This window comes from Bombus affinis, chromosome 9, assembly GCF_024516045.1.
Source record: "Bombus affinis isolate iyBomAffi1 chromosome 9, iyBomAffi1.2, whole genome shotgun sequence".
Taxonomy (NCBI): Eukaryota; Metazoa; Arthropoda; class Insecta; order Hymenoptera; family Apidae; genus Bombus; species Bombus affinis.
This window is the reverse complement of record NC_066352.1, coordinates 9,078,476-9,222,654: the sequence shown is the minus strand read 5'-3', so window position 1 is coordinate 9,222,654 and position 144,179 is coordinate 9,078,476. Positions and strand designations below refer to the sequence as shown.

Sequence of the window (144,179 nt, the reverse complement as noted above, 5' to 3'; positions counted from 1 at the left end):
CCAGTTAACTGCGGAATTTAGTTTTATTGTGGAAATCTTTCATGGGATTAGGTCGTGGAGTGGGTAAGTACAAACGACGACGAGTATAAAGGTAAAATGCACCGAAATAAAGTTTTTGTTTATGCGTTCGCCAAACGTAATTCATTGAATAAGACGAATATCGAAATAATTCTACAAACGATCATGTTATCGACGTGTGTGTGATAGTTTGCGTCGTTGGGACATTTCAGAAGCCATACTGGTTTTGCGATGAACGATCAGTGTCCGAAACATTTAACCTTTGGATCGACTACGCGATTAAGTTCGATTTACGATCTCCATTGGACAGACAATTACAACCTTGTTGAGGCGCGATTACGCCAAGCGACCAAGAACATAGAACAAGGCTAAAAGCATTCAGTCGTATGGTATGAGCTCGTTTAGTATAAACGGCCATCGAACAATTTGTTCGTAATTTGGCCAAAGGGTTTCTTCATGACGAACCCGAGCGGACGTTGTCAGATATCGGACGAAGCATGTATTAGGTCATCCCATAAGTTTGTTCCATTTTCCGAGCGGTTATATATGTTAAGATTGTTTACATACCTTTCAGTTTCATGGAAAAACGTAATCCCCCTCTCGTTGTACAATTTCTTCCCATTTTTCAAGTGCATTGGTCCCTTATCGCCGTATGTTTATAAATCGACACATGAAATGTATACACAAAAGTCGACACAAACTTATGGGATGACCTAATAAAATGCTCAATGCTTATCTTCTTGTGCTCCAATCAAAAGCAATGTCCATCGCTCTCGCTTTCTTAAACAAAATTGTCCTTAACGAATCAGTTCATCTCGTAGCCTCAGACACAGCCATCCCTAGTTTTCCTCTGCCACATCAGTAAAACTATTTATGATATTTCTTAATGTAGATAAAGCAATAATCTTTTTAAAATCTATTTCAAAATTTGCTATTACACCTGATATAAATATTGTTATTCTTGAAATTATTAAAATATATTCTTTATATTTTAAATCAATTAATATTTCATAATTAATTAATAAATAAATTCCAGCAGTTACTAATGTCGAAGAATGAACTAAAGAAGAAACAGGTGTAGGAGCTATTATTGCAGCAGGTAATCAAATTATAAATATTAATTGTGCACTTTTTCTAAATACTATAACTAAAAATATTAATAAAATTAATAAATTTATATTATATAAAATTAAATTTCATCTACCAAAAATTATTATAAAAAAAATAATTATTAATAATCTTGAATCACCTAAACGATTTAAAATTACAGTTATTATTCCTGAATTAAAAGCTAAATTCTTTTGATAACAAATAATTAAACAATAAGAAATTAATCCTAATCCATCTCACCCTAACAATAAAGTTAATATATTAGGACTCAAAATTTAAGAAATTATTGATAACAAAAACAATATTATTAAATAATAAAAACGTTTAATTTATTTATTGTTGTGGCGGTATGAAAACTAGGTATGAAAACTCAGTAAAAGTCAGTCATTCTCTATCTTTAGAATAATCAACACCTTTTACCCAGTTTCTACCCTTAGACCGGTCGCGTACTTGGCGTATCAGTGTAACTAGGTTTTACACAAAGTTGTTGGAGTGAGTTGTGATTTATGTGTGTTAATTCAGTGTATATTCCATTGTGATAGCTGAATTCATCATAAAGTTTAATAAAGGCAAAATTGATAGTTGTGCTACGACCCAGGTATTTTATTTTATCATCCAACCCTCGACTTTACGTGACAGGCTGATGACGGAGATAAAGATGTGGCGGCAATCGGCGACAATGTATATCGCTGAAGCGAAGGGTCTAATGAGCCATCAATATCCCAACGGTCCTTCCGCCGAATGTTCCAGAAGAAGACGTGAGTGACAACGGTCGCGGACGTCTAACAAACGCGTGGATAGTGGGGATATAAAGGACAAGAATCGGATCCGATCGAAAGTCAAGTTGTAAGAGCTTCAGTCTTGGAAAGTCACGGCTGGATTTCGGGAGTAAATTTTAATTAGTGTAAACAAAGCGTTAAGAAATAAATTCTCTCTTTCTCCTTTAGTATTATTTTTCATCTTCGATTTCCTTCTTTTTATTTTACGTGACAAGTGCCGCCACAATAACATCACACTTTACTTTTATACAACAAGTGCAAATACAGTGCTGGATTACTCTAACGCTTGATCTATTAAACCTCCTTCACCTTGAGCGTTAAGTCATTCGAGGCACGCGATATCGACCGATCGGTTTGACCTGACCGGTTGCTCTTTAGTCGAGGATTCGCAACAATCGTAGTAAAGCAAACGCGTGTCACCGATGGGAACCCGTGGCAGTCAGCGCGTTAGTTTTACTAGTCACAATTAGTCTAGACGCAGTTTTAAGCACTGAAACGAGCTATAACGTTCTCGCTCGCTGCTTGCTGAATTTACGATCGTTTTCTGTCTTTTCCATTCACGTGTATGGCGTGAATATACAAAATACCGGCTGTATTTTACTGTGAAAAATACCGAAATTCTCTAGGTGACTGTTAGAATCTGGGATTTCAGGTAGCCGCGGAACGACAGAGGTGAACAGCGGTGTAGTAAAAGTGCATGAATATTCATGACGTCAAAAGCAGCGTACGTCGTAAAGTCGATCCACGTCCTGTCTGTCTTGCGAGGCCTACGTTCGTAAAATGTACACGTGATGCTCGAACGTAATACGATAGCTGGATTCTTAAAAATTTGTTGTACAATGAATTCGTGCTATATCGATTGAATAATCAATGGCAAAGTGAAGATAAAGATTGCGAATAAAGTATGGTGTGTGTGTATGTGTGTGTATATTATTGTGTACAGTAGCGTATATATATAGGGATGGATTTAAGGTTTTTCTATAATTTTTAAAATATTGCATTTAATATATCTATAACGTAATTAACATTTCTTTTTATACAGAGTCCTTCGGTAGGACGAGATTTTTTTTAGTGACTGGATAAGTGATTTTACGCGTTGTGAACGACCGGTGGAAATTCCAGGAACGTAATTATTCGTGGAGGATTCTCGCGGGCTCTAATTGTTACTCAAGGGATTGAGCAATCTATCTTCTGATTATATTAGAGGTCGGAGAACCCTGCCAGTTATGAGAGCCAAGGCTGTCTCAAAACTCGAGGTATTTGCATTTAAAAGATACGAAAGCGAACCTCTGTAGATTGATATAATTATTCACGCGGTATTAATGATATAATTGTTGTGTAAGATCGGAATCGTAGAAAATCTTTTCCTATGATTCAGTACGATTACGAACATTTCATGCTACGAGAATGAAAAGTAACATGGAATCTTGGCTAACGCAAGTATCAATACTTTCAGCCACTGTATATCTTAAAATTACCAGTTTGTAAGATGTATCTAAATGCACTATGCACAAATCGGTATAATTCAAATGATATTAACTAAACTAAATAGATCAACATAATTGTGTCTGTCTAAATAAAAATCAATATCGATTTTAGTAAAAATTACTTGGAAGTTTACAGCAACGATGCAAGCAGAAAGATCCAAAATTCGTCACTTCCATGAGTTCTGACAGTTCTATTATTAAATAACAAGCAAATTTTAACAGCAATATCGACGCAATTAAACTAAATTTTTATAATCATAAAGACTAATCAAGACCTGCAAAAGGACATCCCATTCGCTGCGCTATTCTCTCCCTTCCATCGCCACAAGCTATCCACCTGGCAAAAATCTAACTGACAATTTAGCTAGCCCGTATTCGAGTAATTAAATTTGCCCCATTAAAACTGTCTGGCTCCACCGACGCGAGTAACCTCCTCCAAAATCCCGGTCTTTCATCTTCATCGCATCGAACATAACAGACACAAAGCAAGCACAACTCGTTCCACCCATTGTGTAATGGCTTGAAGCAACTGCGAGATAAACGCAATTATCTGCTAATAACAGGCCGGGTCGATGTCAAAGCAGATTCGAAACGAAGCAGAACGTGGCGAGGCCAAGGGGAATGAAACTGTCAAACTGAGAAAAAAATACGAAGATTAGAAAAAGGTTGGAAAGCGAATAATCGTTTGAAATTGGGTGCATAAGGTCGCGTGACGGATCCCGAGCACGAAGAAATCGATACACAACTCTTCCTGCCGGTGCTAATGCGATTTGTACGCCGACCAATCAACGGATTAACCGTGTTTAAGGGATTTTCGCTCGGACGATGGAACTGGAAATTACCGGCGGAATATCGATTTTCATGTTCGACGCGAGATTCTTCTTCAATCTTTTATTACGATAGGTTGCCGATTGATCTGTTCTTTTTAATATTCATAGACATCGATCGGTGTCATCTTGATTGGAGGAGATGGTCGTTTTTGTTTAAGAATTATTTTGTAGAAATAGTTTCTTTCTCTAAGCCTGGAAAATCTATTATTTTGTCAAAAGGTTGTTTAAAAGATCAAAAATAGTTTAAGAAAGAAACTTGTAGACAATGTGGTTCTTGTAGAATTATGTAAAATATTGTTTGATTATATTGTTGGGTATTTGATATGTATATATATATTTTTTTAATAGTTTGAATTTTTATACTCTTTGTAGTTATTTCGTTGTTGGGAAATGTTATTGTTAATCAAACTCGAGTCTTTACCTTCAATTCTCTGTAGCATTTTCCTGGAAATAGTAATTGCTCGAATTTGATTATTATTGTTACTAACTGACAGAAGTTCATAACAGAGAATTTTCTTCCAATCGCTTCTAAATTCAAGGAAAAGTTCATCGATTTTCAAAGATATTTTAGATCTTCTAAATTAACTTATTTTTTTTTAAGTTCTTAAACAACCGGTCGGTTGCAGTTTTCTGTTTCGGTCTCTTTTTAATTTTTTCCTTCTGTTATTCCCAGCCTTCTAATTTCTTTAAAATGTTACCCGTTGTAATTTAACCGATATGTTAAAAATGAGACACATTTTTACTACAGCTTGTATCGTGTATTTCTTTCAAAAACAAATATTTATTTTTAGTAAAATATACTTTTCATGAGTATAGATGGCAAATTTTATTAAACGATATTTTTACATCGTTTTAATCGTAAATACTTTTATTCGATGTCGAATAAAATATATTGGGTCCTCGATGAATTGAAACGAAGAACATGAGAGGAGTATTCCGTACAGATACGTGGAATGTTGAAATTAATTTTTCATTTACGCCATTTTTATCTATCTTTCTTGAATCAAATCTATTGACTTTTTGATCACATCACGAATATCAGTCATCTTTATTTTCTCCTCTCTCTCTCTCTCTCTCTCTCTCTCCCTCTCTTTACTTCTTTTTTCGTCGCTTTTTTACTGCCTGCTAAATTGAAATTAAAAATGAAGGTAAGAATCGTGAAAACAGTGGACGGGCTGAGATTAATTTTCCGCGTTCGCTTTCCTCCTTTTCACCAGACATGAAATGTATCGTGTCTTTTGATAAATTGAAACTGAGCGCGGGAAAAAGAGAGAACCGAGAGAACGCGGAATGATATTGAAATTAACTTTTTACATTTGCTCTGCGTTTCAAACTACGTTGCTCTCGGCTGTATCGAATTCGTTTATTTTTCCAACCAAGATACGAAACGTTCTTTGTTCCTCGGAAACATTAAAGCAGTGTTCAGGCGATCGATAATATTGTCAACTATTGTACCTTTTACTTCCGAGCTGGCCCATTGATATACGCAACGATTTTTAAGCAGATGAATTTTTATGAATTTCTGCATATCTTTTATGTCAACGGTTAGATTATTCTCCGTAATAAAAGATATTAAATTAGCAAAAGGTTCGATTTCGGAACAAATACGATGTAAACAATAAGCATCGTTGTTTCACTTCTATGGAACACGAGAAAGCATACAACTCAGATACCAAGCTATTTCTTAGCTTCTACGATACGGATCGAGATGAGACATATCCTATTTTCTTTTCTAACTACTAACATATTATACGCTATAGACATCATACAGCAGAGGAAACTTCAGCAGTCTTTTCGTGATGCGAGTACAAACAGACAAACAAACGGACAGACACAAGTTCCACAAAAATTAGTTTCTCGGATTCTATAGCTTATGGGTCGTTCCTGAACGATTGTTTCATTTCTTTTTCTTATTTAACGTATAGACGCAGCTCTCCTACTGTTTTATTATGTGTATGGATATTATTGTCCAGCTGGACAAATTGCAAAGTACAAATTAAATAATAAAAAAGAAATTTAAGGTAATCGCATATTGACAATATGCAATTGATCGTCTAGAGAGTCTTACGTACGATAATTTTGAGAAGCTTAAGCTGCTTTTAATTAAATATTGGAAATAACATTGGCAAGAATATTGATCGTCTGAACGCTCTTTGATAAATCCAGGAAATTTTTTTAATGCATTTGCTCCGCGTTTTGTTTCCTTTCGAAGAGAAATAAAATACAGCAAGCAGAGAATAATAACGTGTGTCGGTAGCTGCCAAACATTGTCATGAAATTTTGGACAATTCTTCATAGGAGAAGATATTTATTTGTGTGTACATAATTTCTATGATTATATGTATAATATAATGCCTGATTTTTATCATAATATTTAATATTTGAAGCGTTGTTGCTTACATGTAAATTAATTGAAATTTCCATTGAAAGTAGAAAGTTTAGAATTTGTGGAATCTTACCACAAGGTCTCGAACGTTCTTTACGATCTCGAATATCAGCTCCTTCATTGGACAAAGAGGCCCGATATTGATTTAATTATTTAATAAAAATTCGCCCGATATCGATTTATTCGCTCAAAAGAAACCATGCAATATCGTTAAATTTCTGAATAGAAGATTCGTTTAATAGAAAATTATATTCGAACGATTTTAACATTGCGAAAGGTGTTGTTCGTGTGCCATTCAATGATAGTTCTTCCTTTCATTTATATTCCTATGATTTGATATAGAAAATGACGACCTACACATATATACGATAGATTTTCGAGTAAATTATTTATTCATTTTACGTGTGCGCAATTAAAGAGAATATCGACGCGTTGATTAATTGGCGTATTGCGATTTTCAACGAATTAAAACGGATACGATACATACGCTAAAAGTGCAACATTAATGCACATTAAAATATGCAAAAATGTTGTAATTCATTTGGTAATTTGCACCGGCTGGTCGGGCACACCAGCATCCACGGTTTTTGTTAAGCAAATTTCCCATTTTACGCGTTATTTGGCTCGCATTACCGCGTCGCGGATCACTTTAACACCGATAACTTCTTCAAACGCATTAGCACGCGCAAATATTATGCGACCAGAGTTGCAAACGAATAGCCAGCCGATTTCGGCATTCGGGTGTTTGCAATTCACTTCAATGTTGCTAGTCAAACAGTTGGTCTTAGTTGCGGCCTCTCTACTAAATTAACAAATAACCCCCGAGTCTGTTATCGATCGTTTTCAAATTACGTGCCAAACTTCAACGTTCACTGGAATCGGCCAAGTGAAATTTGGATGGATCGTGAAATATCCGAATTGCCGCAGCTTCCACCTACGCAACGTGTAATTCCTCGTTTTCATCAAGTACGTAATTATCGTAACCATTGTTTGATACAAAGTTTTGTTCATAAGTATTGAAAAATGGCGAAATGGAAAATATACTGTACACTGTTCTTAGTGCAACTGAACAACCGGAGTGCAAATAGAGATTTCTTCTAACTCGTAATCCCATGATAATTCTTCTAATATCACCACATTTTGAAAATAGTTCATATATTTGTCAGCCCTTTGATAATACTCAACGAAACAAAAATTACAAGGTGTTCTTTTATATTTATCCAGTCCCATGATAATTCTTCTAATATCACTCTAACTCGTAAACAATGTTATGTTAGTGTAAAATATTAGATCGTCCTAAAAGTTTCTTTCGTTTTATAAGGAAACAATAGATAGGCAACATATTTTCTTTTATATTATTTTATTTACGTATGTACAGTTTTGCTTTTGTTCTATTACTATAAAATGGATCACACGTAATATAATAAAATAGTATAAAACAACAAATGTTGCTCACCTATTATTTCCTTACAAAACGAAAGAAACTTATGGGACAACCTGATACTATCAGTTAAACGATATCATCTACGATGCAAACAGTATCATCCAAAAGGATGATAATAAAAATTAACCTAATAAAAATTAGGTTGCCCAAAAAGTTTCTTTCGTTATATAAGGCAATGTTTTTTGTTTTATATTAATTTATTGAATTATGCAAGAAAATAACAATAGAAATATAACGGAATGGATCATAGCTAATTCAATAAAATGATATAAAACAGAAATTGTCGTTCATCTATTATCACCTTATGAAACGAAAGAAACTTTTCGGACAACCTAATGTTTACTTTGTTTCATGATTTTCTACAATGGACGAAGTAAATTATTAACAAATTGTTCAAAAACGTCCTCTATTACAAATGATACATTAACATTATTTTTTATATGTACAGTGTGTACAAAGAATACACTGCATGTACTCACTTACAATATTACTCATTACACAGTAGTATAATGAAAAATCAGTCAACATCCTTCTGATTTTATCATCTTTTACCTACACCATGATAAACCTTCCTATCGAAAGAGATAAACGATTGATCAAGAGCATACTCGAAATAGGACGAAGGAAAAAAGGGAGAGAGAGGCGTGAAAAGGCAGTGAAAGGATACAGAAGAGCCGATGGAGGGCTGCTGATCAAGACACAGGCCCCACTTGGAATTCGTAATTTCGGTGAAGGATACTGCTGAGCGTGGCGATTTTCGCGGCCGGATTATCATAGAAAACAAGAAACGCGAAGGAAAAAGGGTTCTGTTACGTCGCCCCCTTTGAATTTGCTGGCTCGAGTAATGAAAAATGCAAACACCGGCGACCTCGTGTCAAAGCGGGGCACGCGTTTCTGCCAAACAAAAAGCGACAAAACCTATCCAGGGATACTTTTGTCGGACGTGGTCGTTCGAACGAACAAAAGCTGTAGAGCATGATTCGGTGTCACGCGTATTTCATGCGAATTTAGAGTAACACGGCGATACACGTGGGCGAAGTTTCTTTGAAGTTCTTGTTTTCGTTTCGTCGCGTACGAAAGGGACGATTTTCAATTGTCTGTCTGGGAAGTGGCCACTGAAATTTGATATATTCATTGGAATCGTTTGACTTTGACGGTGCTTTTAGAAAAGCGATTATCATCGCGTGCTACGTGTACTGCAATTCTCTGTCATCTCTTTAGCTCGATAGAGCTTCTCTAGTCTGTGTAGATTTGATATTTTATGCTGAAATTTAAAAATCTATTTGTACCGGGTCGACGAATGTGAAATTTACACGTCCACGTCAAGATCTTTCAATTCTATTATTTTCTTGTTGCAACAATGAGAATGGAAAAAGTAGCAGAATTTTCTATACTTTTACGTGCTTTCTCTTATTATTTCTTGTTGCATTAAGGGAGAGCTAAGGTTAATTCGTACAAAATAAGGCACGTTTTTGTGAATTATTTGTGACGACACAGTTAAAGTGTCTTTATTAAAACCAATAGTACATTAAAGTATGACATTCGAAGAATATTGTATAAAATTTTCACGGAGAAATATTAAAAAATACAGCAATGGCAGCAATTATTCGGACGTGTCTCGGAAAAAAGGTAGAATTGCGGTGCCCCTGATAACTTGGTGCTGGATCATCTGAAATCAAAAAATCAAAGTTCATTCGTTAGGTAACAGTTTTTCTCGGGTAACGCTGGGAGAGTTTATCGAAATTTCAATTTTTCACTTTTTTGGAACACTTTGAAGGGAAAATTAGCCGATTTTGCGAAAATTTGCGGCTTTTCAATTTTTCACTTTTTTGGAATACTTTGAAGGGAAAATTTGCCGATTTTGCGAAAATTTGCGGCTAATTTTCCCTTCAAAGTGTTCCAAAAAAGTGAAAAATTGAAATTTCGAAAAACCCTCCCAGCGTTACCCGGGGAAAACTGTTACCTAACGAATGAACTTTGATTTTTTGACTTTAAATGATCCAACACCAAATTATGAGCAATTCTACCTTTTTCCAAGACACGTCCGAATAATTGCTGCCATTGCTGTATTTTTTAATATTTCTCCGTGAAAATTTTATACAATATTCTTCGAATGTCATACTTTAATGTACTATTGGTTTTAATAAAGACACTTTAACTGTGTCGTCACAAATAATTCACAAAAACATGCCTTAGTTTTGTACGAATTAACCTTAGCCCTCTCCCTTAAAACACTCGTAAAACAAGTCGGATTATTAAAGATCCGCTTGAAAATTACGAAAGAAGATAATAGCTGTGATTCGATCGATGTTAACAAGAATTTCTAGCCGATAATGAGGATGGTAGTCGTTGCGAATTCAAATAAAATAAGCAATATTAACGATATCTAGTAGCGAAGATTTCCAGGCTGAGATTTACAAGCTCGGAAAATATCGCAACCGAACTCATCCATTAAAAAATTCCACGAACAGGGTAGAGAATAAAATTCTACGAATCGAATAAAACGAGAAAGAATTTCAAATATATAAAGAACGCTGCGATGTTCCCTGCATTGTATTCATGGGAAACTCTTTTCCACTATTTTTCCATACGTTCGTCGCGCAAACGTACGTTCCTGTAGCAGTTTCGATTTACGTCCGACTGCGTGCAGCCAGGGTAGGTTACAGGTACATCCTAAACGCATCTGTATTTTGGCATAAGCAAACAGCCAAATAGAATTTCCAGGTAGACAGAAGGACAAGAGGAACGGAATATCGAGTATCGAAACGCGTCTATCAGGATCGCCTCTCGAAACTGGGAAACGAGGCTGAGAGGGGCCGGATTATTATCGGAGTGGCGTTGTTGACCCGCCAACACCGTAATTATTATTCGACAAGGTTCGATCGCGCGCACGTTGGTCGATCTTTCCACGCGTCGGACGAAAATTCGGCTGCCGATGTTGTTAACGTGGAACGGTATTTTTAAATAGCCACGTTCGATCGCGTTTCTATCGGAATAATTGAAAGCATCGTTGGAATTTATCGTAAAGTATCGGTGTGATGGGTAGGGAATTTATTAGAAGAGTATCCGTGTAAGCTGATTCATTCGTTCTGCATATTGGCTCTCGTGTTTTATCGATTTTACAGATACCGTTTGTTCGAATGGAATTAACGTTATTTTAAAGAGACTATTACTAAGAATAGTTCAAGAATATTTGGACTGAAATAGACGGGGTTGTAGCACGGTATAGTAGTTTCTAGTTGCGCCTAGTTACGATTTACGCGAAAGTATTAGAAAGTATTCGAACATTTATCAGAGAATTTTGCTTTATGAATATATTACGTGGATTGTACGAAACTTTTTGAAACTTTATTATCGCCACTATAGTGTGACGCGATCAGAGCGATCGTGATAGTAAAATTTGAGATCAGAAATGCATGTACAGGTTACAAGATATTTATTGCCAACATACGTTTGCAAGAGAAGATCGTCAACCAGTAAATGCAATGATATGTAGAATTTGTTTTGCTGCCAAAATTCATTCTGTCTAAGGGGTTGAAATTGATCTCTCATTTTTAATCGAATGATAAACCTAATGTAACTTTTGTCTGAAAATTTTTCCTCTATCTCGTACGGTTTATCAGTTATGACGCAAAATCGGAAAATACCCGAATTTTCAGGGGTCGACTTCGCCCTCCCAGGGTGAATTTAATAAAATGGTAAAAAGTAAAAAAGCAATTGCATAACAAAGTTCCACAATTTTTTAAATTTTGGGAGTTGGGAATTTTCGCTTATCAGCGAAAAATTAATATACAGCATGAATAATAGCTTTAAACGTATAATCAGCAACGAAGATGACTTCACTGCATATCGCGACTTACTGATACGGCGAATAATTGACCGTTCAAATATTTGGCAATCTCTGCGAATCTCTTCGAATAAATATCTTCCAGCTTTACATTCGCAGATTCGTTTCAAATTTTACCAATATAATGACGATAGTGATATTTCGTTTAGGTTTTGCACGATATACGTAAGAAGTTTGTAAGAATTTTCAATACTTTCCTAAAGCTTTGTATACGTTAAAGTGTCATTTACCTGATGATTGTCCGATACAAATGATGTATATATAATATTTCATCATTAAATCGCTCGACATTGCGTTGTTCGTACAACAAAGCTGAAGAAATTATAAAACGAGCGGTTAAATTGACCTACGAAATCTGTTTGGAAAGTACCCAACTATTTAGAATATTTCAGAAACAGATTAGTTTAAGGAGCGAAATTCAAGGATGTAATGCAAAATGGACTTTATTTCCTGTACACATGTCGTACTGTAAAAAACAAAATGAAATACGAATGGTGACCAGTTACGAACGAATTTCATGCTTGCCATGCACAGTAGGAACTTTCGATAAAAATCTCTGGTTGCTCCTGTGCGAACGTCATTTTTCTTCCCTTTTTATTCTCCTTTCTTTCACTAGAACGCTGTTTCCCGGCCTGATTTCCTTACTGGACTTGCGGCCGTTCGACGCAACAAAAGTTTGACGAATGCTCTTAACAACGGCAAACGTCACCGATAGCTTTTAAACTCGTGTTAAGGTTCGTATTAACATCTGCAAACGCGATATAAATTTGTATAATATTTATCTTAAGCGATCTAGAGAAATTTAAAAAGAACACGATATAAGTTTCTCGGTAACGTTTATCAAATTTATTTGTTTAAAGAAGTTTGAAAGAAATTGAAGAGGGATATATGAAAGAAAAAATAATAAAAGAAACGTGGCTGGTTGAAAGGGAGCGACAAAAGGGTTAAAGTCGAGCGCCCTTATAATTAGATAAACCATGAGCCGCACACAGACACGCGCTGTCCACGTGCTTTATCCGTGGTGTTTAAATGGAAGCCGAGAGAAGCTATTACTTCAGCCGTGCTATTACGGCCCGTGTTATCACTGTAAATGTCAGAAAGTGGACGGCTATGTTGCACTCGTAATCCTCCTATTTTAGTTATTCCATAATGCCATGCATCTTTCATATTCCTCTGAGCGACGTTATTAACAATTTACTTTTCAGTCAGAGACGAATGGATCAGTGCACAATGATTCTTATGTTTTTCAGGCATTTGAAGATTTTTTTTTTAGTAAAATTACTGGCTGGGAAGATTTTTACATTCTTCATATTTATTATCGTAGATTATGGATTTTTATGGAAATTCATATTTTCGAGAATATAATTAAGAAAAATAGGGTCTCGATAGAAAATTGTTCTATCAATTTAATATTACACAAAGAACTATATTTTACATATTTTGTATCTTTAAGTTTCCTATAAATTTAGAAGAATCCGCAGTCTATCTATTGTACAGGGTGTTCAAAATGAAGCTGTTCGAGATTCGTATGATATATGGGATACACCATTCTGAATTAAAGAAAAATTCAGGAAACATAGATCGAAAACTGACATTTTGCAATGATACGGTTAGTGTTGCTTCGTCTAACGTTGCTTGAGGCTTCCGGAAAAGAGCTGTGTCCAGAAGAAAAATAATTCCGATGTTTCGCCAATATTTCAGCTGGCTTCGTCAGAATGTCGTATAGTGCGGCATTTGAATGAGGTTTCGGGACAAAAATCGAAGTTCTGGTCACGTTCGCATGTCACATCCGCACTTTTACAGGTCACATTCGCGTCCATGTTCGCAGATCATATACGCATGTTCGCAGGACAAGTTCGCATGTTCGTAGGCTGCGTTCTTACATTTCACATTTGAACGAGGGTTCGGGAAAAAGATTAAAATGATGCGTATAATTTATAGTTTTCCTGAAACTCGACATCAGAGGATTTACAATAAACAAAAGTATGTTTATCGAAGCTTTGTTGGTATTTTTCCTACTCCTTGCTTTTGTTGAAATATCTTCAATATTTTTTTCATTGTTTAACCACGCCGACGTTTAAGTGAACAATGCCAATAAACAAAATAATAGAAATAATAATAATAATGTAAAATAAACAAAAGTAGGAATTATCTTCCTACTTTTTCGTAAGTTCATACGCAGATCAATCTATGCCGACGTTTAGTAAAGAACGGAGCTTTTGCGTAACTTTTAAAATTCTCTCGGAATAAATGCGGTGGTCGGAAATTCACTTTTCAATTACAATGCGATTACGGATGGATATCAATAAAAAAAAAAAATTAGAAAACTTCCAGTTTATAGCAGAAAAAAATTACGGGATAGACTGAGCCGTTGATTTTTAAATTTCTCCTTAGAGGAAGAAAGAAATTTGTAAATTGGAAATAGAAATTACACATATCTTTGCGCAAATTCTTCATATTTCAGGCTGTATAGAACATTGTTTGACAAAAATTGTCAGAGAGGAATGTACAACGAACGAGTGACCTAATTTTCAAGTGACTACATTTTAACATGCAAATGATTTTTATTAATCTTCTACCGATTTTCAGCAGAATTATTATTTACGTATTTACGTATCACTTATTTACAGATTGACACAATGATTATTTAGATTGTTGTCCACTGCACGTAGTGCTGTTAGTCGTGCTGATTCTGGCGTGTGCCTGGAAAAACAGTCTTCTATGTAGGTCTGGCTGTTCCGGAACGGTGATCAGGATGGCGAGGACTTCCGATTGAGAGTTCCGGATCGGTCGGACAGCATTCCTAAATTGTTTTTCCAAATGGACACCAGAATCAGTGCGATACTCTGATGGAGCCAATTGCTATTGCTGGCAAAAACGTCGAAATTCTTTTTCTTCTGGACGCAGCTCTTTTCCGAGAGTCTCAATGTTAAATGAAGCAGCGTTCATGTATCAGTGCTAAGTATAGCACTGTGAACAGTGACAATCCAGGCAGTGAAAGTCCCATGAGTTTTAATTTTTATTACAATATTTAAATTCTATTTCTTCGAAGAAGAAAGAAGAGATACTCGTAGATTTAGTATTGAAAAGCGCCAAAGTTTATTGCTAGGAATATTAATTGAGTGTGAATTTACAACAAAGTTTAAACGTGTACACTTTAAAGATGTAAATAGAATTTTAATATCAATTTTAGAAGCTTCTTTGGTACGTGCAGAGCTGCAAGTTTTTCAGCATTTTTCGACGTGGAGACATCATGGATGCTACTTATGTGCTTTTAAACCTCTTAAGCTTGTATTCAGAGAATTTTATCATCGCGTTTTACTATTTTATTTCTTATTTAGCCCCGACAAGGAAAAATAGGGACCAGATGAAGAGCTTCCTGTAGTAGAACGATGAAGAAGAGCTTGCTCATGTACATATTTACCAACATCCTTTCATCATAGAACATTTATATATTATTGGTCTTTCTACCTTGTTATATTCATTAAAAAATATATATATATATGTAAGTCTTATTTCCAATAATTTAAATGCATTTACTAACATTTTATTTACAGCATGCTCTTAGTTGAACAATGATTTTGTTCCAATCGTATGTACCACTTAAATTAGCAAATATATTGCTGTAAAATTTGAAGTATAAAGAAGCTGTTTGTTATATTAGGTTGTCCGAAAAATGTCTTTCTTTTACAAATACGTCTTTACAACGATGAATCTTTATACAAACATGAAACCTAATCTGTCGAACGTTGTGATCTTTATTTTGATAGAACAAAATGGATCATACGTAATTCGGTAAAATAATATGAAACGGAAAATGTTGTGCTTTCATTATTTCCTTACAAAACGAAAGAAACTTTTCGGACGACCTAATACATATATGATAGCGAAGCAGTTATGTTAGATCTATAATATTTATCCCATTCTTCGTAACAATAGGATCAGTGATCTGTAAAATGAAAATTTTCCCGTATGTCGTGTTCTTCCATGAATTTTCTTTCACATTGTGCTGCGCCAGTGAAGCAGAAAGGCTCAACACTACATAGGGCCACTAGAGTGTTCAAGATGACCAGTTCATCATCTCCCACATAAATTTATCAGATTTATTGTACCGAGTTTCCGAGGATCTTAATGGCTTTTGTTAAAATCTACGAAGAAGAGTCTGTTCGTCTGCTCTCTTGCATTATATTGATTTCTTCGATACGAGTTTTATATATCCGAATCATCGATGACCCTGTTAGCATGAAATCTATACGCGTTGAAGACTTCTTTCCTGCATAAAAAGAAATCTACCAGAAAACTACAAAGCAAGATTTTACGAATTTGCTCAACTTCTCTGAGTGTTTGAATAATTTTTGATCAAGTCACTATACGGACAGTTCATTTCGAAATTGGTGTGTCGACTTTTTTTGAAACATTTGAAAAAGCGGAAAATTTACGTATTCGCTTTAACGTGAACTTTTCATTTCTGGCCAACTTATTATTTAAATCTTAAAACAGTAGTTTGTTTTAATCTGTAGTTTAGCAATATCCCAAAACAAAGGTATTGACTTTCTTTTATTTGGAAGTAGTTTACAATCATTTCTCATTGAGAATTATAAGTAAATTATTCTGGTGCGGTACTATAACGTGAATAATAAATGATTATCGTATGTTTCATTCTAATCTATCGTATCTAACGTAGATATTGAGATATGTGTAATTTTATGTGCTGCACTAGATTAGCCGCATAGTAGTGACATACATATATGAGTATGAGTGTGTGCAAGTATGTGCGTGCACAGCATCTCGTAAAACAGATGAATGCAACTGTCCCTTTAGTTGTGTAGTATAGAAGATACTCAGCAAAGAGAGTACTGAGACGCGTGCAAATGTGTATCGACGATACAAATAAAATACAAATAAATCTGAAACTATTTTTGTTGAGAATTTTGGATCTTAATAGCCGAAATAATGGTATAGGAACGCTAAATTTGCACTTAGAATTTATATTAGAATAGTTATATATTTATTTGATAAACGATTTCAAAGATATTCATCGATACACACTTGCACGCGTCTCACCTTCCTCCATAGCAGACTGTTAACAGAACAGTTTACATTCCTTTGTTTTCGAGACGCTGCGCACACACATACTTCCACACACTGATATTCACATACAACTATCGCTACTACGCAGCTAACCTAGTCTAGCACATAAAATTATACATATCTCAATAATTTTGATATCAATTCTAAGTGTAATCTAAGTGTTTCTATAAATTTATTTCGGCGATTAGGATCCACAATTTTCAGGAAAAGGAAAATGGACTTACACCATATTCAAAATAAAGACCATTATTTCCCCCTGTAACAAATATTTTTCATTTCAATTTCTTCGCCAGAAATTCTACCTTTCATTGATAATTTTGATAATTCTGTCCCGAAGAGATCGGCTCGTACGTTCATGATTTCTTCTTTCTATGCAAGAAGGAGTTCGCCGAAAACTTAGCAAAAATCGAAGCAAACGTTCAAATATTTATGAATGTCTGGTGCAGCTCCGGTTCGATTACCGGCACCTCGTTCACTCGGCGGCGCGCCGCTTCCTGTTTCAATAACGTGGTCGTGCCGCGTAATCCTTAATGGAAGCTCCGTTGCATGCGAGATTACCGCGCAACGATACAAAAAGTCGTGGAATATTCCGTTCTCTATCTACTCGACGTATCGGACGACGAAAAATCTAGAAAAAGACGAAACCAAAAAGTGAGAGATAGAATGAAAAAAGAAAAAAAGAGAGAGAGAGAGAGAGAGAAAAAAAAGAGAAAGAATGAAGCATGCAGCGCGCCAGAAATTCGCAGGATATTCTACGTTTCCGCGTTGGCTGGTATTTCCGTGAATCTCACGGGGCTACATACAACGATCCTCGAGGATCGAGTAATCGCGGCCTGTTCGAGATACCAGTGTTTACGTTAATTCCGAATGTAGCCGAAACGAGAGGCGAATAAATATTTCTGGGTCGTTCAGTCGATGAATATTTCCTCTGCTTAACTCTTAGCCTGGTTCTCCTTCCTCATTTTTCCTCGCCGTTCTAAATGTTACACAGCGATTGCTATTTCTGTGATCTACCTCGGTGAATATATTTCCGCTTTTGGACTTGCCGGCACTTTCGATTGGAATTTTAAGCTCGTGTCAGGGAGTACGAATTATCTGAAGAAATTAATTTTCTAATTTAATTGGTTTAGCTCTGGGTTGTATTTAGAAAAGACTAGTATAGTATCGTAACTACTATAGTTGGTTTATTAATGATAAGTAGATTGAGCAGGTGTTAATTGAACAGAAAATAATGTTCGTTAAACATGAACCAACCGCAGCAAACGTATAATAATTAACACAGCTAAGTAATTAACCAACGACCCTTATCAACGCAATCCGCACTCTTTGACATCTCAACTCGTACAGCTGTTAATTCGTTTATTGTCCCCTAGCAACCTCTCGTCTTTTGTCTTAACCTCACTTCGTACATGCTCAGCAACCGCTTGTTTATAATCCGCACAACCCAGGTCCTTCATGCATGATACTACACTAGTTTGAAATTATTTATGACTAGTATGCTCGTGGTAATACGTAATGTATGCTAATAAGGAGATGGGGCAAGAAACGCGAAATCACGAACGAGTTGGCTGTTGTATGTGCGTTCGACGTTTTAGGTTGATGGTAAAACAGCCTCAAAAGAGTTTCAGTGCACGGTCCTTTATTTTCGACAGATTTGGTGCGGTTATTTCTTACATTTTAAATATTTTTATTACAATTTTCTCCGGAAAAATTGTCACAATATACAGAAGCACTGTGATAAATAAAAATAATTAGAAGAAGATTTATCAAAATAAATTATGAGAATTGGATATCAAGAAAAATATAATATCAATATTAAAAGAGTACCTAAAAGATGTATCAGTTTCTCAAAAACAAATTAGGCAAAAAGCAAAGACATTAAAACGCCTTGTGGCGCTGTTTTACCTAACATTGACCTAAAGCATCGAACACACATACAGCCAACTTATTCGAGACTTCGCAGTTCTTGGCATTCGCCTGTAACATCAGGGATTGAAACAAACGACGTAGGACACGAATAGGATTCCGACTATTACATTGGAGCGAGGAACATGGAATGTGAGTCAGATAGAGAGGAAGATTTTACTGATTCATTGATACCAGTGTATTTCTAGTGTAAGATACTATTGTTCATGATTTGGAAAATAAATCGCAGACGACGTTTCTGTTTCGACCATTCGCGAAGAGACGCGGTCGCGAGGAAAACACGTCAGCGAGAGGCGTAAATCCTCGCTACGATTCTACGCCGATAATCAATGCCGCGAATTAGTCGTTCCCCTGTTTCAATTAAGATAACAGAGGTGGTTCAAATGAGTTTAACACTGAATTAACAGGGTTAATATAAACTTGTATATTTAACAATATTTAATATTATAACGAGCACGTCACAAATTATTTAATGATAAATACAATTAGTTTGACACAGGAATTCGACCCGATTTTTTGATATTTCTTGATATATTCGTTAGATTAAGCGACTTTGGTTGTATCGATCAGAACCTCTCGATGCATTCCGTTTGAATCCTCGAATGATACTGATTGCCATTCCATCTTTTTCTTTGTCTTCTCTCGGAGACGACCCCCACTACGCTCTGGTCACGCCACCGTTCGCGCCTATCATCACGTATGCCACCTTCTTTGTGTAGATGAAATAACGGACCGAAGGAGAATCGATGTTTCTAGAACTCGCTGCTTGATGACAACTATGCGCTTGTCGCTACATTGTATATATTTGGCCGGTGCTATAAGACGATCAGTCTGCGACACTATAGTACCAAGAGCGACGGTTATGAACATGGCCTATGGTAAGCCTCGTGGCGTAACAGTTTCTGTAACAAACTTGCTTCGTTATTTTGATATCTACTATCGATATGAATATCGCCATATATTTTGTGTTCAAATTTTTCGTAAAAGATTCAGTTTAATCGAAGCAATGGGAAAGAAAGGTTGTAGAAATTTCAGACGTTTAATCGTCCAAATGACTGTGTTGAAAGTAACTTTACGGATCGAATGAAATCATCGTAACGTCAGGAGTAATTACAAGCCTGTCAACAGGATGTTCTCGTCGAGAACGAACCAACCAAGCGAGATGTCTGACGCATGTACACGCTTGTCACGACAGCTCGAAATTTACGATTGTCAGTGAATGTAATCCCCTATCCGGTGGCGGGAAATTTAATTACCGTTATTAAGACGCTTCTCGTTTCATAGTCGGAGGATATATCGGTTCATGGCAGACGTCCGAGGATTTATCGCTTTTATTCTGTCTCGTATCCGTGAATAGGTGTCACGCCGCGTGCAAAATCGCCTTCTAATAACTGGTTAGGTCTGCTAAGCATCGTAAGATGCAGCTATTCATGCAAAATTTCTATTTTGCCTACGTACTTGTGGTGAAAGTTTTAATTGCGTCAGTTTAATTTTCATGCAGAAGGTTTGCGTAATGAATGAGGATACGAACTTTTGTTTCTGTGAGGCATAACATTGGCATTATATAGTGAAATTATTAAATAACATTAACATTCGGTAATTTTTATAATTTCAACAACATTTTAGTAAATCTAATACTTTCTTTAACGATTAACTATATGAATTACATTTTATTGACGACGTTGATAAACAATGAAAATCTTAAATTAAACAATCTTAAATTAAGAGTGTTAAAAAAAAAAAAAGATTAATTTCTGGAGAAATTCAATGAAGAGTATTTGTAAATCTGTTTACGTTAACGAATGTACCAAGAGGTATTAGTTTCTCCTGTTTCGTTTCACTAAGAATCATTTTTTATTTTTACGAATTTAATTAAATATTGTCAAATGACATACGAGAATAGTGTGAAATCAAGTACAAATCCATAGAATATTTCGTTAATAACAGGTAATTTCCTACCTTCGTTCCGTTTGGAAGTTACGTTTAGCATGATTAAAGAAAAAGTATTTTTGTAAAAGAATAAATAAGACAATATGTATAGAAGACACATGGTTGAATAAAATACGAAATTTGTGATAAATTAACTAGAAAATAAAAACAGTGAAACGCATACAGTTCGTATTAAATGTCGGCAACTGTCCAGTGTTTATGACCGATAGCGCGTGTCTGACTATAAACGACCCATTCTACTAAATCTCTTGCGCCGCTTGTAGTTTCCTCCAGTCTTCCATTTAGGATTAATTTAAGTTAATTATTAAAAAATGCAACAAACAGGTGAATATCTTGTCAAATAAAAATATTAAAAATATATATCTCGCGAACTAGACGTCTTTCTATTTACTGTAACAGTTTTTCTACATAGAATAACACATGGATTCGATATAACACAAAAGAAAATATACGGTGCTGTTTGTGAAAAATATTTGTGTAAAAAACATGGTTCTGCGAAGATAATCCTCTTCGAAGTATTGTATTTACTTTTTCTCTGCAATATTTATTTATCTATCGTAACCAGAAAAGAGATACACAATATCCGCAAGTTATTCCAGTTTCTTCAACTATCCCGTATATATATTTTGTTATATTATATATACGTTTATACAGATTTAAAAGTGTATAAACTATCTAGGATTATTTATATTTATTTAATCAAAGTTTTCAGTATTTACTCGTTTCTGGTAATTATTATAAACGTAAATATTTTTTCCTATTTTGTAACAATTTTAAGGAAATGCTCTATTTAAGAAATATTATTTTCCAACGATTGTTACATTATTTAATTTACATTGTATTAATAACATGTTATAAATATAATACTATAAAAATTATTACAAATATATTACGATAATAGTTTTGAAATTAATATAAGATTTGACTTTTGTTCGATAAGTAATTCAATTCATTCACAGATATAATACAGAAAATTCCAAATATATCAATAATAATAATTATTTATTTCCATTAAAAAATATTGTAAGATCCAAGTAGAAACGTGTCCAAGTAGAAATTTCTTTACCAAACTATTTTCCCAACAATACAAAGTGATAAATGAATTCAAGTGCTGCTCTTTATCTTCGTCGCTTTTTTCGCCCAGGAACACTTCTTCAAACCTTCCAATATTCCTCCTGAAAGTTCCTTGTTCACGAATTGACCGTCTTCAAGGATACTCACCTCGACACGTATACACTGAAACACGTACTCCATCACCTCTTTATCACATTCTTCTAGATTTTATCAGATCTAGACATCAAACTCGTTTCAACCTAAAAGACACAATAACTTTCGTCCGTACGATTCATGAATACGCATTGGTAAACGTACCTGCGAGCAAAGTTAGGAGAGAAAGTTAAAAGACGAATATTCAACGAGCGTTTACTCTTCTTGTACCAAAGTGCAGGACCTTGTCCTTTTTTCCCCTCTTTATTTACAGGAAGAAAATGGAATTCCAGTTAGATCGAGTCATTTTCGTAGCACATTGTCGAAAACTTCACCTATAAAGACGTCCATTCTATCTATTATTAAACGTAAAATAAAATCTGAACTGCCTTCTTATCTTGTGATTGCTATTACTTCAGCCGCTAGTTGGTTAAGTTGTCATAAACTTCTTCAGATTTTCACCAACCAAATCTGTTTAATCTTAGCCGTAAGATATTCCTATTCTCCTTTCCTCTCTGTTAAATTTTATGGACAAAAATTCGTGAAATTCGCTTTTTAAATCATCTCGATGTATAATAAAACCAGTATCTTAATATTCGGTTTCTCTGATCTTTTTTCAATCTTCGGCGTATCGAAAAGGGCTGTTTAAAAAGGTAAAATATCATTTAAAAAGTTACATTAAAATGTTATATTAAGGTCGAACCTCCTTTTATTTTAGTTTCAATTAAGTTCAGTTTTAATGTACGATAAGAGCTAGCTATGACATAAAATGTTCGCGACACATAGAAATATTTTTTAATATTTTACCTTCTTAGATGACGTTTTGTAGTTTGACAAAATTCGGAAATACCGAGCAAATTGTAAAGTATCGTCCTAATTAATAATAATTTAAGTCTCGGAAACGTTGTTACTTTGGAAGGTTCGTAGGAATTCTGGCCTTGACTTTGAAAAATTCCCACGTCCACCTAGCCATTTTTCTTTTTAACTTCATCAGCCGCTCTCTTCCTCGCTGCACCTCTAATCTTGGTTTATTTGTAGCTTTCCTAATCTCGACCCTCTATCACGCGGAATTTACCACAACCCAATCCCTACGGAGATGATAATCACTCTTGGCATCTGAACCAATCCCAGATTGATCGTCCAAGGAGCCAGCATCCAAGAATCCACGCTTTTCCTTCGCAGGTTAGTACAAAAGCCAAATGTTCCAGTTCCTCCATTCGAATAAACTTTCTTAAACCTGAGTTATTCAGCTTAGTTCTTATCCGGCGTAAACTCACTCGGTTTTTAAACTCGCGCAAATCGTGTTCTTTCTCTTATTTACATGTGACGATCCATGAAAATATTTCAACACCTGTAGAAATCTGTAATGCATAGGTACGTCGTAAGTGTAAATTCGTATTTTTACGAGGGCAATTAAAAGAGCGTAATATTGGATTGGCAATTAAGTGATTGCGGATTTTGTCATTAGGTGATAATGACAAAATCCGCAATCGCTTAATTGCCAATCCAATATAATCTACCAAGTTATAACGAGTACTACAATTTGGATATTTTATATATTTTCGCGTATTATGTGCATTCTCAGCATTGTTTATGGCTCGAAAAATAAACGACATTTCTATACGTGAATTTTCGTCATTTTCACGTTTCTATATGATCGATCCTATAAGTATGGACCGTGTATTTTGCGATACCCTGTATAGGATGTGTAAAACGTACATCTTGTCTCGTTAAGTACACCAAACGAGCAAATACGTAAAGTTTCGTTTCGTTTTAACCGCGTTAAAGATGCTCATCTAATTCGATGCCCATCGAGTTTCAAATTCTGTTTAATCTGCGTAACGTAAACGTTTCGCGTTTAAAATAAAATATATAATAAAATATATTGCCGCTTAAAAAATATTCCGCTTCTCCACATCGCTAATCCATGCAACGCTTTTTTTTTCTATCTTTTACCTGTCATACGCAATCGATACGAATATAGGATAAGGATATCCGACGAAAACGTTCCTTTCCTCCGTGTGCAACTAAAAATAGACAGGATTGAGACGTTACTGCGTCGAATCGTCTCTTTTCATTTCTTTTCCTTTCGTATTTCGCGAACGTTATCGCGAACACGCATGACTAGATTCTCGCAGATCGTTTTTATAAAGCGATAACGTAACTCAAGTGTTGGACGAAGCTCGAGGAACAGTTTGTTTTGGTATCGGAGTGGAACCGCGAGTTCGAGCAAAGTTTCACGGCGATTTGAACAGTTCATAGAGGATTATTACTTTGGACGTGTTTCTAGGGATTTTTCTTTTCAGAACGAGAACTTTCTTTGGCAACTCGGCAACGTGATCTTTCGATTGTTTTATTAATTTCTTTTTGTCTGCACCTTTGTTCCTATTACTTTGATGGATGAGTTGGTATTGTCATACCTTTTACTTTTGGACGTTATGTAATAGACTGGTGTTGGAAGGCTATCGATCGAAGTTTAAATACCTTTTTATGGAAAATAGATAAAATATTTGTATATTTCTTGTATTAATTTTGATAACTGAACTGTAGCAATTTTTATTAATTTTTGATCTACCGTTTTATCAATTTCTTTTCTTTCAATTTTTTCTCCATGTTCCCCGAGGAAAGATTAAACGAGTTCTAGTTATTTTCCTTGATCCAAAACTTTTAAAGGTGTTAAATATTGTATAACAGCGTGATAACGAAACAATAATGTAATATAAAGTTTTGAATACGTTTTATCTCTCAGTAGAAAATGTAGAAACTTTTCTTCTACTCTACTGTCTTAATTTGCTTTCTCTAGCGCTGTTCTACACATTTAATGTGTTTATTTAGTTCAATCGAAGATAAAGAATGGGTAACTTAATTCCCTATCTGTTCTTTTCTCCCCAGGATCCAATTACTAGGGAATAATTAATTTGCCAATTCTACATTTTTCTTAATGTACGTTCGTCGCAATATCTTCTACAATTTTTAGTGACCAAGAGAATTGCGTTGTAATAAAAAACGAAGAACATCCTTGTACTGATACCAATCGGATCAAAATTACTTAAAAAGGATCATCTGTTCATTACGCGCTTATTCGAAACCGTGCAATTAATTCACATAAAACTTAAAGGAGATATTCACTTCAACACGTTCACTCCTCGTCAAATATTCGTTGTAATTTCTAAATATGTAAAAAATCTATGAAATTTATTTCTTATTTTTTGTTATATATTATATATTTCTTTATTTTTATTTGCTTAAGAATTATTCTAAACACTCTTTCCTAAATTTTGTTACTTTTACTCTAGAAATGGTGTGTCTTCCATTTGTGAATTTGTATAAGTCACTTTTTTCTTTTAAAATGTCATTTTTTATTTTACATTATTATTTCATTTATGAACCCTTACAGAAGATTCTTATTTAATTTCATAATTTTTATTTTGCCCTCCATATTTTACAACGAATCGATATTACACTTGTCTCTGTATTTTGAATCTGTAGGTATAACAATTGACTAAATTGAATTATTATTAGGTTGTCCGAAAAGTGTCTTTCTTTTACAGACACGTCTTTTACAACGACGCATCTTTATACAAACATGAAACATAATCTGTCGAACGTTGTGATCTTTATTTCGATAGAACAAAATGGATCATACGTGATTCGATAAAATAATATAAAACGGAAAATGTTGTGCATCTGTTATTTCCTTATAAAACGAAAGAAACTTTTCGGACGACCTAATACTAGAAAATCCAAATAAAATTCTACTTCTTGCTGGATCGAAACAGTGTCAAAAAATCAAGCAATTTCGAATCTTTTGGACGTGTTACATACTTTGGAAAATATGTAGTTTATGGTGGTAAATGGCCATCTCTATGCACACTGAGGCACCCGGTGAAATGCCAGAAGTGTCATGGCTAAGAAAGCACGTAGAAAGGTGACCCGACGTAGAATCGAGTTGACGTCATAATACATTCTGGATTCCAATAGTTCAATCTCCTGTCAGCTTATTTTACGCGTTTATTCCAGGAAACCGAGTAGAAAGGATACCGGTCCTTGTCATAGGTCTTTTAATAAAAAATAATGAGAACAGTGAATAGGAAAAGGTACATTCAGTATTCTTATTCAACTTCATATAGCTTCACAATTATTGTTGTTATCGCTTACGATTCAACACACGGGCATACATTTACGTTTAGTGCAAATTTATAGAAAGTTGTAACATCATAAAGTATTATAAAATGTTAAAGAAATAACGTTATAAAAAGTTGCAACAACGGGAATCGATTGCAAAACGGAGAAATGTGTGAAATATAAAACATAATAACAAACGTTGCGACATACTTTTATTCAGATATAATAATTTCTTTGTTAATAGCGTAAATAGTCTGTAAATATTTAAATAATAGTCTACCTTTAGTATTATAAAAAAGATAAATTAATTTTCCGCAATTAATAGACTATGGCGCAGCAAATACCGTTTCGAAGCTAACGATAGGAACAGATACAAAAAGAAAATTTCGAGTTAAAATGAGACTCGTCTCATTCGATATATTTGCACTTTCAAATCTACTTGTACTTTCAAATCATGAATGAGCGTTCTAGATAAGTTGAACGAACTTCGTATTGTATTGTGTTAAATTTATATTAGCCTTAAGCGAGGTCAAGGATGGTTTTATATTAGATCACATTGATCTTAAACTTTTTTACACACGCCTGTGGTGTGTATATGTCGGTGTATGTTACTTGTAACGTCATACAACGTGTACGTCATTTTTCTACGTAAACGAGGGGGTAAAATGGTTGCGAAAGTGAAAGTAAGGATCGATAAAAAGTAAGAAGCAAGCTCATCAATGCGTTAATTACATTCAGCCAAGCATAATTGAGATTTAAAACAAAGTATGATATCAGGTGTATAAACGAACAATCCAATTCTTTTTTTTGCGAAACTCAAAATATATTTAAAGAAATATATCGCGAGTTGTTCAATCAAACTATTCGTTGCCAATTTTCCCTAACTATAAGCCGTTTATCACGCGGTTGATGAATTTCGTCAGGGAAAAATGCTGTGTCGTTAGACCAGATCAAATGGCCAGGCCACTGACAAACGTTTTGTGAAATTGCCGAATGACGATACTAGACCACAAACTACTTCAATCACAAAAGACATCATAATGACTCTTGTTTGAGATGTCGTGCAACAACCAGCTTGTTCACTAGACGTCCTTCCTATTATCACCATCTATATGTGAAATGATCCTGACCCGATCGACGCAACACATGTTACCCGATATCCACTTGCAATTAGCGCACCAGATAAAAAAATGACTTGGCGATTGAATGTTGTCCCGTGACTATTGAAGATTGTCCTGTGACGGAATTGGTCAATTGCCTGACAGATGCCTCAAAGTTATGAAAAGCAACGTCAAATACTTCGATCGAACAACTAACTTGCTGTACCTTTTTCCTTGCTTTTGTTCCATAGACGCTGTTCTCGGAGTTTCGTTGAAAAAATTTGGATTATTTGTACGTACACCCGATACGTGATCTATGAAATAACCGAACGATACACTGGCTTTTACTCAAAGCAGGTGTCCCATTATCTTGTCTTTTGTTTTACGCCAAAGTGACAGTAAATATAGAAAGAGTCATCGATGCCGCGCCCACATTCCACAGAATTTTCCACGTGGATTGCACGCTGCGGAAACGTGAGAGCATCGTTCGACAATAACGAAAGACGTCATGTCTGCTTTGACGCTTCGTCCGATTGACGCCACAAATGGCGGCCAGGTGAGCGGAGATGGCAAAGGTGAGCGCTTAACGTCAGGATAATTCGAGACTCTCGTTTCCCGCCTGCGGAACGAATGTCCATAAACTGCCGGAAGTTTCAGCCTGGTAACCTGGCGACGAAAGTGGATTAGCAAGTTTTGTGTGGGTGCGTGATGGCACGTGGCAAAGGGTAAGGGAGATGAAGGGAAGGATGGAGCGGGAAATGGAGCTGTAGAAAAAGAGTTGCGATAGATGGGGAGGGTGGAGCGTGTGGTGTAAATGATCGTCGTAGTGGTACGCAAGGCTGGTACAACACTGCAAATGAAAATTGTTTAGTCTGTCAGCGGAAATGCATTTTTCACGAAGAAATCCCATTGAAAGTTGAAAGTTTTCGAAGGTTTTTCAAGTCGTGTAAAAATTCGTTTAAAAGTTCTAATACAAAATTTTCGTTTTTACAATGCAGTCATGTTTCTTTATGGTTTTAAAGTGCGCATATGCTGCGTATAAAAATGGGAAATCATAATCAATCACTTGTAATAATTATGTGATTTTATGAAGATTTGTTTTAGTTTATTAAATTAAATTATGTATTAGTTTACTTGTACTAATTTAATGTACTAATTTACTGTTTAATGTTTTAATTTACTGTTATTGTACTGTTTAATGTATTAATTTACTTTTACGAAATCTTTTGAACAGTTGGTTGATTATATTTGGAAGAATTTGTAATAAATTTATCAGTTCTAAAGTTGCAAAAGTTCCTTAAACACTGCTGTCACAGTTTCTTCATCCTGGGGAGATTTATTTATTGAAATATCGTCTGTCTTTAATTCAATGAAAAATGATTGCTATTTTGAAATTCAGTCCAGTTTGAATGTTTGAGAAATAGCAAATAATGATAGCGCAGCGAGTATAAATATATAGAAATAAAATCACGTTGCTATGTAAAATAAAAGGTGAAAATGAAGTTATGCAAATTCCAAATTATTATAATAAGTGTATATAACAATATGACAGCGACTTATTATCGGATATTTGATTTGGAAATAGTACAATGATAAAATACTGAATAGTGAAGATTGGGAAACTGGAAGAAAAGGACAGTAAAATAAATGAGTCAAGGGGGTAACTTATTGAATCTTTTAATGCCACCCTCAAGGAGGATCTGTACCCCACAGATACGAAAGGAATGTAAATCTGTGAGAAACCTAAAACGATTAAAAGAGAAGAGAACAAAAGAATCGTTTTAGTAGAAGAGGCTCGATCAGAGTGTAGTTAATCAAGTCGTAGGATAAATTATTTCGATCGTTGAGTAACAAAGAGATACCCTTTATAAGTAAATTAATTGTAGCAAGGGGGTGGGCAAGTAGTTATATGGAAAAGAATGAAATAAATCTTTCAAGTTTTAAACTGTTTTGTAGTTATTGATGTAACGTTTGTTATTAAAATACGAATGCTTAAGGAAATTCATGTTCTTACTTACAGGCAAAAATCGATAAACTGATTAATAATAAAAGAATTTCAACTTGAATTAAGATGTGGCGTATTAAAATATAAAATATTCTATCCATTATATTGTATTTTAATATGTTTATCGTTTCCTTTATGTGTTTTTCTGCGCGTATTTATTTAAATGTTGTCTCCTGTATTTATTTAAATATTTATCTCGTGTATCTTGGAATTTTACATATTTTTGTATTTACATTCATTCTCTTGCATGTTTGGATATAAACCCGGAGCGTATTTATTAAAATACGTATATGGATAAATTGATACGAACATTTTTCGCAAAAACATTTCATTGCGAAGGTTTTCCATGTTACGAACAATTTTTAAATCTTCATAAAGTAATACGAAATAAACAGTAAGGCGAAAAGGTTACTATTTCATATCGATTTAAATTATTTTAAACGTCGTTCTTTGTTATCTTTGGTATTTTCCAAGATAAAACGAGTTCGAAGGATATTTTAATAATATTAAAGGTAAAACGAGCGAAAAATAAGCCTTCATCGAAAAGAAAAAGGAAAAAATGTAGAAAAAGAGGATATAGAAAAGCAAGTGAAGGGAGATACACCACGTGTAAGTAGAACGAGTCGATGTCTGATCAGTCTGAGGAAAGTATGTGCAATAGACACGAGACAAAACACGAAAAGAGGAAGACCAGCACCGAATAAAGGCGCGATTTCCATGAAATGCGGCTCTGAAATTTTTCTGCAAAAGAATTCCCACTGGGTTTCTATATTTTCACGATCTATTGAACTATGAACGATCTATGAACGTATTGAACTTTAAAAGATAAACATCGAAACAAACGCTTATGCTCTGGGGAAAATCATATACGAGCAACGATGCTAATTTTAGTTGTATTACCATATATTTCCTTTTTTTCAATAATACAACGCGAAATTGGTGAATGGAAAATTTGAAAAAATTCCTTTTACGCAACTGATAAAATGAGAAGTTTGGAAATTCATGTTTTTATTTGAAAAATTCATCCAGATCGCAATTCTAGATTTTTTCACATTTATGTAACTTGTAACAAAATTACAGGAACATACAATAACAATAAAAAATTTATCAAAGAAACCAGAATGTTCAAACCGCGAACTCAATTTAATATTCCAATTTAAATATTTAAAGCAAAAACGTTCGTGTTACAATATCCACAGCAGATGATATAACTTACGGGTAATACGTAATCTAAAATATAACTAAACAATATCACGATACAAAAAACACAAAAAATAGGGGAATATTAAAAAAAAAAGTCTATTAGGAAGAGCTAAAACTAACCCAAGGAAACTAAACTCAGAATACCAAGAAACACAAACATTTACAAAGCGCCCTAAAATCAATTCCAACCACAGCAACCCGCTAAACCAGCGTTCTTCCAACCTCTCCCTCATTAATTATCATCCTGCTCCAAACACCTGTCTAACCACCTATCCTCCCGACACGCACAACTTTCCCTTTCCCACACGAAGAACCTTTCTCATCCTGAATCCTCCGAACGTGCTCGATCCGACTTGAACAACCCGAAACTTCTCTCACCTATCCGAAACTGAAAAAACCGCGACAACAACAACACCAACAAGACAAAGGGAGAATTATAAAAAAAAAAGAGAAAACATCCGACACGAGCAGCAGCATAGATAAAGCACGGGAAAACAGCTGCTTACACATGCAGGGGCGAACGCACAGGGTAAAATAGGCTGGCGTCAGTAGGAGGAACAGGGCAGGGCAGGCGCGAGCTGAACAGTCGCTGAGAAGCCGAACAGAGTGAGAGAGACAGCGATAGAGAAGGAGAGAGAGAGAGAGAGAGAAAGAGGAAGGTGGCAGGTACGGTACCACCCTACCGAGCACCCACAACGTGTCCAACAGAGACACCGAACCAAAGACACCGAACTCGACCGGCGTTGGTGCGTCAGAGAGAGGGAAACGCAGCGTGAGAGGAAAGGGTAGCTCGCAGAAGAGGATGGAGAAGCTGGCGCCTGCGTGTTGATTCTTGAGAGCTCGGCTCTCATCCAAAATCCTGGATCCCAGTCGCGAGCGCGCCGCCGATAGAAAGCATTCGGAGGAGCGAGGACGATCACGGTCGCTGACCTGACTACCACCCGGCGAGAGTCCACCCTCTGTCGCGCTCCCTCTCTCGCGCTCTCCCTGTCTCGCCCGCGGAGCCACAAGTTAGAATCCACGAGGAACACCGGCCGGCCGGTTCCATCATCTTCGTTACTCCTGCTGGAACCGTGTCTAACCTGGTCACGAAACAGCGAAACAGTCTCGACGACAGCCTCAAGACTTTCGGGGATTTGTCCTTTCGCGATGTGGTTCGTGGACGTTCGTCAGGATGCATCGGCGAGTGACGTTTGATGGGTGAAGTTTGAGTTTAGAGAGAGGATTCGCGGTGCATCGCGCAGGTTTTAGAAGGTGGATGAGCTGGTTCGTTAAGGTGGATCAGTAGGTTTGCGGGCCAAGTCACTTGCAGCGTGTCCATTGTTCTGCAGGCGGAGGTTGGAAGCGTTGCAACTGGGAGGGAACATTCTTTGGGGGTAAGAATCGAAGGAGTGTTTATTGCATGCTTTTTTTTCTTTTTTTTTTCATTCCTCGTTCGGTGGAAAGCTACAGGAAGTTGGATATCGTAACTGTGGAAGCGTAACGCAGGGTTTACTTCCGGATGAGAGGAGTGGAAGAACAACCGAGTGAAGTTTTTTGGTAAATGGCGGGTTGTGTGCTTTTTATTTGTTCCGTTTCGTGTCAAAGGCTGATTGATGGAGTTTGGATGAAGAAAGAATCGGTAGGGTTAATGTTGCAGTAGGTCGATTAAAACTCGAGGGTGGATCGGGATGAGCTTGTGGAGGATCGTGCGTCAGATTCGTCTGCATCTTGAACGAATGTACTTAAAGATGATGGTTTTAATTAATTTCACCGTGGGCTGCATGGTTAAATTGAACACAAATAAGATGGTTAGCGGTCCAAAAGATAATTCTGTTGAACAGTTTGAAGAAACAATGGTTTTAATTCGAGCGATTTATTTAATTTTCAAGTAGAGGGTAATTTATAAGAGCGCCGGGAGCAATTTTTATTTTTTCATGATTTAAGTGAATTCTTGAGGCTGAATAATGCCTGGTGAAGTAAAAATGTGAATTGTAGTGATTATTTAAATAATTATTCGAATAATTATAATGGCAAAGATAATTTCAATCATTCGTGTGATAGTTAAAAGACACCGTGAAAGGGTAACGTTTGAAAATTATAGAAATCTAAAGGGAATTTATTTAATGAAATTTAGATAATCAAATAAAAATGTCAGTTTATATGATTTGCTATTATGATGCATATATAATTACACAAAAATGTGGTTACGAGAACACCGTTACCATAGAAAACTTCAATTATCGAAATTACAAATTAAATTGAACGTCACTGACAATAATTTGTGTCATTTGGAAGTTGCATTGTGATGTATTCTTTTTTCCTGCGTTTATCATCCTTTGTTTATTACTCTGTTACTGTATTCCATTATCGCGTTATTACATTGTCAGCAAACAGACCATTTGTCGCAGTTACCATTATTCCTCCTCATATCATCCTGAAAAGCTGTATTAACAGCCAGCTTTGTCCTCATGAATAAAAGAATACCATATTGTAGAGGAGAGAAGAATAGAGTAGAATTATATGGAATTATAATTTTCAATTAGAATCAGTTGCAAATGTATACGTTGGAATTAAAAAAAGATCATTGAAGAAATCGAGAGAATAATGGTAAACCTCACGAATGAAAATGTAACTTTCAGTTTAATAATTAACACGCAAATTAATGATAATTGGCAGAAATTCCAATATCCACGTTCGAAATTATGCACAGAACAATAAAGTAGAATAGAAAGGAAGTCATTAGTAGAACGCGGAGAAGAATAAATCGTCTAATTGCTCAAACAATAATTTCACTTCAAGTAATTTACACGCGAATTAATTAAAATTGCAGGACATTTCAGACTATGGTAAAATCACATTGAAACATGATCAATAGTGAAATTTGAATCATACTGTTCCATATCGTGTTCTTCTAATTTACATTCGACTCTTCATTCGTATCTTAAGGAAGTCGGTTTTTCTTATTTTCGCGCTAGTATCGTTCCCATTTCGTTCATTTTGAATTCGCGATCCTAGCGTGGAATATTTTATTGAAGGTGAAAGACACGTTCGAAAGAAGATCGTGCGTTATGCTTAAAGAAGAACATCTCTAATCGCGACGATTTGCACGCTTGCAGAAGAAACGACGCACGAACTTCGGTAAATCGGGATCTTCGACCCAGAAACGGGGAGTTGGCGCAGCTGGTACGCGTTCTGATACGTCGTATAACGTCACAGTGATCCTGATCGGTGCACGTGTTCACGCAACGAGATTACGTTCGAAGAGCACCACCGATGAACAGGTAGATACGTGCACGTTTGCATGCCTCGTGATTAAAACCTTCGGACGATCAACCTTATTAACATGAAGGGTAAATTTACAATCCGTAAAGTTTCAACGTAAGTTCTTTAAATTTGGCGCTTTTGTGCTTTGAAACTGGAATTTAAAATGCAAAGGAATATAAATCTTCAGTATGTACAGTACTACGAAAAATTGAGAACGAAGAGCGATTCGTTGGTCTGTTGGATTTATTGATGAACGAAAGGTGAATTTTATTAGATTAAATTGCGAAGGGAGGGTAAATTTATAATAAAAATATCGGGAATTTTTAGAAATAAATTTAGTGTATAACTATAAATACGTTGCTAATTAACATGCAATGTTAAAAGAAACTGTGATTTTTAATATAATGAATTTTAGAAGTAGAGTGGCGTTATGAATTTGAGTGTAAATTTGTAATACGTGAAATGTTGGTAATTTTTAGAAATAAATTTAGTATATAAATATAAATACGTTGCTAATTAACATGTAATGTTAAAATAAACTGTGATTTTTAATATAATGAATTTTAGAAACAGAGTGGCGTTATGAATTTTGGGAGAGAGGAGATTTTTCATTAGACGAAACGTTCGATGTAAATTCACTTCGTACTACGTCGAATTTTAAAGGAAGCATAATTTTCATTATGTGGTAATTCGGATGTAGTTTCACATCTTGTAGAATATTCTGCACTGTGTACATTTTCCAAGAGTAGTCATATTCACTGAAAAAATGTTAAAAGTAGAGTCGTTTCTTGCTGTGTTAAGTTCTACGAGGTGATTTTCATTATGTAAAATTTTGGAGAGGAATTTTGAAGGGATAATTCTTATCTCATAAAATTTGAAACAAAGAAGACACGATTAAACATGAGACACGTGTAAATAAAATTCTATGAAACGAGATGATATTTCGCCATGTAAATATTTTTATCTGGCGTAATTTTTCAGTCTGTGAAAATTTGTACGAGGGATCATTTTTCATTATGAAAACTTTCGAACGACGGGGAAATTGAGACAATTGGTTCGATGATCATTTTATTGAAGTTTATTGACGTGGACATCCTTCTTCAGGCCGTGATAATTAATATATCACGCAATGATATCTTGAAAAATTGATTTATGAGACTGGCTTTATGAAACTTTGAACATAAAAGAATTTGCATTGTTCAAAATGAAGATTGATAGCAATTCTCCATCAATTAGAGAGAAGCTCTTTGTTGTCTATTAATTATCTTCACAGCTTAAAAAATTTACTTAAAAAGTATACTTAATTTAAGCTTCAGCTGCTTCGAATAAATTTTTTACTGTAATGTATAAATTTACATATTTCGATTATTAATCAATTTATCAATTTTAATTCCATAGGAAGTATCGGAAAAAATTAATCGTTTCTGAGTAATTCGATACTGAAATTAACTTCGCTTCTTTGTCTCTTCTGCGTCTCTTTTTTAAGCTGTTAATTTTCAAAGGCTTCGCAGCAGGAGATAATAGGAATACTCGCTCGAAAGCTACCTATGGGGCAAAACTGTTCAACGATACGAGTAGATAATAGGGTCAGATTGAATAGACGCGTCATTATCATTATTCCTCGAAATAGATATCCCTTGGATTCTGCATTGTCAATAAAACTACCCATCATCGATTACAGTTTCAATAGATCAGATTTATGTGCAAATTGTTAAGAAAATTATAATCTTACAGTTCCTTTCATTTCCATTTTATGTTTCCTGTTATCGAGGACTTTCAGCGAGTCTTCGATAATTCTTCGATGGATAAAATAGATATACATGAAGATAAATTGCTCTCTTCGCTTTTACAGACAAAAATTCAATCATTTTTACGTTTAACGAGATTTCAATATGAATCTTCGATTTTGTATTGTCGAAACTAATTTACCTTCAAACGTAGCAAGGTTGTCGTAATATATAAATTGTGTAAATGTTCCAAGTATAATTATACTACTCTTCATTTTCTTTCCTCATAAATATAACGAACATAGACATTGTTTAATATTATTCCAATATGAATCTTCGATTCTGAATTACTTTACACAAGTAGTTTATAAAAGCTTCGTACACGTAATCGCGTGCTTCTTTATTTTTAATCTTTTCGCCTGTTTGAACGTAAAAGATTTAAACATGTTACTCTGACACGAATTGCAAATTCCGATTTACTTGATCAAAAATATCTGCTCTGACGAATGACAAATATCCTTATCGAAAGACGATTTCACACAAGTGGAAGGAGACAGGCGGGAAAAGGAATAGAACTATAAAGTATATTTCTCAAACTAAGCATTCTCTGCAGAACTATTATTACGTAATAAAGAATCATATCGACCTCCTTTTGGGAGTCATCCCGTACATCGCCACGAGGAAGAAAAGAATCCAGTCTATGAACGTATTATCTCCTTAAACGTGCTTCATCTCGGCAATATTCCCTCGAACTTCGCCAAGGGAGCAAGTGGCCGCTATCTCTTCGCCTAGGAATAGAAGGATCACCAGCAATAATACCGCCATTACCTATCCAAATGGGAATTATGCACTCAGAAAGAAACTTTTATCAAACAAATATCGTCTCATGGTTTTCTCATATCGTTAATGTGCTCGCATTCCAAAGACCATAAAAAAACTGTTATAAAACCGGCGTACAGCCGAGTATTTCAGGCTCTAAGTCTGTAGTTTTGTAATTTATGGAGGAAATTATGCAATGGAAATTTTACTTACTAACAAGTGCCCTCATAACGAACATAAAGTAACATGTGTAGAATTTACTATACACTATAGGATATTGGGATATCGTTCGTTATTTAATCTAACAAGTTTATAGCTAAATCGCGTATCTATATGCAAATTCATATTTTCTTCAACACGACTGAAAGAATAGGTCATTAAAACTCAATGAATATTCGAATTTGGTATAGAGGAGAAGGTAAAAAGTTGCACGAGGTATTCGTAATGATTTCCTTGTTAAATCTAGCTAATTTATCGATCAAAAATACACCAATTAAAAACGAATTATTATATTGTGTTATAGGTAAGAAAAGTCGAAAGAAGGTTTCAAGTAACTTTATGTTAGATACCTTTCACCATGTTGGTGACAATCTTTTATTTTAATATGTAGTTGCGTCTATTGGTTACTGCTGTGAAGCAGAATTCCATTTTTCAAAATTATGTTAATTATGTAAATATTTTAATTATGTAAATATTTTCAAAATTATTATATTTTCAAATTTATTATAATTCCATTTTTTCAAAAAGTTATAGAAAATGATATCTTTTAAACTTCCTTTCGTCCATCGCTTTGATTCAATACAATCAACAAGCGTAAAGAAAAGTGGCACAGAGAATACCAAGACTGAATAAAGTTTTGGATAAAGTAAACACATATATTTTGTTGAGTTGTCACAGTCAAAAATGAACGGTTTTGAAAATTCGGTCTCGTAAACATTTCGGCCGACGAAAGTCTTAACCGTAAAGTAGAAATCCGCGTAAGAACTGCAGAAATCCATGATCATACAAGCGGCAAGATAAGTAATGGTACAATCAATGTTGTCAATTTTGTCGTTTATCGTTTTCCGTATGATCACAGTTAGAAAACATATCCGAAAACCGACACAATGTTCACGTTTCAAAAATATACAGAATAAGTCGCAGAGTAGGTAACGAATATGAAATTTTGAAAAAAGTATCGTCAAAATTCACGAGTACTTCAAACGTCAGCAGGTTGTCGGAAATTTTGCACCCTTCATTTCCGTGAAAAACAACCTTCATTTTTGGTTCCAGCGATCTCAAAAAATCCCCGAAAAATGTCATTCTAGCCGAATATTTTGCGGTCCGAACACTACGCTAGAGTCAGACTTTTTAATTTATACCATACTGATATAATAACAAAAACATAGTAACGATATATAATATTAGGTTGTCCGCAAAGTGTCCTTTTTTTTTACAGACACGTATTTTACAACGATGCATATTTATACAAACACGAAACTTAATCTATCAAACGTTGTGATCTTTATCTCGATAGAACAAAATGGATCATACGCAATTCGATAAAATAATAAAAAACGGAAAATGTTGCGCATCCATTATTTCCTTATAAAACGAAAGAAACTTTTCGGACGACCTAATAATACATAATATTTAATATAAAAAAAGGAAAATAAACTTAATTCACTGACATAATATAAAGCGTAATCCAGTCGATTTTACGTTCACATACATCTCATTGTTAACGACCAGGGAAATCAAACAGAAATGCGTGTTTCAGATGTATTAGGTCATCCCATAAGTTCGTGCCGACCTCTGTGTATACATTTCATATTTTAAAGAAAAACAAGAGAACTTTTATCGAGACGGAATAGTGAAAAATGAGAAGAAGTTGTACAACGAGAGGGGGATTACATTTTTTCATGAAACTGAAAGATATGTAAACAATCTTAACATATATAACCGCTCGAAAAACAGCACGAACTTATGGGATGACCTAATAAATTTAACATTATTACGTATACGCAATAGTTAGAAAAATATCTCCAATATTCGTAATTTACACAACTGTTTATCGAAGGGAAACGAATTCGTCAATGAACACAGGAAGAACCATTGTTCGCGATCGTAAACGTCGAGTACACGCGACTTATCGTGGTTGCATGCCTTTTCACGCTCTATTTTCACAGTCAGGGACGATAGCGGCGACTTAATGAATTCAACGAGTCAGCACGAAATATGCGTTCGCTAAGGATTTATTTCTTTATCCTGTGTACACGTTCAATGGCCGTATTATCTGGCCGAAACAATGGTGTCGCTGGTTCGAGGCGGGATATCATGCATATGTAGGCTGTGTAATATCGCGTAGCCTCGACACCAAGTTATTTGTATTATAAGCATGCGTACGTGTACAATGAACCGTACGTATCGTCTCTTCTCGCCTGAATATTACGTATGCGTGTGTGTGTGTGTGAATATCATGCCGAGTGGACGAAACATTTTGAACATGAGGGAAAAAGCGAGGACATACGCTGGTGAATAAAGAGGTTTGGAATATTTAATTTTGAGAGTGTGCATGATTGACAACGTTGAGATTATTTCATGTGAATTGTTTGACAAGTTGATGTAGGGCTGTGAGCGAATGTAATTTGAGCGAAATCTATTGTAGAATTCCATTTATCCGAAGTGTGTTTATCGAAATGCAATTTTATTATCTGGTCTTTATTTATCGGAACAAAAAGAAGATTAAAGCGAAGAGAACGAGTGAATTAGTATTGCCTGAATTCCAGTTATATTAACTGTTCGTTCGGAATATTTAACTTCGACGGTATGTTTGCTTGATCTTGCGATTATTTCGCGTGGATCGATTGGCGAGTCGACGTACGACTTTCAGTGAATTTAATTTAACTAAGATGTACGTTGGAATTCCATTTATTTGAACTCCATTTGCTCAAGTGAAATTTTATTACCGGAACTTTATATATCGGAATAGAAAATGTCACAGGAAACGACGACAATCAGTGCACTGCTATCTGCGTTCCAGTCATATTAATTGTTCGTTTTTTCACGAATTCATTTAAATAAAGTTCTACTATGCTCTAAATGAGGGACAGTAGGAAGACAGTGAAATAAGAGTCTTCTTATTTGGAGGATGAGAGATACATCAAATCTATCGAAGGTGTGTTTGTTAGATGTTACAATTATGACGTTACAATTATTTGAATTAATTTAATTTAGATGATATCTACCCATAATGATGGAAAAACGAACATTTATTCGTGATAGTAGTCGAAACGTTTAATTTTGAAGTTTAGTCGAGATTATGTTCGATAGAAATTGTAAAGACTGCGGTGTAAATTGCTTGATAAGGCCGCGTGTGACTTTGAATCGCTATCTAAAGGAAATTTAAATGAAATTTACTTTAAACGAGAAATAAACGAGGGTGTATTACCGCAAGGTCTTAAAATCAGTGGAGGAGAAAACTATGAGTGTCTCGAATGTTGATGGTAACCACAATTTAAGAGATGTTCAGAATGATTAAAGAATGACATCAATCGACGTCGTTGAGGCGTATGATACGATAATTTATGACTTCACTATTTCTTCACTAACGACTATGCTCCCAGGGGTGTTTCAAACGTTTTAACTGTAGTTTGCGACGTAGGCTGCATACTTATCACGCGAAACTTTCCGTTTAGACCGGATATTTCCTCTACTATATTTCGTGAAAAAAACTTGGTAAAATTACGTATTAAAGTTTAAACATCTACAATTTTTGCTTTACATCATAGTCTAGGGTTTATGTTTCTCTTGCTAATAATTATTTTTATATCCTCTTCTAAATATTGAAGTTTTACAATTCGAAATATTCCCCTCTAATTATCCTATTAATCTTCTATAATTATATATGTGAAAATTGCAAAATTAATAAATATCCAAATTCTAACACTACAAATATTCACGAGCTACTTCTATATATAGAGTGGTTGGTAACTGGTGGTACAAGCGGAAAGGGGGTGATTCTACGCGAAAAAAGAAGTCGAAAATATAGAATAAAAATTTTTCGTTTGAGGCTTTGTTTTCGAGAAAATCGACTTTGAATTTTCGCTCGGTACGCGTGCACTTTATCACGTCTCGTTATAACGGATCTCATTGTAGATCGCTATCTCGATTGACGTTATGTTGATAAATATTTCCAATATGTTAGAAAGTGTTCATAGAAATTTAATTAGAAGAGCAGAAGTATGTGTTCGGCAGAATAGACAACATTTTCAGCAATTTTTGTAATAATAAACTTTATGATTACTTCATATTATTTTATTATGTATTCCCAATTTTCTGTTACGGCAAAAACATACTTAAACTGTGATAATATCCATCGAGACAACGATCTACAGTGAGATCCGTTATAACGAGACGTGATAAAGTGCACGCGTACCGAGCAAAAGTTCAAAGTCGATTTTCTCGAAAACAAAGCCTCAAACGAAAAATTTTTATTCTATATTTTCGACTTCTTTTTTCGCGTAGAATCTTGTACCTTTCTGTTGAAACCATTCTGCTTGTACCACCAGTTACCAACCACCCTGTACATTTTAAGAAAAACTGTAATTTTAAGTTTTAAGAAAAGCTTGAAGAAACTATTTATTTAAAGTACTTCACACGTAATAATTACTTATTTAAAACAATTTTAACTCAGTTTCGATGATATAGGATATTAAATCTGTTTATCCGAAATTTTCTATCTCATCGAGAATTCTTCTAACAGAGAACACATTAATTCCGACGTTTGTTCGATATTACGCGTGTTTGATAGAAATCGTTCAGTTTGATGTGGTTTTCTTTGATAATGCAACGTGTAATGTTCACTGAATCTAACTTACGTGAAGCCTCAAACAGAGGAAAAACGATGATATACTTCTCGGGTGGTTGGGTTGTTTAATTCTCAGGTTTACTTGAAGTTATATTTGGTAGTTAACGTTGACAGTGTAATGTATTCTACTATTTTCTGTTATGTAGGTTAACGTCGCTTGTTTATTAGCGTAGCTTGTGATTTTAGCCATATGTAATTTAAGTGAAATCTACCCTAAACGAGGGTAGATGAAGATATACTTCTGCTGTGGTTCAAGCATTTATTTCTGAGGCTTGTTTCCAATTATTTAGTTCATTCATTTCTCCATAGTTATTAGTTGTATTTAGCGGCAAGCGTGAAAAATTGTGCTCTGAATTGTTTGATAAGTCTTCGTGTAATTTAAATGAAAAAAAAACTTGATTCTAGAGGAAAATCGAGTTTTCCGTATGAAATGCTTTGAAATTCTACTTCCGTAGTATCTACAGAGAAAATATGTTTCGTGCGGATACAGGGTGTCCGAAATATTCAGGACAAAACCTATACTACGCACTAATGAGGTCAAGTAGATAAGAAAGGATCGTATAAATCTATGTCTGAAAATTCTTTACTGAATTAAACGTTTAAAAAGTTTTACTAAGGGCGTGTGCAAACATGTCGACTTCAAAAAACTTTTTCTTTCCCTTTTTTTCAAAACTGGATATATATATATATATAGAATAGTATAGTGAAACGGTATTTTACAATGTTAAAAAATTGGCGAAATTGTAACACGAATACGAGTACACTCTTTCGTTTTAGTGAAAGATTAACTTAAAGCTTTAAACGTATTTTTCTCTCGAAACTATATTTTGCTATCTTGCGTCCAGTTGGTCTCCGAAATTCTTCGTCCGATTAAATTGCAATTTTTATTGGTTATTCCGCGTAACATTATTTATAATGTTACAATTTTCTTGATATCGTAATTTTGATGAATATTAAAAGTTGTTCTTCTTCAGCGAAAAATAAAATGTTGTCCTCAACAGGGCAAAGTTATGAAAAAGTCGTACGCTACGTCGGAGATTATTTATTTTCGTGTAAGTTCGTAGAACATTTTTTGCTCCTTACGGCCCCGGTCGCATTTGCCGCTGGGTGCAAGCAAACAAGGTTCTGCTGAATACGGAGTCAGATAATGTTGTGCCACATCGCCATTTTGTAATTTAACGTAATAAAAAATATGCGAACGCAGAGATAAGGATAATGTTGCTTAAAGTAAAAATATTGATCTTTTACCAAATAGTTATAAGTGAAAGGACACGTTATATTTACTCCATTTTTTTTGTAGGCTTCCAGGGTTGCATATCCTCTTAATTGCTTTGACAGTTGTAATAAAAATATAAATAGCTCGAAATTTCTTCCTTCTGTACGAATGCAGCGCTCCATTTGTCGAACAAACGATTATCGAACTCCTTCGAATATTTCTACTGTCGTAAAAATAGCGGTAAATGCATTCTGGATTCTCAAAGCTGTTCTTCTGTTTCTATTATCCTTTTATAAACCAAGAACGACTTTCTCGGAAATCCGTGATAGTTTCCAATCCTTCGATAAACTATTTTCAAATTCCTTTTACCTACTTGACCTTATTAACACGTAGTATAAGTTTCGTCCCGAATTTTCGTACACCCGGTATGTACCAGGATGAAAAGAGACACCATTTCTCTTACAGGATAATATTACAATTATAATGAAATGTACACTCGGAAGCTTCACATTAATGTTTAAAATTTGCAATGTTTCATTAGAACGTTTACTTATCATAGTATTATAAATGCGAAGAATATATTTGAGACATACAGAGAACAAGTAATTCCAGTTAGATTGTCGAAAATACTTGTACCTATTTATATGCTCATTGTTTTGGATATAGGTAGAGCTCGAATATCGAAGTAGATTTTACCGAAAATCATTTCAACTAACTTTTAGCTGACGATAGATTTTCAATAGGTTTCCTTCGGTCTTATTTAATGGCTAGGTTTGGCAAGTTTCGCTCGCACGGGTTTTAATTTAAGGACTTCAAAGGTATTCAAAGAGGATATTGAAGATGAGAGGACGCGTTAAAGGATTCAAATTCAAATCAGGCCTTCGCCGCGTATCCGGGCAGATTTTTTGCCCACTTAAGGATTAACTCTCGCTCGTACCGCTGATCTAATTAGCTTAGTCCCTATAGTCACAAGGATCTTCATCTTCCACCCGGTGCCAATCAATTATACCTTTTTTTCCCCTGTCATTATTCGTTCCATTGACTCGATTCGCGTCGGACAAATATTGAGTGAAATTTTTCATTCCATTTTCCACGATACTCGCGAGCTTCCACTGTTGGTCTTCGGTTTGCTTTATTTCGACTTGTTCGAAACGTGATTCTATATCGAGAAACGTACCAATCAAAGAGAAAAGTTTAATACCGGCCAATGAAAAGGACCTTGTTTTTAACGAAGCAAGAACATCTACTATTACGATGAAAATATTTATCGAGAATTAATCGTTCTTTGATCGTTAGGAAATATTTCTTTCGTGACGAGAAGAAGCTAAATACCGCGGCACAACTATTTGAAAGAATATTTTGCTGAGAGTCGTAAGCTTTTCGGAAGGTTTACGGAAGCAAGTTATTACTTCTTCATTCATCTGTCGATGAAGAAAAACGTCGATCGAAATGTTAACCAAGCTAGAATATTAGTAATTCGTTTTACCCTTCTATTTGGAAAATATTTTCCCCGATCGTCTAATAATAAATCATTCCGAAAGTTTAATGAAACACCGATTCTATAAAAATACGGCATCACCAAATTTCTTCCGAATTTCGTTAGCAACTCTTCGAACAATTCAATATCTTCGATTATTTTAGCGATGTATTTCCGTATAATTCTGCGATTCTATGAACAATATTTCGTTCTCTGTTCACGGTCGTGGATCGATTGTTCTTCCGGTCTTGAAATTTTCTCGTAGAGAGTTGCACGGCGCATAAAAAGAAAATCGTAAACTGCTTTTATGACAGTAAACGTTCATAAAACGTTGGAAACTCTAAATGGAATTCCAGCGCAATGTTTCTGCAAAATTCTGATTCAATATGCTACACCAAATAACGTGTACACGCTCGATGAAAGACAGGATAACGAATGGAAGGGCAAGATTGTTACCGCGTAAAGGGAAATGAACCGTTTGTAGTCAGACGCGCCGGCAGGCTGCTACCAACGAAATTATATTCTCGCGTAATACGTATTGGCACGACTTTAGATAGAAATTCGTTCGATTTTATAATACGCGAATTTTATGAAAGCCCCGATTATTTATAATAATTACAATATATAGAGTGTCTTCAATGCTGCATAATATCATGTGAATTGCAAGTTACATACACGGTCTCATGAAAATATTCGAAAATTTGTTAATAGCTTTTGTGAATATATTATAGAAAATAAGTCATTAAATGATAATAACTATTTTCTCGAAAGGTAGGTTAAAGACTACATTATGAAATTAAATAGAGGACTAAAATAAAATTAACAATTTTTCATAAATATCGTGAGAGCGATTATACGCATATAAGGGTCAGGTTGAATTGTATTTTTTTTTATTATTATATTAACAACGTCATGAAAAATGAACCGAGGATTGACCTTAATGCTGTTTTTATGTATGTACTTAACGATAACCACTCGCTTTTTATGCCAATCCAACGTAACTGTGCCGCTTTACAACGCTCAGACGATACCACATCGAGAAAGGCCTTTCAATATTGCTTTTATATTATCTGCATATTGTTACCATACCGCGATTCATTCTTCAATCTTCAATGGGTCTGAGTCGATAATTCGAAAAATAGACCACCATCGATCGTGTATCAATCATCAAAACAATTATTTCTGTTCTGTGTCTCGAAAGCCATGATGGTTTCCAGACAAATTTCGAACAACATTTCGTAACTCTGCAATTTTGAAACAACGTGAATGTTATCTGGTTTACACGATGTTTGCATTGTAAACGATACTTCGATAATCTGCTCGAAACGCTGAATAAATTTCAACTAATTTACAAAAGCTATCGCTATCAACAACCTCTCAAGACATTAAACTTTCGATGATCAAAATTACAAAACCCTTAGAAACTCCATTGTTCGAGACCTTCTTCCAGCTAGAAACTCAAGACAGGCTAAAACGATATTAACTTTGCAACGATCGAACGATGATCATCATCCAACATACCAAATTTTTAATTAACAAGGACCATGAAACCTTCAAATGCTGTCGTTGGTGAACAACTCTAACACATTTTCCCTTCAATTATCCCTTTTCTCTATTCACGTAAAGCTACAGATAAATTTAAACGAGTTCAAAACCTTGCAATACGTTAAGATCGCAAGGTTCTCAAAGTTCCTTAACTTACAATAATCTTATATTAGAATATCTTCTTCGCTAACCATTTCCATTTCTATTCTCTAAATTTCAATACCTCGAATATTTTCTCGCAATCATATCCATTTACGAATAGTATTTTACGTTTCCTGAAAATTCGTTATTTCCACGCCCTAATGGCTGTCATACAAACTCACGACAGCCACGAAGGAAGAAGAAAAGCGAATAAAAATTTTATTAGCCGCCGAGTCGAGGCTCGTAGTCCCGCTAGATAAGAAAAGAGATCTCCAAATCTTTTACATCTTCTTTCGCGACCACTTCCTCCTTTCCCCTATCCACGTTTCCAATAAATTTAAATCCATTCAATGGCTACTTCCTAACACACCAACATCACACGATCGCAAAATTCCCAAATCTTCTTTACCTAGATTTACCTAAAATTCTCAACAGAAATTTCCAATAATACAGTTCACGTTACTTTTTCTAACCCGCAATCCTTCGACATGTCTCTGCTCACTTCATACGATCGTATCTTTCGTTTCTTATTACGCTCTATGTTCCTAAGAAATTTTCTCTTTCCATCCAATAACATCTACCTATGATATATACGGACCTACGATAGCCACGAAGAAATAAGAAAGTCGACGAATAAAAATTTTTATTAGCTGCCGTGGGCGAAGCGCGCGGATTCGCTACGTAAGCCTGGGAAACAAACGTTGGACATTTTGCATCTCCTTTTCCCTGTTCACACGAAACTTGCAATTTTACGTCTATACAAAGGCTACTTCCTGGCACGCAAACTTCGTAAAATTGCGAAATTCTTAAGTTCTTTTTATCTAAAATTCTTAATCCAAAAACTTTGCACATACGTTTTCCTCACCGCGATACAGCAACATCTCTCTGAACGCTGTCTCGCAATCGCGCTTTTCATTTTTTATTACACCATTTCACGTTCCTTGGGGAGCGTTCAGACCAGACCGACCAGATCGATATTATCGCCAATATTGCAGTCGGTACTTCAGGTTTTCAACATTATCGTACGTAAGAAACTCTCTAGACGATCAATATATTAATGTTGAGGACTGAAATAATCACCACGATATTGATCGTGTGAACGCTCCCTTAGAAATTCGCTGTTTTTATTCAATAACAGCTATCATATGGAACCTATGAGAGTCAGGAAGGAAACTTACGAATAAAAATGTTTATTAACTGTTGAGAGAGAGGCTCGCTGTTTCTCTAAGTCTGAATATCGGTTTTACGAGACGTGTATCCGCGCGGCGTAGACGCCTCTCGTCGCCAGCGTCGACGTTGCGACGCGACGCGACGGCTGCCAATAAATGCTTGACCCTCGAAGTCAACGACGCCCTTTAATATCGCGAAATGCAGCCGCCTAAGGTGCAGTCGCTCGATGAATAGGCCGACTGTCTCGTTTTGCCTCTCTTTCTCTTTCTCTTCGGGCGTTTTCTCGTTAAGAAGCCGCGCGACGACGCACAGTTGGCTCTGCGTTAAGCGGAGAATACTTTGCCCGCTTTTTTCTTCCCACCTCGAGGAGCTGCGAAACAAAAAACGACGGCAAAGGGTGTCGATGAACGTTCCTCGTCTCTTCCCGCCTCTTCTTTCTCGTCTCTTCGCGTTTCCGGATGCCGCACCGGTCATTAGGCAGGGCGTTGACGAGGAATGCTACGTCGTTGAGATCTTTTTCGTTGGTGACGCTCGAGACACTCTGAAGATTCTTATTTTTTGACGACGTTGACAGACGTAAGAAAATAAATTACGAGGGAGATTGGTAAAGGTGTTATTTAAGGGTTGCCGAGGAACAACGGTGTGAGTGTTGTTTTTCTACTACGAGATGGATACAGGGAACTAGACGAATATTATACAATTTGGATTTACAGCATTCATAAGTTTATTAAACATTTATTAAACTAGTATATTACATTTCTTACCAGCTCATTGTCAGTGGTAGCCTCCTGACACGACTACAGAAATTTGATGAGAACGAAACGTACAAGCTTATAAAGAAGATTCCTTTGTCTCCCGATGAAATTCCTATCCCCGCAAGCATCCAGTAAGCACACACAAGCCTGAAGAAAGCCTGCAGTTAAACGCAACTGTTAGCCATTAAACCTGCCACACAAAACACGCTTGACAAACGTCTAGACCAAAATCTCCGTCATATTTTCTTACCAGTCCCCATTTGCTCCCCTGTACAATCCCCCATAGAATTATTCAACGTTTCTCTATTGCAGCGGTTGCATTCATTCACAACCATCTTTAAAGCGAAAATCAGAAACGAAAGGGGAAGAGTAGGAGAGGGGAGACCACGAAGCGTGTGTTGCAGGGGTTGCAACGCAAGCATTGAGACCTAATGAGTTAGAGGCTTTAGCGCGTCAAGTTTTCGGGAATCCTCGTGAAAGGATTATCCGGAGAGAACGAGAGAGGGAGAGAGAGAGGGAGAGAGTCGTGGAGGAGAAGCAGGGGATTTCTTTTGAAAGGCGTAGCCAGAACGGTTAATAGCGGCCCGTAACGAGCGAGAACGTCGTCGAGGAGACGAGGAATGGTTCCGCGAGAGGGGATTTCTAAAGACGTCAGCCTGAAACCTCTGGCAGCCGCGATCAACTACTTTTCGGCGATTTAATCCCGTTGAACGGCCGCTAGGCCTTAATTACAACCGTGTCTAGCAAAGGCAGTGGGGATTTAGCGTCATGAGCAATTGTAAACGTGCATTCGCACGCGGAAGGATATCGTCGAGCTCTCGAGTCGCTTTCACAATGGCAGCTTGCGTTAATTAGGCTCGCGAGACCCGTTTAAACGTGGCTGATTTGCATTATATAGTTGAGTGACGTTCCTTGATTTTGCTCCAGTTGATTGTTCTTTTGCCTTCTCCGGTTTAGTTGAGAGGCGGAACGTGTTCGTTTCAGAGATGTGGCTGCGAAGAGTGGGATGGAGCGGAAGAAGATTCCCGTGGAATTTCAGAATTAGACTGTTCGTGGCTAACGAAGTTCTAGAAATTTAGACGTGTAAATTATTAGTTTGGTGTATTTAACTTCACTCGAGTCTAATGACTATTTTAAAGTGAAATGCGATACCGCCTTACGATGACTCGAGGAAACATCATCTATGGTGTTATCTCTTGGCGGGCATTCATCGAGCGAGAAAAATTATTGCAATGGTAAAATTATGTTACGTGAAAGGTAAATAACGATCCAATTATCCAATTATCCAATCCAATTATTTTACGTACTTGACGTTCCTTGATTTTGCCTTGAACGTTTCGAGTCTCTGTCTCTGATATTTCGTAAAAAGTAGAAATTCCATTGTTTTCTTTCGACTGTTTCGAAGGTTAATATTATTTTTTTGACATTTTTGTATTTCTGAAAATTTCTCGTTCTTAACAATATTAGTACAACTCTGGAATTAATTGTAATTAATTGTTAGACAGCTGAATTAGGATATTATATTACAGAGAAATAAAGATCCCCTTTTCTCAATTTATTTTTGTTACTTAATCTACTTTTTTAATAAATGTTTCATTTATCATAATTATAATAGCTTGTTCACTACGAAGAATTTGCATGTTAAAAACTGCAGAGAAATATTTCATGAACAAAATCTTTCACGATCGAATCACTCATGTATATATTCGAAGGGTAAGTGGTAAAAGTGGCAGGCTGTGTTTCAGAAACTTCTTACCAAAGGGCACTCTCGTCATTTCTATTCTATAGCCAGATTTTTTAGGAATAATGGTCCTACTCTTTCAAAGAACATAACGTCAGGTTGCTTACCGCCTTTAAAGTCTTTCACGCATCTTCCAAAAGTTCTCTGCGAGAGTCACTAGACATCCTTGAACGTCTGGATTGCTCGTTCTCACAAAGTCACAAGTACTCTCTTCGACCATACTTGGACCAGAAGCTTAGCCATAAATCGTACGGAAGTAAAATACCGCCAAGGTAATTGCCTTTGCTGATTCTTGACAATACTTCGTCGTTTTTAGGAATTGTTAAAAAATTTTATTCTCGTAATTTCGTTGTCCGTGTCGTAGGAAAAAGTTTACGTATAGTGGGAGAAAATCAATCTCGTATCTCGTATTTTGTTCTATTCGATTATGGCCCTCCTTTTTGCTGAATTATCGACAATGTACATGCGTCGATCGTCTAAAATCTAAAGAGTCTCTTACGCACGATGAAATATTGACGATAATATCGATCGTCCAAAGACTCGCCACGTTTTGAGGAAAGATATTAGGTTGTCCGAAAAGTTTCTTTCGTTTTATGAGGAAATAATAGACGCGCAACGTTTTTTCTTTTGTATTATTTTGTCGAATTACATACGTTTATTTTGGTTCTGTTGAGGTAAATACCGTGACATTTCACACATTTGGTTTCACGTTTGCACGAAGGTGCAGTGTCGTAAGAAACACTTCCTTTGCGAAAGAAAGACACTTCTCGGACAACCTAATACTATGTTCCAGTGCGGTAAATTAAATCGTAAGAATGGAGTGTCCAGTCTAGAATTTAGGATCCGTCGATTCACCGATATTAATAATTGATAAATTACCGTGTAAAAAGGCCAGAAGTAGAGGGAAACTGGTGTACCATTTTATGCTTAGAGAAATGGAAATGTCCAGGACTGTTCGAATGACATCGAGTTTCTATGAATATACGTCGCCAACAGAACGATTTATAATCTCGTTTTCCTGCTATGTATCTGAGAAAAGCATTTCCATGTTTGAATGACTCGACGTTGCTCGATTAAATATCAGCTTTCCATTCGAATATTGCCCGAGTTTGCGTATCTCTAAAAGCAAGCTATTGAAATCGAGAATTTTGAAGTGGATATTTTCGTACATGGAATAATTATCGCGGCTAATTTTAACACATTAAGGACGGTGTGCTTTGATAAGCATATAGCCCGAATTCCTGTGTATTTTTCTAATTATTTAATAAATGATTGAAAAAATTCGAAAGAATATAATATTTATTAATAATAATAATAATAATATAAATTTTCATTATATATTATATCTATATATGTTATAAATAATAAGATACAGAAAGGTCTTCAGAATCTTTTTCAAAAGACAACTACTTCTATTTCTATAATAGCAAAATCAACTTCACTGCCATCATCTCTAATATTATTTTCACTTTCGGAATCACTTCGTACATTTGACTGCCTCGTCACTGTTAAATAAGAGATTTTTATTAAATAATTATGAAATTTTTTTAATATTAATAACTGTTTCTTATTAGCGAAGCACGTAACGTGAAAACGCATTCGTAGCATATCGTTTATAACATCCATTGCTTCTCTTACTGTTTTCATTAACGATAGTTAACATTTTTTATAGGATACTGCATGAAGTTTGTAAAACGCTAATTAGTGTCTGTCGAAGTCAATGTGTTGATTACGTTAAATATGTTAATGGCCATTTAGGGTGGGAAGGCACGTTTGATGGAATTCGTCGATCGAAGTGATTGGGGTTTTTAGTGGAAGGAGAAGCAGGATGGTAATGACGGTGACAAGCCAGGTTAGGTTCGGTGAATTAGCCGGAGATGTGATTATGGCACACATACGTGGGTTCAACTGAATTTACTGCTGTATTAAATTTTAAATATATACATATAGGTATATCATGTATAGTAATTCAGTATTTAAACACTTAGCGCAAATGTTTACTATTATATTATGCGTATTATACGAAACATTATGAAATTTCATTAGTTTTCTAATGAGACTCGATTATGACGATGATATTGGTAAAATATGGAATTAAAAATATATATAGAATGTGCACATAGAGATTACGAGACATTTAATGCAAGCTATATATATAAATAAATATTTGATAATTTACATGTATATATATATAAATATTTGTTAATTTATATATATTTTACATATAAAAACACTTATAAAAAAATACAAATATTTTACAGAAAGGTGTAATACGTACTTTATGATAAAATGTTTTCTAACGTCTTCATTATTTCATTTGATAATCACTTGTCTCTTATGTAGACAATAAATGTATTTTATGAACCTATTAAATGGATTCTGTGTATCTCAATCAGACGTATCGCGTTTCAACTAAACGCTTTTGTAACTCTCTGCATTTAAACAATCCACTATTTTCTCTATTACACCAGCAATTTTCTCCAAAATCCAATAAATCTCGGACACGAGTATTTGCTCCATTTCCCTCGACAGCCACATACACGCACGCACAGACACACACACACACACACACAAGAGGGAAAGAAAAGAAAAAAGAAATAATTCGAAAGCAAAAGAAGAAGCAAGTCACACTTGACCAACATGACAGGCTTTACTGAAACAGCGCGTTCCCAGCAACGATGTCGACGAAATTGCGGAAATAAAAATAGGACATCGTGGCTCGTTCGTTCGAACGACGGCCCTTGAAACTCGATAAAAGTCCTCCGTTTCCTCGACGCGGCAATCCTGTCCTGAAGAAGAAATCTCCGAAGCCGGAAAAATCCGGACTGCTCCGGGGCCAGAACTAAAAATTGTCAAACGCGGAGATGTTTCCACGTGTGTTCGATCGCGGCGGGGAAAAAATTTCGAACACAAGCTCCTCCAGGAAACTTCAATTTCGATGATTAAATGGAAATATGGCGCGCGAACAGGAGTCACGAACCTCCTGGGACGTCGCTCCTTTTTGTCGTGATAAAAATAGAGATAAAAAGAGAGAAAGAGCGAGAGGAGCGAAAGTAGAAGAACAGAGGAATCGCGGATGCGGGCGGCCATTGTCTCGTTGTACCAGCTTCGACGCGTTGATTACGCGACCGGGTATCTGTCGATGACGGTGGAACAATACGCCAACGATGAATGAAAAGGCAAATAAACGGATATCTCGAAGTGAGGGCAAAGAGATTTTTAAACGGGTTATGCGATAACGCGACGATCGAGATATCAGGATGAATGTATCTTCAGTTGGAATTGGAACGCGCTGTTAATGCGGGAAACTCGGTTGCCTTCGGTACATTACGTTTCGCTGGAAAAATGGCAGTTCGGGCGACCGTTTTAAGGATCTTTTTTAGTCGCTCATTTTCATTTCTATTCTTTCTTCTAGCAGATACAAGAATACGTATCGCTTCTTTTATTGTTTCGTGAATTTTTTTCGTTCGGGTTTGTTCAGTTCGCCGTATTTCATACTACGCGTACGTGTCATCTTGTTTCTGTTTTTCCGAAGCTACGGGGACACGTTGAATTTTTTACCGTTTCGAGAATTTTAACCTCTTTTAACCTCTTTCTTCTTGAAACTATAAAAACAAGTTTAGTTGTTCTATTTTTTTAATACGTTTACACGTTCTCTCTGTATTTCATGTGTGTAATTTGAATACAGAAAACTTCCTGGAACATCAATATGTATCTGTGAAAGTGTTTCTACGTTAATGGATTAGCTTTGGAGCTAGTGAACACTAGCTGTATAAAGTAATTTAGTTGACTGAAGGGGACTTAGCGGATTTAACTGCTTGGGTCGTTCTCAATCCACGTGACTGCTGTGGTTTCATGAATTTTCTTGGGAATTATGGAGTTAATACGAGAGTTCATATATTGAGTCCATACTTCACTGCAAGACAATCAACGTAACGTAAAGTGGAGAATTGAATAATTTAATTATAGTATTTCTTCGTCCATTTAGATTTTGAGCATTTTGTGAAGTTTAAAGGACTTGAAGCATTTATGGCACGCACTACCATGAAACGAACCATAATTGTTTAAATTGTGAAATTTAAACCTTCAAAATTTCGATTTGTGTAACAGATACCTGTAAAGTACCCATTATTTTATTGTATTCTATGTAACTCGTTAAAACGACATGATAAATTATCTTACATACACTTGTCAATAATACATTCGTATTAATTTTAAATTTCTAAATTCTCGAGTTGTCGAACTTTCAAGGTTCCAAATTCCAAGTTGTCGAATCTTCGTATCATCGAATTTTAAAACTCTCGAACCCTCAAACTTCCGAGTCTGCAAACTTCCAAATCTTGGAGCTCTGGAATCTTCCAAACCGCGGAATCCCAAGTTTTTAACACTTCGAATTTTCAAATTCCTCAAATTACAAAATTTCAAGTTTCCAATTCTTTAAATCTTCGGACTTCGAAAATTACGAAAATGCAAGTTTCATTCGTTATACTTGAGCAACGTTTGCGTTCGTGCAATTTGTCCGCGTCGGTTCTTAACACATCCGGCGAATAAATTACTCGAAATCGTATTTTTCTTGTCAAACATCTACCGGCGTACGTCACACACACACACACACACACACACACACGTACGTGTCAAATTATCGTTTGCAAGCTGTAAGCGCCTCTTGATCCCTTAACATCGATCTCTTAGTTAGAGCGCCAGATTGCCGGGTAGTTGCGCGCGGTTTCCGGGTTCTGTCGTTACATTCCGGCGGAACACCCCGCAGACCGCACATTCCGCGGGCAAAATCGAATTTCTGTCTCGTTCGCGTCCTGCCACTCTCCGAAACTATATTTACGCTGCGAATTCCGACGCTCTCAGGCGTTTCAGAAACTTCTCTGACAAATGTCTGGCCGGATACGAGCGACAAGAATAGATTGTCACCGGTTGTTCTTCAGCTTCCGGTGAAGGATCAAGCGCGTTTCTCGAGAGACGTTTGCACACCAATTACGAAAAGATTCCAATTAGAGGCTTTTATGGATATTGTTGACTTTCTTTTCATCGTTACGATGAAACTCGTTGCAGCTAGAACGATGTATTTATATAGCCATGTTGAAAAGAAATTCATCCATTTCCGTTGAATATGCAACTACTGTGCCTTCGTGTGCGTTTTATCGTTCTGACGTTCTTTAGTGGGACACTTCTGGAAGATTTTGTTTTCGGGAATAAATGCAGTTGATCGTTGAGTCAGAATCACCGAACAGTTTCAATATTTTTAGTTTAGTAAAATCGAAAGAGGATTCAATGGCAAAGTTTATTAATTACGTTAATGGAGTATTGTGATTGAGACAAAGTTTCGTTTGATATACGTCACGTCCATATGTGTTAGGGCACTTGCACAAAGTTAGGTAAATTTGCATGATCATTTGGGAAGTATTCAATTCTTGAAGAATTATCATCTCGTTCGAAGTTAAATCGATTGTGTCAACAAATATTACATGTTCGTGGCTTTTAGATTCACATTTTCGCCGGACTTGTCAGGTGTAAATATTAATCAGAGTAAGCCATATATGAGTGTATAGTGGACGATAATGAGCACACAAGTGATTTGACTAGCCTCCAGACATTCTCAATGACACTCAATTGGAATGATTCGCCTGGTCGTCGTAAATGAAATAAATGATATCGATAAAGTGTCTATGTATTTAGTAATATGCCATTTATCGTATGTTTCAAACAACGACACGATTTCTATCAGCGTATAACGAATTAATTAATTGAATATATATTTTTAATAAATTGAATTATAATATAAATCATATAGAATAAGAAAAGGGAAGTCAGGAATATTTTGTGTTACACGAATTGTAATTTCGAATGGTATTATTCTCGGCAAGACAAAGGCGAGTGACACAAAAATCTCTGGAAAAATTTCCACAATTCGACGTGACAGAAAGATTGAAATTATGGTTGTTATTCGAGCAGCTGTGCACAAGGATTCAGGTGTCGCGTGTAGATTTGTTCTTCTTGTGGGTCGTATCAAAACCAGCGTCATTTGTGCGTCTTCTGGCAAAAACGCCATTTCGTGATTACCAGCGAAAGAGACGAAACGAAGAAGACCCAGGCTTTTGTTTTATTTATCCGCCTCTCCTCCGACCGTGCCTTGCGACTGGATAAGTTTTATCCATGTTATATTTATTTAATAAAATCTCATACTCCCTTCTGTATTGCCGTTGTTTTTTAAACGATAAATATCAATTAAATCGAGATTAAAGTGTAATTAAATTTTAATTAAAATATTTTGATTTCATATGCACAGAAAATACGTTTCTTTAAAGTCGTTCTAGCTTCCTGCGTGGGACAGATATTGACCAAACTTTGTTCGTGTTATTATTAAAATGTTTATCTTCTGCTTTTTATTTATATTGTTTTACAAGAGTAAACATTAATTAAATTTTAATTAGAGTACAGTTGGATTTTAATTAAAATGTTCCATTTCGTACATAGACGGTATCTTTAAAATAATTTGACTGCTGTGTATATATCATCGAACATTTTTATCAGCCAACACCGCTGTTTCCCAAATAACAATCGTCGAACATCCTTTGAATAGATCTTGTTCCACGTTACGTTTATCGCACAGAACAACCGGAGAACATGCGCAAACTTTCCTCGACGAAGCTAATAATTCAAATACAAGTTAGATAGCAGTTGCTCGTGCGAAGAAGTAAAATTTCTCTGTTGTAAATCAGACGACAGATTTCTTACTTCTGCGATAAATAGCATTTCAACAAACCAATTTCGTACGAATGGTTTCGTATATTTTATTCAATTTCGAACCTGACAATCTCTCTAGGATCAACGTTTCACATTAAAGTTTTACATTCTACGTTATAATTAATATTGACACGGAAGTTTTATAAAACCAGATAAAGATTTCATAAGCAGTTCCCTCAAAAAAAAAAAAAAAAAAAAAAAAGAAGAAGAGAAACATACAGTGGCGTGAGAAAGTTTCCGGACAGAATGAATTTTTAACTTTACGCTTGAACAGAAATATCTAAAAGAATTTTAAATAACATCGAGTATAACAGTACGATGGACGAAAGAAAATAGTACGAGAATAATACACGAGCACTGTTGTACAGTGGCACATCATTTAAAATTCCTTAAAAAATATAAAGCGAAAAATCGATCTGGCTGGAATTTTTGCACGCTGTTCTATCAGATTTTAATATATAATAAAATAACTCAACTTAAATACTAATTATCACTACCAAAAAAAAAGGAAAAAATAAAAAGTAACAATTTTTTAACGAAAATTTCACACTAGATAATTGCGAAAGAGGATAAAACATTTTCCAAGAATCGAAATTATGTCTCCTAAACGCTCCTGTATACATAAGTACGTGTCAGAAACGTAACATGTCAACAAATGCATGCACTTAGGATGAAAATCGTGTAACACCCGCAAGCACCGTACACTATGTACCTCTGTACGTGTTTAGAGTACTCGTTACGTTGTGGAGAGAGCGAAGTTTATAGCAACAGTCGAGTGCACGCAAAGCTTGTAACTGCTTCGTATCTAACGTACTTGCAATATTTGCCAAACTTTTCCTTCTACCTCGATGAAAACAATAATTAATTCTTTTGTTGATCGCGATGGCTAACGATCCCGTTGATCGCCGTTGCTAATGAGCATAAGAAATACTCTTTGAGCCAGCTTAAATAAGAAATGAATGTGATCGATTCATCAAAAGTTAACGAACGAAAGTTGCGTCACGAGTTTGGAAGCGATCAGGATTTTCTGAAGATTCGTTGAATTGAAGAAATCCTGCGAGCTAAAAGTTGGAGGATTACGAAACTTCGCGACGACTAATCCTTCGCGATATATAGATCCCAGTTTCTTCGTCGAAGAAACGATGGATTCTTGAAATGTTGTGGATGGAAGATCAATGGAGACATTTTTTCGTTGAACTGTGTGGCATGAGTCGAGGGTAAGAGGACGATTTGCTCGGATCATTGAAATCGATTTGATAAGCTAGATAGAAGAAGCATTCATGTTAACGGATTTCTGAATCACCAGATGGAAATTGTTCGTGTGGAAAATTGAAAAATATCCTTTCTTTTGCCAGTGAATATGAATTGTAATTATTCTATATGTATTATTGTTAGGATTAGTAAACTACGAGTCCATTTATCATAGGAATATATCATTATGAAAGTATGCATAAAATGCAAAAGTATAGAGAATATGTGAAGCAAGTTACTATAACGATTGTTACTGTATTAATTGTGTATGTAATTATAATTGGAGAGTGGATTAAGGGCCTTTCGTAATAATTAATCCCTCCATTGTTCCAGCTTCATTATTTGACGTTACGAAGCATCAGGATATTCGGTCAACTATTTCACGAATGTATTGGGTTGGCAACTAAGTGATTGTGGATTTTGACATTAGGTAATATTGACAATATATCCGCTTGAGTCCCAAGCAACGCGATCGCGCTGTTTAGATTTTGTGTCGAAAAGTCCCAGTATATTTGAACGTTACGTAATTTCATTGTTATCCTCTCAATAATTTTTATTGAACAAAACTTGAAATATTTATAAATTAATAGTACGCATATATAATAATATAGATGTATTTCATAAAAATAACAAATATGACGAGCGCTATTGCGCCGTTTGTTTCTCTTTGCGATCGATTAAGATTGTTCGGGATTTTTTGACCCTGTTTTTTCAAAAACCCCTGGGACTCAAACCGGGATATATATATAGAAAAGAATTTCGTTTTCGACCAAATTTGATGAAAATAACGAAGAGTATTCCATTATCAAGCGTGTTACTCTTGAAGAAATTGAAACATTCATCTGACTTTTTAATAAGACAAAAAAGTTTCTTGTCATCGCTGTTCTCATTGCGGAAAGTAATTTCAATGTAGAAGTGCTTTATGAAGAGCTTTGATATCGGCAAACTTTTACCCTCGTTGGTTTATCTCAAAAGAAAGATAAATAGAATGGAACAGAATCGAAAAAATAGAATGCCAAACGCATTGAATCGAATTTAACAAGATGAGATCGCGTGGGAAGGTTACTGGAAAAAATAGTTCCCTTTAAAGACGTTCTAAATACTTTTTTGTTTCGTGAACCATTCATAGCAATCAGCCATAATAGTCGATGAACGATATTCAATTCCCAATCTTCAGGTGAAGCGATTTTTTGAAGTTTTATTTACCTTCGACCATTCAACTTCTATCATCACAAATACTGTTGCAATGGAGTAGCCACTTTCCACTTCTCCTTCTTCGCCTTTTTATCGTTCGATATCGTTCGCAACTTATGCTTGCGAACGAGAATTATACTTGGATTTAACTTTTTAAGTTATATGCATTTATTTCTGATATATTGTGATTTATGTGAATATTTATTCATTTGTATTATTGTTCGACAAATAATCGAAAGCATCAGAAATGTAAAAAAAAAGATAGAAACAAGAAGTGTATTAATTGATTTTATTTTATGAAAAATGGAGAATAAGAAGAATATAAAAAGGGAAGGTTTAGCTTAAATAATATTTCATCGTATTAGTCTAGATTTCAATTTTTAAAATTTTTCGAATTCTTTACATCGTAAAAATTCAACCTGAAATATAATCTTCAATCTCGCAGAAAAATAATTTTCCACCAACTCAGTTTCCTTACACGATTTAAACTTCACAGCGATATTTTTTAAATCGTCAAAATCCAACCTGAAATTCAATCTTCAATCTCCCGAAAAAATAATTTCTCATCGAACTCAGCTTCCTTACATGATTTAAACTTTAATCCGATATTTTTCAAATCGTAAAAACCCAATCTAAAATTCGATCCCTCGTTCTCACGGAAACAGACAATTTCATCAACTCAGTTTCTTCGCGCAATTTAAATTTCGTAAATCGCTAGTTTTTTAAATCAGTTAATCATAGTTTCAAAATTCAGTCTAAAATTTAATTTCCAACTCGTTCAAGAAAAAAAATTATTCTACACCGACCCAGATTTCACACAGAATTTGGATTTCAGAAACCGCTATTTTCTCAATTGTCAAATTTCAACTTACAATCCAATCTTCGATTGGTAGAAAAAGGGAACCGCGAGAGAAGAAATCTCAAGGAAAATAATTTCCTTCCTCTGTTCCTTTCTTTTACTGCGTTCGACAGGATTCTTATAAATCACAAAATACCATTGCCCGGAAGCGATATTTATGATCTAAACGATCGAGGAGCAGTGGGATGGATACACAGCCGTCAAGTTCTATAACAACATACATTCAAAAGCGAAATTTCACGCTCGTCGCTCAAACAACAACGAGGATATACGTTCCACGTTGTCGGCGATTCCGTCTTCTCTGCGATTTGCACAATATCGCGTACGTCAGTGTCATTTGCATTCTCTTTTGGAGCTCACCACCCCCACCGCCCTCTCCGCCCTATGGTCCGTTTGAACAAACTCAGTGCTGGCTATTGAAAAATTATTCGAACGAAATCCACGCTGGATACACGTTGCTCGTATCCGCTGCTTTTCAATTTGATTAATGTTTGTAATTAATGGAACAGTAAGGCTCGGGTGAAAAATTTGTTTCTAGTTTTCTATGGCTAGTGCTATCGCTCTTTGATATTCTTTGAGCGAGCGAAGGTTTTCTTCGTCATTTTTAGGGACATATTGCTTGGCGTTGGAAATTTAGCATAAAAGTTTAGGATAGCTTTGATTCAAGCGAAATCGATTATTATCTCGTGGTATTTTCGGAACGTTTAAGGCTTATTGAATTTAGTATTTAAAATTTTGTATGGCTATTGAAATTGTTGTTTAACGTTCTTTGGGTAAAATAAGCTTTTCTTGATTTTCGGCAGGGGCGAGTATTTTTTATAGAATTTTTATGTACTTTAAAATCTCACATTTAGTTTAGCTTTGGATCACAGCAAGTTACATTTGGGAGAATTAATTGCTTTCACCGTTGCTTTATTTCCAGGTTTTGGCGTATAAATTAAACGACCAAACATTATTTGTATGCTTTTTATCCTTTTTTTCTAAGAAAAAAGTCCACTTTACCGATTAACAATTCATGTTTCTACCAAATAGTTTTTAATTGATTCACGAATATGTCGATATTTCCGGGAGATGCACGAGATTTTCATGGTCCCATTAAACCGGGAAATTACCAACGATTTAGTACGCCAAACGGTGTGTTTCGAGTTTTATGGACGTAATATTTTCGAATTCAACACACCGCGTTCTTTCATTCACCTAAAAAGAGAAAAGAGAAAAAGAGAGACAGAGAGGAAGAAAAAAAGGAAAAGAAGCGACAGGGAGCGAGTTCCATTTTACTGGGCGTTAATTGACGCCTTTTAAGCATCGCGTACAACTTCTCCACCCTACTTCAGCGTCTCGATTATTTTTCAACGCATTGAAAACTGCTCGGCGAGCGATTTTCTCCGCGTTCTTTTCTATTATTGCGTGATACAGCTGCTATGATATTATTCCGAATACGTCATGTGTGTTTTATGAAACATTTTGAAATTTCATTGGCACCGTAACGAGATACGACTATCACGATCATACCGTCATGATTATGGTGCCAATGAAATCTGAAAATGTCTGTTTTAGTATAGATACTAACTAACCAGTATATAAAATCCTCCTATGAATGTTGTTCGACATTTCCGCAAATTACTGTAGTATCGCGTTTATGTTACTTTGCGTTGAATGATCCATTGAATTTCGTTTTATCGTTTTCCAAGATTCCTCCTGGTGGAACGAGGAATTTTCACCTTTTTCGTGGCTGATTCTAATGGAAAGGTAAAATAAAATAACGTTACATATCGATCGAAATATTCATAAATACGAAAGCCGTAGAGTTTTATGCAAATTTATATTTTCATGTTAAAGAAAGAAATTGAAATAAAGACCTCGGTATTATACACATCGCTTCATTCTAAATATTTGATATATTTTTTAATGTTCTGCCACATATTTTTGTAAGCTTAATTCATATATTAAATACATAAACATCCGCAATTCATAATATATTCAAATATATTAAAATTCGTACAAATAGTTGAACGTGGATCTGTATGAAAATTTGCAGCGTGTAACAGATTACGTGATATATAATACAATATCATAATTTCATTGCAGAATAAAATGATAGAATTGAATATTAAAAAGGAAAAAAAATCGCCATTATCGTTTCGGTATTATGAATTTTCAACGATCTATTGTCTCTGGTCTCGAATGGAGATCGTTTCATGCAGATGGATAATACATCGTCAGATTTGTAGGGCCATTAAACTGAAATCGGAAATGCGGTCGAGTAACTTGATTTGCTCGAGTTATCGGTAAACGCGTCGTTAATGTCCAATTTAAAGCTTATAAAAATTTCATTTACCGCTTCAATTCTTCCGGCTATATAAAAATCATAAAGCGAAAAATTGAAAAGTTGTTGCCTTCGGTGTGTAATCTTTCACGAAAATAACTTCAATCGAATGAAACTTCTCATAGAAAGAAGACTGAAAAGAAAACACCTCACTGACCTCGCTAAAGAAATAAAATAGTCAAACTCGAAGATGGTATCCCGCTGGTGGTAGCCATCCACAATGTTCTTTAACAATTAAGTTAGAAAAATTTATCAAATGTCCAGTTGGACAAATTAAATTAAATAATAAAAAAAAAAAAGAACGAAAAGCAGACGAAATATAAAATATAGAAAGAATTTCTTTTTGGTTTTTGGATATTTTGAGAATTCGATGATTAACGTAGTCGGGAAATTGTTAAATATTCATTAAACTAAATGTTTTTATAATTTGTTGAAATTGAGCTAAAATATTTCAAGGAATATTCGCAGCATAGTCTTCCTTTAACCTCATTTGAAGGAGACAAGCTTCACACAGATACACTTAACACGCACAGTGAAGTAAAAATTCTCACGTTCCATTAAGTAGAGTAAATTAATCTTCTAACCAATTCCATCTCATTTTACGCGGATAGTACCGGAAAATTACAAAGAAGAATCACGATCATTTTCCTTTACACTCATCCCATTTCACCGTGGCCAACGAAAACAAAGGAACATTTACATAAAGGAAATGAAAATACTTACGATCCATTTAACATTCTCCTCGGTAACGCTAAAAGTTTCGAATGGAATTGGCAACATTATTTTTCACTGAACTCGCCCCTTTTTTTAATTTATCCTAAACGATCCAAGTTCCACTTACAGCATACATCGCATGCATAAAAATTACATTTACTTGTCGATAAATATTTGCAAACAAATTTCTATCGCGTATTAAATTCCATTGCTATTTATTCTCTGTGAAACGAAACAAAGGGAAAATTATAATTAAAAGATATTATAGAATATCGCAAATATTATTTCGAGCATGTAATATGTAACTTCGCACAATTGATATCGAAAAATATCAGAGAAAATGCCCAGACTCCTGTCTGTTTAAATCGATCTCTACAAATCATCTAACTTTGTACAAATGATACCGAGAATTTGAAAGAGAATTCCCAGGATCGTGTTTCTTTAAATCGACCTCTACAAATCACCTAACTCCGTACAAATAATACCAAAAATTTCAAAGGAAATCCCCAGGCTCGTGTTTCTTTAAATTGATCTTCACAACTCACCCCAAGGAACAAACACACGTGCGCAAACAGAATTGTAGCTGGCGTTTCATTAAATGTATCGAGGGAACAATAACAGCGAAATCCAGAATAGCGCGATGGATGTTCCTTCGTGACGACGAGACGTGAACGTTGCCACTCGATTCGCCATTCGCTCGACCGACGCGATCCATTTAATATTTCCATTTAGAAATTACACAACGAAACACTCGACAACGACTATGTCTGGCATTCGTTCTCGTGTCGTAACTCGATTAAATATTATACGTAGTAGCTCGGTAAAGTATCGGAACAGTTAGCATAGGAAACTTCTACGTGAATATCGTGTACTTTGTAGAAAATATTTCGAAATTTCATTGATACTCTAACTAAACACGAGTGTCATTTTTGCTGGCCAAATTTCACATCGATTTCCGAATGTGTATACGAGTTGCCAGATATCAGCTGCGAACATATATTTCATTGAAAATTAGTATACAGCGTGAATAATTACCTTAAGCATATAATACGCGTTAAAGGTGGTTTCACCGAATATCGAGGCTTATTAGCATAGTGGTTAATCCACTGTTTAAATACATTTTCATCTCTGTGAAATATATAACTCGCTTTGAATGTTTCGTAGCTTCTATACAGAGCGTTTTGTTAGTTGCCAGTGTTTTTCTTGTAAACGGTAAGTATGAGGAAAAAATGGATGGTTCTAAGTGAACTATACTAAATATTTAATAATTAATAATTAATATAATTAAATATTTAATAATTTAATAATTAAATATTACTATGATAATATATAACTATATAGTATAATATAATATATAACTAAATATTTAATAATTTGATAACTTACATTTTTCGTAAGTAGTTGCGCTATTTTTTAAAACCTTCCTTCTTTTCATGTACAACGTCCACGATCTTCTCGCCATTCTACGAAAACAAAGCATTAGGGTAACGTGGCCGAAAACTGATTAGTTTAAAAGATATTTCAACTTTAATTTCATATCGTAAGAATATGACGTAGGAAGAGAAAGGAAAGACGTAAAACAGTATCCTTGTATTTATATTTTCTTCGTCTTACGTACGACATTCTAGGAAATTCAAGATGAAATCTCTTTCAAGTTAATCAATTTTCGGCAATGTTACCCTAACATTTCTTTTCGTAGATTGACAAGAATACTGCAGGAGATAATCACCTTCGAATAAATTTTGAAAAATAAAATTTGAAAAATACAATTATGGTAGCGGAGTCTCGTTACGGTGTTGATGAAATGTTAAAAAGTTTCGTATAAGACGCATAATACTTATATTTAGAAAATGTTGTTACGAGCGTTCGACTACTTTTTCGAGCCATTGTGCTCGGATTGTTCGTTTGTCGACCGACGAACCGTTTAATAAACCATAAATCTGAGCACAAAGGGCTATTCACGTGGAAGAGGCGTAGGAACGGTGGTACGAAATCAAAAATGTTCCGCGTGAAATTTTTAATAAACGTCCGCTGTTCAAACGACTAAGTCGAAATTGCTGTGTGGTCGGGGAACGTCTGTTATAGTGTGTACGAAAAGGGTGAAAAAATGTTTGGGTAAATTGCGAGAGATTTCGTGATGATTTCTCTTGCGGAAAATTTGGAACTTCTCCGTTCTAACGAATTGAATTCCCGATGTTTCCTGAATATTGTACGATGTAAGTAAGAACGAGATTTTTGCCACAAAGTTTCTTAAGTTGTTTAGTCTTTACCTCGTTTGAAAATTTTCGCGTAGTCTCATCTGAGAAACAACGATCTGTTTGCCGTGATAAATTGACTTTACGATGTCTAAAATGTATTAAAAACATTTATTTTTTGTATTAGCTATTGTATTAGCTTCTCGACGTATAAAATATCATAATGATTTTCTTTAAAAAGTCCTACTTTTCCGCCATCTTCTGTTTCGCCATAAATAAACTGTGAATTTTTATACAAACCCATGGTTTAAACAATATAACGAGATAAGCAGAACCTCGAAAGCAAATTGTTTCACAGCAACTGAAAGACGATTTCTTTGGACCAATAAATCAAGTCGATGAAACTTGTGAAATGACGTATTTGATGTGTATGTGATTGTATTTGATTGTATGTGAAGTGAAATGTTTATACAAACTAAATTTGAATCGGGAACAAGAGACAGAGAATCGACGATTCTTCTTTCCATTCGACGTAAATTTACAAGAAGAAAAACGTAGAGACATAAGAAAATACAGTAGCAAACATAAAAGACGATATTTAAAGGGGTACAGCTGCACGAATACATATAACTTTGGACATTAAAGAAAATTAAAAGAACGGCACGAACAAGAAATTTCTATCCACCGGGAACGATCCTTCAGAGAACAAGATACAACAGGGAACGTACGAGGGAAAAGTACATTGGAATATTCAGATTCGTGGAAACGAGTGGTGGAACAATCATTTTGCCAAACAACGTACGTTTTCCACGAAGACTCGGCAAGTTCATTAAAATACAAAGCGTCTACAGAAATGAATTTAATTTGCTGCAGCTGAACGACATTAGTTTTAATTCGCGCGAATCACGCGGCAATAGAGATCATAATTAAAATTGTGAACGAAATGAAGTTCCCATGTTAGGTAATATTGCGATGCGGAAGTAGAATTCCGTGTAACGAGTTTACATTTGCTGGTCGATTCTGTTGAAAGCTCGCAAACGATTAATCGGACCGTTTCCACGTTCTTCGTGGGAATGATTCGATCGATTTTCGAAATGCGCCCGGAATTCTTCAACCGGTGATTTGTGATTGATATACCAACCAGATTTACCTCTCTAGTGAAATAGATGGATAGCCCCCTGGTCTGTAATTTTGAAACGCGTGTTTTTCGTCCATTTTCAGTCGCTTTGAATTTTTTTCTTCTTTTTTTCACCAATTACGAAACTGAAATTACTTCGTTTTAGTTGGATTTTTCGTTAGTTGCTGTGACAAAATAGTTGGTGATTGAATGGAGATTTAATGGAACCATTTAGTATCAGGTATCATTTAAACAGAATTATTCAGCGTTAGTAACATGTAAATAGTGGTATCAATATTGCTAATATATTTGAAGCATAGTATTAGTATTATGGATAGATTTTATTACAGCACAGTTGATTGGTGAATTTGAGAGATTTACTTAATATCGATGATTGATGTGTCAATCGGATTTAGTTCTCTGGTGGGTTGTTAGTTCGATAATTCTTCTTTATCCTTAGGATCGTGTATTTTTGTCGATTCCAAGTTGGTTTGCATTTTGTTGGCAATTACGCAAATAAATGTAAGTTGTGTTAATTGAATTTTTCAATAGCTTCCGAGATAAAAGAATGCTTTGTATTTTGTCGTTATTTAGCAAAGTTTAATCAGACGTAGAATATTTGAAACAGAACATCGATTAATTAACTTGAAGATATTTAGAAACTGAATGGACTGGTGCTGAAAGTACGTGTTTTCATAAGTTTTGACCGCGCACAGATTAACGACAAATATATAAGATAAAATGCCAATGACTAATCGCCTATATCGGCTTCGAAAAGTATGTCGTCGCTGTATATTTAAGAAAACTGTTAACTGCAGCGTTGTCAGCAGTACAGTGCTGTTACTGCAACATCGTTCCTTTGAACGGATGGCATTAACCCAGGTTGGCAAGAAAAAGTACAAGAACGAAGCTCATCGTAGCGAGACGAGTTAAGACTATGTTGCGTACTTTAGCCGAATGAGCCGGTTAGAAGTCGACGGTATATTTGATCCAACTTGTTATCTCGTAGTTGCTGGTTGCAGAGTAAATGCACTGAGCTTATAAGTTATAAGCAAATCGCTTGAGTATCCATACTCTCAGTGCATGTTAATAGTAACTTTTATTAAAATATAAGGCACCGGGGGTCAACAGGTTTATTATAGATGTTAATTTTAAAAGGGGAGCAGTCGTGTGTAATGAAAATTTCAGTTTTCAAATTTGCGAAATTTCAACATGTAACTTTTTCGCTTATTAAAGTACAAAAATGAAACGAGAAAGAGAAATTAGAATGACAGACACTTTAAAGCATCCGACGAACAGGATTTTTATGATTTAAAAAAGATAGCTTAATATATTGCTCCAAATCCTTCAATTTCTTCAAGCTTCACGAAATTGTAGAACCTACGTGAAAGAAGGTGAGTGCTGGTGGAAAAATATTAAGAGTATACAATGTTAAAAAAAAAAAAAAAAAAAGAGGATGAAGCGGAAACCTAACTCCAACCATTTAATTAACTAAAAAAGTTGTAAATGGCATATCGCATTAATTTAATGCCTGTCCTTAATAATAATTGATAATAGATTAATATTCATAATATTATACGTATACATGCTCTTCGTCGTTAATAATAATAATAATAATAATAATAATAACAACAACAATAATAAAACAATAGTCATAATATTATCTTTCATTCTTAATAATTGTAATAAATTAATAGCCATAATTTATTACGCTTTCATTTATTTCCAACGTTTGTTACAAATCACAATCTCGCCGCATAACATTCGGCAGAGAATTGCTTTTAACATCAATTAAAAACCACGTCCAAGTTCTCTTTCTTACACGACCATATATATATTTCCTCTTAATAAAGAAATCGAATAAGGAACCAGTTTTTTGGTGAAGCGAGAGAAAAATGAGATTCACGGCGGACAGCCAGAGATTTTTATCGAAAATTCCTGTCGTGGACAGCGACGATAAAATTCAACCGCATCCCCGTTCGATTTGTTTTTCGCCCTAAAGCTGATTTAATGCCCTGACAAAATAGCAGGCCAGGCATTTAATTCGTCATTCGCGATGCATTTCCGTCCACGTTGCTTTGAACGTCGGGTCAACGATTTATTACGAGAGATATTAAATTAGAAAAAATAAAAAAATCCAACGACTTTGCCTTTGTACGATTCGCCAAATTTTCCGATTTATCTTGCCCACGGATTAACATCTCTAATGTAAAACGTTCCGTCGGCAACTTGTTAAAGTTGTTAAAGCTAGATTTACGGCGTAAATGTTTGTAATCTTGATATTCTTCCTGCTGGCTTTGGTGTGGAGGTAGATTAGATTTACGGTCGAGTGGACAGTTCAGACGTCCAGCATGTTTTATTTATCTATCGTGAAACATTTTCCGACGTTTGAGGATTTCTTTATATTTCCAGTAAACACCAGAAAATTTACTTTTTATTCATCTATTTACTCCTAATATTACTAATTCTTGAGTATTCTGTAATTAGATGTTACTACAGACTGGCTATTACTTTTAATTTATGTTTTGTATCAAGTTGCAAATCAAAGGACGAAATATCAGCAATTTTTGTTAACCTTTCACCCGCAACCTTACTTTTACTGACGTCATTTGGACACTGGGTCGTTTAAGTGCACGCAGGTTCTTTTAGCCTTTTCTGTTTTAAAATATCTTTCAATATCATCCAACAATGTTTATTTAGCGTGTTATCTTAATCTCTAAAGCTCGAAGCTAAATCTGAACGAAAAATATGGAAGACATGAAAAATTATCTAAAAGTGCTGGTCGAAGACGATCCAGTAGATGGAGAGTTAAGAAATGATTCTTCCCATGCTTGGAAATATTTCTTTCTATATTAGGTTGTCCGGAAAGTGTCTTTCTTTTACAGAAACGTCTTTTACAACGATGCATCATTATACAAACATGAAACCTAATCTATCAAACGTTGTGATCTTTATTTCGATAATACAAAATGGATCATACGTAATTCGATAAGATAATTGATAAATGATAAATAGATAATTGATAAATGAATAAAAAATTTTTTTGTTTTTCCTTTTATTTGGTAGACTATTTACAATCAATTCTCATTGAGAATTATAAGTAAATTCTATTGACGTGATACTGTAACTTGGATTATAATAGTTTATAGTATGTTTGATTCTAGTTGAATCTAATGCTTCAATCTAAGGGGTATTGTCTTTTTAGTCTGCGGATCTGATCCGTCGTGTCAAGTAGTTGGGTAACTAATAGGTTTTGGTGGTTGTTAACTCTTATATTATATCTGTTTCTGAACTTGCATATTTCTTCTTTAACTGTGGGTATCTTAAGGTCGCGATGTATTGTTTCGTTGGTAACATACCAAGGTGCATTTATTAAGGATCTTAGAGTTTTTGATTGGAATCGTTGGAGAATTTCTATGTTGGAATTGCTCGCTGTTCCCCATAGTTGGATGCCATAGGTCCAAACAGGTTTTAATATGGCTTTATATAGCATTATTTTACTCTGTATGTTTAAGTTGGAGCGTCTGCCAATGAGCCAGTAGAATTTTTTTAGTTTTATTTTCAGTTGTTTACATTTATCTACGATGTGCCGTTTCCATGTCATTCTTCTGTCCAGAATCATGCCCAGATATCTGACTGTATCTTTGTTTGGAATTGGAATATTATTTATGGTCACCTGTGGGCAGGATTGTTTTCGCAGCGTGAAAGTTATATGACTGGATTTATTTTGATTTATTTTGAAGCGCCATTTGTGGAACCATTTTTCCATAGAGTCGAGACCTCGCTGGAGAGTTGAGGAGGCAATTATCGGGTCTGAGTGGGATGCTAATAAAGCTGTGTCATCAGCAAATGTCGCTGTGGTTATCTCTGTTAAGGTTGGTAAATCGGCAGTGTAGATGGTGAACAGCAGAGGTCCGAGGACACTGCCTTGAGGTATGCCAGCTTCTATTGGGAATGTTGCGGTTATAGCGTCTAAGTATTTAATCATGAACAGCCTATTGGTTAGATATGATTTTAAGATGGAGTAGTAGGTGTGTGGTAGGATTTTCTTTAGTTTGAACAAAAGTCCTTCATGCCACACTTTGTCGAACGCCTGCTCAATGTCCAGGAATACCGCAGAGCAATATTTTTTCTTTTCTAAATCTTGGCTGATTTTGTGAGTTAGACGATGAATTTGCTCTATCGCAGAATGTTGCTTCCGAAAACCGAATTGATGATCTGGGATTGTTTTCAAATCCTCTAAGAGTGGAAGGAGTCGTTTCGTTAGCATCTTCTCAAATAATTTGGACAAAGTAGGTAGAAGACTAATTGGGCGATAAGAGCTAGTTTCGTGTATTGGTTTTCCAGGTTTAGGGATAAGAGTAATTAATGATATTTTCCAGGCCTTAGGATAGTGTTCTAGGCGAAGAATTGCATTAAAAATAGAGGTAATGAGAGTAATCCCTTTTATGGGAAGCTCCTTGATAGCTTTGTTACATATCTGATCATGTCCTGATGCTTTCCTGGGATTTAGATGACGAATTAATTCTATAACTTCCAGAGATGAGAAAGGTTCAATAGGAGGAGACATCTGGAAGGGAGAGTGCAAGTATTCCGTTATTTCGGCGGCAATAGTGGAAGAATACGGTTTGAAGACATTAGTTAGGTGACTTGCAAACAAATTGGCTTTTTGTATAGGGGTACGCGCCCATCCACCTTGTGGATAGCGAATTGGAGGGATTATTTGCGGAGGACGAGTGAATTTCCTGGATGCCTTCCACAGTGAGTAGTTGGAGTCAGCTGTGGGTGACAGATTAGCAATATATTTTTGAAAACAGTCATTTCTGTAATTTTTCAGGATTTTGGTTAGTTTTCTTGTTGCGTTATTTAGCTTACGTTTGTCTTCGGGTGTTCTATGACTTTGCCATACTCTTCTAAGTCTGCGTTTCTCTGCGATTTTTATTATTATGTAATGGGGGTATTCACGTTTATTGACAAAACACTTAGTGGGGGTGGAGGAATGGATCGCGTTTATTATACTGGTGTTTAAATATGCCGTGGCTGCTTCTATATCTTCGTTTGTTTTTAAGGATATTGAGGCTGATGTTGAATGATTGAATACTTTCCTAAAGAGCTGCCAGTTTGTGAATTTGTTGTGAATAAAGCCGTTAGGTTGATTTTCGACGATTGTTGAGTTAATTGTTGCTATGACGGGTGAATGATCTGAAGAGAGTTCCACAGAAGAGTTGATTTGAATATATCTTGGCGAGATGTTTTTAGTTATAAAGAAGTCTAATAAGTCAGGTAGTTTGTTAGTGTCAGTGGGCCAGTGAGTGGGTTCGTTTGTACTGAGGTAATTGAATCTGTTGGCGTTAATGCATTTCAAAAGATTTTTACCTCTTACTGTGATAAGTCTGCTGCCCCATTGCGTATGTTTAGCGTTATAGTCTCCTCCAGCTATGAATCTATTGCCCAGGTCTTCGAGGAATCTATCGAAGTCTTCTTTGGAAATAGAATGTCTAGGAGGACAATATACTGCTGATGTGGTGATTGGACCATGCCAATCTTCTATCGCTACGTTTGTAGCTTGGAGGTAGTCCTTCTGGAATTATGGAAGCTCATAGTGTTTTATGCTGGTCTTGATGATAATTCCGGTGCCGCCCTGGGCCTTTCCATTGGGATGTTGGGTATAGTAAAAGTTATAACCATTTATTTTCAGGTAATTTTTATCAGTGAAGCGAGTTTCAGATATAAGCATTACGTCAATTTCTTGTTGTTTTAAGAAGAGTTCTAGTTCGTATTTATGTCGAGCTAGACCGTTAGCATTCCAAAGAGCTATGCGTATTGGTTTTATTTTACGTCGATGCGTGCTAATTTGTCCACGATCATTGTGAGCAATGATAACAAGTTACCAATTTGCTCTGTTTGTTCCCTGAATAATTTTTCAAGCCTATTGATGTTATCCGTGTTTTGTGAATTGGGAACACTAGTTTGTAGTTCATCACTATAGTTTTTCGGTTTGCTTTGATTTCCTTGAATTACCTGTGCATATGAAATTGAAGGAGTAGTGAATTTTTGTGAATTAAGTGCTTGGTTGGTTAGGTTCCTAACTCTGGGTTTGGGGTATTTATTTTTGTACAAGATCTTGTAGACTGTGCAACCTTTATAGTTCGCAGGATGTTCTCCTTGACAGAGGATGCACTTCGCAGGAGTTTCTGCAGTTTTAGTGCACTGACTTGTAGCATGAAGACCTGCACATTTAACGCAGCGGTAATTGTGGTTACAATATTTCTGTGTGTGGCCGTACCTTTGGCACCTTTTACATTGAATTATCTCTTTTTTTATGAAAGGTGGTTCAATTTTTACTATCGAATTCATTAATCGATTGATATTATAGGCTTCTTTGTTATTTGGTTTTTGCTTTAAGTCAATAAAGAATAAGGATAGCGGGTTTTTTGTGATTCTATGCCTTATATTGCTAATGTTCATTACTTCATGGCCATAATTTAAGAGTTCAAATTTCAGTTCATCTAAGTTAGCTGAGTGGTGTATATTGCGTAGTACCACACGAAAAGGTCTTTCTTGTTTCAGTTGATACGTGTGGAAGTTTGCGTTCAGGGTTTTTAGTAATTTCGTTAGTTTTCTGTAGCAGTCTGGATTGACCGGCAGGATTTTAACCTGATTATTTTTAGTTTTTAGTATGTAATCCTCTTTTTTAATATCTTTCTCGATGGACTTTATCATTTTTTGAATGTCGATAACATCGTCAATGAAGATTGGTGGGGGAGGAGGGTCTTTTTGTGTGTGTCGATTTGTTGCTGTTTCAACTACGTCCATAGCATCGTCTGTAGATTTTAATATTGCGAATTTGTTGTAAGTGGTAACGTGACTTGTTGACGGTTCATTCTGACTAGTGTTTACATTCTTTTTGACTGAATCAAGCTTGCGTTTTTTAATTTTGTTAGTGTGGTTTGAAACATGGGATATATTATCCTTCTGCCACGTAGGAAGTAGAACGGTGTGGTTGTAGTTTTGTTCATCAGATCTGGTTACTTGGGCCATCTTCGAGCTAGTTAATTCAAATTGAAATAACTAGTCGAGAGGCTATGATTTGGATTAGAGATTAGATGTGTAGGATTTTCCACGAGTAAGTTTAGAAAACACTTGGTCTGTTTCTGTTTTAACTCACTTTCGACGGAGGGCCGCCACTTATTGTATTGTGAACTTCACTAAGCACTAGACACACGTCTACACGCTTCGGTGGTCGAAAGAGAACTGAATACAAAAATGAGTCCGTTTATTTATTACTTACCCTAACTTGTATCAGTGTGAGGTAGATTATTATACGTATTGATTAGTTTATTAAAGAGACCAGTGATAAAATCGTAGTAGTCGATCATATTAAAATCATTTCAATTTCAAGTACAGAGATAGAGTATGCTGATCGTAATCGTTGCTCGCTCAATGCTACTGTTCAACTATACGCTCGCTATTCCACTCTCGCTACAATGACTCGCTATACCGTTTATTTGTATCGACCGGTGTTGTTATAAAAAGTTCAAATGTAGCTCTGGTTCACGATTACAAATAACGGCGATATATATATTCCAGGGCACAATAATGTAGTATCGTAAACTATAATGATTTATTTACAATGAATGGATTATACAGATGTTGATTAAACAGGGAACGATGGTTGTTTAACGTGAACTAAATATAACAATGTGCTATAATTAAGACAACTAAATAGTTAACTTGCAACTCTCGTCACCACGAATCCAACGCCCTCTCTCTCTCACGCGGACCACACTCTCTCGACAACGCAACGTCTCTGACTTCTCGATTCACACCCTTTGGCTTCTACACTGACACTGACTCTTAATTCGTCTTTATCTCTTAGCATCCCTTTGTCTTTTCTCTTAGCCCCACCACGCACTTGTTCCACAACCGCTCGTGGCCAGGGTCACGCAGACCTCTTCTACGAAACTATTCAATCGAAGGATCGACGACACATTGATGGGACTGTCGGCACCTGGGCTCTCTCGCGACATTGTTTATGGTTCACCCGATATCTCTTAGGCCTTTTGTCCACGATACTACAATAATATGAGTCTCTCCCGATTCAAATCTTCCGTTGACTCATGTGCCGCTACAAGAGATTACAAAATGTCTGTAATTAAATTTCGCGTTTTTAAAGCGATTCTTTAATACTTCGAGGACCGTGTGCTCTGATAAGCACGTAGCCTGAATTCGCACGTATTTTTGAAGCGATTGAAAAGGTTCAAATGGTCGCTCGGAAAGTTCGTTTCGATTTACATTTCGATTCGATATACATTTATTGAATTATATAGGCGCCATTTTGTTCCACAACCTTTTTCTATTTTTCATACAACTTGAATGTTCCATCCTTGAAAAACCTCTCTCTCCCTCGCAGGTTTTTCCGGTGAGAAACTTTTCAATATGAGTTTTTACGTCGGCCAAGGAGTTCAAAATCGGAACGAACTTTCCGACCAGCGTTTAACGAGTGTAATATTTTATTAGAAATCAACGAGTACGTTCAACGATACTTCCGGTGACGTCTTTCAGTGTGCTATGCTTGAAAACGTATTATTTCGTTAAATTTCTTAAAAATCGGAACGAACTTTCCGAGCAGTCGGTATTACTCCAATCTATTGATAACGATATCGTATCATTCGAGCGTGTAAATACACTTTCACGATATATTTATATGTATTCGTTTCGATTCGTTTATGGCATCCACTGCTTTCTTTGCTCTTTTATTTAACGGCAGTTCACATTTTTATAGGATGCGAACTCACGTCTCCAGTCCGCAAAGTGTTAACACTTTGACCGCCACGTTGGTCATATACGACCGGCCACGGTTTCTCCTGTGAGAAACTTATAATTGTAAAAATAAAATGAAAATTGACAGTTAGGACATTTTGAATATAACCGATAAATAGAAGACACTTTGAAATAGAAAATGCCCCATTGAACAATTAAACATTTTTATTAGAAAACATTTTTATTATTGTTGAAATAAACGAAGGCTCGTTATAATATGTCGCTATCAACTGTTACCAAGGCGGCATGGTGGTCATCTGTGATCACCAATAAGATAAATGTTGTCTATCATCGTCAATTTATTATTATTTTGCCATTATATGCTTTGAATAATAAAAATAATCTCGTGACGTCCTCAGCGAAACACGTGATTTCGGCGTGGCAGTCAAAGTGTTCATTTCCGTAATGAGATAGACGGGTGTATTTTATATAGAAATCAGCGAGCAGAGAGAAGAAAGCGATGAATCAGCGGGGAGGGGGAAATAAATAAGAACGAGAAGGATAAAAGACAGGATGAAATGGAAGACGATAAAGGTGAAACAAGGAAGCATAGAACATGGGGAGGGCAAGACGACAGGAAACAAAAGTGAAAAACGAAAACGTAAGAGGAACGTAGGAGAAGGGAAAAAGACTCGCGACGTCACCATAAAGCCGGACAATTTTCTCTCTATGTAGGCTCTTTCTTCACGGGGAAAGAAGTGGAAACATTGGTGGGCAATTGCCGTTTACTGCGCGGAAATGCAATCTCATTTTCACGGACGACGTCTCAAAAAGTGAAACACGCTTTCCTACGAACGACGACCTTAATACCTGCCGCTATTCTTGTCGCGATTTAGCATTCGCTATTTCCACCTAACAACTGTTCGACGAGCTCGCCGATATCCGCGTGTAATCAAATTTCATACGCTGCTTCGGCTATTGTTTCTATTTATTTTGTCGCCACCTATCTATTTATCTTGTTTTATCTCTACATGGATTATACGCAAGGTTATCTGAATCTTTTTGCGTAATAATTTATTAACGATAACGTTAATGAACTGATAAGTTCTAAACTGTAAGTCGTAGACTTTCTCGGTATTAATCTCGGTATTAATAGATCAGTTACAGATAGATTGATAAATAGGATTAATAGATTTCTAGATATATAGAAACAGATATAAAGAGCTCTCTGTCAATTTGAAGAATCGTTGTTAGATAAAAGGATTTATTGAAATCGCGATGTGCTTCTGTCGTTTGACTTGTATTTCATAAAATTTCACTAATAATATTCGATTGAATTGCACGAGTAGATTCTGATTCTAAAATGAAAGAAAATTCATGGAATTCATTTTGCAATCTGACGTATTGAGTTACTGAAAGCATAGAAGCATAAAATATTAGCAATTTAGATCTTTTGCAGAGGATAGAAAAGTGAATGATAAATAGGATTAATAGACTTCTATATATATAGAAACAGATATAAGGACCTCTCTGTCAATTTGAAGAATCGTTGTTAGATAAAAGGATTTATTGAAATCGCGATGTGCTTCTGTCGTTTGACTTGTATTTCGTAAAATTTCACTAATAATATTCGATTGAATTGCACGAGTAGATTCTGATTCTAAAATGAAAGAAAATTGATGGAATTCATTTTGCAATCTGACGTATTGAGTTACTGAAAGCATAGAAGCATAAAATATTAGCGATTTAGATCTTTTGCAGAGGATAGAAAAGTGATTGCTGAATAATGAAATAAAAATTCCCGAATAACAATTCTTAATCTATGTTATAATAATGCGTTGAATTGTTAATGGATGAAATATTCGTCATCTTGGTTTTATATCAAGTACAGAAAATCCGATCATAAATAATTAAATAAAATTACCCGATTATGAATATTAAGGTGTACGGTATAAGGTAAAGAATTGTTTGGAAACTTTGTAACATTTTCGACGCTTGATATTAAATGCTGTTGTGTAAAAGGTTTGGCGTGATCGGACAAGGATTACCAGGTTGACTGACAGGTTTTAATTAAACTTTACCAAAATGCTTGGAACTCGATTTTTGGACACGGTCGCAAATTGCGTAAGTTGGAAATCTAAAACCCTAGAAAATTAGGAACATGTAGTAGATTATTGAAAATACGAAGAATGATTAATTATGAGAGTCGTTTAAAACAGAGAGAGATATTTCATTCGCTAAATTAAATTGTTAAAGAAATATCAATTTAATTTTCTTCGATAGAATATAATATGCCTGTTTTTACTCGTATAATTTATATTCACAATATGAAGTCACTCGTACATAGAAAGTATATAAAAAATGGATTATAGATTTTTACAGAATTTATATAAAGGATAAAATTTCTTCCGCCTCCGACATTCCGTCACAAAACGATCGAGGATTTTATTTTACGTGGAAAAAGAAATGAAAGAAATGTTACTGAATTGGAGATTTTAATCTTTTTCGATATTATCCTACACTGTTTGCTTCACTATGCAGCTAAGATCGTTAAAAATGATTTAATTGAAAATTGAGTAGAGCTGATCGCCTAATAAAAGGAAGATAAGAAATAATGAATCAAGAGAAGCTATTAACCGTTGTCTTAACTTTTCCAATAAAATTCCACGGATTTTCTTGTACGAATTACTTGGTCAAAGGAAATTCACCATCTGTCGAACGTAACCAAGCACTTTGCTGCCAGTTGCGCTGGATTTTTCCAGCGATCACCCGGGATTTCACTAATCCACACACTTAGTGAATACGACTCGTCGAATTTCACTGGACGTTCGTCAGGATCTTCGTTAGATACAAACTCTATTTCACGACCTGTACCCTCCTACGCCCTTCTAGATTTATCTGTTTAATTAATTCTCATCCAATTTATTTTTATTCCCTGTGCAGGTAATTCACGAAAATATTCTATGACACTGTCACATATCCAAATATTTTGTAGTCTGTCTTTTATACATAAAATGAAAATATTACAACATAAGAATTAGGAATGGAAAAGTAGAATTGTTGAACTATTCACCAGGCAAGACATGTTAGCAGACATTCGAATTAAAAATCTCTTCGATGCGATCATTTTTTTATTTATAAGCTGCTTGACTTTTAATGTCTCATTTCCCTTGCAAAATGAATTATATCATTTTCGTGTATGAAGAAAAAATCAAGATTAAACTTATTTAAAATTGATCATTAAGATGGCATAAAATCGAGCGTTGAAATTGTTTAAAATTGATCAACATGTAGATCCAAAAATGTACTCTACGTAAAAAATCTACGTGTACATCTACATAAGCAATCGGCAAAAAATGTCCTAGTCATTGTCTCCATCATTACACCAACACCATGAACAGAATTTCTATTTCCATGCAAAGCACCGCCACCATTCGCGTGATTATCTTAACCTCGACAAAGCACCCTCCATCCACATTTCCGATCGCAGAAACAATCTGCCAGAAGACGAAAGATCCATTCGAAAGCAACGAAAGCTGCTTTCTTTCCCTTTCCATCGCTCCGCAGCTTTTATCTTCAACCTCCTTATTCGAAGCTCTCGCCAAGCGGCTGGTGCCTTCATTAACATCGCAAGCAGATCGAAAATCTAGTTGTCGAATACTCGTTTCGACGAACCTTTTTCCCTGGAACAGAAATTACACGAGCGTCGCTCAAAGGGATCACGCGATTCCCAATGGAGGGGTCGTATGTGACCCCAACTCTTTCTCTCGCGGTCTCTCTTCATTCTTTCAAAGCCTTCTGCTTTGCAGCGATTTATAAAGTCACGCGTGCGTATGCTCGTTTAGCTGAGCGTGACAGAGCCATCGACCAGGAAATTCGAACTGTTCTTTGGTTGGCTAAGTTTTATTGCCTTGGTTCGATTTGTAATTTTCGAATTTTAAATTTCGGTAGTCAGAGTAGAAGATTAGAAATAGTATGCTGGAAATTCGAAAGTAAATGATAGGATAAATATTTGACGATGGAAGTGTAAAATATTTTGATGATTTTTCATGTTTTAATAATAATCGGTAAATTCAATGTTCCTTTTTTCTAATTTTTAGTCACGAGTTCAAATATTCTTTTAGTGCAGGAAAATTCGTGTTCCAATAATTTTGAATGTGACGTTACTTTGATTTCTTAACTTAGTACGATTGCGATGTAATGTTGTAAAATACGATCAAATAAATATTATATATTGAAACCACGATTAATGAAAAATTTCGAGATGATCGTCTATAAGAAAAAATTGGTGAACGAGAAAAGATTATCAAAGTAAATTATTATATTTCTAGTAACAAACTTTTGTTCCTATTTTATATTAAGATTGTACAAATAATGTAAAATAAATGATTTTCTCTTATAAGAAATATAAAGTTATTCGAATAGCGTGTCTGATGATTAATTTGGATAATCTAGGTCTTAGTATGTTGAAGATAGATAGCAGCTAGTGGTACATGTAGATAACATGATCCGGCAATATACGTCAGAGAAGTAACACTGTTAAAACTTGTCAAGTGGTACAGCCCGCGCTTTATCAGACAGGTAGCACGGCCAAAGCTTGATCATGCAAGTGCATCAACACTGAATATCCTCGTACAAGTAGTACGATTAAAAGTTTACCTAGTACAATCGTGATTTCTATCATGCCAGTAGTACAAGTACAAGTTAAGTAAATCATACAGATAATAAAATCACGATTTATTTTGATGAAGTTCATTATTACATTAAAGATATTAAATGAACATTGATGGATTATAAATTTACAGGACGTTTAGAAAAGTTACTTTATTTTCATCGATTTTGAATTGATCTTTGTTGCTTTACTCGAATGATTAAAACTATTCGAACATATTGCTAGAACACGATTTCATCTTATCAAAGATGTGATCAACAACGGCATAAGTTTTATAAAGTGAAAATCGAATTTAATCATTTTTTAACCAACTGTACACGCTGTCCAATAAGAATTGGCATTTAACAAAAGGAAGAACCGGTACAAGAACTTTCAATGTAACAACGACACTTTCAAAAAGTTAATTCTTTATCACTGCGAAGATATTGCGCTGCGAAAATAGCGACATATTGGCAGCGACAATGGCGCCAGCTGTTTGAAAAGATCGTAGGGAAAATAAATAATAAAGTTTAACGTGGAAAATGAGCGGTCGCAAGCCACGAATAAGTTAGACAGTTGCAAGGCAAAGTACATAAACCACTGGCCTCTGGCCATTCGTTGGCTCGCAACTCAAAGTTTGTTACACTTCTTCGATTTCTTCGTACGGTTGTGTAACGTGGAATTGCAAGGCAGACCGTTAACTTTGAACGAGCTCCATGTTAAATTCAATTAATTAAAATACGGTACTATTTTCGTGTTTCAAGTCGTGGCGTTACGATCAAAGCAGTGGAATGTTTTCGCTCGAGTTTTGAAGTTGAAATTATATCGCAAAATTCGAGACAAACGAAAGAGAGGAGAAGGTTGAATTTTTGTCGAAAAGATAAATTTTCAAGGAAATACTAATCTCTGCAACGACGAAGACTGGATCAATTCCGACACAATTCTGACATATTCTTTATGGTTATTATCCTCTACGTTACATTTACCAGGATAATACTGTTGTTCTACTTTCTACGTTATTGTTCTCTTTATTATTATAGCATTCTAGACTTTAAACTTTCATAGCAGTTGGATGACATGTTTCTGATTCTTTGGGTTTCAGTCGTGTTATTGGTTACTAGTCACACGAAAAATTATATACAGGATGGTTGGTAACTGGTGGTACAAGCGGAAAGGGGGTGATTCTACGCGAAAAAAGAAGTCGAAAATATAGAATAAAAATTTTTCGTTTGAGGCTCTGTTTTCGAGAAAATCGACTTTGAATTTTCGCTCGGTACGCGTGCACTTTATCACGTCTCGTTATAACGGATAACGGAACAATAGCTTGGCCACCACGCTCTTCTGACTTAACTCGGCTTGACTTTTATTTATGAAGCCATATTAAATCAATTGTCCATTCTGAAGAAATCGCAAGTTGCGAGCAATTGAAAGAAAAGATTATTGTAGCCTTTCATACTTTAAAACAATCGAATACGTTAGAAAGTGTTCATAGAAATTTAATTAGAAGAGCAGAAGTATGTGTTCGGCAGAATGGGCAACATTTTCAGCAATTTTTGTAATAATAAACTTTATGATTACTTCATATTATTTCATTATGTATTCCTAATTTTCCGTTACGGCAAAAACAAACTTAAACTGCGATAATATCCATCGAGACAATGATCTACAGTGAGATCCGTTATAACGAGACGTGATAAAGTGCACGCGTACCGAGCGAAAATTCAAAGTCGATTTTCTCGAAAACAAAGCCTCAAACGAAAAATTTTTATTGTATATTTTCGACTTCTTTTTTCGCGTAGAATCACCCCCCTTCCGCTTGTACCACCAGTTACCAACCACCCTGTATATAATATTATTATGATTATTATTAATAAATGATTAATAAATGATTATTATTATTATAATTAAAATTATATATATGTCGGGTTAGCGTTCGATTCATGGGCGTGTAACAAATCTTTATTCGGACTAACCATCGTTGTTGTACAATAGAAATTATATTTACTGGTATAAATATTGATTTTTACAAAGTTTGATAAATAACCGTGGTGATTAAACACTCGAGATGTTAGTGACAATGTTCTTAGGATCAATAACGAATCCACGGTCAACGGAGTAACTCTTTGTTAAACGTAGAGTATATTTTGAAGCACAAAGTAACGTTTGCTGTGACGCTCGGTATAATACTGCACATAAAGACGATGTGCAAACTCTCCAAGGTGATCGCAAGAATAAAAGACTGATGGGAATTTTCCTCTCCTTACGATCGCGTTTGTTCGTTGCATATTGACCGGGGATACCAACAAAATTCCAGCCGCCGTTGCTAGGCAGACCCGCATAGAGCTGAGATTGCTCCTGCCCGGGGTTTGATTGTTAATTCAACGTGTGTCCCACGATATTGGCACTTCTCTGTTAGGTAAAAACGTTCATCCCGTGACCGTGGCTACGTTCGGCGACCAGTTGTGTCACCTCGAGCCGAAGTCCACCGTCACAAATCTCGGGCAAACATAATAGGATAGAATCAAAACAACTACTTCTAAGTCTTATTTAAGTACAGCTATAATAAATACTCTAGACTAAAGTATTGGGGATCTTCCCAAAAATTCCAAAAGAAAGACCCCGATGTCCTCTCATCTCCGACATATATATAGAATATTATTAGTTTATCAGACTATATGAATAATTTCATTTTTTAAGTGAACGTGATTATCGTATAGCATCTTTTGGTTACTTAAATATAACCAGTAGTTGGTATTTATATTTTACACGGCATAACAGCTATTTGATATTCGTTACTGCGTTTGGATTTATGTCAATATTAAGCTCTCTTTTTTCCCCTAGCTTGGTATGCATGAATTTTAAAATACGTATGAATGCGAAACGAGCAACCGTTTCTCAGTATAATTTCCTTCACTTCTGTACCGCTCTTTTCAAATCTAATCTGTAGGAATGCTTCTTAACATTCGCTATGCCAATGGAATATTATAAAATATATCCGAAAGTAACATAAAACGAACGCAATTACTTTTGGATAGAGGTAACAGAGAAAGGTAATTAAACTATCAAAAGATGTTCTCCGATTCTTGTATTGCGAAAAATGGAAGAAGAAATATTAAAATTGCGAAAGAAGAAATGAAAAATTGGAATAAAAATGTTGCCAAATTTGCCAGCTAACAAAGAACCTTTACATTTATTCTATTCGCAATTCTACCAGATCATCTTAAACTTTTCACAAAGAATTATAATACTCGCTTCTAAAAGCACAAATACGATACAAATTGCAGTCGCAATTATTTTAAACCTTTTTAAATCCATCGCGAAGAGTTACTATAATTAATGTTGAATAGCTGATCGCTATTTTTTCTAATTATTTCAAATCCCCCACAGTCGATGCTAATCACTTATTTCCGCAAACACGCAAACCCGAATTCCGATCACGATCGTGCAGCGATAGGATCCTGTAGAGCGAGTGAAAAATGTTTGGCTCAGAATGATTGATATGGGAATGATGAGCTCATGGTCTATGAAGTTACACCTCTGAGAGAAGAGTGTTTGGTGTAATTGAGAAAGATCATGTGAACACAAAATTTCGTCTGAGTTTACCTCAAGTCTTTCGTAAATATTATTATGTCAAGTGAAAGAAATATTTGGACTAGAAAAAAAAAAAAAAGGAAAAGAAAGATAGAAGAATGAAGAAAGGGGGAATAAGAGTGAGCAAAGATGAACTCTTATGAAGTATGTATGCGTGGAATAGTTAATGAAGAATTATTGCTGCATTTAAGAGTTGAGAATACGTAATGAGGGAAGAGAAAGGAAAGCTTTTGAGAAAATTGAAAGTGGACAATGCACAACGTTTGTACACAACATTTGGTTTAAATTATTTCAAATATTCCCCAAGATATTCGTATTCTTAAAAGCTAAAGGCAAAATCTAATCAGAATTATTGCACATTTTCTGCATTGCTTTTTATTTTACCTCGGTTTATCACAATACTTGTTCCCTTTATCTAAATTCTTCGTACATCCAAAGTTTTCCAATTCCTTGCTTCTGTTCTTATTTTGTCACGATCTACCACGAGTTCTCCTTCTTTTATTGAAATCGCTCCACATTTCCTATGCTTCCCATTTCTTTTATCAAAATTCCATTTTTGTCTTTCATCATTTATAGTTGCAGTAATTTTATTCATTCTTCCGTTCAAATTGTTCCATACCTTTTGTACTTCCATTTATTTTATCGCAAATTCGTTCTTTTTTCATTTATAATCGCATCAATTGCTTGCATAGTTTACTATAAGTATATATAATTCTAACTATAGTACCTACTGATTCATAGCAATTTATGTAATTTCGTAGTTCCTGTATCGATTTCTGATCTGTCTCTCGCCCAAGTTCTTCGTTCCTCTTTACTTTATCACAATTTATTGTAATTTCTTTTCCTCTTACAAATTTTCCCCGTTCATTTTTTTTTCTTTTATATTCCGTCACAAGTTATATCTCTCGGTATATCAAATAATATTTCAAATTCATACCAATCATAATAAACGAACACGTCGAATCACAATCCCGCTAGACTCACTCAGTTATCAGCAACAATATTTGGCTTGAAGAAAAACATTTTACTGATTTAACAATACCCCAAACAATCTTGTAACTGTGTGTAGACACAGGGACAAAGTTTTCGTGTCTGTTCAGTGGAAATTGGCGAAATGATACCGAACTTATCCGAAACTCGACTCACGTAAATCTGGAGCCACACATGGTAGAATAGCGAGTCACGTTGCAGCGAAGACTTCGATAATACCATCCGGTCTCATCATCGATTCTAGACACCGTGAAGCATATAAAGAGATTTCGTTCGAGCCTTTGACGTTGCACGTCCTTCCAAAACTCACGTGCTAAGAAGTTTATGATTATTTGTATTATTATCGTTCTGTAAATCGACCTCCTTTGACGCTATTACGAATAGATGGACAAATTCTTGAATGTTAGACAAAAATTTGTATTCTGTTATCTTTGAAAAGATGAAAGGATGAGGCTACTGAACATTTTCAGCACCAAATTAGAACGATTATTTTACTAATTCAATTTTAAGTTATGATTCAAATTTTTTTAGAATTACGTACGTGGACTTTTTCCAAGGTAATAACATTTTATTTTCATTTTTCCACTCTATTTCATCTTAAGGAATTATTAGTTGGCCAATCACGGCTTTTCTCATATATTTAATGGCATATATGAACGATAATCTTCATATGATTTTTCGTTCCGGAGAATAAGAGGAAGTCGAATCCTCTTTGTAACTGAATTCGAATAATTTAACGCGAAAGAGAAGTTAAAATTGTGATTAATCGATTTTGTATTAATTGCGCTAATTAAGATTTGATGTAACAAGAATATTGTAAAAATATTGTAAGATACCTATGTCTGAAAATTATTTCTAACTTTTAACTCTGGAAACGATTAATTAAAAGGATATTTTTACTTCAACTTCTGTTACCTCTGACTTCTCTAACTTTTATTTCCAATCATTTTAACTTTTGTAAAATTTAGTACATGAAAACCTAGAGAAATGTAAACGTGTAATAAAATGTAGAATTTTTCTTCGTGTCTGTTCGTTCGTTTTAAAAGCACATATAAAAACATGACCTCAGTTTTGGATCATTCTGTATCTTGCGTGACGAGACATTTAAGAAAGAAAAAGGACTCTCTTCAGCTTAGAGAATGAATCTTTAAGAATTCTTCTGTGCTCGACTTTCGAGAATTTCTTCTCCGTTCTTTAACGAACTTTGCTCCGAGCTTAGAGAATCGTGTTAGACTTTGCAAAAAGAATCTTTGGATCTCTCTGGATGTTTAAGAATTCCCCTTTTCTTAACATTTGCATGATTTTGTCTGGACTCTGTGATGGATTTTTATGCGGATTTAAGAAAGTAGAGAGGCTCTATAATAAACTTAGAAAGCTGGATTGTGAAAAAAAAGAGGGATGTTCCTTGCTGGAGCTTTAAAGAATTCTTTGTTGTTACGCTTTCGAGAGTTTTCTCTGGAATTAAGAAACTTCACTGTAGTTAAAGAAAGAATCATTCTTCTTAAATTTATAATCATTTCTACTCTCGTAGAATTTCCTCTGGTATTTGAAGAATTTTTATTGTTGTACATCACGAAGAATTCTTTTTGGTAAAATTTCAAAAAATTTCCCCCGGATTCTTTAACAAATTTCTATAGATTAAAAAACTTTTTTAGGATATAGAAGAGACATATTCTCTGTTAAATAGTTAATAATCCTCCTTTTGCAATAATTTGTTATATAAGTAAAATAAATAAAACAACAGGCATTTTTCACAATAATTACTAGAGGAGGTAAAAATGATTAAAAATTTCGAAGAATCGTTCTTTCGAATTTTTCGTCGAATATTCGCTGTGCGTACGTTTGTCATTCGTATTTGTCGAACATTTAAGTCAGCCGGACTTAACTAAACTCCGAGCACACGGATAAACACTATAGCGGTCAATGTGTTTGCTCCGGCAGTTTGCGGTTGCACGGCAAACGAACCACGAAGCTCGTAGTGTCGTGTTGTTTAATCTCGATAATAAAAACCGTGCAAGATTCGTTAGCAATAAACGAATGTTGGAACAGATACGTAATACTCCATCGTTTGAGTAGAGTGTGAATCCGTATAGGATTTTTAACGAAATATATTACCTTTCTAATTATAAAAACGTCACAGAAATAATATTATGTATCGTGTTACATTATTTCCAAATATTTGTATATAGAAATTTATATACAAAAACATCAAAAATCAATGTAATTCCTTCATTAAAATCACCTTATTTCCTCCATTACTCTAAACATCTTACAACTATTAAATAAAACAAAACTAATTAACATTAAAACTATCTTATTCCCCTTATTATACTGGACAAAAATAAAATGAACTAAACACTACTCAACAACTACTAAAACCACTAAAAACTCCAGAACTCGATGTAAATCCTTTTTCAATCCTTTCCAACAACTTTGAAACACCTTGAAAATATAAATAAATCGTATTGAGTAGCCGCATTTCTTTAACCGATAACGGGAACAAAGCTTTCCAAAAAGATACAAAGGAAACATCAACGATAGGGAAAGACTGTGCCATTTTCACTATTCTCCCTATTCATCTCACCCCGTTTGTCGTTTCCATCCATTCATTCAACCCCCTAGCGATCTCTCGAGCATATATTTGTTCTTCGCTTTCCCACCATCCGACGCTCCCTAATTTTTCCTCGGTTTACACGGTTCCTTTCGCCGGTCGATTTTCGTTCAACCCTCCATTCACCGCGAAACGCATCCCTCCGCAGCCCTCCACACCCTTTGTCCCTTTATCGTCCGACCGGTTACCGACTTCCTACAGCCTCTGGCAAAATTAACAATAGCCAGCTTTCCCCCCTCGCCCTGCTAATTTGCTGCGGATTTTTAACTGCAGCCCACTTGAAGCTCGCGGAAAAAGCTTCCCTGGCATTCTCCCTTCTATTCCATTGTCTCTCCCTCTTTCTCGGCCTCTCTGTATTCTCTCTTTCTTCTCTTATCTCCCTCTAACGTCTCTTGCCACTGCAACCGTGGCACGCGCTGCCTCGATGTTCTAAAGACAGGCCTACCTACCCCTAGACTCGATGCTCACGCTCTGATCTCGCCGTTTCGTCACTGTTATCGCGTCCGCCTGACGAGTCGTCGAGAAACACGAGCAATGATTACCTCCAGATCGAGGGAAAAAGTTTCGAGTGCCAGTTTATCCTCTACTTGGAAAGCGTATCACGGTGTTCCATGGGATCAAGTATGTGGGTATGTGTATTGAATATAGAGGGTGATGATGCGAGCAGCTTTTGCTGCTCGGTATTTTGGAGGCAGTCAATTTCATTAGCGAGCTCAATTGAGGGCTACTAAATGCTATTAAGTAGCCCTCTTAGCCTTTATTTAGCCTTTTATTTTATTACATTATTATATTTTTTTATTATTTTATCTAGCCTTTTATTCTGATATCTTACTTTATTTCTTCTTTTACTTGAATTGATAAGTTGTCTTTACTGTTTAACTCGTTGCCTTTATTGTAGGTTGGTTAGGTTTTGGTTAGGTTCGTAGGAACTGAATGATTAGTTATTATAACATATATATTTGAACAATTGGTTATTTCAGTATGCCAATCGAAAACGATATTTATTATCATATGGACTGGATAAATTATGAAATTTAATTATTTGTTTAGAAATTTACCGATAGTGAAAAGGGGTAGCAAAAGACAGACAAGTAATTATGTTAATCTTAACAAGCAGGTGAACACTCTATAGTAAAAGTAGGGCGATTAATGTGTAGAAAGAAATAGGAGAAGCTCGGGGGAGGAAAAAGATTGAAGGAGAAGTGGAAGGTATAAATGGTAAAAATAGAAGATTCTCTGCAAACGGTGAAATTGGCGTTGCTTTTTTGTAATCACGTTAATGCTTTTTGTTGGTATCAATTAGGTAGGTACAGATGGTTAACGAGTATCTTTTTCATCTCCAAACTTTTCGATAGTGCTTTAAAATTGTTGATTCGTGGATGTAGTACATACACAAAATTTTAGAATTTATATTGCGTATATATATTCGTATATTCCTCAGACGAGTAGTATAACCGTACGAAACAGTAGTACAATCAAGATCGTCGCAAAAATAATAAAACTGAAAATTTCTAATACAAAATTGACGAATGAAATGCTTATTATAAATGCTTAAGAATTTTTTTAGAAAAATGTTCTAATTAATAAGAGAAACGTGGTAATGACTTTTTCGCAGTGGTTTATTTGTAACACTTGTCAGACAAGTAGTACAGCTGACAGTACCACAACTTCAACGGTACAAAAAGTCTAACTGAAAGTTTAACAGTCTATATAGTACAATCACGATTTTTGTATCACAAGTAGTAGAACGTATTTTCCATCTCTCTCTCTTTTTCTCTCCAGGAATTTTTATTAATAAAAGAGACACAATGATTTTCTTTTAGTGACGCATCTATGACTTTTGTCAGACAAATAGTACAGGAGACGGTTTAATGATGCAGGTAGAACAACCACGACTTCGTCCATGCAAGAAGCCTAAGTGAAAATTTAATAACGCAAGTAGCATAACCACGACTTCGTACGACGTACAAGTAGTCGAAATGGAAGATTTATCAAACACGTAACCTTACTATAACTTCGTCGTACTGGCGCACCAACGAAAAGTTTTATTACACACATATAAGTACAATGAAAACTTGTACTTATATAAAGTATGAAATTCGTACTTGTATATTTCTTGTCGAGATACTTTTCACGATTTTTCTTGGACAGACTGGTAACTCGTTTAAATCGTTATGAAACTTTATGATAGGAAAAACGTTCGTTATTCTAAATCGGATTTTAGAGACACTGGAAATATATTTTAATGACAAAAATGAAGAAGTCAACAGCGATGGAATGAACGAATCGTCAGATTGGTGAGAAATAAACACGAGTAACAAAGAATATTATATCGCAGACTAATTACATTTTAGTTAAAACAATTGATATCTTCCCTTCAAAAAAAAACTTTCACGTGACTAAAATACAAATTATGTTACACATTTTTAATTGACATATTATTGTGGAAATTTCCACTATTTCTAAATAATACACACCTCAAACTATGATCGATGAAACAGACAAAATAAATCTACACTACAGTGTCACAGAAACTGTCACTCCATATTGAATGAAATAATGCAAGTAACCCAATTACCATCCAAGTAGTATAAGTCAAGCATTATGATCATATCTGTAATATCGAAGTAGTACACACTTGAAACCGTGATTGTATGAAGACTGCAGATAAATTTGATTTCGATGAAGTCGCAGAAATATCACTCCATTCAACCAAGTAGTCGATTATCCCCCAAGTGGTACAAGTCAAGCATTATGATAATCTCTGCAATTTTTAATTAGTACACACTTTCAATCGCGATTGTACGGAGAACGCAAATAAATCAGATTTCAAAGAAGTCACAGAAACATTATTTCGGTAGTTTACAATTTTTTCCAAGCAGTTTACATAACAAGTAGTACGAGTAACCCGATCATCATTCAAATAGTATAAGTCGAGCATTATAGAAGCTTCCATGATTTCTACGTAACGCGTGCTTGAAGTCACAATCGAACAAACAACACAAGCAAAATCTGACCTTAGAAACCTCACGGAAATCGTTTCTTCGGTCAACCAAATACTCGAACTGATTCAATCATCGTCCAAGTAGTATAAGTCCATCTATAATCAGATTTAAATAAGGACAGGCTTGGCGCCAGAAAGAAAACACAGCAACGAAGGAAAAAGACATTGGCTCTTCGGCCAGGATAGGAGAATCTCGAGGAAATTAACATATCAAAGGCTGGAAAACTATTCGACTGGAAGACTCGCGTCCGCGGACCAGTTGTTTGCCGAACATTAATGTGATTTCTCTTTGCCGAGTTGAAACGACGTAATTGAAGAGGATGTCGGTCGAATGTTTCTCTCTGTTCGCTTCTAATAAGCCCCGCAAGGCGACAGCTACAAATCATATTTCCATCTCATTTCCCGTATTCGTGTCAAGCGTTCTTCTTCAAGGCTTGAGACCTCGTGTCTCGTCGACCGTCCAAACAGACTCGGGGTAAATGTTTCTCGAGCGATGCCAGCTACGAGCAGAGCAAGGGTCTGAAGCGTTCGATGGAAAAACACAAAGCTCTGGAGAAGCTTCCATCGCTTTTTAGTAATTCTTCCCTTCTTTGTTCCTTACTCGATGGATTTGCCGATGCTTGACGAAGATAGGAGGTTTCGTGAAACAAAAATGCTTGGATAGATGTGTCGCGATCGTTACCTTGAAATTATGAAGACAACTATGACGAGAATGATGTATAGTGATGGATCATTGTAGAAGAAAATTGTCCGAAATGTTGCGTACATTTAAACCACTCAGAAATCAAACTGATTCACTTTATCTTTGTAGATCCTTCAATTTCAGTGTCTAGAAATATAGTCGGCGTTCATAAATATGTAATCAGCGTTCGATTTTTCGACAAATCTATAACTCACTTCCATGACTTTACTTGCTGAAATGAGGTTGTCTAAATAATCGTAAATCCCAATGTGAATTTTAAGGAATAATGTTTATAGCGTCGTCGCTCTTTATATTTCTTTATGCATAGAGCTTTCCTGCGTCGTCTTCTAAGCAACGATACTTGTGGTTAATGAAATTGAGAAGTCGCTAGGGTTTTAACCAATTAATTTTCTGGCAGGACAAAACAGTCTATAAAAATTCTGCTACTTTATAAAATTACTTTACTGAAATCACCTCGACCCGACCAAAAATTCCACATAAATCAAGTTCAAATAAAAATTCCATTCCGTGAAACAAAATTCCATTTCATGTAGTGTCACGAAGGAATCCTAAACAAGACATTGAATGAATGAAGAAAGTTGTCGATGTCGATCAACAGAAACACCCTCGACACAGACAAAAATCCTGCATTTTCCATCTGGTGGCGCGTGAATCTTTAAAATCAGAACTCGGTGCGAGGATCCGCGAGAACGTGAAACAGGCAGCTGGTAAAAACCTTCCGATTCAAATCGATTTAAAGTAGAAAAACTGTCGAAGGCCGAGGGGGCACGTCTGTAATAACGAAACTCTCGTTTTGCTGTTTATTACGTATTGTTCGTCTCGACGAGCTTTTTTCACCGCGTTGCGTGCTTTTTTATTTTCTTTCCGCTTCTTCCGCCAATTAAACGAAACAACGCGACGTACGCCATGTTACCACGAATAAACTTGTCCCAATGGATACAGTTCCTTCATTCCGTGATGAAGCCAGGCTTTGGTTTTAGAGTTAGTTGGGTGAACGAGTGGTTGCAGATGTTTAATAGTTCTTTTTCAATTCTTTTTTTTTTTTGTATTTTGATGAAAACTTTTCGATGCTTATTTTGAAGGAAAAAATTGGTTCTTTTCAAGGAGGTCTTGCTTCTTTATTAAATGAAGGTAAAGTGGTTTGAGTTTAATCTAAGCTCGGGTAAACGCTTTCGCACGAAGCCCGCAAGTGTTTGTTAATTTTAGGATGGCTTTGCCAAACCTAACGTATACCTAATGAAGTTATTCTTAATTAGATGAGATGGGCGATATATGTGGATTAGTAGACAACGTAGAATTTGATTTTCTCTGGACTGAGAATTTTATAGTAGTCTTTCGTAGAACAGAGATTAAAGTTCTTCATCTCTTTTCTTCTTATTCTTCGTGCTTTGCTGTCTTCCATTCATCTACTTGTATCAATTTATTTATTCGAATATCCTTTATTTCCAGTCGTTTAATTTAATCACTTACTTCGACCTTCTTCTATCCTTGTATCTTATGATAATATCTCTATATTTTTATTATCTCGCTAATGATTTTAAATCTACCGATATTCGTCTGTTATTATCCAGAAAATTGCTTATAGTTCGAACTATATGCCCCGTGTAATAAAAGCATTTTCTCGTCAGCTCCATAGTAATAAAAGTACTAAAAGTGTGAATGAATCTGAATCTATCGAACTAAATTCTACAAGCATCTTCCTCTTCTCGAAATTTGTCTCTACCCAGACAATGATTAGGAATATCTGTAGCGAAACTCTATAAAACGCGATTAATTGCAACGAAATGAGATTATAAGTCTCATAAAAGACTAATTTTCTTTTTTTACCAGATGCACACCGTAGGCTGTTCGTCACGAGAATGTGAGTTGATTCCTCGACAGAAATAATATTCGCGAAAATGAAATTCACAATTCACTTTGTAATGCCTCTAACGAGATTTCTCGCGATGAATAACCGTCACATTTCGTCCTTTCATTCCCCCTAATTCGCTTCCTGTCGTTTTTAAAGGTCTTCGGTTATTTTTATAATTTCGCAGAGGATGGGTCGTTCCTTTGGAATTTATTCTCCACTCGCGATTCACAGGTTTCATCTTCTTTCCGATAACAGATAGCAAACTGTTTACGAAGCCATTCGCTATCTTTTTAAGTTCCTTTTCGAGCGAAACGTTCCTCCTACTACGAAACGTACGTGCCCGATTTATTATTCAACCGTATATTTCGTGTTATTTTTGATTCCATCATTAAGAATCAGGAAGTGGAAGTAATACGCAGAAATTGTATAAACGTGATATGTATGTTCGATAACGCTTTTAATCAATAATATGTTATATATTATTTTTGGATAACCCAGTTTCTTGCCACAATGAGTTAACTATAGTATTTCAATGAAATGAAATTATTACGATAAATTCAATGGCTATAGCTGTTTAAATATCGGCAGGTAGCCTGTAATTTTATTGAAAACAATAATATGTTATTTATTATTTTTGGATAACCCAGTTTCTTGCTACAATGAGTTAACTATAGTATTTCAATGAAATGAAATTATTACGATAAATTCGATGGCAATAGCTGTTTAAATATCGGCAAGTAGCGTATAATTTTATTAAAAACAATAATATGTTATTTATTATTTTTGGATAACCCAGTTTCTTGCCACAGTGAGTTAACTATAATATTTCAATGAAATGAAATTATTACGATAAATTCGATGCCAATAGCTGTTTAAATATCGACAAGTAGCGTATAATTTTATTAAAAACAATAGAAAGAATATCCTTCGATCATTAAAACTGTCCGAGAAATGTCGTGGCATTTGAAAGCTGCATGTTTCGTTCAATTAAAGAAAAAGTCTTACCGTGAAAGTATATCGATATTTATAACAATATCTATAAGTTATATTTACGAACTTCATAGCTGGAGGAAAATAATATTTTACAAATTTTTTAGTCATTCACGATATATATCAACTAGGCTGCGAAGTTTATAGGAAATTTAAAGCAAAAACTTACATAGTGCATAATACGCAAAAAATACATAAAATATCCAAGGTACGGTATTCTTTATAACGTTTAGTAGATAAAACAATTTACTACATATAAAGTTCCATCTTTTTAATTATACCTACAAAAATACGAATTTGCATAAACATTCTCAGTTTGATCACGATAAATAAAATACAAAAAGAAATGATATTATTAAATTATATATTAATACTAATATTATTATGCGAATAATATTATCATATATGAAATGAAAGTATGATAATTATTTTACGCTTATGGGGTAGCTATACACTGCCCACGTGGTTAATGTACACTTCTAGCGTACTGTTATTGTATTACGTATTTACCGTCCACATAGTTAATGCACACTTATGGCGCGCTGTTTAGTGGTGGTGTAATATCGACTGCTTCTAGTGTAACGAAAGGGTTGTAGGAGTTATACGTGGCTATTTGTCGGCCTCGTCTAATCCTCCATATGAGACCTCTTTCATAGCCAAACTAGAATGGCTCCAAACAATTTAAATATTACGTTATTGCGTAATAAATATTTCAACCAGCTACTCCCTATCAATATATATAATTTGACCTAAAGTTGAACATTTGTCATGAAGATAAGAACCTTCTGAATCGATGTACAAATAGAAATAATATGTTTTCTTAAAATCGCGTAAAATATGTGATATTTAATTTCAATAAAATTGTCAGAAGTGTTAGTGTCTATTTACAAGTACATCGTTGTAAGTTTTCCTCTTTTACGGTTGGTATTCGTAAATAAAAATCATGCAAAACCCATGTCCCTGTATATTTATTGAAACAGTGAAATATTTAAAAGAAGTTAAGAATATTACGAAACGAACGAATAAATAATACGAACTATATAAGTTACGTAGAAGAAAAACAATTTTCCAATATTTCAAGATTCTCGATTGACTAAGACGAGACACTGTTAGAAAGTTTAACACTCGACAGCATACAACAACTTAATTCGCCAATTAAAGCCTAAAAACGAAACAACATACTTAGGGTAAGACGCGGAAGACACAGCTTGAGGAAAGGAAACTTGACTCGACAGACAAGATCTGCTTATTTTCAAAATGTGTAATAACGCTTCTCACATATGTCGCGATTCTACCTTCACGAAGATTATATCTGGCGAGAGCACGTGCATGTATTATAGAACGAAGACGCGTATAAACGTTAGACTCGACGCGTACGTGGCTTCCGTTCCAATTTCTGTTTTCCAATTTCGTCGCACGATTTTTCCACGAAGCGTGTGCTGTGGTGCATTGCTCTAAATTAATTGAATCGCGCTAATAGAACAAGCAGCAGAGCAAGCACGGTTCACGGTGCTTAAAATCGATCCCGTTAACCGTGACACGCGCCAGCGATGTTATGTCAAAGATCACTCGTTGGACAACTGTTCGAGTGGCGAACACGTAGAATGATGGATGGAAAATAGAAGAAGAAAAAAAAATATATTGAAAAAATAGCGATATTTTTTCTTTCCGAACGAATGTTTTAAAAATGTTTTGGTCTTTTTCAGGCTTTCACAAGTGTTTTTTTGGCAAAGTAAAGCTCGTTTGCGACGCTGCATTGAATTTTTATTTTGTCAATTTTCTGTATTCTGAAATATTGTTCCATATGTATGGTAGATAATATGGTCGATGCGCGAGTATTGTTAACACTGTTATTCAGTGTTTCAAATATCTTGTTTTCGAATTTTTAAGTACTTTATTCACGAAAAGCACAATGATAAAATACGAATAAGCTGAATATTAGGATCAAATATTTATCAGATCACTATCTATATTTTGACGATATGTAGTCAACTATAATTTTCATTTTGCGTACATGTATGCAATTTTTCTTAGCACTAATGAAATTTTAAAATTTGAAATTTCGTGTAACGCGCATTACCATATATTCGCAGGAGATTTTTGTAAGTATTCGAATACTTTCACGTATCACTGGATGTAAATTTTATCTCAAAATAAAGATATTATATTCTGATATTTTATCATATACGTACGATAATGCCGTGCAACAATTATCTTTCGTCGTTTTGATAACGCTCTTCGAGATAAAATTGTGTTCAACGTGCTAACACGAACACACTAATTGCTCTAATGCTTGTTTATCGTCGGAGTAAACGAAATTGATCATTTGCGTTTATCAACGATATCTAATACCTTGAAAATCGTACTGAAAATAACGTTTATGGTAATCAAGGTTAATGGGATTAACTGTAGCACGGTGCTCATAGTCAGCTGGTAAGCTTATAATTGACGCTCTGGATTGAATTATGAAGACTCCTAAACTGGTTTCCAACTTTCGGTCGCAGTACAAACGATCGTATAATTTTCGAATAACGAATTTTCAATTATCGTGTCATTGTTGGCAAATGGATCACAGGAGAGAAACACGACAAGCACACTGTTGCTGATTTTCTGATATTAATGTCAACTCGTGATTAAACAAAGTGGATTTTATTATGACATAACCGAAAACGAAAACAACCTGTTCGTTTCGGGGACGTGGGTCTTTTAAAAATAACTGATAAATTGAACAATTTATTTCAAGTCGTTGAAAGTTATGTGAAAGCCGACGAAATTATTACGACGACCAACGTTTTGAAAATGTTGGAAAGCGCGCAATAAAATGAAAAGTACGGAAAGCGATGACGATTTATATGTTTTTTTAATTTAAGCCATTTGTTTCTTGAGAAATGATCAATTACGTGTATAATTGTAATATAGCGAAATTAGAAAACCGACAAAAGTGGAAGTTTGTTCCCAATTGCAAACAGACCCAAATAATCATAAACAAAATTCCTACAGTACAATAACTCATCATTAATATAAAATCTTAAATAACGACGTCATTGATCACTCAGTGATTCATCCGAAATGATCTTCGCGTCACAAATCATCTCTCTATCCTCGTTATCGCTCTTTCTAACTACTTCCCCCCAAAAACTACATTCTTTGTTCGTAGTCGTTTCTCGAATTCCAGCCATCTATTTCGAAACTATTACACAGTCGTTAGCACAACGAGAAAGAAGGTGCACGAACGACCAGCTTCAATCTTTCCGATTCAGCACACGTAATTGTAATCCGTTGAAAGGAAACACGACCTGTTCCACGAAACGAGGAGACTCGACGCCATGATGAGCAGAATGGGTCTCTGTTAACTGTAATCTCGTTCAATAGTAATTTACAACCGATTTCTCGGACACAAGGACCGATAGCCGTAAGTTAGACGAACGTGTTGGTAGGTGACGAACAGTAGAACTATGTCGAAGAGTGAACGATTGTAAAACTATAAATCAGCTCGAAATTGATTTAACAATCTCAGTAAGCCACTTATTTCATTTCCACCAGTTTCTTCTTCCTTTCTGAGGATTTTTGGGAGACTGCAGAGACTCTGGATTTTTACAGGACACGTACACACTTTCATTTTTCTCTACCATAATTTCAATTTCACATTTCTGTTCGAAAGTCTTATCGCTAGCATGTCTCTTGCTCTTAACCTCATTAACAGTAAAGTAACGAAATTACTATTGGTTACACTTATTAGTTATTAATAATAGAAACACAATATTTAATGGTTTTCTGAAAAAGACATGATGCAGTTAAATTCTTAATCAGTTTTACCATTTACTATAATCACTTGATAATTAAGTTCAATAATATTATCAAGTTGATAAAAAATGTCCAATAGAAAAGTTACTAATATTCGTATTTCATATACATACACAAGTAACAATTTTTTAAACTTTTTATTATTACTCACTATACCGTAGCTTTAAGGTAAACGTATTCGTCAGTCATCTTCAACGTTTGCCTGTACGTTCTGTGCAAAGACAGATACGATCGCCAAAGTCATTAAGCGACACTACACGTGTTAATTCCAAAGACACAGTGTCGCTAGTCAGCCATCAGATTAAAAGATTCATTTCATTGAATTCGCTACCCACGCTACTAACGAATCCCTTACTTTCCCCGAACGTACCCCCTTAGGATCTACTGGCCTCGAAGCCTCAGCTGGTTATTTATTCAAGAATCGCTTACACGATTTCGCACTCGGCAGTTAATTGCTCCCGTTTCCCATTCGCATACGCAAGCGTATTTTCTCCGCTTCGACAGTCCGGTCGTTGCCTTGTTTTAACGCGGTTTAACTGACCTGGTCGCGCGGTATTTCGTCTGCCATTAATTCCTGATTATCGTTTCATTCTGCTGATTGCGATCAAATTAAGTGCGCGACCATTTTCCATCCCCAAATGACCGCATTGTGACACGCGTCGATCAAGTAGAATTGGTACGTCGCGCGTCAGACCGATCCGTCCACTCGTTGATGCATATCACTCGACTGTTGTCGTCGAAGGAACCTGGTCACAGGTGAAAGCGCGGTTGTAGCATAGAAAAGGAAATTATAAATGTGAGGTTCCGATCGTCGATTGATGTCTTAATCGTTGAAAGGATTATTACGATGTTTCGGGGAGAATACTTATTATCGGAGAAGATTGCAGCTATCGTTGTGTCATATAAGGAGCTGTGGTTTGTGTAAGAGAGAATTGTAAGAGACACGCGTAGAATTTGGACGTTTCGGTATTTTAATCGTAATTTAAAGAATCATTAAGCCAATTAAGAGGAGTTTATAGCTTTTATCATATAAACTTTGTTATTGGAGAAAGTATTGTAGTTATTATCGTGTAATTTTTGTAGGAGTTATATGTGTGGATGTTGGATGTTTTTGTATTTTAATCATAGGTGAAAAAGTTAGTTATCTAGGAGTGATGTGTTATTTATTACAATAAATAGAAGAATTCAAAGTGTGAAATTTAGATTATTCGTTGTGTAAAAATTTTTGAACATTTTAACAGAGGATAATGTTTAGAAATAATTCTACAACCAATTCGTAACACAAAACGAGGTTGTAGTGTGAAACTTAAAATTATAAATTTAATGCTTATTGTCTACTAATACTTACTATTACTAATACGATAATAATTACTGATACAAATAATACTTGGTTATGAAATATAGAGAAGGACGAATGATGTGAAAAGGAACGACGAACAAAAGTTATAAGATTGGATATAGTTTTCAGGAATATTACGATGGTATGTTGGTATGTATGGTCAACTTGTACGTATATTTATAGCCTTCTATCGTAGATAAAGTTTGTGGTGTATGTATGATCTCATTCTGGGATACCTTCTACGTGACTTGATTCTTCCATGATACGAATCTCCTCTCAATTTTCTACAAGTCTATTTTTCAACTATATACCGGACTTGAAAATACAATTTTTTCGCATTCTAGCAATTCATTCTTTCGAATACGGACTGTTAAGCTACAATATCAGAAACTTCTATATCCCAACTTTAGGACACTTCTCGGTGATTAAACCTTCTTCTACTTAGAAATTTCATAATAATGGAAAGAAATTAAACTCGGAAATCAAATTGCAATCTATATCTTTCAATCATTAGTAACAATGATCTATTACGGTTAAGAAATAAATGCTACACGATGTTATATGTTTCATTTAAATAAAAATGGCTTTCTCATAAGATGTACGAAGATTTGTATGTCTGACTGCTCATAGTTTCCAAGTTATTGATGATTAAAGGTCAAGTTATGACTAAAAATTAATTGTTGTCTTTGAATTCACTGACATAAAATACGACATCAAATTTGCACGTTCTTATAGAAACTTCTAGTACAAATATTAATTATATCACTGATTTTACTAACGTATTTACGTTATTAAAGTTAATTTAGTACTAAACTTACATAGTCACGAGTTGTGAAATGAGGGACGAGGAAGATGTCAATAGAGTTTCCTTCGCAACTCTGTAACTTGGCGTTTTAAAAGACGTAACTGTTGACACTTTGTACAGTATCAAGATTGTACTCTTTAGAATATAAATAGACTTGATTCGTGCATACTGTACTCGTGTACACGGTACGCCGTACAATAGGGACATCCAATACTATGCACAATCGCGAGTGATTCGCAAACATTCATCGTATTCCGTACTACGATGGTAGAATAGCTGCCTTCCATTCGGTGAATAATTCGACAACCATTTCGAGCAACATTATGGCGATATTGAGCAGGCTTCGTACGAAACGATCATTAATATTCCAGTAGGATAACATAACGGACGATACTGAGAATTCTAAACGTTCGAGTAATCGAAAGAAGTTCGCAGAAGCTTGCAATCTGAAAGTACAACTGCATGTCACTGTACGAAATGAGATTCGATTTTTACTGCGTTAGTGAATGCTATTAACATTCGAAAACTCGGACATATAAAATTATTTCGAGATAATCTAAAATATGCAGATGCACGTAGACTCTTTCATCGATTCATTTTCAATAGCTTGCTCGATAAAAATGAATCGTAATAACAGGATTTCTATTGCACAGCCTCTGTACTAAATGCGATTAAGTAAAATACAATTTTATTAATACCGGGGAATATTCAATTTATACACATTTTAAATTCGCTTTATATACGTTTGAAATTCTAGAATTTCTAGAATAGACGTTCCTAAATTTCTGAGAGAATTTTTTATTCTTAGAAAAAGAGATAAACGAAAGGTATGATCGAATATCGTGCAGAAAAGTACATTTCAGTTATTCTTGCCATGGGAAGAACGTGTATTTTAACGGTAACGTACTCTTCCTTAGACTCTTTTTTAACATAAGAAAGCAACACGTGGTAAGAGAAGATCCATTTTTCTATCATTTACGTTATAACCTTTCTTGCGAGGAAATCAAATTTATGAACCATAGATACTCGAAGAGCAGACAGTATGTGGTAGTAAACACGTGCAAGGAATACTTTGATTTAATTCTTGGAATATTTTCTATTTCATACAATATAAAGAAACAAACATGTTATTTAAAACAATTGTTTATTCTTATTTCATAGAATATAAAATAACAGACGTATTATTACAAAATACTTTTTATTTCTTCTATTTTCTTTAAAGAAGTTGTGTCCTTTAAGCAAAGGCGTAGTGTGTACAGCATAGAATATAGCGCAAGTAATCCAAAACTAATGGAAGTCTCTTAAAACTAAAGAGTTTATGTAAATACCACCAAGATAAAAAAAGAAAAGAAGAAACACTTTGCATAAGAAATGTTCATACTGTATTACTTACTATTCTGACATCAAAAACGTAACAAGAAACGTTGCCAGCATTCTTTACAAAGTTCCTGAACAACCATTAACTGAACAGTTAACTGAAAACTCTTGAAATGTTTTCAAAAAATGTGAAACAAAATGTTATATACAACGGTGAAAAATCTAAACAATACATAAATCTTTATTACTCTTAAAAATTCACACAACACGTTTAAACAGATAAAATTAATAATTTCAGTTTGTTCGATACCGTACCGATGCGTTTTAAACAAAATTATACACATAGGTTCTTTTTACCATAAAAACAGAAGCTTAAAGACTAAACTTACAAAAAGCACCTCGGCAGAATATTAACTTAGTTAACGTCGTATTGTTAGAATTAAAACAAGCACCTATATATCATGGACTAATCTAGGTCGTCATGGTTACAGATCGATGATGATCATGAACTTATCAAGAAATCGATTATCACATATTTAACCTTACATACGTCATTGCGGAATGTCGCACGAGCTTTTCTCGTTATATTGGCTTGCCGCAAAGTTCGTTCAGATTTTTAAGGAATTTAATCAACATAAAACACCATACTGAAAAGTTCTTCGCTGAAAAACCTCAAAGGTTTTGGAAGGATGAAATATTCAAGTTGCGTGAAAGATAGAGAAAGATTGTACAACAAAATGACACTCATAGAACTCAAATAACTATAAATCGAAATGTAAATCGGAACGAACTTCCCAACCCAATACGCATATTATTCATATGTTTCATCCAATTTGTAAAATCGAGCGAAAGGTATAACCAATCGTGTTCACCCTCGCGATGCACAACTGCAGGAGACAGATTGATTACGATCGATTCATTCTGATTTTTGAACGTATTTTCTCTCAATATAGGTGTGCGTATGTGTGTGTGTATGAGTGTAAAGCGACGTGATGATTACGATGCTTGAACGGTTTCACGGTGTAAACTTGACTTTTCCAAAATATGTTTGCAAATTCTGCCGAAAATGCGTGCTTTCGGTGTTTCTTATGTCTCGTACCCTTTGCTCCATTGTACTTTGTGCCTTTGGAAGGGAGATCTCTGTGCTGTATAGCTGTGTGGAGGTATGCGTCGAGGTGGTGAAATGTACAATCCCTGCGGAATATTCCAGAGGGTACGAGTTATTGTCGCGGGAACTGTTAGCTTGGCCGTCGCATGGCCGTCTGGAAACTCCAAGATTTATAACAGTGTCTCGGCTATTGAGCGAAGAGGTGGCGTGTGCAAGTTAAAAGTACAGGGTATTCCAAACCCGTAAAATTACTCTCGTACCACCTGAGTTCTGGCACATGGATAAGGCTAAAATTCTATTTCTGAAAAATAGCGATTGTTCTGGTGCTCACTGCATCGCGTTATAACACTCAACACGGTGGTTTAGCTACACCGCCCCTGGCAAGCGTAGAGAATAAAACCCTCAGGGAAAAGTAAAAAATAAAAAAAGAAAATTTCTTCCATTATAAATCTTCTTAAATTAATATATGCGTCCCAAGAATTGCTGTGAACTAAATTCATATTTATGGTGCGCGATCTCGTTATTTTTCTGCAAGTTGCGCACGAGATTTGTACAAAATTTTACCATCTATCCTGGACATTTGTACTACATAATTTTCGTCGATTAACAGTTCCTTTGATAGCTCACACCTATTATTGCGTTTTGTATAAAATCAGTAAATGTGCCAATATTTATGAACCAGCATAAGAATTGAAAAATTCAGGGTATTTTCTATCTATATATCAGGGTATATTCTATCTATAAACGTGAAACGCAATGAATAATTAACGACGAAAAGAAGTACAAAAAGTATGGGGAATAAACATAGAAAACCAGGAAAGAAGAAGAAATAGAAAATACAAACGACTATCGATCGCAACGATTATCCTTCTGTGCAGTTAGAGTGCATCGAAATAGAGAGCATAACGGACACAGTGATTATTTCTCCTTGGTTGCTGGCAATTGGGCTAGATTCATAACCACTGACATGGTGTACCCGCGTGTCTATGTGTGTATATACGTGAGAAATACTAGACGAGAGTTGCCTACAGGTGGTCCTGGGCAAATCAATATTCTTTGTCTGTATCTGTGAATACGTGAGTGGCCTGAATGCTCTTCGCAACACGCAGCACCTAAATCCACCCATGATCATGATATTGCACGTTCCAAGCACCATCACATGCCTCACCCTAAACAGGGCTGTGTATTCGCAACTAGATACATCTTATGTATTTCACGTAATTACAAAATTTCAACGCACAGCATTCAGGTTTGCTGACTATGAGCATTGTGAGGGGATGTGGACAGAAAGAAGGAATATATTTACGCTATTACATTGGTCTGATTTATAGGGTTCTTTCGTGTCGTTGTGTTTGGTGGATGAAGCGTGAATTTATCATTTCTAATAGTTACTTTCTTATGGGTGCGCTTTCTTTTGATTCTACTTGGATATTTATGCGTGTCGTTTGGTATTTAGAAAGAAGAGATATATTGCTGAGACCATATGAAGTCGTTGTGCGTCGCGTTGAAGATGCTTTCAAAAATCAGTTATATCGATCGTTCGCTGATTGGTGAAACGAGAAAAGATAATAAATATTGTTTGCGAATATTGTAGATATTTAAGAAGAGAGGCGCTGTCCTATCTTTGAGGAGTGCGAATGTTCGAGTTCGCGTTGTAATATAAAACAATCCAAATAAGAACATGTCTCGCGGGGAATTGCTCTTTTCTATTGCTATGTTTCGTGAATCAAGCGCGAGATTAGTATTTCTAATTATTATTTTTGTACAGATGTGGATTTTATTTCAAATTGATCATATTTGGGTGATTGTTTTGATATATGTATGTAGAAAAATATATTTACGATTAATATTAATATAAATATTATGATTTACGAGGCACTCTTCTGTTATTATGTATTGCGGATAAGACACGAATTTATTATCCTTCTTATGAATTTAGATTTTATTCTTAGCTGGTGTTATTTTGCTAATATCTTTTTGATACATATAAAAATAAAATAATACATATAATATATACATATATATATTTATATATATATATAATAATAATAATAAAATAAAAGAACATATCTATAATTTACTTATATGATTTTAAATACTTTCGTGTTGCTGTGGATAAAGCTTGAACTTATTACTGATTATTTCTAGATCTGGTTATTTAGTTTTAATTGATCTTCGTATTTATTGCAGTATGAAACAGAATTTAGAATATTGATTTGTATGTTGATGGTAAAATGAATTGTTCGAAATCAATGCAATACAAAAGTTAACATACTAATTGAACAAATTTTTAATAAGTTTCGATAATTTTTTCAACTGGTAATATATAGAAAATAATTTTGTTAATAATTACATTACGATTGTTTTCGTCGGCGCAGCGTGTGGAACATTGATGGATGCGATGAAAAAGATAAATTAAAGTTTTGTTGTGGAAATCTAAATTAATTTAACGAGAACAGAATAGCTTTGTTAAACTTACTGTTACCATGATATATTTTGATCTTGTCAGGAGATCAAATATTCATATATGTAATCACAGTGGTAAAAATTATGACAAAAAGTCTTATACTCTGCCATAAATATTACTATCAGAGATACATACAAAAAATAGTATTGCTCATTAAACGTAACCACCTCCATCAAAAATCCACATATATGGTAACTTAATTCACCCTTGAACAATGTTACGAAAACAAAATCTGTTTCAAAAACAAATATTCCCTTTGTTATAGACTATTTCCTTCAAATATACATAATAACTGAAAAAATATACAAATTTTCTAAACTAAAACAAATTTTCTAATCATAGGTACAATATACGCAAATTATTCAAACGATGTGGCACTGATAAGAGGTTTAAATTCATGGAAATGAGTGGAAGTGAGTAATGCTCGACATGAAATTATGCTAAAAGCAATGGACCCCCGTTGAATGTCATGTCTACAAATCGCACGTGCTATCAGACTCCCAGCCAGTCTCTTCTTCGACAAGATATTCCGGAAAACCAAGCGCGAGAACGTCCTGTCGCGACAACTCCTGCAGATATGGATAGAACGATATCAGTTTGTACTGACTGATACACTCGACTATCCATTCGTCGACGATTGCTATGGCACGAGTCTGTTTGTACCATTCTACGAGCAGGAAAAGAAATGAAAAAGAAATAATTAATACGACGGGACAGTTTTGTGGCGAAGGTTAATTTTAGTTCAGTTGATACATTTCCCAGGAAGTTGTACGTTGTGGGAGATGATAGTTGAAATTTGCATGTTATTAGTTTGTTGTTGATATTTTGCTGTTGCGAGTGGTTATTTCAAGCGGAACTTGTTTTAGTAGATAAAAATGAAATATAGATATTTCGTAGAACATTGAAGTTACTGTAAAATTAGGAAAGCATTTTGGTTAGTTAATTATTTTCCTGTGCTTGTTAAAAGATGATTTCCAAAAATCCCTTTATGACGATGAAGCTGAAAAAGCTATCAACGAAATGAAGAAAAAGTTGTGCAAGATGGAGGAAGAGTTATGCAAAATAACGACGAATCAAGAACTTACAAACCGATCTGACATTTAAATATTTCAAGTAGATTAATCATACAGATCATGCAATAGATTAATCATCTTTCTTCTTTTGACAAAATCATTAAATATAATCAATCAGATATAATTCTCAACTTTGTATATCAGATTATATCCAAGATTTATATATAAGATAATCGGATTATCATAAAACGTGAGATTATTTTTTTACACAATTATTCATACGCATCTACAATAATGATTAATGAAAGCAATTATCAATTCAATGTTGTCCCTAACATAATTTCATAACGATTAATTATAATATTTTTACATTGAAATCATTCTTTTTGCATATTCTTACCTTTATAATAAAAAATATTTAATTCCATTGAGAATACGTTTACTTGGCATTTCACTTTTAATTTTGATAAATGTGATGATCTTACCAATAATTTGGAATTCATGAAGGTCGGCCTGAATCAAAATGATCTTCATCAAATTCTTCTCAGCGGCTAGAGCGCGTAACGAGTCGACCACGATGGCACCCGTAGCGCGTAGCAAGTCCTAAAAGAGACAATATCAGTAAAACTTGGCGTGTATTCAACTTGAAACGGCATAGCAAGATTGGATGGCCGGAGGAACATAAATAAACGCCTTTCTTGAATTGGGGTTTCGATGCGAACTATTCAACCGTAATAATACGCGAAACCTTTAAAATTTATAAGCGCGATTTAAACGCGGAATATTCTCGCATAACGATACTCTCTGCTTCAAATTTCATATAGTTTTACCTTAGTTTCTTTATTTTCCTTGTTATACCTTTCTTTTCTATTTTCTACTATTTTTTCCGCAAGTTGAATATGAAAAATTTGTGAGCTTTCGTGGCACAGTTGCTCACGCAAGAATTCAAACGCTCACCATTTGTGAATATATTACACGTTCTATACGAAACGTCGTTTAATTTCACTAGCGCCGAGATAACGAGACACGACTATCACGATTACATTGAAGAAATTTAAAAGAAAGATAAAAATGTCATTCAATAGAATGCTTATTCTTTATAAAAATATTCCACTAAAAAGAGACAAAAAACCGTGTCGAAATTTTGAAGATATCTTCGCTGATTAAATTTCGCTTGAAACGTTTCGTTCGCAACAGGCGATTCTGTAGAAAAATATAAATGTAACATTCTTTATTCGTTCTCGCGCTATAAAAGGACGAAATGGAAGACATATTCTGAAAAACATGCTCACCTGATACTGTTCTATAGAAACGTTGACGTACGGTTCAATACATAGAAAGCAGAATCCCTCGAATAAACCCTTCTCTCTGCATCGCGATTTTCGAGGGCCTTCTTCGAGAGTCTTAGAATCCACCACCTCGTACGATTCCTCGTTCACTAATCTTCTCTCCTTTACCGAATCCACCACCCACTGATAACTCACGATCCATTTCCTATGGACTATACCCTGCAGGTATTTCAACGTGTTGCTAGCTCCGTTATTTTTGTCAGCTTTCACGATCACGTGTGTTACATCCTTATCGAACTGAGCCAGGTATCTACCGTCCAGCATTTGCGTTAACTTCTTCACTAGATCGATTTCATGAATTGTCAGTCCGCTGCATACAAAACAGAACCTCTGTTTGTTGGCATACTGTGCACGTTGAGCGATATTTTTCTCAACGCCTCGAACATTATTTGTACTTTTAACGATATTATCCTGACTGTTATTTATAATTTGAACGACATCTTCCTCAATGTTATTTGTACGCTGAACAGTGTTTTCCTGAACGCTTCGATTCATATTTCGCTGAATGGGATACTTCGTCTGCTTGTTAGAGGATTCATTCGCGCGAGGAACAAGCTTCGTGGCGTTATTGCAGGTAGACTGATGCATTTTCGGGGTGCTCTGGTAGAGAGGAGGAATGCTGGTCATGGAATTCGGAGTGCTGATATTGGTGAGGCATCTTCCGGTCGCCGACTGTAGGATTTTGGCAGGCAATGGTTTTTCCAAGGTCTTCGAAACCGAGAACGACGATACCACACTCCTTTGCGTCGAATTGATCGCTCCCAAACTGAAGAAAGTGATACCGGTTGCGTAAAATTGCTCGATTTGATATGCAGAATATTTTTTGATGGCGGATATTGGAGGATTTAGAAGGGTTTAAGGAATTGATGTGCTGTGTGCCTTTTCATAGCGCGCAATATGCCAAATGAAAAGCGATCTTCGTGAAAATCGAATAAAATGGAAATAAAATAAAATGGACGCTATGTCTTCTTTTTTCTTCGCTTTTGAACAGAAGTTTCTAGTTAATGGACCTTTGTACGCGATGTTAAATCACATAGAACTGAGAAAGCTGTGTTTCTAATTGCAAAAGTAATTTCACGTGAGGTTATTCTGTTTATTATATTTGTAATATTATTACAAATTATTGTTATCATAAATATATATTTATCAGTCGTAAAACGTTATTAAAGATAGGAGACTTTATTGCATGTTTGAATTTTAACCAACAGATAGCTTTAAAGAGGCTAAATTAGGCAGCTTCGATGAAAGTCTCTTGGCCCTCGTTCCAACAAATAATCACTTTATAAATCATTGCAAAATACGAATGATGTATTCATAGAGAGTAAACACGTAAAATGCAGATTTTAATCTCAGTAAACAAACAGATAAAATTGAATTGCTTCAATGGAAAGTTCTTCATCTTCGTTCCAACTAGCAATTGTTATATAAATATAACACTTATTACAAAAATTTGAACGGTGTAAGAAAAATTACGTTAACGTGTAATGCTGTTATTGAAATGCATAATGTACCTTTCAAAACTGAAAGAAGAATGGACGTTACGAGAGACTCGTGTTACTTACTTTTTCGTCTTTGTGTTAGGAGTGTTCTCGACAATGTCGTCTTCTTCACCCGAGTGTTCGACGTCCTGGATATTTCAAAGCAGAGAGTGAGTATTTCAGACTGTAGGGTCTTGTTTATCTTTAAGTAGCGGATGAACGATAAAAGTTATCAGTTAAGCGCCGTGAATAATACTAAAGCACGAAGCTTTCTAAATGATTGTTTCGAATTACGTGAAATTTCAAAATTACGAACGAGTGACGCTCAAATGGAAATATCGAATTATTTTTTAAGTTAGAATAATTAAGCGGCAGGTGGTTGAAGAGGAGCTAAAAGAGTTATTCGAGTTTCGGAAAGAGAAGCTTCATAACCTTCTAGACGACTTTTAGGTTTTTCTGTGAAGAATTTATTAGCTTAGAGCAGTCTTTTCAGTTTCTTCATAGGAATCTTCCATGGAGATTCATCGTCATTTATTTTTACTTATCGATCTTCACGGTCAGTAGTTTATTGAGATATTTCTTAAATCTTTTTTTTAAATTTGTATATAATTCTAATTTGCGAATTGAATAAAATTACTTTGAAATGCACACAAATTTTAAAAGTAATATTAGATTACATCTTCATCTTTATCTTCATATTTTATTATTAAATCTCTATTAAATTTCTCTTTATAATTAAAGAAAAATAAATAATTTAGATTAATAGAAGACCTGAAGTATCATATTCTAAAATAATACTATTGCACTACAAATAATTAGAAATATTGCACTAGATATTGCTATAAATGTATCATTTGTCCAACAAGTAAATATATCATTTAATACTTTTTATAATTTCAGCAAAATTATAAATTTTAACGATACGAGAACTTTTCAAATTTTGTGAAAAATATGTGAAACTCTTTTACCATCACCGTTTTCTATACCTTCACCTAAAATTTTAATGACTCCATGTTAATCATCAATTTTCGAAACTCATATATTTCTCATTCACGTACAAATCAATATAAATCCATACGTATATGAATCTTTTATAAAAGATAAAGAGACCAACCTTTCCAACTGCGTTTGAACATTTCTTTCTGTTACTCTTCGGCGTCTGTAGAATCTTCTTTTCCATTTCCAAAGGCACGTTAGAATTTTTATAATTTTTCTCAAACAGATCCATCTCAAATTGTTTAATCATCAGATCATGTTGCGTGATGTCCATCAAAGAATCATATTCGGACATATCCTTAATTGTAGAATTGCTCACACTCGCATTCGTTGGATGCTTCTGAGAAGAAGAAATCATTGATCTCTGTCCCAATGATTTGTTTGAAATACACATCGATTCGTTGCCGGATGACTTGAGTGAATTTTCTTGTAATCTATTCTTCCTCGAACTTTTATTAACCATATTTACATATACTGGAACTAGTCTCTCTTCATTCTCATTGTCGCTATCGGACAATGCACCAGATATTTGGTGGCTATTCTCCTTATCAGATCCATTAGAACGTACGCACAGAACATCTTTACTCGACGAATAAGAACTTTCAACACACGATCTTACTGATTTAGATTTTCTCTCGTAACTATCTGTCTCCAAACACTCGACCGATTCTCTTCTAGATTTTCTGTTCTTTCCATTATCGTCCTCTATAATGACTTCTTCATAGTCTGTATTTGCTATGATATCGTCGTAAGTATCCGCCTGTATAAGTTCCGTTGTTTTGTTTCGTATATTTTTAATTCGATCTATCGTCAATCCAAAATCAGGCGAGTCCTCGACAGCAATCGACGAATCCTTAGGCTCCAAACTCTTCCTCCACTTGGATCCACTGAAATTGGTTCCTTCGTCGCTGGATCTACCAGCGAAGTCTAACTGCTGTCTACACTGCAGCGTAGACAGTTTGTTGCTAGATTTGTCACGATCTGACGAGGCGGACTTTAACGAAGCGTTGTCTCTAACCGCGCGAGACGCATTCATCAAATTAGAGGAATCACGAGTTTGCTCCAACTTACCTTTCTTTTTGCACCTCTCGTCGACCCAGTTGTGCACGATCGCGTTCCACTCTTCGTCGCTAACTTCAGGAGAAACGACTCGTTTCCGCTTGGTCGTTGGAGAGACGCCTTGAGAGACAATATCCGGGGAATCAGTGCTTGAATTGGCGATTGGCAAAATTCTCTTGAACACCTTCTTCTTGTTTCCTTTTTCGCTGTCTGAGATATTTGAGCCAGAGCTTACCGGTACGATTTCCGTGTCTTTGCTGCTAGGATCGGAGAACTGACAATTTTCGCCTAAATCGGTCTGGAAGAATGGGGCTTCTTTGTCGTCGTTCCTAATACACGTGATCTCTGACGAGAAACTGTGATTGGAGCAAACGTCCTCCTCGTCGCTGACTTTAGACTTTCTTTTCATTCTATCACAGAACTTGTCTTGACTATCAAATTTCTTCCTTTTTCTCATTGGCGTACGAGGAGAATCGGATTGATCTGACATGTGTAAGAAACCTCCAGAGACAGAGACTTTGTTGGTCTCTGTGTCAGGTTCAGTTTCGTGGATCAGCTTCTGGGTCTGTGAAATGTCGATCGGGGGGGATTCTGACGAGAGGAACTGTAACTGGGAGTCATTTGTTGATGGTATCATCTTTACGGTACTCTTGGTCGATGTATTATTTGATTTAGCAAACTGTTCGTCACATGATAAGAGATATGGTTTTTTATTTCCACTCAGGGATACCAAGAGTACGTCTATATCTGGAGATTTATTTTCAACACTGTCAGGGATCTCAACAACTGAAACAATTTTCTCCTGAATTTCTTGAGGCGGATTTTCTTCGCGATGATCTACCTGATTATTGAAAACGATCGCTTCAGTTACACTACTTACTGCCGCGACAGGTTCTGCTTCTTTGCCTTCGTCCTCATCTATTATCTGTGTATCGTGCAACGTGATTAGTGCATTGTTACCAAAGCCATCTTGAATTGTATAATCCAGCGTGTCCAATATATCAACCGGATTACACGGTCTTTGTACATGGAACCCAGGATAATGGCCCACCATCGCTTTCCGTTTGGTTGTTCCCAGATACAAGAAGGGAATTCGTTTTCTGCGACGCTTGAAAGTTTTCCCTAGTTTCCTGAACGTGACCAGGGACACATTGCACCCGCTGTTTTTCAGCCTCCTGTTCGTAAACTCGGTCGAAGTGGCAGTCAAGCCTCTGACACGTTTACCATCCAGTTTATCATCTGTAGAAGCTCTACGTTTCTGTGTTTCAATTGCTTCCTCCAGATTTCTCTTATCTACGCCAACGTTTCCATCAGCCTGATCACTTTCACGCTCAATCTCAAATCTCAAGTCTCGTTTAACAGCCTGCAGACCAATACGAGATTCAACGATCGGACTGGGAGAATTATTCAATTTAAACTCTGTACTTCTTCTCTTCAGAGACAATCTTCTGCGATGAGGCGTTGAAGTTTGTAAGTTTGAGGTTGAATCTGCTTCATCGGTCATCGCAATCTCTTTCGTTGGTGTCGGAGAACTATTTTTCTCATTAGGCGATTCATCAAGCAGATTCGGTCCACCTTGGTCATTGTTTGATTTAACCGGCATCGTTTGAGAAAATATCTTATCTCGATCGCAGAAAGGCGTATCGAATAGATCGACGTGTCGTTTTGTAGGGAGCGTCGTTTCCTCGCCATTATTCGTTTGGTCCGTTTCAATGCCAGCTCGTGAATTCTCGTATGTTACGCCGATAATCGCGTTCATCTGACAGGTGTTCAAATATCGAATGTGCACCTGTCTGCCCTCTTCTAGTGTGATAAAGGATGATTCAGTGGTCGACTGAACTTTCTCTGACATCGATCTATCCTTTCTATCTCTCGGGGACGACGCATCTCTCACGCGAACAAAATCACTTTTTGCCGAACTTTCCCCCTCGTCGAATCTTTCGTCCACGGCGACATTCGCAACGTCTTCAGCCATCACCGACTCCTTTCTTTTCCTCGTTCGTCTATTACCTATGTCGTCGACAACTTTCACATTTTCCTCTTTGTTCAGGTTCGCCGTAGCTTCATCTACTGACCGAGATTTTCCCTTGTTCTCGATGCTCACGTTCAAGGATTTCAATTTCTTCTTCCTCGTGCGCATCTCTTTGCCAAACTTCTCTACAGAGGACCAATTCTTCTGCATGCTGGACAACATATCACAGGGTGACGTCCTGTTAACGTCTATGAATTTCTCTTCGCTCTTTTCCTTACTATCGTCAAACGATCTCGTCATCCTCGACGTGCTCGGCCTCGGATTCATCGTATCAAAGTCCACCTTTGACGAAGCAATCGCAGTTTTTGTCTCCGTAGACGTCCTGCGATTGATCGTATTGTTCGAATCGCTTTCGTTATTCTCGCTCCTTAAAGATGTCCTTCGAACCTGTTTGACAGATTGACTAGCGTCATCATTCATCCTCGTGTCAACGTCTTCGTCAAAATTGTCGATCTTGATCTGTGGTTCGTTTTGAGAAACTGAGATAAATAACGTGTCATTAAAATTGCATGTTGGAGACTGTACGATTTCAGCTTTATAAGGACTGTCTAACGTTTCCTGCTTGGACAGATCCTTCAGCCAGCTTGTTACTTTGCCTTGTGCCAGATTCTCGTCTAGAGAATCGTTCGACTCATCTAACTGTCCTATGCCAGACAAACCACATTTCGACAAGTATTTCGTGATACCGCCGTCTTTCTTCTGTGTAGATTTCGTTTTGCTTTTCTGTGATGTCAGGTTTTTTCGAGATCGACCTCTCTGATTTTGGGAAACGACTTCCTTTCGCAGACTGGTGTCCACGTAAGAACAGCTCGGTTTGATCAACTCCTTCGTGTCACATCTAGTGAATTCGGTATTAACTGACGATTCGCTTTGTTGTGTGCAGCGTGGTCTTGATAAATGAGACAGTACTGAAAAAGGTATTTTGGATTTATCAGGGTCTTGATAAAGTTTATGTTAGAAAAACACCTGGGCTATTTAGGACCGTAAATGTTGGCTTTCGTGGTTAATATTTTGAGATACCGAGTTTCTTGACGTTTATCGGTAAGAGAGTCTTGGTTCACGGGCTGTAGTAAGTAGTAAAGTACGTTATTTTAAAGCTTTTCCAAGATATTGTTAATATGGAATGTTTGAAATTTGTATTAAAACCTCTAGCAAAGTATCGTGCAGCTTTAACCAGAATGAGGAATTAACCAGGACAACACTTTTAAATTTACACTAAAACCTAAAGAACGTTTCAAATTTTCATTAAGGTTCTAGGTAGAACGATTAAATCTTGATGAAAATATGAAGCAGAATGCTTTAAAATTTTTATTAGAATTTATAGGGAAATGTCCCTCATCTTCATCACGAATTGAATGTAACATTAATTTTGACTGGAGGTAAAGACGGAAGTTTAAATTTTCCTTTTTCCGAAGTCTCAGGTAGAGGGATAAATTATTTCAAATTATTAATAAGTCTTAAATTTAATGAAAAAATGATCACAGAATTTTATTATGAAATTAACTTTCCAATGCTGAGGGATATTCAAACTAATTAAAATAAGTAACTAATTAAAAAGAGAGAGATAATACATTTTTCTGCAATTCTTATTTTCCTAAATCAAATTATAATTATTTTGGATCAATTACTCGAGAAAAAAGATTTAAAGGTGGGAATTGGAATTTTAATATTTGCAATAAATCAATTTCTATTTTTGAACACTCGAATCTTTCAAGCGCTTGTAGAAATGACAACCTGTTTAGAGAGAGGAAATTGTTATGATAGCGAATATCACGTGCGGAAAGTCACGCGTCGAGGCGTTCGATAGCTTCACATATTCCGTCGATTGTTGTCCACATATAATTTAATTACTACGTATAATAAATTTATCTTGCGGTGCGAACATTCTTCATTTATCTTCTTCCTCATTATCGCGGCTGATATATTAACGCTATTCTGTATTTTACCAATTTTAAATAAATTTCCTAATTAAATTAAGGCTGAAAATTAAAATATTTTGCCATTTAAAAGAAAATTATTTTGCATGAATATTTAAAATTCTGAATTTTTCAGGGAACTAAACAATCTTGCAATTTATTTGCAAAATTAAAATATATTCTAGAAATATTAATAACTTACTAGGTCGTGCATTCGAAATATATGTACCTCGGAATCTCTTTCCAGCCTGTAAAGTCCACTCATAGTGAAATTCAAGGAGATTTGTTTGGCTTTACAGAAACTCATGTACGAGTATGTACATGTAGCAGAGAATGCAAGCACGTTAATGCATTTGAGAAAAGTCAGAGTTGAGAGCATGTCACAGCAAAGAATATTAGAAAATTGACCTATGACCTGTGTCTCGCGAAGCAGGGCATGCTGAGCTGCCTTTTTTTATTATTAAACAGCAAGTACGTATATCGTTATAAAATTAAGAATTTAATCAAGAATTTAATCAAGCGTTTTAATTGTTTCGATAAAAGCACACTTTTGTTACAGAGATAAGATTTTAAAAACGTGTTCAGAGTTATTCTTCAGCTTTTCAGAACCGAATTTGATCGGTGTAGCAAATTTAGCTTTTCATTATTATTAATAGAAATTGGTTATTATTTATAGCTTCAATAGAAACGGGTAATAAAATGAGAAGATAATAAGAAAACAAATAGAAAACTATTTTTTTCAAAAACGTCTCTGTTCAAAAAAACTAGTATTTTTTAATTAAGTCCACTTTCGAAACCAGAATGTAAATCGATTGCCAATTCTTGAATAAAACATTTTCCTATCATCTCTCATGTTCCACATAAATCATGCGAGTAGTAAAGCGTTATGAGAATCTAGAGAAAAGTAACAAAAGATGAACATTATGAATAAAATGTGAAAGCAAGAAAACTCAGCAAATTCTCTACGTTCGATCGTATACCAGAGCGTAAACGCAGAGTGCTCGTAAAACGTTGAAGTTTTGGATACCATCGAGATGCATCGCTATACCAAAGAACACTAGGACCTAAATTTTTGAAAACGTTCGGCTACACTGCGGGTGAAACAGATAGGCAACCCGAGTGAACATGATGTTGTGGCACATGTACCAGCACGTGTACTTTAAACTTCATGTTTTACTTAAGACTGCAGGGAAAAAAGTTTATCGCGGCGGAACGTTAGTTCCATTTAAACGTATTGATCTGCGTTGAGAAATTTATCGTCTCCTCGATATTTTTTTCTCGCGAATTTTTCCTACCGTTTTCTATTTAACAGAACGATTGATGTAAATATTATATTTGAAATTTCATAACCGAAATTTTTTTATTTTTTGAGCATAAAAATTAGAAGTCAGTTATAGATAGGCTCTGTTTTAAATCATTATTATTATACAAGATCTTTAAAAAAAGAGAAAATACTTCTAAAGAGTTGTGTTATGAGAACAGCTATAGCGAAATTTCATTTGCATTTATGATAATAGAACTTTGCATACAGACGGTATTTGTTTTGCATATTATATTATGTGTAATACTGTGTACGTGACAATATATTTATTTTTTTCATGAATAGATATTTGATCTCGTGTGTTATATCGTGTATTGCATGGGCGGTTGAGAAATAAATTACACCATAAAAATCCATGTAAGATATATTGTAATGTACGAAATTCTCGAATTTATCGCTCAAATATAGCAATATATTATTGCAGCGTTATTATTGGATCAATTAAGACTGTATATAGTGTATTAAGGTGATTATTATATAAGCCTATTATTTATATAATTAATTACATATAGAATTATCTTACATATTATTTATATATTAACTAATTATTACAAGGGAATTCCTGTAAAAGATAGATTTTCGTCTTTTGCAGAAAGGTGCGAAAAATAAAATTTCTCTTCACTTTCAAAAAATATACGAACGTGTCACGTCTATAGAGTTACTTCAACATTTTATTATTCTTCTCCCAGCGAGTATACTTGAATGCCAAACAAAATGAGTCATCTACTATAAATAAGTTTGTCTTCATCTAAATATCTTCTCCAATATCATCAATCAGAAATTATTTACAACAAATGTGCTTAAATATTTTTTCATCAAATTTTGAATAGTTATACTATTATACGCTTGTAATAATTAACATTAAAAAATTCTCTTTACTCAATCATTATCTTCATGTCGAGTGTTTTAATCATACATTTTTTATTTCAACGACGATAATAATAATCTTATTTATAGAAGAATGCAGTTTCCGAACATCAGATATTCTTCTACGAAATATTGTTGTTATCTCCTCGATAAGGCGAAAGTACTTACTATCGATGCCTGAATCCGATTGCACCGCTTCGATTAGTTTCTGTAGTCCATCGATGTATAATATCATGTGTTCGTCCTTAGAAATGCTGCGACGCTGTATAGCACGGTTGCAGAGTGGACAGAGAGCATTTTTACTTTGCAATAGCGTTTGAATGCACTGGCGACAGAATCGATGCCCACAAAGGGTTTTCACTGGCTCAGATATGGTTTGCAAGCTGAAAGAGAAAGGCACATAATCCATTATATCAGCAAGCTTTGAGTATTTCAAATAGAATACATAATTAAATAAATTTAGTGAAGACAACGGTATATGTTAGCATACTTTAAATTTACAAAATTATTTATTTTTGAACAATTCATAATCAAAATGAGATATCTAATAATCACTAAAGTAAAAATGTAATGCTATAAGATCAATAAAACTTGATAATAGATTCTAATAAATTGAGTATATATAATGTTTGATATACGAAGGCCACAAAATGTATTTGCACACTATTCTATGCATTTATATACTAATTAATTAGGTCCAAGTATATTAAACTTTGTATCATTTACTAGTATTTTCATATGATCACAAAAATTTGATACTATGAAAATAAAATTTAAAACTTAATAAAACTTAATAAAAAGATCCGTCATTGGAAAATAAGAACAAATAATTCTTGTTGTCACTGTATACAAAATATTAAGTGCAATATAATATAATTTTTCAATAATATTTTAATACAATAATTTCTTTATGGAGAATGATTTAACGTCATAAAATACAGGGAATTAAAGAACATTACCTTTTTAAGTAAAAGAATTAAATAATAGTTTTTTAAGTAGCCTTTTAGGCGTATAAAAATATATGAAGAATGTATGATCAAATATTTAAAGAACTTCAGTTCTTAACTTTATGTAAAATATCATTTGTTGAAATCTTAATTATAGTCTTAATCTTCTTGTATGTATTATACCACATACTTTTATCTTTTTGTATATAGTATGCAGATATTATATTAGAATCAGAAAATACAAAATTTAATCAGTAATAGATAAGCCTTCATAAGTAAGCAAACTAACTGCCTTAAAATTACATACATAACGTAAAGGAATATAGAAATAAAATATAACTATCTCATTAAATATATATTAAGTCGCTTTCATTCAGTCTAACTACTAACTAGTCTTCCACTATAGATACAAAATGAAAACTATTATATTAATATAATAAATAAGCATGATAAAAGATTAATAATGGCCATGAATTTATTAGAGTCCATTTAAATGATGAATTCGACAGTTTCACGTATTAATTTAAAGTTAATATGTCTTTAACAAAACAATATTTATAGTGCAAATGGAATTAAAAAAAATGGTTTGTCAAGTCAAGAAACAAAACAAATATACTTATTTCCTTCCATTTATTTGAGGTTATTCGAAGCATAGAACATTGAAAATACTGAGTTATACATATATAACCTATAATAGAACTTCTCAAATGAATTGAATCTTAACATGAGCATTGATCTGACATGTATTGCATATTATGCGTTTCAAATTTATGAATTATTCGTTTTTAAGTTACTTCATAGATTTTAATATGACAATTAAAAACTTACCAAATTGTGCATTGCAAACATTTTTGTATATTTCTAATCTCCTCTGCTAGTTTGTCAGCAGTAATGAACACTTGTTTCATCATTTTTTTCTTTGTTACGAATGTCACATCGCGAATGTTTATCACAACTCGATTAAATTCATTTTGTTTAAATACATCAAAAGCGCGGGATCTCGTAAAACTTCTTCGTTCGATCTTGCCATTGTTACAAACAATCACAGACTACTTATGTTATCAAATTGTCAACAGGTCTTCAAGATTTACGTCGAATTTAACCACGTGCTCGCTATGGCGCTGTGATCAATTAATCGATATATAGAATTAAAATTTTTTATTATATAATTAATATATTCAATGTATTTAATTCGTATTTTTCAGACTATAAATACTTTATAATTAATCTACTGAATTCGTATTCCTGTTCTGATAAATGAAAGATCTGCATACGTTGTCAAAATTTATCTACATATTTAGTTACTTTGGATATTAAGCTTGTTAAAACTTCATTGTAGTTATAGTCTAAAATATTTAATCATATAGTGTAATTAATGAGTAATCATACAAATCATGAAATACATACAGTCGCATTCAGTTTATAAAAAATTTAAAGTGTGTATTATTTCTTCATTCAGAATGCGATTTATCGATACATCCTCTGTATATACTTTTCAACGACAGAGTGCGTTGTTGTATCAAATTTCAATACTCGATAAAGGCGGGAAACCATACAGTAAGAAGCTGCATAATTGAATGGGTTTGTCGCGGAACGTAATCGAATCCTTTCGAATAATATTTCCATTTAAATTGATTCCCGCTGATTAAACATCTTTGCAAAAACCGTGTTGTGAAATTGGTCGAGAATACAGTTTCGGTGAATCATATCACCAAAGGTATTTCTTTATAATTTACTGATAGCATAACCTTTGTTTAATTTAACATTTCGCTTTACCAATGACGCCATTGTTACGTTACAAACAAATATAATCGTTGCTAAATCACAGGGGTAAACATGATAAGTAGATTCTTGTTGACTTTTTGATTTTAGTCTCAGTTTATGATTCAAAAGGAATATTTTAATATAAAATAGCTAAAAATGGAAAATAATCTGCTAATTCTAGCCGAAGATATAATCGTTAAAACACAATATTTTAATATTATCAAAGCTATATTTTTTAAATTACGAAAAACGTGGAGAAATATATTTTTAACTTCAAAATTATATAAAAGAACAATTTTGATAACATAAGAATTTTGAAACATTGCTGTCATTATATAAGATAAGAAAAATGTAACTTATCCTGTTTTTCTCCTGCAGTCTCCGTTTTAAACACTCGTTTAACCCGACCAGAATGATTAATCGAAACTGAATACTTTTCTTTTACAGAGATTGTCGTACAAATGATTAACCCAGCATCGTCAAGCTTAACCAACAGACAGAAAAGACGATATTCAGCGTAACATGAGCTTCGCAGAAACGACTTGTTGATGACGTTATGGGGTGGATCTTCCTTGCCAGTACTTTACTCTTTTGCTTATGCGGTAAGTCTTGGCAACACAATATATGAATATTCTGCGATATATGTATTTAACGTGCAATGGGAAAGTATCACAACTTTCGACGCAAATGTTATTTTTGGAAGAAACAAACGATTGTTTTTGGTGCCAAATTTGAATTCGATATTAATGGATTACATCTGATAACAGTTTAATAACTGGTTACTATGTGAGGTCCATGTTAAACTTTCTTAAAACGAAAAGTTGTTATTTTGAAAAATTTAATTCAGTCAAGGCGGATCCAAAGCAGTTGAAGTTCGTTCCTCTGGGATTAATTACGTGTACGCTGCGTCTACGCGATAAGGAAGTTCAGGAAAGGAATTACTGTTACAGAGTGCATCGGGCGTAGAAATTTTGTTATGAACACGGATAAAGCGGAAAACTGAAACCAATCTAAATTTTCCATATTTTAAGTTCCACTGAACCGTATAGCAATATAGTTGCTTTTAAATTAGTCTGAATTTTTATCTTTGATGAATTTTTTACAATTATATATAAAAGTTAGAAAAACGTGTACTAGAATGTAGGGCGATAAATTTTAATTTATAAGTAATGGATTTTATTTATTTAATGTGATTCATATACAAGCAAACTGTATAGCAGTAATTTTTTTACCGATGAAGCTTCAGTTGAGTTATTTTACTTTTCACTCGAGAAAAAGTATATGATACCGTACTTGGAATGGTATACGATACGATTGCGTATATTTTTGACAGAGGAATACCAAATTACGCAAATCTATTTTTCTTCCAATATTTTGCGACATTTTGGTATGATGAAATTAATGTTTTTGTGTGACCATCAACAGGTATGCATTAACGGTGCCGTGAAAATTTCAGTGACAAACGTGCGAACGTTCCGGGTGAAATGAATTTCATTTCTATAACACTGCAAAATAGATTTTTTTCTTATCTTCTTAGCGGTTTTGCATGCAAATAAACTGGCACTGAGAGATTCTAGAGACCCGGTAAATTTATTCGGCGATTATACTTATCGGCATGGCAAACGAGGCATAACGATCTCTTTGTATGAAAATCCAAGTTACGTTCGCGAGAAACTTTTCTTTATCGAATAAATTTACTTGGGAGCGAAATCAACTGCCCTCGCAGTGATTAAAGGAGCACGATCCTATCTACCAACAACTTTCCTCCCCCGATTTACCTCATTACGGTGTGTACACCTAACGACTTTGTAAAGCGTCTTCAACTTGGTGAAAAAATATGTCGCATATCTTTTTACGATTTTTTAATCGAATTTGTATGTTTCGAATATTTTACAAAAGCTCAAAGCTATGAAATTTACCACGTGTAACACTTGTATACATAAAAATCACTTCTACGAGTTATTTGTTCTATTTATAACATTATTTTTTATTAACATCTATGGTGATACATTTCTGCTCATTTTTATCTTTTCAATTTAACTGTACATGAAAGTTACATTACTGTTAACCAATTCCATTTTTCTTTTCGTTTGAATCAGAAAGATATACAAATACTGAATGTTCCACATCCAAAATACTCTTTGAGTACTCATTACCCTGTAGTACTCGTAATGATCTTCTCAAAGTTCAGCAGGTTCTTACTAACTAGTTAGTTGCACTTTACGTTGCTTACAGTTCCAAAGTGTCATATTGTTTCAGAAACTTATCCCAAATCTCACCACCAGAACGATTATTATCGACTTTATCAATAGTTCAAGCACACACATATACATACTATTGTTAATAAATGCACTAGTAACAGCTAGAGTAACTTCTCAACTTCATCACTTGTCTTATCATTCCTTAAGCTACTTAAATGAACGTTAGCTGTTCACTGCCTTAATCTCTAATACATTTCTGACACTCTGAGAGATTTCAATGTCATAGATAAGAAAGAGTAGACAAGAAATAAAGATGAGTGAGAAGAAAAAAAGGACGTTGGAGATGAATGAAGGTGTCTTTTATCAGATTCTACATTCCATCTTCACAGTATCAAATTCTATTAATCACATGAAAGTACCACTGAATGATACCAATTTTTGATATACTTGGATCCAATTCTATTCAATACAATGGCATATAAATACATTTTGTAGTCGCTGTATAAACTTGATATATAATAAAAATAGTGTATCTTAGTAATTGAATTATTAAATCCAAGATAATTAATGGCTAAACCCGTAACAATCGTTCAAAGTAACAGTAGCAGACTGAATTAAAAAATCATATTATCTTCTCAGTTTCTTTCAACAAACAAAAAAGATTAAATTATTATTTAACTTTCACAGCAACGAATTAAGTACCTTCGCCTAATCATACAAAACTACCTACATATAAAACTTCATATTAAATCTCATAGCCAATTACCAAATCAAATATCAACCAGCACCAACTATCGTAAAAATCGTCAGATGTATACACCGTCGCAACAGCTCTCTTTTTAACTTGCTCCCTCGATACGAAGGCGATCGCAAAGATACTAACCCAAAAAGTGTACAATAATAATTTGATCGGCGTATGTTGATTTTTCACGCTGCTTTGGATAAAAAAAGCGGCGGGATTGCCGTTGCCACAGGGCGGTGGCGGCGCGGCGGGGGGCCATGTACAGCCGCAGGCTGGTTCGCCGAGCACCCCGGGCCCCGGCGGTGGCACAGCTGGCAGTGGCGCGAGCAGCACTTTTGGCGCCGCTGGCAGCAGTGCCTCTGGCCCTGGCACCGGCGCCGCCGTTGGAAGCGGCGCTGTTGGTTTCGGTGTGACCGGAGGAAGTACCGGCGGTGGGGCCGGTGGTGGTGCCGCCGGTGGTCGTCCAAGTTGGCCCGCGGGTCCGCCTCGTCGGGGCCGAGGGTGGCGCGACTGGCGCCGCGGCGACCCCACGCTGATCAAGGGACTCTGGAAGTCGAAGGGACCTCTAGGTAAACCTTCCGTTCTGCATGTCTTCTGTACGTTTGTTTTAATCGAGATTCAGCGTTGCCTTAGCGCAACATCTCATTTGTATTTCTTTTCCAATTAATATATATTGTCGAATGTTGATGTTTGTATATAGTTGATGTTTTATTTCTACGTTTTATTTGGAAAAGTTTGTAGAGAAATTTTAGATAGATCAAGTTGATCGAGTGTTTTTGTAGGATTGGCATTTTCTATGCACTGTTTCTTTGCATGAGTTTGCCTTATTTACTGAATAGTTTGGTCAATGAATTCTTTGAAATGGTTTTTGTAGATCTTTAACGATATTCATATGGAATATTTTGTCATTCTGTGCGGACGTTTGCCTTTTTTCCATTCTTGTTCTTTCTCTTGTCTGTCGCATATGATGTATTCAGCAAGAAATGTTAAAATTTGAGAGCACTTTTTATTAGCTCACCTTGCATTGTCGTTGAGATGTGGTCTTAACGTTGCAGGAATCTGGAATGTTTCACTATGCATGCATAAGTTCTAGCTACATTAGGGAAATCTGATAGTAAAATGTTCTTTAAATAAATGTGTACTTGTTAGAATGCAAGAAACAGCATTTTGCATATGAACCATCTTTTGGTTCTAATATGGCATGTCTTTATTGTGATTAGTCAAGAACATTTTTAGTAACTTATACTGAATCCTGAGCAATTACTTTATTATTGCTTTAGATCCTACACGATTTTTCCCATGCTGGTGATCATGAATATGTGTAGATAATTGAAACAACTTATAGCATTAATATAAAATATAAAATATTTATTTATTCCAAATCTAAAATAACTTAGTAATTCAATGAATTTCATTTCGTATATTGCGTTTTATTCCACCAGAGTGATCCCTATTTACAAATGTATATATTGTTATATCGAATATATTAATTACGAAGCATGTACCATTTAAACCTCCACATTTCCGCGAGAAAATGATTTCCTATTTCATTTCACAGATTTATGTTTTATTGCGCATCTTCCCACATTTATAAAAAATACGGTACATGGTCTATAAATGTTCATCAAACAGTAATTGTCGTCCATAAAGTTGTACTGATCGCGTTACTGAATGTCTACGTATAACTTTCACGCTGCTCATGTTAGCTTTGTAGCTCATTAGCGCGAACAAATTCTCACCGTATTACTGCGAGAATTTCTCGACTTTATAACCCGATAAGCTCGAATTAGCTGTCCATAATACTATAGGCAGATAAGAATCCGCTATACGAGTTTGTACATTTGAAACTGAGCATTCACTCGTTCGTATAAACTAGATTTGAGTGTATTTATTTGTCAAATATTTAATTCGATAAAAATTGAAACGAAAGTTAAAAGGATTACAGCAAGTGAAATTCGCTTTTTTCGAATCTCTGTCAGTTTCACTGTGCGTCGAAGATGGTACAGCAGGGAACGTGAAAAATTCATGAAACGAATGAACAGTACGCGTGTTTTCGTTCGCGAACCTTAGGTTCTGATTTAACTTTCAGATTTCCTCGTAGATCGATGTATCTTGAGCTATATAGGCGAATATTTCATTGCAAGTTAAAATTTTACTTTTCTTCGCGATAGACACGAAACAACCGCGACTAGAGCGTGGAGAACCTGAGTACACACAGTGAATTTAGTTTCCAGTTTTAAACTCGTGGAAAGTACACTTTCCAAACTGTTTCTTATGTATGCTCTCTGTTATCTTCGATTTGTTTCCTCGTTAAGTCGATTCCTAAGCTTTGTTGTTATTAATCAAAAGTTGGACATGGAATTCTAGAAAAATATTGTATAGTCAATCGTTGGTTTGTTAACTTCCTCTATAATTTTTCTGTAATTCTTCTCCATATCGTAATTTTTTCATCTCTATATAAAACTTCTGTGATTTAGGTAGATTTTTAGAATACGGTGATTTTTTGATAAAAATTTCTTTACTAAAACGTCGAAGACCATACTCGGTATATTTTTACATCTACAAATCGCTTATAGAACGAATTGATATTTTACAATCGATAGATTGAAAGGAGATTTATAGATATTCATTTTTCGAAATAAACGTTTAATGGTTTAGTCTCCATTTTAACTTTGTTCTGTCAATGGATTTATTTTGTCAATTTCTCGCGGTTCTGTTAAAATATTTCTAGACAATAAAAAATGGCCTGTTGTTTAATTTCAGAAAGGATATTGTGTAAATAATATTTTGTCCCTGCTGTATATCAATTTGTTTTACAGGCTTTCTCGAATGAAAAAGAGCGTCGAAAAGTTGTTTTATCGACTGTCCACAATTTCGGAACTCGCGTCCTTTGTGACATAGGAAACCACTTTTCACTTTTCTGGATATTATATCGTAGATATTACAGTCAGTTTATATTCGGAGCAAAGTTTCTCAATTTTTCATCGTTTTCATTAACGAAGGTTTATTTGCCTACTTATATGTTGCGCCTTCATAGCCATCGATAAAAATGAATTATGATAGATGTTTATGTTAGTTTTAGACTGTTTATTTTTTATAAGATTATAACTTCATTAAAATCGAACATTTTCATTTAAAATAATTTCTAGAATGTTTAATACACTTTTGTTGATGTATCACAACCTTTAAAATACCTTCATGGAGAATAAACTGTTTAAAGATATTTTCGATGTCCTTTTGCTTCCTAAATCATCTCTGAGTAAAGAAATATTCAGGATTTCACAGTGAAGATCTGTTGGAAATAAATCAGAAAAATATAACGGATGAGATAGAACTTCAATATTCAATTGATGCACTTTCTGTATAGCATATCCTGTATCTGATGCAGCTTTCCATTTTTATGTTTGCTCTCCGAAGTACACGAAATGAAAATAATAATATATTTACAATATATTCCTCAATGTTTTAGTTCAATCAATAGATCACAATCCATCAATATATCTTTCGAATAACATACAGCACTAAGCCCAGATATACCAGAACTGCGGTAACTTTCGGAATGATCAGTAATTCGAAAGAAAGGAAAAGCCTGCAGAAATCTATCGTACGAAAAAAGATATAATATTTTGACCGAATAATCAACGAACCACAAAATGCAATTAAAAATTGCCACACGGAAAGATACAGCTTCCAATCGAGCAAAATGTCAAACCTTCCACCCAGCTCGCTTCGATCCACGTAAGATTCGCTTTCAACGTGTATCGTCGATAAATCATCCGGAAGCTTCGAGTGACCATTCAAAACCTCGACCGTAATTCATCTCTGTCATATCTTGGCATTTTTCACGTGACCACATTTTGCACGTCGATCGTTCACCTTCTCGCAGAGTCTGGCACACTGTGCACGCTTTTCGTTCCCGTTTATTTTCAACATGCTGCATGTGTGTGTGTGTGTGTGTTCTCATAAAAAATCGATCTAGTCGAAACAAAACGTGAAAACTGGATGTCCCGATGCAGATTCCTTAGGCAAGGCGGAAGTGTACATCTTCTTAGCGCTGCTGATCGGTTTCGTGACGGTGGTGGTGGGCTGTTGGCTGTCGGATAACTGTTGGTCCCCGGAACCGGAAGGGGTGGTGACCCTGGCATAGCCCAGTGCAGACTTCCGTTCATCCAGGCGATAACAACTAGTACGCGGGCCCTCCTACAGGATTCTCCAGGACTTGGTCCAGCAGAACCGACGACCGTTGCTGGACATCAACGACAACCACACAATGCTTCCACCCGTATGAACAACGTCACCTTATGCACAAAAGAAAACACCTTTTGCCATTAAACCATGGTTCGCCGCCATTACGAGCAGCGTGCGGCCGATCGAATATCGCCCCGTTCTGTAATATCGTATAATGTCGTGGTTTCGCCACCGATAAAGGTACTCGACCGTAAATCCAAACGTTCATCGAAATATCGACATGTCGTGGGGTGCAGCTAGGGCTGTGCCATGAACCTAAATCGGATTACCGATTGCGTCGACGTCTTTTTTTTCTCGACTCTTTTTTTAATTTTTCTTTCGTTTTGTCATTGCTATCTAGAGGACGTCGACGTTTCGTACAAGAGAAGTTTTGATAATTATTCGGAATATAACATCGAAAATCGTCAAGGTCCGTATCGTGAGTAATCTTTTCCTGCGTATGTAACGTCCCTTGGATTTAGTTTCTGAGACGTTCGCAATGGATTTCAGTTGATTGCAAGTTAGGATTACGCTACGTTGTGACATAGATGGGCATCTTTATATAGCTCGATCTAAACTTAACGTGTTGACGATACTCATTTTTTGATATACGTAAGAGAGGTAATATGTCATTGAGTTATAGATTGGACTGGATTAATAGAGAGATTCCGAAATAATTCCAACGCAGGAATTGTTTTCGGTTCTAACGCTTTACTCTTATTTTTAGTTGCTCGAAATTGTAATCAATATAAGCAATCTCGTTAACAAAGCTAAACTGTGTTTACATACTACAAACGTGCATACTATTAAACGTAAGTTGGTTTATATCTTGAAAGATAAAACTGACCGGCAGTTATGTGCATAGGAAACGATACTGTAAATGTTCATTTCGACAGTATATTTGAAGATGATCGAGATCGATCAGGTGCATCCTGTTCTGAATAATTATCGAAGTTTTCATAAGCTGAAGGATAAACCGGAAGGAAACAGTAATTGAGCGAAATTGGAGAGTACACCATGTGGAATTACGCTCGAATTAGATCACGCACACATTGTTCGTCTGTGAGCTATAATTCGCTCGTTAACTCGATCAACACTTAATCGTCGTCATAGGGACGCGACAATATTCGGGCGTAGTTCCATCGTGGATTCGAGCTTCCGGTTCGAAGGATTCTCGTGAATTAGCGGGCTAATTCGCGGGCTCGTTCAATGGTTGGTTGAGGCATATAGGTGGTGGAAACTTAGAATAGAGGATTTTGAAAGAACAACTGATTATGCAGTTTGAGATGTAGTAAGGGGTTTTCTTTGTGTGGGTGGTTTAATGTGCTTTTTATGGGTATGGTAAGATGTGGTTGTGGTCACGTAAATTTTGGGGAAGTTGAAGGAAGATGGTGAAGTTTTGATCGATCCTTTTTCTCTCTTCAAAGGAGGAGGAATTTCAATGACGACTGTATGTCGAAATATGGGGTATCAAATAGGATGGTCCGAAAATATTTCTTATTGGACGTATTGGAAGTCCATAAACCGATTATTTCGAAGCGATATAATTTTTTATTCCAAAAAACATGACACATATACATCGAGATATTGTGACATAACAATCGAAATATTGTAACCATATGAAATTCTTTCGAATTCTTATTTTAGGATACTCATTTACATTGTTGGAGGAGGTAATCATTCGAATAGTACAAATACTCAGGATAAAAGCTAAGCTTAATTCTAATTTTCGTTGTAATTGATAGAATAGAAGAATAAGAGTTACCAAATACAAATTAGGTATTCTTCGATACCCAGCTTCAAAAGAAAAGACACAGCCACAATTAACACATTTGCTGTTATTAAAATATTCATCCTTAAGATAAGCATTCTTTCCTCCATTACAAATTTATTATTAAATTATTTATTTTCTGATTATTCACAGATTCATTTACCTCTCTTAATTATTTTATTGGAACACATGGACACGCTAATGTAACAGTTGTGTCGATAAAATTATTTAAATATCAAAATCAATGTACGTATGTTACTAACAGCGAATGCGTTAAACTATAAGACAAGAAGCTAGAATAACATCATTATTAAAAAACAAGAGAACCTTCCATTTTCATATGTTTCACGTATGAACTTTTCATCGATTCTCCATTTCTCAGCTTCAGCCGATGTAGAATCGATCAACCTAAATCTTATCATACCCATAACGTCATTAACGTTCGATCATCACCATCAATCAGCTTACTAATCACCGACATACACCTTCTTGTTACATAAACGCAACGGTTTTCGACCATAATCATACGCAAATTTTGGAATCGAAGAAGATTCTCGCGAATTGGCGGGCTAATTCGCGTAGACCTAGTGACGTGTGGACAGGGCGCGCGCTCGTAGACAGCGCAGTGGTCGCTTTGAGGCTCGTAGTTAGCTGAATTCCCAAAATGGGTCAATAATTTCATTTGGAGCCTGGATAATGGGTTTCGATATTGACGTCAGGTTAGGTCCATCGAGACAGAACTAATGGAGGAGAAGAGCAGAAGAACAGAATAGTTCGAGTACGATTTACTTCTTCGTCTTAATCGCCGCCCGTAAAAATTTACCGACTTCGTTGGACAAACTTAATGGCGGTGGATAAAACACGCGATATGAGGCTTTACGAGCACCAGGGTCCGGGTCTTCGAACTTTATTTTTGCCAGCCTCCTCGCAAATTGTATGAAATGGCCCACACGAGAGTAAACGATCGTTTAAAGCTGCATTACGGGGCGAACCTTTTCTATTCTGTCTCGGTGTATACTGGATCCCGTGAGTGCTCGAACGTTCCTCGGATTATAATGAACAACAAGATGCTCGAGTTGTATCGAAATGTTATAAGCAGACTGCGGATATCGATGCATTCATATTTTGATCGATACGATTGGGAAAGTGGAACTGGGGAAAATTGTTTTATTTACGAAATATTATAAAGAGCATCGTGCTTTGAATATTTTATATATTTTTGCATATTGTGCGGATTTTGTGAATTATTCACCTTCAAGACTCCTGTAATTGCATAAGAACCCGCAGTTTAAATTGCGAACGTTTATGCAATTCGGTACTTTTATAAATACAACGATGGAAGATGAAAATACTTTGAATATTAAATAGAAGCTCGTTTCGCCTATCGAATATTATAGCCAGCAATTTATTATATATTTTTCTGCATATTTTATATATATGTATGTATTATACAGCTGGATATATTATGTGTATTTTGTAAATTTTTCCACCTTGCAATCGCTCACAGATGCATAAATAACCGCAATCGAGTCAATTGATCACTCAATTGGACTTTATTGGTGTTTGATCGTCTGTTTCGAAATGATGGTAATAATCGTGTGCATAGCGATATTAATGCCTGGTAAATTTTGGGATGCTGTTTACTTGCTAAATCGAAATACTAACTTTGGGATGGTCGACCGATGTACTGACCATTTTATGATTACGAGAGGCTGTGTCGAATGTTGATGTTAATTTCTGATTATCTCTGTGTCATTCAATCATTCAGGGATGTAATTTATATCAATGTTCTTAAAATATTCTTGCTAATTAATTATAGGAAGGAGGGTAATAAATTTGTATATAATACGTTATAATATCAATGTAGTATAGTAATTTTATGATGACATTATTTTGTTGGTTAAGAAAGAATTGAAGTAATCATTTAGAAAATCGATTTAAAGTATCGGCGAGAATTAATTTTGTGAAGGAGGATACATGTACAATGGCAATCATGTTTGTAATTTTACAACATCATCTCGTCGGTTGATTAGAAAGTGCAAACTAAAGACAGATTAAGACGCTAATGAAATACTAAGAAATTGAACTATCAATTTGGATGTAATCGATCGATCTTCTAGCCAAAGTACGAAAACTCGTACAAATGTTCAAGATCGGTGATAATTTCTTGTTCTCTCTGCCATTCAATTGTTTAGAGAGAGTAAAGTACGAAATATGAAAATACGGAAGGAAAAATTGTATTAAATATATAATATTGATTAAATATATAATATTGATTAAATAAAGATAAGGGAGAAATGGAATATTAATTTAAAACAATGTACATATTTGTATGATACGATCGTGATATGAGTAATTCGGAGAAATAATGCTCAAGATAATACAATGTAAAAAAAATTGATTCTAATCAAATTAATCAAAATTTAGGAAAATTGTTTGATTCTAAGCGTTTTGAAATCTTCAGTATGTATCATGTACCAATTATGCACAATTTGTTCATCGTAATCCTCCATTGTAAACGTTCGAGCATTTCCGCGATCTCGCACAATTGTTTATTATAATATAAACTTTAATAATGAATTGTCACACATTTCGTAAATAAAACAGAGACCAAGTTTGTATCCATGTAAATTCTCTGCATAAGATAGTTTAATAACATTTAATTATGGAAACGTTTATTACCTTTTCAGTCACATTCAACAAGCTGTTTCAATTCAGGAAGCTAAACGAAATCACATCAATTATTATGAATGATTGTCGGTTATGTTAATGATTGAAAAATTATTTTACTTTTTAAGCCGTTTTATATATTTTCCATTTTGTCAAATTCTACAAGAATACCAAAACAATGCTGCACTATCGAAAACCCAACTATTCACAAACAATCGCCATATTTCCCATAATCATCTTAATCGCTAAACTACGTCCATCATCGTCCGTATGATTTCGCAATTTTTTAAATACTATGGAAACAATACTACAAAATTAAAAACACTCACATGATATATACACTCACTACTATTTAATAATTTTTCCAACATTCTAAAATATCTGAAAATAATCCCACAAAATCGAGGATTTGATCTGGAATTTCATAAAAATGTCCCATCAAATCCGAAAGCGATCGCCGCGTTTCGCGTCATCATTACGATCATTAAAATACACTCATCACCGATTAGTTACTTTATAAATTGTCTAAAACAATCAAATACAATGGTACAGGATCGAGATCGTGAAGTCCAATTATTTAACAAAAACATTTTATTGAAACCAGGAGCGACCATTAAAGGTGCCATTACCAATTTTGGTTGAATGTTAAAATGTATCAGTGTTGTAAAATTGAAAACCGAGAACCCAATTATTTTAGAAAAATATTCCATCGAATTCAAAGGCCGCGGTGAGGTTTCCCATCGTCAGAAATTAATCGTCAAAAATTAATCATCGAAAATTGTTAGAGGAAACGATTTTCGATATAAAAGAAAAACTCAAATTCACTGCAGAGTAGAAGCTGCACGTTTAATTCTGTCTCCGTTAATTTTCATCAGAGCAAGAATTTAATAACCGTGGAAGGGAACGCAAGGCTTTCGGATATCGTTCGCAATGAAAGCTGTTGGAAGGTGCTTTGTGCTTTGCGACCGATCGGGCAAAATTTACGCACACAGTGCATGTATCGCTGGCCCGCGTTTGAAACTCAATCTTCGATCGGTGTCACAGCGGTAGTACCGTGTGTCTTCGAATTATGTACGCGGTGGCGAATTAATCGTGACATATTCATGCACCTGCGCCACCCTGGTGCACGCATGCCACTACTGCTCGTTCGATCGACCAGATTTATGGGGTTGTACCGTTTACAAGCTCGTTTTCAACTACATACTTCCTCTATAACCAATTAAATAACGTTAAATTTATCGTTGTTTTTAATTTGTTGAAAATTCCATTTAAACATTAAAGTACTACTGTTATTGGATTTAAATGTTTAGAAGATGATTTTATAATTTGAAGTTATCTCATTGTATAATTACTCATTGTTAAATTACTCAGATTTTGGTTAAGTATCGAGGCTTCTTTTACGATACTTTCACTATGACCAATTAAATAATGTTAAGTTTGTCGTGTTAAATTTCTAAGAAATTTTATTTATGTGTAAAATATTTCTTTCTACCTTCATTTTTCAGGGTAGTTTTATTGATTTTCGTAAAGCCTCCCCTTTATTTCAATTCTTTGGCGTTTGGTTAAATTGTTTCATTATTCTGTTATTATTATAGTTCAATTGCTGGTCGACGTTTTATCGTGTCTTTTTCGTGTTAACTTCAGGTAGGAAAATTTCTGCACGTTAGCCTGTGCATTTTGCTATCGGTCGACTGATTTAATGTCGGATCGCTGACCATAAATGAAGTGCAAAAAATATTTCCTGGAAGAGGGAGCTTCTTCTTTTCATCTCTCTGTCTCTCTTGCTTCTCTTTTAAGTCGTTTTCTCGTGTCTTTAGAGTAGGTACGGCTATAGGAACAGCGGAATATCACACTCACATAGAAGTTCTCTATGATATTACATTTAGAATCTGTTTTAGATAACTGTTTTAGTAGCAGCAAAAGGTGAATTAAATTGATATCGTTGAGTCGTTATCGAGATGGACAAAAGATTGAATTGACATAAGCCACTTAATTTTAGAATATTTCCTTTTAATTTGTATTTCGTATTTCATGTAACGAAGAATATTAATAGCATTTGTCTCGTAAAATACAAAGTACAGCAAATTAAAATTAAATACTGTAAAATCAAACAACCTGATTCAAAGGAACGAGACCGTTAATTATCCTCAATGTATCATTACGTGATCATTAAAATTTCAATTTTACGTTAAACCACAAATTCTTACATACCTGCACAACACATATATCGTACAATTTCATATCTGTCGAATTTTTTCAAACAGTTTCTAACTCTCTTAAAGGCGAGTGGAATTTTAATAAATCTGGAAAGCCGAAAATTCACATTCTCCGCTCGTCTTACGAACCTTTTTCAACGTTTCGTGCAGCACACTCCGCTAGATGAAATCTCATATCGGTGGAACGTCGTTATTATCGCGTGATTTCGTTATCAAAGTCGTGGATGTAATTTCTATCTGCGATCTTACTCGCGGGAACGAATGCAGAGAGGGAAGAAGGCTGGGTCGGTACTTTTTTGCTCGTCCAACGTTTCGCGGCTGAAGTTAAGCTCGGGTAATCGAGTTTTTCTTTCGTTTGCGTCGATTAGATGACCGCGAAAAACTCGTGTGTCCGATAAGAGTAATTTATCGGTTCCCTCGTGAAGCTTGGCGATATTTCTGCGAATGTATCCTCCAGAACGATGCAACCTGGGAAAGATGAAATTCCGATAGAACGTGCCGCATAAAGGGGGAAACGTACGCTTACGAACACGTAAATCCTCTTCGCCGCAATATGAAATTGAACATACATATCGAGTTTCGCTATGAACGAAATTAATCCACAAGATTTTAGTAAAATATTAGAGGTCTCGTGATTAAGCACTGCTACAGAGATATCGAAGCCTCGAGGGGAAATTGAGAATTCTTTTTGCGAATATTGTATAACAGATAGGCCGGAGAAAAGTGTTATTTATAAAGAATGAATGATCGAATATTTGATAAGGGTTGAAAGTGGCTTGAAGAAAGATCGTGGTGGATTTGGGTTATTCCGAGAATAAATCATTTTTCAATTTACAACTTTGTTCTGTTGTGATTTTTTTTTCTTTTTTAGGACTGAACATTTTTTCTCATTTTATTCTTAAAATCATCTCGATTTTGTGTGATCTTTTCATCAAGTTTTAAAAGAGAAGTCTGATTCTTGGAAAAGTATGAAACAGTAGTTTTAAAATTATAATAAGTCCATCAGCCTGTCGCGAACGACTTTAAAAGTTGTCTCTTTCGCTATTCAATTATATTAGCCATCAAGTGGCATCAGAATAAAGAATCAACAAAAATGGACTTTTCAGGTTTCTCTCATGTTCTCTACGTTTTGTAAATGTCACTTTCCTACGTCATTTTTTTTCGCTGCAATTATAAGAACTTTCCCATATTTAAAATTACAAATGAATGCAGTTCGTAATAATTATAAAGTCTGTTTCACACGGATTCACTCTCCTCGTAGCAAATTATCAGTTTTACAGCTTTGATTAATTATAGCGATTACAGCAACTAATTTCAGTGTTAATTTTAATAATGAGACCCACCGCCGCCTTTTTTGCGTCGTGACGTCTGTATAGAAACTTTCACAATTAGTGGAACCGTGCGAAATGGCAGTGACACTTCCGTCTTTTTGTAACAACTTCGCTAACAGATAAAATAATCCCGTTAGAATCTTCCAAACACACGTAAGCGAACTTAGAGAACTTGTCAGCCAGCGATAATGTTTCACTCGAATACGTAAACGTCGTAAATCAGTTCAACAAACACTCTAGTCACCCTAAATGCAGACGAATCGTACGAGTTTTCGAAAGTTAGAAAGCTTTTGGCGGAAAAATTCTAACGCGCGTTCCTTTCCACGAGAAATCTTGCCTGGTACTAATACGATTAATAATTTTTCTTTTTCTTTTGTAAAATAAATAATTCCATAAACACCGTCGTAAATAAAAATCATTCACGACTGACGTACAAACCGTACATTGTCATATGCTATTAAACATAATCACATATTTAAATGGAATGGCGTTTAGGATTATTTTAATATCAAACATAGGAAATTATAGGTTTTTAATTTAATTTTATGCATCTTCAAACAAGATTTGAATTTTATGTATGGATCACGTTGTATAAAAATACGTAGGTCTTCGTTAGTTAATTAAGTCACGTAAACGTGAAAAGAGGTAATACTCCTTTCAAACTGCCACAAAACAGGACAATATTTATACTTTAAATAGTTATTAAAAATTCATTTATGTACTTAATGCACACTTTTATCGCGGTAGAAATATTTTTCATATATTACGCTATCAGTGTTTAAATCGCCAGTTAACAGATTCTTTTAAGGCTATTCTTGAATGTAATTATAATTTTATTTCAAGCATTCGAACAACGAATATCGACATTGCTCGAATCATAGGTCATCGAACTTCTTTAAAAATATTTTTCAAGTTTAATTATAATTTCATTTCGTATCGTCCAGCATCGAATAGAAATTACATGCTTCTACTACGATATCGTATAACATTTCACTTTGAATAATATTACTTTGTATAATCCGCCACCATGATATTCAAATCATAGATCGTTACACTTCACGAACTTTATCCGGAAATTCAGTCGCAACCTTGCGTCGAAACTTCAAACACTTAATCACGGTTACATACTTTTATCACGACACTGTACACCTCGTGGGCCGTATTAGTACTATACTAGTACTAAACTAATCCCATACTGATCCATTAGCAACACTCAAATCACAGATAATAATCAGAACCACTACGTTGTAACCGTGTTTCGAAACTTCGCCAACGATTCCACCAAATTGAAATTGCATATTTCTACGATAGGTTCATGCTTCTTCTACGCCACTACTAAAATCTATTACTTGCACTTGAATTACACGCCATTAAATTCCACCGAATCCCTTCAAGTTAGTTGCAACTTTGTTTCGAACTTTCAAACACTAAATCAAGATTAACACACTTTTACTCTATATACAGAGTATTCTCTACGATATAATATGAAGCTAAGGGATGATTCTATGTGCAAAAATAAATTGAAAATGTAGACAAACATTTTTCTAATCGAAGCTTAATCTCCAAGAGAATCGATTTCGAAACTTTATTCCTGCGTGCCCAGCCTTACACTGATTTTACGTATATCTTGTTTCCATCCATGTTTGCATTCAGAAATATTTATAGCAATTAGAATGAAGACTCTCTCAGATGATACAACGATAAAGAGTATCTAAAGGAAAGAATTCATTCGCATCTGAGATTTTGAAAATGCAGAATATCGAGATACTCGAAGTTATCGCACAATTTGGTGTTCACGTATCGAATAAATGTTGAAAATCAATTCTTCGTATAATTAAGCATTGGACATTTAATATTTACGCGTAGAATCGTTCTTTAACTTGATCAACTATGTACATTATATGTAGCAAATATTCTGTATAACGTTGCACTCCTCACATACCGTGTTGGTAATTAAAGATACATTAATCTACTGTTACTAAACCTACTATTCAGATCAGAGATCGCGAAATTCTTCCAAATTCACCTCCTTTACCCTGGTGCGTGAAGGTAGCACGTGAAACACCCCGAAGAAAGAAAAAGATCGATTCACCGAAACTGGAGGAAAGCTTTTCCTCCGATCTTGCACTTCGTTGCAGAGCAAGTGACGACTAACGAAACGAGGGAGGACTGCGAACTGTCCTTACCACTTGTATCTAACATTTCTTTTACCTACTGCTACATACATATAATTACCTCGTCAGTTATCATAAGAAATTCTCTCTGCAAGTCGACTATGCAATCGCATCATTAACGTTACTCTTAATGTCAACTTTAAATAATTTTATCCTGTGACCTTAATCTTAACCTAAACCTTAACTTTAACCTACTCGAGTTATTTTTTAAAGAGTCGAACTTTGTGGTTCTCGTCTTTTAAACTTGAGTTACCTCAGCTAGAAAAAGATACGTATCTAATATTTTTGGCTGTTCTTCAAGTTTGCAAGATTTTATTCAGATCAAATCGTTCGCGACCCTCTCTTGAAAGTAGGGAAAACGTCTTCAGGCTCGACAAATGGAGTCTGAGCCAAAGAAAATGATCAGTTACCGTGGTCCTGAAAGAGAATTCCGTCGTGGAGGGCGGGCCTTCGTCGTAATTCATCGCTTTGTCCGGAAGTTCCATTCTAAGCCGTGCGATCCACGGCAAGGCGCGGTTTCCGCCGCGTTGGTTCCGCTGTCTCCGTGAAATTCGATCGCAATTTTAGCCCTGAAACTCTTCGAATGTTGGCCTGTCACGGCTTGACACAGCCAACGTATAACGTTGACTAAGCGCTCGAATGAGCGTCGCCATTTCGCTGTAATCTGCCGCGTGCCTCGACTATGATCCACGTGATGATTCATCGTGCGGCCGTGAGTGCTTATACGCGGATTGCTTGCACAGGGTGTCCTGTTTTTGTTCACGGAAACTAATATAGAACGTATTAGATAGTGTTTGGGTCGAGGGGAAGTTAAGAAATATATCCGCAATGGTTGGGCTAAAAGAAAATGTCCCTTGTTATTTATCCATCATGCCGATGTTTATTTTATCAAACTTGTACTTGATTGCTTAATATGACACAGTTTTGTTATTATAGATGAACTAATTTTAAGTATAATTCTATTTTTTTATTTAGAATTTCATTTATTATAGGAAGTCGATTATAGTTTTTGATTAGATTTCTCTTCAACTCTTCCTCGGAATTTTCTATTTTAAGAAGTTTTTAGAATATTCAAGAGAATAGAAGAAATATCATTCACTCATTCACGTTTGCAAATGTGTAAATAAAATTGTCTTATTGTTTTAATATCACTACTCCAGAAGAAAAGATAAAAATGTTAGCTATAGATATAATTAAGTTTTTCTCCTGTAATCTCTATTTTCATATTTCTAATTCTTTGTATGTTATTTGTTATATGTTCAGTTTAATATACAAAAATTAGATGTCCATTTTCGTAAATTCTTTTCATTTAGGAATTTCATTGAGATATACTTTTTTAAATAACCCCAACCAAACGTAACGTATAGGATTATTATCGTCTCAAGAGGATAGATACGATGGTTTCGAAGAAATTACATAGTGCAGGCGTCAGGAATATTGCAATTGGATCCTTTTTAAAACGATTGTTGAATAGTATTGCAATAATGCAATTTTTCTGCCCGTTTTTATAACAGATAAAAAGCAGTTGACGTTGCTTATTCGATAGATTCGACTATAATAGATAATCGAGACAATGGATGTACGTACATTTTTATGTAAACGTGTTAAGATTTATGCTATTCAATTCGACCGGCGTAACATACGGAGTGTCCCGTTTTAAAATATCAATGCAGATGTGTTGTTTGGAAAGTACGCAGACATAAAGGATGGAACATTGAAGGAGGAATTCGAGGAGATGGCAGATGCTATTAGAATTTTATGGGCAAAAATCGATGGACGAATCCGGAGTAAAAATTTCAAAGTTGCTTATGATTCTCTTAATGTGATTATGGAATTTTTATTTTTATTAGATGGTTGGGAGTGTGCTTAACATGGCGATGATATAATTTTTGTGAAACTTTTAGTGTAAGATTTGAGACTTTGATGAAACAATTCTATGGATTACATATTATTTACTGAATAATTCATGGAAATAAAAGACAAGCTTCTTTAATATTCTACCGTTGAATTTAAAGGAACACAAAATTGCTTCAGAGCTCCTAGGGGCTCTACGAGGAATTGGAATATTGAGAAAAAAGTAATATAAATTGAGGACAGGAGATAATACAAAGTAAAAAAAAGTAAATAGTATTAATTAATTGTAAATATATTTTTCTTCTTGTTCTGCTATACTGTTCTTCTATCAAATTTTGAGTAATACGAAATTACTTTGAAGTTCTTACAGGCTTCGCAAAATATTAGAATATTGAAGGTCTTGAATAAAATTTGAACCACAGCCTTAAGTGATTTTTCTATTCTATAGAAATAACAAAATTCCTGAAATATTTTCAGAAGTAATTATCAGTGTGTGATTTGAAGGAGAGCGTCTTTCAATTATAAAAATGTTAAAAAGCAGAATATGAATAGGACTTGTATTATGCTCGGTTGCACGTCTTTTATACTCTGTCCAGTATTTGACCAATAAAACACTTCTGAGTTATATGAAGAAGTAATTACAGGTAATTCGACGAAAAGCATCTTTGAAGAAACGTATATGGTCATCGAGCCATAATCTCAAAAGGCAGACTGGAAAAAGAGTTTAACCGGCTTAAATATCCTGCACGAGGCTATTTACGGATTTTTCTCTGCGTGACTCTAGCGTCCTCCTCGACCTCCTTAAATCTTCACAAATTCAATTTTTATTCCTACAAAATATACAAAAACACGAAATGAAAGATAAAAAAAAAGAGGATACACGTACTTTTCGAAGCATAGCCACACTTGGGGTACAGATTGAAACGGGTCACTCTGTAGAATTATAAAATTTCTGTGAATGAAGAGAATTCGTTTTCTTTCGTCCTTTGTCTAGATTTTCTCAGTTTTCCAAAAATAGCCGCGCTTTCATTTTATACGATTGGCATTTCGTATCGCTGGTACTGCGAAAAGAATAATATTTGCTACGTTATCGGCGCTACAGAAAATTTAATTGCGAACTCTCCAGATGTAATGCGTTCAATATATGCAACTGCCCCGTTGTTCTAGAATTCTCGTTCCAATAATGCTCGCGAAATATTTTCACTGGCTCTCTTTCGATCGATTTCTCGTACTACCGAAGACATTCCTACGTTCTTCTGTAACAAATTTCACTTGTAATTGAAATATTTCTATTCGAAAATAATTTTCAGACATAGCTAGATTTTCTTTAAATATTTACTATATTTAGTGTTTTAGTGACATCGTTTAAATTTATTAAAATTATTCGTTAACTTTTTAGCTGCGAATACGTATACGTCTTTTTTCTCTTATTTTACTTCTTAAATTACTTGACAGCTGATTCCTTAAAAAATAAGCAAAGTTTCATATCTCTTGGACCCTCGACTATCATCGTATTGCAGATAACTACGAAAATTTAGATTAGGACGTTTAACTTTAAGCTGTATAAATTTTACTTAATATTTTCCACTCTGTATCCGCGATAAATATCGTGTAAATTATAGTAAAATATAGAACGCGTAAAATATAGAACGTTAAGTAAAATTACAATAGCTTAAAGTTAACTGCTTATCCTAATCCAACGATACTACTAGCTAAGGATTGATGTATGATAAAATGGTGCTCAGTATGATAAAAAATGGTGCTTAAAGAGAGATTCTCGAGCGAAATAACTTTTGTAGAGCGAACAAGGAAGGCAAGTTTTTGGTACAAAGGGAAAGTATAGTAAATTGAATCTAAGCAAGTTAGATTCGGTCTGGTTCGAATGAAAGAAGCTCGACACGCGATTCTTCGTTCTCATGGCGACTCTTTCCGGTCATATGTCGCGCGAAGAAAAAAAGGCGGACTCTCCGAGCTTTTCAAAGCAAAAAGTGAATGGAGGCACAGGCAAGAAATGAACAATGTTCCTTGAAGCTACGTGAAAGTATCACGGGAACCGAGGATACTCAAGTTTCCATGTATCTTCATAGATTACTGTCCCTTGAATACTTGTGCTCCTAGCACAATTTCCTCTACCCTTTTTTTTTTTTTTTTTTTTTTAGCCTTTAGTAATCCTTTCATATTCCCTCATGGTGTATGTATACGATCTTCGTTGAAGGTAGTTAAGAGAAATCCATTTCGAAAAAGGTACTTTGAAGTGGCTTTCTTCGTATTAAAAGACACTTGTACGTGAAAAGATCAGAAATATTGTAAATCGAGTGTATTTTAACGTATATAATTGCGATTATCTTATAGAAGATTTCTTTATGGGAAGATTTATTCGAAAAATGTTTGAATCGTTATATAGAAGTACCATCTTTGATCTTTTAATCGTCGACAAATTTAGTTTCTCTCGTAGAGTTCGGTTTAGGTCGTCTTCGAGATTAGCTTTGGGTTAATTTAATTCTCATCGTTACGTTTTATCAGAGAGGGCAAGAAAATCTCAACTATGTTTAAAAACGGAGCATTCTATTGCACAAGATGCAATTATTTCCATGTACAAGTGTTTTTAACGCGCTTCGTCGTTACAGCTCGATGTTTCCTCTCGAAATTCGATTAGGATAATCGATCGTAAGTTAAGGTATAACAAGCTCAGAAATCCAGACAACGCTGAGATCGGTATAATTAGGGAAGAGGTAGTGTACTTCAGACATTTCTAGCGATAGCAGGCACAACGATCATCCCGGTAAAGCGAGATTAACGAGTGAAATCAACGAAATTAGCCGACAAACTGGCTGTAATTTCCGACGTTGACATTTCATTGCACGCGTATTGCGCTCGATTTCGACGATATACGATCCTCGGATAAGCTAAGCTTCGATTTTTCAATTGTAGATCGACGCGACCGAAATAAAATGAAGTAAACGAAACGGGAGGAAAAAAATAATAGTAAGAAAAAAAAATAGAAACAAAGTGATAATAACGTACTAAAGTGGACCAACGCCGAAGCCACACATGGAAATTCTAAAAAAAGGGTCGTAGAATAGAAGGGCCCGTTTGAAAGTGTTAGAAGTACATCACGAGTCAGTCTTTCGGCCTCGTCGATCATCTCTTTCCAATTTTTAACAATTATTCAAACGACCGTCTTCTTTAGGCAATGAAATAATTTTTCTTTCGCGAAATTAAGCGATTCTGTGAAGATTGACAGACTTTTTTGACACGCTGTTAAATTATTAAATTAAATGGAATTTTTTCATATTACATTTTAGTATAAATTACATGAAATATGTAATTGGAGTATTTTGGATGATTACTGCTACGTAATAATCATTGTGTATTTATGGAAAATTTAACGTAATAATTATTGTGCATGTATGGTAAATATTTACAATGCATACATGCACAATATACCGAAATAACGTACTCGGTATAATGTTTAATTGCCGCAGTTTCTATTTGCATTTTATTTTGTTTAATTATATCCACAAGAATATGAATTTCTACAAGTATTCCGATGTAGTAATAAATTTAGTGAAGATTGGTACAGATGGATACTGTATACTTTCAAAGGGACCACTGATCGATTGCACTTTAAAAGTCCCCTTTAATGACCATTTTAATACACACAGCTAAATTGCCCCTTTAATATTATCCAATAGTTCCACAAAAGAATTCGATCTGTACCTAAAAAATTGTAGATGATCTTGAAATTTTAAGAAACTGATGACAATACAAAATTGAAAACCACGTGGCTTCCTCTGAATCGTACAACATTCATCCGAACGAATTTTCACTAAAATTGTTTTACTTACCAAAGTAGATCCAATTACACATCTCACAAACGTAATAAGTTCGTTCGAACTTTTGAAAAAATTGACAAACTTTCGGCTTCAGAAACGAAGAATTAGTTAGAATTATAGGAAATCGTCTTTATTTTGATCGCGTGTAAAGAATAGAAAGAATTCCTAGGTTTTTGATTATTTTAATGGACTTAAATCTTTTAGAAAATGCACAAATGTATCGTTTTAGAGGAATAATAGGAAAAGAAAGGCGGAACGAAACGAAACGAGAACAAACAACCTGATATTCGAATAAATATTGCACTGAAGAAGGAAACATAGAGATATCACCGTGTGAAGTTCAGTTAGCTGAATAAGAAATGCCTTGATACGTTTATTGATCGTGAAAACAGATCTGGAAGCCCATTTCGCCACCATGTCAAGTATTTATATATTCCATTAAGATAAAAGCTTTCGTTTGTGCTGCTGAGTAACTTCAGCCGTGTGATATTCTACGTTATTCTTCACTGAGTTTTCATTACATGAATTTTCTAACACTTTTAAACCATAAATCACCTATTCTGCAACATCTGGCGAAGTATGGCGGGTAACTTGGTGCATTCCACTTACTTGGTGTTTCATGCTCTTTTTATCCAAGTTTTTCGTGGCGAGCTATGATCTTTTCCCTTACTTTCTTGACTTTCTTGCACGACTGAACTAGTCTTATTAGAAAAAGTTTACAAATTACAAGACATAAGTTACTAGGGCTAACAAATTGAATTTATTAGGTACTCTTGTATAACAGTAACTCTATAAGTAGATTAAAACACTTGGAAATCAGCTAATTGTCCTATCTATTCTTTCGTCCTCCTTGTCTTTTGTCTTGAAATTATGAAGACGAGGAAAGTAGATTATTAGTCGTGGATTAAAATGCTTCGGATTAACAGTATAAAGTCGAATCGCGTTATTTCTACTGACAAGTTATACGCAAGTTCTTAATTCGAAGGGAAAATTAATCTGCAACAAAATTTCTTCAATCTTAATATATATTCAGGTGTACTAAATTGAATCAATTCAGTGTTTATTATTGTTTCGAGTTCAACTAATGGAATTGCATTATTTATAATTGTTTCGAGAAATGCATGCGTAATTTTATAACATTTTCGCTATGGACAATAAGTTCATATAATTTTATTGAAATAATTCGAATTATAGAAATCAATTTTCTTGACGTTATGACCGCTTCAGAATGACACTTTCGCTTACAGTAGATTTAATGAAGGAATTTTTTCTTTTTCATGATATTTGCGAACCTACAGTATCATACTTCGCCGGAAAGTAATCCTTCTCTTTCCTCCACCGCAGTTCAACTTAATATCGTAGGAACTAAAAGTTGGAAACTTTGACGTTTTAAAAGCATCTTCTTGAATATGAATCACGCCAACAGCCGCTACCATTTTTATTACGTCTGTCACTCCTATGAAATTTTCTATTATTTATTATGCTTCTCTCGTTTATGCACTTCTGATATCAAGACCTTTTATACGTTCGCAATGCTGGAAAGTTGGAGGACAAGATCTTAGTCCATAATAATAATAGTAAATAAATATATTGATTTGTTTTACGCGAAAGATGATAGATTTCGCAAGAGTGATGCATTTGCTATCTACTCGAAATTTTTCACGACTTTAATCGAAAATTGTACTCGAAATCTCTCCATCATAGAACTTTTCTATTTGAAACTTTCAATTCCATTTGAAGAAAGTGTAGGCAAGAATATGGAAGTCCTAATCTCTTTTCTTTTTTAAATAATCTTATCTGTAAAGTATCAAATTAAAGTTTAAATGGAATAGAAGAGGTTGATTTTCTTGAAAAAAATCTGCGAAAATCACCGAAATCTTCGAAGTTTGTGAATTTAATCAAACGGGAGAACGAACTTATTATAAATATAGTAAATTTCCTCCAGGGATTTGTAATTTTACAAAAATCATTTATCACAATTTTTATTATCGAATATAACGTCGTCTTCGACAAATGTGTCTCATATTATTGGCTTTTTTTCGGAGCAGCCGCATATGTGTTGCATTTCGCGTCACGTTTCATAGACGTTGAATTTCACTTCTTCAGGGCAGACCTGATGCTAATTTGTAGTCCGATTGCCTTCGAATAAAACCAATCATTGATGACACGCTGTCATCGTAAAAGCTTAGAATCTAAAGGAAATGAATCATTGCTCGCGTCAACAACTACATGCACGGAATTAGATTTAGATTTTAGATGGTAAATTAAGTAAACGAAGAAGAAGGAAACAGCGACCGAGCCGAAGGACTGACGATAGTTAAGCATAGCGCATCAGAAACCTGATATCAGCTTTAGTTGCGTTATATCGTAAAACGCTGTCTACAAATGAGAGCAGGTTTATAGGAGACAAGTATTTCCGTGAATTATATGTATACATAATAACGTCGTATTTATATATATACAATACACACACACGGTATATCGCGCAACTTCCTTTTTCTAGTACGTTTTTAAAAAAAAATTCTACCATTCTGATTGTTACATTGCTACCATTTTGTATTCTCGTTGTACATAGACACGTGAGGATTTGTAATGACGCGTAAACAAAAGTAGGAGAAGGTCCTCGTATTTTGATATAATTTCGACGTTAGCACTATCGAAGATGTCGATTAGAAACGAATGTAAAAGAAAATGAATCCTGAATTGCAAATTTATTAGGCAGCTACTTTTTTCTCTAGATCGAAGCCTGATTATGCTATTGTGCTTCCACTTTTTTCAGTATTTCTCTGGTATTATCTTCATTTTAATTGAT

General features: G+C 35.0%; 3 protein-coding genes and 1 long non-coding RNA gene across 7 annotated transcripts; 2 read left to right on the top strand and 2 right to left on the bottom strand.

The window, feature by feature from the left end:
• Positions 1-842: 842 nt before the first annotated feature.
• On the bottom strand, positions 843-1,445 carry LOC126920530 (NADH-ubiquinone oxidoreductase chain 5-like; the record flags this gene model as incomplete). The annotated part of the gene is given in 1 exon segment (XM_050731076.1): positions 843-1,445. A coding segment is annotated over 1 exon segment (588 nt), but the record flags the coding sequence as incomplete, so codon positions are not given.
• Positions 1,446-2,297: 852 nt separating this feature from the next.
• LOC126920532 (uncharacterized) lies at positions 2,298-5,005 on the top strand. Its single transcript, XR_007711987.1, has 3 exons — positions 2,298-2,814; positions 2,950-3,163; positions 3,958-5,005. It is a non-coding gene; the product is annotated as an uncharacterized LOC126920532 (long non-coding RNA).
• Positions 5,006-31,204: 26,199 nt separating this feature from the next.
• LOC126920526 (uncharacterized) lies at positions 31,205-129,949 on the top strand. 2 transcript variants are annotated; one of them, XM_050731069.1, is made up of 5 exons: positions 31,205-31,883; positions 33,606-33,770; positions 118,793-118,947; positions 121,498-121,857; positions 125,305-129,949. In XM_050731069.1, the coding sequence occupies exons 3-5, from the start codon at positions 118,902-118,904 to the stop codon at positions 125,433-125,435; spliced, it is 537 nt and encodes a 178-aa protein (XP_050587026.1). In that variant the 5' UTR covers positions 31,205-31,883; positions 33,606-33,770; positions 118,793-118,901; the 3' UTR covers positions 125,436-129,949. The 2 variants fall into 2 exon arrangements, with proteins under 2 accessions (XP_050587026.1, XP_050587027.1); XM_050731070.1 differs by lacking the exons at positions 31,205-31,883; positions 33,606-33,770 and adding an exon at positions 107,558-107,613.
• LOC126920506 (breast cancer type 1 susceptibility protein-like) lies at positions 72,966-117,687 on the bottom strand. 3 transcript variants are annotated; one of them, XR_007711984.1, is made up of 8 exons: positions 117,410-117,687; positions 115,803-116,017; positions 108,558-112,438; positions 107,528-107,592; positions 105,909-106,731; positions 105,102-105,219; positions 75,898-78,054; positions 72,966-75,595 (listed from the first exon to the last, which is right to left on the bottom strand). XR_007711984.1 is itself a non-coding variant. In XM_050731017.1 (7 exons), exons 1-7 carry the CDS (start codon positions 117,490-117,492, stop codon positions 77,993-77,995), a joined length of 5,247 nt encoding a protein of 1,748 aa, XP_050586974.1. In that variant the 5' UTR covers positions 117,493-117,687; the 3' UTR covers positions 72,966-77,992. The 3 variants fall into 3 exon arrangements, 2 of the variants coding, with proteins under 2 accessions (XP_050586974.1, XP_050586972.1); XM_050731017.1 differs by having other exon boundaries at positions 72,966-78,054; XM_050731015.1 differs by lacking the exons at positions 72,966-75,595; positions 75,898-78,054 and adding an exon at positions 100,243-104,270 and having other exon boundaries at positions 117,410-117,685.
• Positions 129,950-144,179: the final 14,230 nt, after the last annotated feature.

What these genes read in the sequence shown, in the direction of transcription:
- LOC126920506 (XM_050731015.1), bottom strand. Translation starts at nt 117,492, where the DNA reads ATGATGAAACAAGTGTTCATTACTGCTGACAAACTAGCAGAGGAGATT. An exon ending in TTTCTATAGAACAGTATCAG is followed by an intron (nt 105,220 to 105,908) that starts GTGAGCATGTTT and finishes TGTCTCTTTTAG; the next exon opens with GACTTGCTACGCGCTACGGG. An exon ending in TCATGAATTCCAAATTATTG is followed by an intron (nt 104,271 to 105,101) that starts GTAAGATCATCA and finishes TCCTGCTCGTAG; the next exon opens with AATGGTACAAACAGACTCGT.
- LOC126920526 (XM_050731069.1), top strand. Translation starts at nt 118,902, where the DNA reads ATGGGGTGGATCTTCCTTGCCAGTACTTTACTCTTTTGCTTATGCG. An exon ending in TTTACTCTTTTGCTTATGCG is followed by an intron (nt 118,948 to 121,497) that starts GTAAGTCTTGGC and finishes GGATAAAAAAAG; the next exon opens with CGGCGGGATTGCCGTTGCCA. An exon ending in GAAGTCGAAGGGACCTCTAG is followed by an intron (nt 121,858 to 125,304) that starts GTAAACCTTCCG and finishes GTCCCGATGCAG; the next exon opens with ATTCCTTAGGCAAGGCGGAA.